General features: G+C 38.7%; 1 protein-coding gene across 1 annotated transcript; it reads right to left on the bottom strand.

The window, feature by feature from the left end:
• Positions 1–30,997: 30,997 nt before the first annotated feature.
• Positions 30,998–67,142, bottom strand: LOC149798633 (uncharacterized). The gene is made up of 4 exons (XM_089957465.1): positions 66,690–67,142; positions 62,859–63,308; positions 39,893–40,906; positions 30,998–37,194 (listed from the first exon to the last, which is right to left on the bottom strand). The coding sequence occupies exons 1-4, from the start codon at positions 67,111–67,113 to the stop codon at positions 36,671–36,673; spliced, it is 2,412 nt and encodes an 803-aa protein (XP_089813591.1). The 5' UTR covers positions 67,114–67,142; the 3' UTR covers positions 30,998–36,670.
• Between the last annotated feature and the right edge of the window lie 77,037 nt (positions 67,143–144,179).

Consider the following 144,179-nt stretch of genomic DNA (forward strand, 5'->3'; position numbering starts at 1 on the left):
TCAAGATATGCAGCTTGCATATGTTCATGACATGGTGGTGCAACGTGAGAGTACTGTCCAGAGTAACAGCTAGGTTTCGTACTGATTGTGTGAATTTAATGTTGGTGTTGCTGATATTTATTGTTTTTAAGTAAAGGATCTGAATGAGAAAGTCTTTGTGTTGTGATCAGAATGGCCTCAGTTTTATCATCATTCATCAACATGTGTCATCCATGATTTCACTTCAGAAATGCACCTCTCTACGCCTTGGATGGTAGCATCAACTTCAGTTGGGTGGCTAGATTTGTACATTTGGGTGTCATCAGCGTACAATTGGTGAGACACTGATTGATGATCTATGACACTTGAGAGCGGCTGAGTGTATAGAATGAAGAGAACAGGTCCAAGAACAGACCCCTGTGGAACACCACAACATAGATCAACTGGGCTGGAGTGTATTCCATTTGCAGACACAATTTGTGTCCTGTTGTAGGACTTGAACCACAGTAAGGCTGTATCATGAATGCCAAATACATGCCGGAGATGGTGAAGTAATATATCATGGTCTATTGTGTCAAATGCTGCAGACAAATCAAGGAGGGTGATGACTGAAATCTTTCTGCTATCCAAAGCAGAGAGAATGTCATTAATTACTTTTAGAAGAGTAGTTTCAGTACTGCGGCAAGGGCGATATGCAGATTGTACATTGCTAAAAAGACTGTTTGAATTCAAATGAGGTACAAGCTGGGATAGAACAACCTTTTCTAAGATTTTTTATATGAATGGGAGATTAGAAACTGGGCGGTAGTTCTTTAAATCGTTATGGTCTCGTGTTGGTTTCTTCAGCAGAGGCTTTACAATGGCAGTTTTTAAAAATGATGGGAATTCCCCGGATGAGAGAGAGGTATTAATAACCTCAGTTAGTGACGGCAATACTGGATCTAAGCACTCAAGCAGCAGTGATGTTGGAATTGCATCAAGTTCACATGACTTTGGTGTACTCTTCATCAGGATTGTACGTACAAAATCCATAAGGACAGGTTCAAATGCTGCTAATGGTTGTCGCTCAAATTCTGTATCCCAACTGTATGGTGACGACGAGTCAATTGAAATTGTGGTGTCAAGTTATCTCTAATGGTTTGTACTTTGTCACGGAAGTAATTTGCAAACATGTCCGGAAGGTCGATTGGAGAGAAGGTAGTTGGAAGTTGTGTAGATTTGTTCTTTGACATTAGCTTGTTAGTAATCTCGAAGAGCTCTTTGCAGCTGAAACTTTCCATGGTCTTAGTAGTGTAGTGGGCTGATTTCGCTGCATGGACTATATATATATATATATATATATATATATATATATATACACACACACAACATTGCAACCGCCTAGTTCCTGCACTATTCGCAGGCACATCATCACATAACAGACATGGATATATACTGCTGGATTGATATTGTATAAATATTAAATACCTACAGCCTTGTCCCTGTATGATCTGCAGGCCCATCATCCCATAACAGACCAGGGTCTATGGTATTTTCAGTTTGCTTAAGGATATACATTATTTTTCTTTTCCATGATCAAAAATGAGTACATCAAACAAGTACAGGAAAAGTGGTTCCTCTTGAGCTTTAAGCGTGAGCTTTCTTTTTGTTTTAATCAAGTACTGTAACTTCATAAACATGGTGTTAAATTATTGTATTTGTTCTTGATAGGCAAGCTAAAGAACTTGTCAAACAAGTCAATATTGCATCCAAAAAGTCTCAGCAGAAGTGTTCCCCGTTTATATATAGCACCTAAGTTCTTCCAAAAGTAACATCCATAACCGATAAAAACCAATCAGGATTTCAGATTCTGACAGGGGATCCATCAATATCACAAGAAGAAACAGTGTCAGAGAAAAGTCTCTGGGAATTCCTAAAGCATAAATGGCAGATTGTAATGATGATAAAGACATATAGAAAAGTAGGTCATTTCCCTATAGCCACTTATACAAAATCTGGCCACTTCATCACCGGACGCCCCTCTTGGAGTAACTGGGTGGGGAATTAGATATGGGGGGAGCATACGGTTTACCGCCCAAGTAGGGGTGTGTACCACTAAGCGCGGGCTGATGCTGCACCTGCACCTATCACCCACTGCAGCATCCTGGGTTGTCTGGATGAATGACCAGCTAAGCAATGATATAGGTGATTGGTAACCAAATAGCCATCAATATGTATACTAACAACATCTATTTATTCTCACCTCCAACTTAAGGCATGATGAATCATTTAAAATATAAAAATTAAAACTGGCCAATAAACTTAGAGATTATAAGGTGGCTTAAACCCCAGCCATCAGGACCCGCTGCACAATGCGGCAACGATTTGTCTAATAAACTTGTTAAAACGTAAAGTAAGAACCTAAAAATTAGACCTATAAGGTGGCTAAAAACCCAAAGCCATCAGGACCAGCTACACAATGTGGCACCTAATTTACATGATTATGAAATATGTCCCCAAAATTTAGAATTATAAGGTGGCTAAAACCCAGCCATCAGGCGGAAAAATTAATGATTAGAGTATGAACCCCATATATCAACAGACTAAATAAATTTCCCTAAAATAGACTAGGAAGATTCGTCATGTCATCTCTATCTTATCCTACATACAGCACAAATAATGATTTTCCAAATTACAAATATGGCAAGACGACGTCATTTACTATTCGGAAACTGGGAAACAAAAGAACGATCCCGGATGTAAGGCGCATCCCTTCCACTCAGTCCGACATACCTTTACCACTGCCAGACATGTACTATATATGTAAGCGCGTGTGGGCCATACTAATAATAATGCTGATAATGATAATAATAATAATAATAATAATAGTAATGAGGACTTTGTATAGCGCCTAATCTATAGAAGCTCTAAGCGCTTTACAACATTAGACAATACCTGTAACATAAAAAACATATATAATGATATGATTACAAACACAAACACCAAGAAATTAGAAAACATTAAAAAACAAAAACATTCTCAGAATATTTAAGGTAATTTAAGGTAGGAAACATTATTAGGTCTTTAAGTTTGTTCTTGCAGTCGGAATAAGTAAGATTTGAGAGCACTCTTGAATGGGATCACTGTGTCTTTGTGTCAAAGTTTAGTGGGCAATTCATTCAACGTTGCTGGGCCCTGGTATGCAAAAGATGAAGTCGCTGATATCATGAACCTTACTGGATTTGACCAAGATGAGGTTGTTGTTTTTCAGGATAAATATGGCGTTTTAAAAACGAGCAACATGAAATGGAATGATATAGTTCGACGAGTACTCGGTGCTGTCACGGATAACATTCATGTATTTACCGACGGTGGTAGAATCAGAAACTCAAATAGATCATTTGCCACTATTAGAAATGAAATTGCAAGAAGCGTTGCTAATCGTTTACGGAATACCGGTGACACAATGACAGGCGAACTCAGCATGAACGGAAATGAAATAGTGGTTTTAAGAGATCCAATTTCTGATGAAGATGCCGCGACCAAACAATATGTGGACGTTAACTAGAATACCGTAGATGGTAAATTATCCACGTTGCGGGCCGAGTACGATGTTCACGTAAGCGCGTTTACAAATCTCCGTAGAAACTTTAGGAAACTTAATGAAATCGCCGATGAATTCTTTGGTGCTCCGTTGACCGTTGACATGAAGCTCTCTGATATCAAGACGAACATTGACACGATTAAAAAAAACAAAGAAGACATCGTAAGTGGGATTCCTGAGATCGTTAACAAAATTAATCTGATTAAAATCCTCCACAAGCAGATTACCAACATAGTAAACAGAGTATCATCTGGATTCTCAACATGGTCACAGCAAAATAAAACCCTCAAACATACCGCAGAAGTCAATGGCGTGTACAGTCTGTCTGTGTTCAATGCTGCAAAATTCAAGATATTTACAACGTATCCTTGGCATCATTCAACCGATAAGTTTTCCGGGGTTGTGTCCATCATATTAAATAAAGGAAACGAAGAAATATTTATTCTGGAAGCAGCTGATAAGAAATTAACCGCAGCATCTTACTGGTGGCGTCTAGAATTTGTAGCTGAAACACCTCAGTCGGTTATTAAGTAAAATATAATGAGTACCTCAATCGACGTTCAACGTGATGTTGCATTGCAACATTATAGGTACAATCAAGCACGTGAATGGCAAACAAAATTAAAAGATGCCGTCGAACAATACACAATAAAAATAAAGAAATATCGCAGACATGTAATTATTGTTGTTGTAATTGTTTATTCAGTGTCTACTGTTGTTGCTGGAACCGGCGTATTATTATCAACGATAACAATGATGGCACCAGTAGCTGTAACAATCTATTTCAGCTACAACAACAATTGCCGGTGTTCTCAATATCATTGCAAAAAAGTATCTACTTGCACGAATGAAAAATTGAATGATTATATGATAAAGTTACACACAGCGACAACAGCATACTCCAAATTATCATCATTATTATCAGAGAGCCTTAATGATGGAATACTTTCTGATTTTGAATTTTCAGAAATGATTAAAATATATCACGCTGGAGCTGATATTAAAGGTACAAATGTGTCCAATTTAAATAATAATGACATCGTCAGACGAACTGCTTCAACAATTTGTAACAAACACAGCTCCGTTGAAAACCACGATGATATCAGCAAGTTCGACTAATCTTGAATTTAACGTCAACTTTCCAGCTGCAATTCCAGTAAAAGAAATCGCACTAGCACAATTACGGGTGTATTACAGCTGGCCAAACATCAGATCAAAATCATTCGGTACATTACAAGCAAATAATTCACTTGTATTTGCAAATAGAAATAAAGGTGATGGAACCCCCGATTGGCAAGTTGTTGGAATACCTACGGGAAACTATCACATTGAACAAATTCATGATGAATTTCAGCGCAGAATAAAATCAGTAATTGGAAGAGAATCGAAAATATCAATTAATGTTCATGAACCAACTTTATCTTCTGTAATTGAACTACATTCGCAAGATTATGTCGTTGATATTTATCAATCATCGATCAGATCTGTTTTAGGACGGCCTGAAGTAGCACCAGAATATCATGGACCACCAGAACCAAAGTTAGATGATTTTACAGTAACTGAGAAAAAGTTTATAACAACTCCTAAATATCGAGAAAAAAGTATTTTCCCATGGACTGGCAGGGATGAATATTATGTTATTGTTGATAATAAAATATTTTTATAACACCCTTTGCAATACTTGATTATGATGATAAAACTTCCGATAAGAGTTCAAACTATTTGCTGATGAAATTAGAACTGAATATACAACTGCATTAACGATATTAGCGCGATTATTTAAAGATTATATTCTTGAGTATCCTAATATCGAGCTAAAGAAGAAAATTATTGAGTCAATAAAACATGTAAATCAAGTTAGGTCAGACCTTGAATTTGTTAATCGAGATACCGTTAAGGTAATAAATGACAGTTGGAAAAAGAACCATCAGGCAAGTATATATTGATCATTATAAAATAACTGAAGCAGATTTATTAAATTTTGTACTTCCAGGATTTGAAACCGACGAACTAAAAGAATCACTCAATGATCTTATCAATAAAAACTTTCCTAAAATTGTTGAGTCATGGAGAAAAATAGCTCCACCTCCAGTTATTCTCAAACATGACAATGATCCATACGGAGGCGGTCGTCATATTTCACCAGGAATTGTTAATATAACTTCCCCGATCACAGTCAATCTTGTTTATGATGTAATTGATGGCAGCTCTCAAATAGATCTTGAAAAATCAAATCAGGCTCAAAAAGGATATATTTTATATACATTCACTCGGCAAGTCCCTCCTGGATATTTGATTGTACAAAAACCAATAAATCCTGTTTATCTTCGGTGTCATAATAATCTATTGTCAAGAATAAATTTCAAACTTACTAACCAATCCGGACACTTAATTGATTTAGGAAATGGTAAAATTCTTAATATAAATCCGTATGTCATTCAACCTCAGCGTGAAATAATTGATTTTTAATATTTTTTATAAATACTCTTTTTTATTCGAAAATCAGCTAAAAAACTGACAAAAACACATGAAAAACATTAATTTTGTAGTGTGTTATACAAAAATGTATCGATTTATCGATAATTCAATTAGAGAATCGATTGGGTTTTCACCCTCACGATTTTAAAAAGCTGATAGATTTTCCTTGACAAAAACGACTAAAATAGGTATAAAAAAAAACGATTTTTGACCAAATTTCATGAAGAAACAACAAAATTTCAAAAATCATTAATAATAAAATATTTCAGAAAAAATCTGAAAGATCAAAGATTACATGTGCTCAGTGACAACCATAACTTTCATTGTCAGTATTTTCACTTTCACCAGTAACATAATTATTTTGTATCGCTTCATCAGTAACAAAGTTACTTGCTGACATAATTTTTCTTAATTGTCTTATACGAGTATTAATTGCTTTTTATTTGTTTTTGCTTCGTATTCATGATATAATTCCGATCTAATTTTTTTCTACTGCGGTAGAGAGAGGGACGAATTCCCTCACCTCGTTTTCTTTTACTGTAGCTAACGATTGAAACATTACCGTCTGAATTCGTTTTAGGAACTTATATTCCGATGGTAGCGTGTATCCACCTTCATATTTACGTTCTTGCAATGTTTAAAGATCAGAAATAATTTTTTCAGGATTTAGTTCATCAGATATATTTATGCCGTCTTTTTCTCATTTTTTAATAGCAGAAATAATATCATTAATATTTTCATAGTTCATTATGTACTAAATATATATTTAAAATAAAAAGTATTTGCTCAACAAAACCCCCATGTGAACTCCTAGCTTGCCACCGCATTCTAGAAAGCTCAGAGGGTACGAAATATTTACCACAGCACAGACAAGAAATATATACACAACACAATCCCTATGTGAACCCTAGTTTGCCACCACATTTTAGAAAGTTCAGAGGGCACGAAATATATACATGTACGAAACAATTTCCTTACGTGAACATCTAGGGTGCCACCGCATTCTAGCAAGTCCAGAAGGATACAAAAAGGACGGCACAATTTTCTTCTGAACTTCTAGGGTGCCCATATGACATCCTATCAAGTCCAGAAGGATAGAATAAGGACGGCACAGTACATATAGTATTTACAATATTTACAGTATGGAAGGCACAGTACATATACGGGAGCCATTCTCTACACTCAACAGATTTTTGCAAACAACCTCTCATATCAAGCCCCGGGGAAAGTGCAGAAACAGCACTTACCACGTTGCCTGACGTGGTGAGGAGGTGTGTTTTTTCTGTTGAGTTTCGAGGCTGGGCTGGTTCCCCAATTATATATATAAATAAATCACAAAATATGCGCAACCACCGACAGTTGTCAGTCATGGGACTCGATCGCCAGACCTCGAGCGTCAGAGTTATACATGCTAGCAATGAGCATCTGACAGATACAGTTTCAGAAATTATTATAAAGTAACGTTGCTACAGTACAGTGCGGATCTATTTATGTTTTGTGTGTATTTCTACCTTGACGATGCTAGATTAATTATTTGCCAGGACAGAATTAATAACGACGCAGAATTATATAATAACAGTCGTTGACATAAGAAAGGGAGACAACCGTTGAATTTCTTTGTCAAGGAGAATGGAATTATCTGTCCTGCAGGAATATGAAAATAATTGACTACATGATACCTACCTTAGATAGTTTAGTTTGTCAGTTATCTCTAACATTCATGGAAAACGATTTTTTGTTTATGTATTTTGTGTTAACGCTGATTTGTATATTTTATCTGCAACACGTCTTACCGAAGTCATGCAAATATCGAAATATTTGGCAGCAGCATTCATTGATTGAAATATTGTTTCTTTTCCAGTCTCTGTATTTGTGGATTTAACCGCCCTCTTTGCAATTGATTTTTCATATTACCAGTATTACCGGACTTACAATTCTTTGTGTGACAGCTCTCATATTGTATAAAGAATTGTTTTTTGGATTTGGGTCAATATGATCGATCACAAGACCCTTCTCAATTAATCCGTTGAAACATTCGAATATAAATCGATGCCAGTGATACTTTTTCTTCCCATCAACAGCAAATTGGAGATAATCGTGATTATTAACATAACCGACTGGTCTTTTCAACCGACAATGTCTGATTGCACCATCACGAGATGCTTCGTGATTCGTTATTATAGGATGCTTCACAAACTCATGGTTTGAGGGGTTGCAATATTTTGTTCCATTTTATATAATAATATCATTTGTTTAAATAATAATTTGTCGATATTATTACTTTGAGAATCTAATTAGATAGTCTTCTACATTCTTTATAGCCTTGTCACTGTTATTTTTTTAAATCATAATATCTTTTGAGCTCTCTATATCTTTTACCACCACTTTGTGCACACAACTTTGTTTTTCCTCTCACTCCAACACCACATCGTAAACACGTTTTTGGTCTTAAACTTCCATTACGAACACTTTGCAAATGATATCCGCAGAATTATTTTACGCAAGATTTGTTGCAATGAGTCAAGGAGCCTATCATCAACCATCGGCATTTATCTCTTGCTTGAGACGTTGTATATATAATATTTCAATTTAATATTTGTCTTGATTATAATATGTACGAATTTGAGAGATTATCCAAGATTAAGCCTTCTAAAGATAAATTCAATCTTGATAGAATATACCCTGACCTACCGACAAAAGCTCTGGTTGATCCGAATAATAAAAGTTTGATTAATAAAATTCACGACGCCAAGAAAAAATTTCGCACAGATGGTGCATCTCACGTATGGTCAACGTTCAAAATCACTGATGGTGTCGATGCTACGATGAACGACAAACGAACAGCAACTATCATTAATTATCTCGACAATCGAAAATATTTTTTCGGAATAAAATTTGTTGTACTAGCAGAAACAGATAATTGGATTATCTGTGACAAATATGATCCTGTCCTTCATAATGAAAAAATTGCCATATTGAGTAAAAAGTCCAAACCAGGAATGTTGACCGGTATTGGCAAACCGTATTATGAGCGAGCGTATCCTGTAACAAAAGTTATTTATGGAATTTATCCGATAAATGAAAAACAAAGTGTTGATAATCTGAAACCGATTAAATTTTCAAAAATAAATTGTGGAAATGGGTTAACGGATCTACGACGTGAAAAAAAATAAACAAATTGGCTGAATTAGTTAAGGATACCGGATCTACAATACACGATGTTGCTAAGTTAGAAAAAACACTAAAATTCCCAATAATAGTAAAAGCAGTACTAGGAGAAGTACGAATCGAAATATAAATCGAAAGGAGCTCCGATAAATATCATTGATCATAATGCGCACGCCTGGACCAGCGCAGACACAATATTTCCACGAGATCGAACTGTAAGATTTTACCAAGGAGGTATGTTTGATTTTATTCATGAAATAAGTGAAAACGATCCTGTGTCAGTATGGCTATTTAAAAGTTCAGATGATGAAAAATATAATCAATTTGTACGACCTAACGGCGAAATATATCGTGAAGAATCTCTTCATGAAGAAATGAAAAATCTCGCGCAGAAATTTTCAACAGAGAATATTGAGCAATTACTGAATAATTGTTTTACAGTTCCGTCAGTTGCAGTTCACTTTGCAAGAGAGAAAAATTCGTGGAAGCCAACACGATTTGAACACGTACAATTAAGTTGCTGTGAATATGGACACGGTAGATTGTGGAATACCAGGTATCACCACAACAATATTATTTCCCTTGATATGGTCGCGTATTATCCGGGAAGTTTTCTTGGCTACGGAGAATGCTCTGGATATTTTAAAAGAGTATCAGTAAATGGACCACTACCTGATTTTGGTCTAACCGGATTCGCTCGTATTATATCATTCGAGTTTGCTGAAGGTCTTCATCCTATTTTTTATGTTTGGTTTGGCAGACACCTTTCAGAAAAACGTTGGGCACGAATAGCTTTATTAAGATAGATGCTTGATTGTAAAATATTAATATCGTTGATTGTGAGTGAGGCAATTATATCATATCGGAAGAAGACCTAAGTTTGGTTACCACCACATATGGGTTCTGATGATGAAAATAAACTGCAAAAGATCTTGGTAGAAGAATAATTGGTAAATTCACTCAAGATGGGGCATATGATTAGAAACGACATTATGCACGATTAATCATAGACGATGTTGAATATGATTTTATAATCGCCGATGCAATATAGAGAGATATATATTTGTAAGTCGAGAAAACGCTTATTTATCTGACGGAATACGGTTAGGTACAACTGTTGGTTATATTGATGGTGAGTCACCTCAGTTTACTCATTTAAGATCTTCAATGCTCGCGTATGTTTAGATAAATTTATTATCGATCATAAATAGATTCCCCTGTGCCCCGGTCAGAGTTTCTACGGATTCATTTTATATCGAAAAAAGTATTCAAAATTACTGACTCGTTTTACAAGTACTGATGCATGATGGGTTAATGGAGAATAAAACAAGAAATGTTATATAATTATTCCGAATCCGCAAATGTTGCGATTAAAGATATTTATTATAAAAATAGTCAGATATCAGAATTATCGTCTGCGGCATCTGTGTATGATCCAGTATCCAGACACAAGACTGTTTATCTATACGGACCGCAATGTTCTGGTAAGACGACTCGAGCGATCGAATTATTTTGACAGAATTCAGATATGGTTGTTTTAACACTTACACACAGACTCGCAAGAGAAATGAAACAACGAGGAGTGCAATCGTGTACTTATCATGGCTTTTTTCGATACAACGGTGACGCGTGGACTCCTGATCGAATGGGAGAGAAATATATTCCGAAGATTATCGTTTGGGATGAAATCTGTACAGTGTCGTTAGAAACATTTAAAATATTTATTGATTGGTTATTAACAAAAAATGCTGCTGCAATAATGTGTGGCGATCATAGTCAACCACAAACTTTTGTTGGGTTATCTCCACATGATTGGCTAAAGAATTTTGTTGATTATTATGAAGAAATAACTGATGATCATAGATCTCTTGATGTAGAATTAAGAGAGTTTAAAAAGTTAATCAGACTACAACCGAATAAAATTCAATATGAAGTAATGCGTGAAGTAATTTCAGAAACTTCCATGAACGACTTTCTGCAAACGTGGAGGCCAAATGATTTGATAGATGCAAGTAGATAGATAGTTCGTGATACACTTCAATAACAATTATTTATGTTACATAAAAAAAAGTTTTCAGAATTACCAATGCCGCTGTGTTTTCGACCAGCAGATACGCGGCCGCAGAATATCGATGTTGATATACCAGGACAGACTGAGAAACAAAATTTTGTATTAAATGATATTATTTTAGTTGATGTCAATATTGTTGAGGATGCGCTAAAAATGAACAAATCTCCGTGGACGCTAGGGTACGCGATGACGATTCATTCATCTCAGGGGTTAACTATTTCTGATACGCGAGTTTGGATCGTCGATGATCGTATCGAATAGTGAAATTTAGTTTATCTCGCAGTGTCTAGAATTAGAAAAATATCTCAATTGCGGAGGGTTATTATAGACGTTACACTAGCGATGTCCTCGATAAATGTCGAGGCCTTGACGAATGTCAAGGTGATATAATAAGTTCACATGGTTCCTATAAATATCTGACAGTAACATTACCTAATACTGGCTGCGCTGAAAAATCACGTTGATGTACGGGTATATGTTTTTTTTTGTAATTGCATTAATAGGTTTCATGTTGGTTGTTCGAGTGATTTCATTATTTAACGCAGCTATCACACTTGGTAATATTGTCACCCATTCGCGAGATCTCGTATTATGGATTATTTCCTTCGCGTATTGATTTCCAAATAACCGCTCAGCAAGTGTTCGATTAAATCGTTCAACAATTGCCTGATTACGATGAATTGCAGTATGCCCTCGTCTGATTTTGACATTATGTCTCTTTATCAACGATGATACTGTACCAAGAAATTCCTTGCCAGGATCAACCTGTAATAGTTGTGGCCATCGTAATGGTCCTCGTTGATAAATTCGTTCAAAAGCAGATACAACTTCAGTCGATGTTTTAGTTGATAATGGTTCTGCCTCTTTATATCTACTTGCAACGTCAATGACAGTTAATGTGTATTTGTACGTTAATCGGCGTCTTCCAATTTTGATAGTATCATGTGGTAAAAATAAAATATCCGCCTGATGAACTTCATTAGTAATGCTGACATCGAAATGTGTGTACTGAATTCATTTAGGCGGTGATAGCTAAATTTTCCATATTGCCTGTCGTTCTAACCACGCTGCGGCGACAGAACGTGTAATATTTGCTGCTTCAGCGAGTTTACTAAGTGCTGCTCTACCTCTCCAGTATCCCCTTGGACTATAATAAATCGATTCCATTATAATAATTGATTAATTAATTACCAGCCCCTAATGATAGTTTACTTTTCATCGCGGATCTTACCAACCAATTAGCTAATGATTCTCTGATACTTTATTTTTATGGAATTTAACGAATGAATCAACTTCACATCTACGATATGCCTATGCTGCAGATCTTTACTTTTATAAGCTACATCATGAACGTGACATGCTTTATCAATATCATTTATAGGATATTTACCGGGTTTTGTTTGATCTTGGTTGTCAAGCCTGATATCAAGTCGAGTACCAGGACCACAATAATTATATCCAGGAAGATGTTTTTCTCCCGGGTATTTAGCCCATGGGGTTCCTGGAAACTTTGACATTAATATAGCAATATCACCACCGTCTTTACGTTGAATTCTAGGTAAAAACCAACTTTTTATCTGCTACATATTGCACATCTTCCACCGTATGCTATTCTTTTTTTTGTTTGTTGTAAAAGTGGATAAATCAGTGGTTGGGGTTTTAACTCTACAACGTAAACAATATAAATCCATAATAGGTCCATCTGGATCGGGTAAGACGCAATTATTTCTTAATTTGATAATGATATGGCTCAAGTGGGATATGTTGTATTTAGTAGCTCCGTCAGTTGATGATCAGAGATGCTACGATGTACTTAAAGATTTTAATGAAAACGCAAGATTGTAGGACAAAGATGGCGATGATATTATTAATTTTATAACCGATATTGATGAAGCGTCGAGTGTTGATGATTTAGACGGATTTATTAATAATTTAGTTGTATACGATGATGTGATGCTGAACAAACAATCGAATCCAGCTAGAATATTTTCTCGAGGCAGACATAAAAACACTAATGTGATTTATGTTACTCAGCGATGCACACAAATACCAAAAGTGATCAGAGATAACTGTAATATATTAGTTGTGTTTAATGGAGTCGATACACATACGTTGCGAAATATTCATCAGACTTGGTGTAGCGGTGACATGGACATAATTAAATTTAAAAACTTCTTTTCGCGAGCACAGTCAACCCCACACGGATTTATAACAATAAATTTACTTGATCCCAGAACAAGATATCGTGTGGGTCTTGATAAAATATTTGGTTAATAGCAGCAGAGGAGGTGCGACCTCAAGTAGGTTCAATTTCATAATAAATTCGCGCTTATCTCGATACGTTTCAGTTCGAGAAAAAAAATGAAGTAAACTAACCCAATTAGAGAAGCCTCAGCGTGGTAAGAATATTTTGATTTTTAAAGTTATTTACGTCATTTTAATCTTTTTTTTTTTTTTACGAAGGCTTATTTCGGCATTTGGACCCTTCTAAAAAGTGGTCTGTTCACCCCCTCTGCTGCTGTATTCCAAGTGCGAGTAGACACACTAAACAAACATATGGGAGAAACCCGGACATCGTAAACCCGACCATGGCAAAAATGTGAATTTCCTAACTTTACCTGTGAAAACTCTATAGTGGTAACATTTCTTGTTATATTTATCAGTGGCCTAGCTAGGGATACATCAAGACGAACGCGCGTAACGTACAAAAAATGAGGTTTCAAATTTCATCAATATTTTCCCACCCTGTCCTTAATGTAACTTACATCACAAGAAATTGCTTATGTACAGTTTACATTCATATAATGTTCCGCACCAAGTGGTAATTTCGATGTTCTTTCTCAATAAATGATATTTCATAAAAGCGTTTCATGTGCTAGTTAATAATTTGTAATACTTTCCCTTTTATTTCCATACTATTTCCAATATCCTCTTTGAAGAAATTAATGAAAGCTGTAATACATATAAAATTTAAAAAGATATTATAAACGTACCCTGTACTATTTATATCGAACATGTAAGATCGTGAACAAGGATACATTATGACCTACATGTCATAATTCTTTCTAATGTTTATTCTACAAGAATAACATGATATCAGATAAAAAAAAGATACACGAGCTATACTACGAAAAGGGTTTTCTGCACTTTTAACCTTAATCTTTGAGAAAAAAAAATTGTTGGTGCGTCTCATGCTTTTTCAACATTTATGATAGACGGCGATGGTATTTCCGTTGACTCCCCATTGAATGACAAATGAGCAGCGACTATTATTAAAAATTTTGTGGTTGACAAAGGGTATGTGTTCAGGATAAAAATTTTGGTCGGACATGTTAGCCAAGATGGTCTAACTTGGATTATTCGTCACCCTGTTAAGGAAAAAACGGCGACATAACAATGTCGTCAGCGTGGACAAAAACTCCAAACCAGGCACGTTTGCCGGAATAGACAAACCATATTACAATAACACGTATCCAGTATTCGCTGTTGTTTATACACTATACCGTTTAAACGATCTTGATATTAATGCTCTTGCGCCGATGAAAACAGGCACGTTAAATTGCGTGGCTCAGCGTGTCAGAGAACATTTGATAAAAGTTTCCACGAGATAGAACACCTAGATTTTATGACGACGATATGTTTTAGGAGATTTATAATATTAATGCTTGTGACCCTGTATCTGTCTGGCTATTTCAAGGTGAAGACACAGATTTATCTGCAGCAGATAAATCTGCTACGGATGGATCAATATTTGCACAATTTGTGTTGCCGTCTTTATCGGAAGGAATCTCTCCAAAGTGCGATGAAACATATTGCGGGAAAATATGATAGTGATGAATTAATCAATTGTTTTACCACGTCTTCTGTTGTGGCTCATATAGCACAACAAAAAATTAAATGGCGTCCAACTCCAAAAGAATTTCTCAACGATATAATCTTGTGTCGAGCTTGAACATAGTAGTCTCTGGAACACAAAATATAATTCCGCCGATATGATCTCAGTTAACAGTGTGGCATTTAATCGGCTGGTTTTCTTGGATACGGCAAATATCAACCGTTTTTTTTTTTTTTTTTGAATAATTCGGACATCCAACACACGAAATGACAAGAGCAATAAATAAACAGCAAACTTCTGGTTGACAACGATTTGACTGGATTTGCCGAGATTGAATCATTCGACTTCGAAGCGAGTATTCGTTCTGTGATACCCATCTGGTTTGGTCGTCATTTTAATAAACCAGATAAAAGTGTTAATCTAAACGATTGTTGCGCAAAAAATCAGCGTGGCTAAGCTCCAATAGTGCTATTACGGTATTTGTTAGATAGTGATATTTTAATGTCGCTGACTGTAACTTCTGCGATAATATCATACACACAAATCTGTCTGGCTTCCTCAAGATGATAAAGATATTCGCAGAAAAGTGAAGATTAACCATGGACACAGCAGAACTTGATTTTGTGACCGCAGATACAACGTCGACAGGAGTATTGACGTCGCACCAAAATGCAATCACGCGAGATGGAATAAATATTGGCACGATAGTCAGCTACTACGATGATGATTCTCCGCAGTTCAATCATTTGAGATCTTCGATGCTCGCATATTCGTAAATAAACCTGTTATCTATAACCAGCCGGCTTCAGCGGATGCTCTAAGAATCGCCTCGGATTAATTTTATATAAGTCGATCGAAAGTGGACCTTGTGAAACCATTTATAGACGACCATGTTGGATCTCAGAGAGACAGACGGCTGTGCATCCAACTGGGGTCATTATAGAATAAAGCGTGGACAAATACGTAATTATTCTGAATCAGCTGATGTTAAAACAGTCGACATTTATTACCGGAACGATAAATTATCAGAACCATCATCGTCACCGTCGGCGAATGATTCAATCACGAGACATATCACGATCTATCTTAATGGTTCTGGTGGTTCTTGTTAAGCAACACCTGCTATAGAAGTATTTAAAAACTCAGACATGATTGTGTTAACGCCAACTCAACGTCTTGCCAAAGAGATGAAACAGCGGGGAGTTAAGTCATGCACGTATCACAGCTTCTATCGATGGCGTGGTGATGCGCGGACCCCACTCGGATGGGTGAAAAATATATTCCTAAAATCATCATCTGGAATGAAATATGCACGGTCTCAAAAGACACGTTATAAATGTTTCTCGACTGGCTGTGGACAAAACACAGGACAATTATCATGATCAGCGATCAAGGAAAGACTCCACCGTTTACAGGAGAATCCGCGTATAAATGGCCAAGCAACTACGTTAGCCACTACAAAGAAATATTGTATGACCATCGATCGTGCGATGAAACATTACGAAAGTAGAAAACGTTAATCAGATTACAGCCGGAAAAGATTCAGCTTGAAATAATGCGTACCGTAATTCCAGAGACACCAATGTCTGATTTCTTGATCTCATGGCAACCTAATGATCTCATAGTTGTATCACGAAAAAACGTCCGTGATTCACCTTCAGCGTAAATTATTTGAGCTTCGCAAAGATAAATTTCCAACGCTGACAGTTCCACTATGTTATCGTCCTGCAGATACCCGTCGACAAAATATACACGTTGAAATTCCTGGAACGGATACACAACAATAATTGGTTCTTAATGATATCGTCTAGGTTCAGCAGGCGCTGTTACTTAACCCATCGTGCTGCACTCTAGGTTATTCGATAACAATTCATTCGTCACATGGGCTAACAATCTCAGATACCAATATCTGGATTATTGACGATCGCTTCGAATGGTCAAATTTGGTTTATCTGGCTGTATCGCGAGTCATAAAAATATATCAGTTGCAAAGAATTGTCTACGATACGGAGGCGGTGGCGAAGAATATAGCGTCTGCGACACCGCCAACAACACCTTTTGTACCAACTACACTAACAGTCAACTCGGTGAAGAACAAATTGCTGGTAATGAGCGAGAAGACAAAAAAAAAACAGCGTCTGTTTGATGTCAATGTTGAATTTATCATGACATTGCAACAACGACAAAATAATCAGCGCGCCTTCTGTAACACAATGATGTTGCAGCAATATTTTCGTAACGACTAAGATAATTTACCGTGGACAGAATCAATAGTAGTCTAGGTCACACACGCTCTGACATGTCTTGAATGTAACAGACGTAGGGGCGTTAGAGTCATTTGTTATTCGCGGAAGTAGAGCCTGCTAGCGTCTGCGACGCCGAATCCAACTTGGTGTTAATTCTGTATTTTCAGGAATTACATCCAATTCTTCACAGACAAATCCGTGCTAAGGAGCTGTTGAATCTAGTCTGTAGACTGCAGACTTGCCAGTAGATCTTATCACGCTGGAAAGTTTATGTGTGGTTACACTCCAGACGGGATCAGTTGCTCTTGCTGTCCCGCCCTCATGTTCTACAAATACCTGTCACATTGCTGCCCAGCACTGGACTTGCTGGTAGGTTGCACCGCTTAGCCGCTATGTGTTTCTTTGCGATTGTATCGACGGGTTTCATAGCAATTCCACTCGTGACTTTGTTGTTTAATGCAATTATTACGCTAGGCAGTCTCCCAACCCATTTACGAGATCTGTCCTTGCTCAGTAATTCCTGCGCGTATTGCTGTCCAAACAATCGCTCAGTGAGAGTTTGATTAAATCGTTTAACGACGCCTGATCACGATTTAGCGCGGTATGTTCACGTCTGATTTCGTTACTGCACCAAGAAATTCTTTGCCAGGATCAACCTGTAGCAACTGTACCCTCGCAGGCCACCACGTTGATAAATTCATTCAAACGTGCCTGCGACTCCGGTTGCTGATTTAGTCGATAGCGGCGCTGCTTCTTTGTATCTACTTGCAACGTGGACGATCGTCAATGCTTATTTATATGTGCGCCATTCACGCGATGTGCCAATGACGTCATGCGGTAAAAACAAGATATCTGCCTGATGAACTTCGTTGGGCGTGCTGACATCAAACCGTGCATGCAGCATTGTTTTGGGGCGTGGTAGATAAAATTTGTCATATTGCCTGTCGCGACAACCAATCTTTCGGCAACGGCAAGCGTGACACCTGGCGAGTTTGCTAATTGCTGCTGTACCTCTCTAATATTCTCTTGGACTATAATAAATCGGCTCTATTATGTAATTATCGGAAAAGTAATTGCCCCGTAACCACGGCTAACTTATCACTTATCGCTGATCTTATCAACCAGTTCTCGGCAATATCACCGCCAGTTAATGTATCGGCTCTCACAAATTTATATTTTTATGCAGCATCTCACACACTTACCTGTGAGCGTCCGCGTTATTTTCCGACGTGGTTGTGCTTAACCCGGATATATTCGTGACCGTCTTGCATCGAACACAATATAAACTCATGATTATAAATAATACCATATTTGTACAATATGAACGTGATTGACTTCTACAGCGACACGCGAGCAAGCACCGATCAAGCATCATGCAGTAGTACCAAATTCTATTCGAGCCATTATAATTGGTCCGTCCGTAAAACTCATTTGTTGCTCAATCTGATAATGAGGTAACTCAAATGGGACAACCTTTATTTACTGCCACCATCCGTGTATGACCAACGATGCTATAATGTTCTTAAGGAATTTAATGAAAACACAAAAGATGAAAATTATGTTATTTAATGTATGACTGACATCGATAATGCGCCGTCCATAGAGGATTTTGACGGGGATATCAACAATCTAGTGGTTTACGATGATGTCAGGCTTGACAAATAAACAAATCCAGCCAGAATATTTTCGCGGGGCAGCCATAAAAACACAGATTTCATTTACGTTACACAGCGGTACACTCAGATTTCCTAAGTGATCAGAGATAACTGTAATTTTTTGGTCATTTTTAAGGGTGTTGACACACATACGTTGCGAAATATTCATCAGACTTGGTGTCCCGGTGACATGGACATAAATAAGTTTAAAAACTTTTTTGCACATGCTAAGAAAACCCCGCATGGATTCATCACAATAAGTTTACACAATGCAGCAACACGTTATCTAATAAATCTTTTATTAAAGAAATGCATCTATTGTATAATGAACCAAGAAAATATTAACAAGATTATCTCTGAGATTAAACAATTACAACAAGATGGTCTTGCGTTTCAGCTTGAAAAAAATCAACGACGATTTTGAGATGATACAGCAGCGACGGGAAGAGGTCAGATATACACTAGCGGCAGAGTATAGATTTATCAAATTACTCCAACGCGAAAACGAAATGTCATTGGCTGATTTACATTAACAACATGGGATAGCTAAATTTGTTCCATTGGCAAGCGCCATTGAGAAATTACGGATCAGAGTTGTCTCGACAATATGAAACTCAAGCGTCTGTAAGTACGCGTGCGAGACAACTGAAAAAATTATGTTGGAATCTATTAGGATTCTCGAATCTGCCAAGGTTGAATCGCAACGTTACCAGTACCACAAAAATATTAACTAAAAAACAATTATATGTTCTTTTTTTTGTTGTTAATTTTTTTTCGGGGTGTGGGCTTTTTCATGGTGGTCCGTCACTGAAGGTCACGCACATAGAAACAAACAGTTAATTCTTCACCGCGTGTGTCCAATACATTACCATATAAGTCGGTTAGACGAAAACGTATTCGTATTGAGCGACGGATTATGCCATCGTAAATAAACAGGATTAACGGGCACTGATAAAATCAAATGACCCGGCAGGACCTCCGGAGAAAAGCTGTAAAGAGCTTATCGTTGCTGGGCCTGCCCGTGTGATGCTTGCACAGAAGCTGTATAGCTACCGTCGACTGAGTCACATATGAAATTTACATAAATCGTCGACGTGATATCGACAATGCCAGGCGATACATGACGACAACCACCTGTTGGATCGCTATGTCGGGTGGGAATTTTATTTTGTCTTATGCCGCATTGATTTTTGACATAAATTCATCAGTTATAACGTCCAGATCCAGCTGCATTTTATCAAAATCGAGCCCGGGTATTTTGAACGTAGGCAAGTGATCTTCAGTGATCTTAAAATAATCAAGAAATATTGTTTTGTAAAATCCTTGTCCTCGTCTAATCATTCTATCCTCAAGTTGAATTACTGTTTCGAACAAAGAATTGTGACAGAATACTGTATCAGATTTCGCAATGTTCTTCCACACAAATGATTTCTTTTTTAAGATCATCATTTGGATATTTTAGTATATACTTTTCAGATATTTTGCTTAGATATGTTTGTGCATGCTCATGTTCTTGCACCATTAAAATAATCAGAGTGCGCCGGTTGTGGTGGTCCAACACAGATCCGATCGACGACTTATATATGTCAACGGCTTTATCAGGCATTGATATTTAAATGGCGACGCTCAGCGTTCGCTCATGTACTTTGATAACGATCTTTGACTCTTTTCCTGTTATTGATTTGATTCTACGCTGAAGTTCATCATTGATTTGTTCCATCTGATATGGTCCTATTGGTATGCTGACGACTTCCCAGAGTGGGACTTGCTGGTTGGTCCCCCTCCTGCTTAGTTTTATGTGAGAATATCAGCTAATTGTTAGCGTTTTATCCACCAAGTGATTTATCTCTGATATTTGGCCAACTATAATGAAATCGTAATTTTGCCATTGCAATCTCAAGTGACCAACCATTGGGGACTTTTATCGGAGCTGGAAAACCTATATTAAATTTGACTGCGCTGACGTTGCTGATATCATTGTGGTCGTCGTGGTATTGTGTTAGCGATAATCTGTTCCAGTCGTGTCGTTATTTCTGTGTTCATTAAATTATCTATACTGAGGATTCTAAATGTGGAGTTGGTACTGGTATGTTTGCGTTCTTGTGATAGTGATAACAAATATCCCTAATTGCAACAAATTCATTTTCTGATATTGCACCGTCGTTTAACCCCGCCGACAGTATCTATGACATATTTCTACATGCCTACGTTGCGGCGTACGTTATTTCTGTGTTTTCATGTAACTTTTTACCGGCACATGTAGATATTTCTTCGCGATAATATTAAGAATACCAGCAACGCCTACAACAACAGTGACACTGATTCCAACCACGGGCAATATCAAGTGCGTCGCTGATAACGTATCGATGAACGTCGTTGTGTCAGCAGCCAGCGAGGAGACCAATTATGCAACATTGTAGATGACAATGATTCATCTGCGATATTTCTTTTTGTCTGTCATGTGCTCCTGGGTGATTTCTGCCAGCGATGCCTTCCGCATACACGCTTGATTATATCAAAAGGACTGTGTGGGATTCATTATGTTATATACTAAGTTAACAACAGACTTGTTTTCGAGACGAAGTCCAGACACCACCAATACGATTAATTCTTTGCCTTCTGGATCCAGTATGATTGTTTCCTAGATATTTCGATTTAACACGACTGACACGGTTCCAGAAAATCTATCGCTGAAATGATGCCATGGATATGTCGTAAATATCCTAAATCGTACAGCGCTAAACACGGAGAGTATGTTTGATTGAGCTGTTTTGTTGTGACCATGTTGCTGATCCAGACGCTACTTTGCATATCGCTTTGATGAGCGAAGTCGTATGAACAACACGATCTGGAATCTTTTTGACTTTTTCGGCGTTGTCATCGTGTCGTATGCGAATTTCTGAGAACCTAATGTTGACTACGTTTGGAACTTAAAAAATTCAATAGCGGCTCTATTTATGTTTTTGGGAAAATTCATAAAGGCGTTTACATGATCATTATATTCAGATTAGAAATTGGTCAATCCATCACTGATTGTTATTAATAAGGTCCTTATAGCGGCGCTGTTGTTGTCCACGTATTTCTTTATTGCAGGGTCATCGTTAGATTTTGGTTCTCTCAAGTTAGCGATTCTATTTCCGCTCATATTGAATTCACCAATCATTGTATCTCCGGCTTTAGCTACACGTTTAAAGACTGAAAGATCTCTCCTATGGTCCCTTTTGAATGATACCCTTGAGTCTTTGATTTTTCCACCATCAGTAAATACCACGATGTTATTGTTGGTCGCACACGAGACTCACAGGATGATATCGACCCACTTGATCTTGCTCGTCTTTAGCCGCCCATATTGATCCTGAAAAACAACAACCGCATCTGGATCAACCCAGGCGATACGCAAAAGATCAGAAAGTTCATCTCATGTCGCATACACCGACAGACCAACGTCACCCGAGGACTTGATTCTAGTAGATTCTCCGTAAATATCTACCATTATGAACTATTACCTTTTTAAAACTACGGGCGGTATATTCGTGCACGCCTTTATGCTGTGGCGTTGATGACCCTGTTGGCGACAATCCATACGAATAGAAATAAACAACACCGTGTGGATCAACCGCGTATGCAACCCAATGAGTACCTGGACCAGAACGGCCATAGAAATTAATGATAACAATTTCAACACGGTTTGGTTTTTCCAGTAACTGATCACGCATGAAAACACCTCTGATGTCTTTTACGTTTAATCGCCAATGAGCATCAAGTAAATCAAAAGTGGACATGGGGAGCTTTAACGAAGCGTCCCCGGCAGTCTTAGACCTTGACCGTACCACGTTCCTGGTAATCTTAGATCCCGTCCCTTTTTTTGAGGTCTTTAGACTGTGTCCTGTTGACTTTTTCAGTTCTATACCGCATGTGTTCCAACGGCACCGAGTGCAGCTGCTTTTGCATCAGCTGAAACTTCAGCGGCAATCAGAGCTGGCATCGCCACTAGAAGCGGAAATATACCCCCGGTCTTTGCTGTATCGCTGATCGTATTCGCAGAAAGATCAAGTCGAACGGTATCTTTTTATTTTTTGGCGTCATTGTAGTGTTTGAGCTGACGTTCATTCAGAGATAAATTTTTTTGGTCTTGCAACACCGCTGATGTCAGAGATAGATTTGCCCCATAATTCTTCTTTGTTGCCGACTGAAACTTTTTAATGGGACCGGCTGTCAAAGTAACACTGAACTGATGATGTGACATTATAACATCATGAATGATCTAATTACATGTTTGGAAAACACATGTTTTAAACGGGTGCATCAATGACTCTCATTCGTTCACCAACGCCTTCAAGCAGCATTGTTTTGTCCGATAATATAACAGCACTTGCTCTGTACCCACCAGCTGACTTTCGTGCTACACGAGCTCAGAAGTGTATGTTGACGACTGATTGCATAAACAAATCTAGGTGTTTCAGCGAGAAATAGTAGATCGGATATAGCGTTGTAAAGTCCCGCTGAGATATCTGCAAACCAGAATTAATATTCTGATCACGCCCCATGAATGTGATCAACCGATGATACGCACGTGCAACATGATTATTATCGAAATTCAGTAACACTTCTTCAGATGGTTCTTGATGTCCATGTGTCCTCATAGAAACTTCACTAACCCCAAGCGTGTTACACAACATTGAATTTTGTGCTTGTGAATCCACTCGGGCCTTTTCCTGAAGCGCTATAAATATATGTCCTGGCGCTAATATTCCCTGCTGCGATGCCATCTGCCATGCGAATAACCAAGCAACTCTACTCTGGACACTGTATGTGGTCCTCGTCAACGACGACATCGTTGATTTGCCGCTTCTATCCATGAAAAAGAGCAGCCATTGTTCTTCAACGAGTGATGGTGTCATTGTTGGAATCCACAACGAAAGCTTTGTCAGTCTCACCTTACCATTATCAACACCATCAAAATGCCAGATTGCGTCGTTGTCGGTGGCTTTTCTGACAAGCTCCACCATGTGTTTAGCACCGAAGATAACTTTTCTGATATTTCTGCAGAATCCAAATATGTGTAGTAGTGGATTTACATACGCAAATTCTTCTTCACCGTTTAATATCGATTAAAGTACTGCGCATCCTTGGTTGAAATTTTCATTCATTGATTCGACTTCAGTTTCAGCGTCGTTCATTCTCATGTTATTTCTCTCAGGTAGATCAGTGATATCGTTCGCCAAAATCATTGACGGACCAGCAGACCGCGAAGAATCATCGGAATATCTTGCCAGACCCAATATCGTCGTACAAACGTCGACGTTTTCGAGACATGATTCAATATTCTTTCCGTCAATGCTGTACGTGGCACAGTTAAACAACGCCATAACACCATTAATAACAAAACCAGCTCGATCTAAAATTCCGTACGATGTATTATCTACTTTTAAAAGTTGACCTTCGATCTCAATAAATGCGTTAGGTACACGCGCATCATAAGAATAACACTGATAATCACGCAATGATTGGCACGCCATGTCAAATGCGGGATTAGATATACGCTTGTACATTTTATAAATAGTCTTTGTTGTTTAAGACAACGTCCGAGCCAGACCACTTCCCGCTATCAGACCTGCGGTTATATTTTTTCTCTCTGAGCGGCTTGGTGTTTTGTCAGAGTTGACCCGCCAGCTAATTCTTTCAACCGCTTATTTGCTGCTTGATTTGTTATTTTACTGCTGACACTCGATGGCATCACTTCGGTGCTGGACAGTTGTATTGGAATGCTTGCATTCTGCTGTAGTTTTTGTCGTACTAATCGTGCGAGTCTGTCTTTGATTACTGAAAATGCTTTACCAGCAACATCACCAGCAGCTCCAATATCCCTATTACGAACAACTTCGATTGCTTTCATGCCTAATTGTTTTCCAGTCGGGATAGCTTTTGGGGCTTCTGAATAAACATTGAATAACTTGGCCGGGTCGTTCTGAGTAGATCGCTTTATAAACCGGTAATCGTAAATTTATCACCCTGACGTTTTCAGGTCCACGCTGGGCATAGTGTATAATCATGTTATTTTATTATCACCTATCTACTTGATCAGTCGCTGTAGTAATCGTCGGTAATTTCATCGATTAGTGGCCCGATAGACGGTGCTGTCCATGACGCCACTGGTGAATAAACGATGACCAACAGCAACTGCTTCATTGATGATTTCTTGTGAATTGTTGCCGGCTTGTCTTCCAACAATTAGAACTTCTAGTCGATCCACATCAGCGAGAATGTTATTTGGAAAAAGTTTGTCTTGGATCACTGAGGAGGTTTGAATTTTACCACGTCAATCGCTAGTGGCAAGACGACTTCCGATTGCTCTTTCTGGTGGTTCGTAGTTCGGATCTGGTTGAAAATCAGGAAAGCGCTGCTGGAGTGCCTCTGACTCAGCTTTTCTCTTTTCGTTTTCTGTTTGAGACCTAGCTTTTACACTTGATTTTCTTCTTTCTTCTCTCGTTTTTTCAAGTTAACGCTTCATTTATTTTTGTATCTCTACCCTTTTTTGTTTTACTTGTTCAGTATTCTCATCTACTATCTGGTTCCTTGATGGCTTACCTTCATCGGTAAATTTATCCATTATGTCTGTAAACATTTGGTGGTGGTGGTGGTAGTTGAACTTCAGTTGGTGGCTGAACTGATGGTGGAGGGGGTTGAAGACGGCCAGCAATATCAGCAGGTAATGTCTCAAGAGTTTTTTGTGTTGCCTCAGTTGCTGTAACAATGTTTTTGATTGGTTCCACATTTGGTTTAAATAACTGCTCTGTACCGTCTGTAAATTCCACATGAACTTCCTGGCGTTGTTTCAGCTGCTGTCTCACATAATCATTGACTGGAAGATATTTCTTAATTGTATTGAGTCTTTCTCTAGCTAATTTAGCTGTATGATAATAATCCATTTTCATACTACTACAACAATTTAGTTACACTTCATAAGTCATTGAGTATATAAATGTAACGTATTTTTTCTTAACCAACACTGTTTATCGGAAAAGGCTCTTCTGGCCGCAACTTAGAATAACCAGTCATGTGATAAGTAACAGCTAAAAATAACGAACGGCTCACATTACAAAACACACACCTGGCCGACTAATACAAATTATGCCTGTACGGCGGAAGAGGTGTGATCAGGTGGATATGACATGTCAGCAACTAACATTGTTTATTTTTTTGTGAATGATACAACATTACATATTAGTAATGAACAAATAAGTGAGATGTATATTTTGATTCAGAAAAACACTTAGTTATAAATTATCTGTAGTCCGCAGCTATGGTTATTGATTTTTCTGTAAATAACATTGCTGGTGAAGCGTAAAAATAACACACGGCTCACATCACCAAAACAGGCACTTAGACGACTGAATACAAATGTACATATCGGAAGTGTGTCTCAGATATGGGTTTAGATGTCGATTGTGAATCTTTGTGGGTTTGAACCCCACGCTAGCATATTGTCGGCGGGTTACAATAAAGTTAATATAAGTGGGGGGCCGCACCCCAGACGCTCGAAAGTCAACAGGAAAATGTCCTAATCACAGATAATTTAAGCACACCTTCCACCGCGTTGAGCTACGTGGTGGTGCGATTTTGCACCCCGCGGGTCGCGCCTGGTGGTGGGTGTGCAAAAAAAGTATCAGTGATCAGTACATATCCTATTGACCGTAGAGCCATGCGCGGAAGAATATTTCGACAACCTTCTGAATTTCTAGCATTTGGTTTCGCCTCTAGAAATTCAGAAATACATCTAGAAATACAAAGACAAGCCTCAATGAACGGTACCCCATGAAGGCTCTCGCATAAATTGGCAAAGTTTGAAGTTTGTCAATAAATTAAACTGGAAAAATTTAAATGGTACCCCAATGAAGGGACACCATAAATTGGCAACAAACCAAACTGGCATAAATTGGCACAACGAAACAGCTCAGCTTTTACTGTCTATTTTTGCAGCACGAAACTCCGAAGGAAGATATTTTATACCAAAAAAATTTCTTTTTTGCCAGGATTAGGCCAAATAAAATAATAACAAAACGTCAGAATTGAGTAACAGAAATAATAACAAGGGCAGATAATAAAATAGGGCCTTGTATCTTTTTTAATGTCGTCGGGTCGTCCCCCTCCCTCAAGGTCTACACCACTTTTTTAGGGTCTGTCCTTCCCCCCTTCCACGTAGTAACCAGGCTTACATACAAGCCTCGGATTGTACTTTGGACAATTAATGAGTCAACATTGCTTGGCTAAAAATAGCATTTTTTGTAGTCTCGGATTCTAAAATGGAGCATTGATTGTGTTCCCCCCCCCCCCAGGGGGCCGGTCGACCCCCTTCTACTACTAATGTTCAATGTTGCGCAGGCGCTCCGAAGTTTAAAGATGTGCATTAATTACTGAAAGAAAATATCACTGAGGAAGACATTTTTACTTTGAAGTTTGCCGCTACGCTTGTTAACAATGGCTAGTCAGGAACGTGTTGATCTTCGATGTTATCAGTTAGCTTCAGTGTTACATTAACTTCTGAATGAAAACGTTTTATGTTGATTGTATAAAAACGAATTTTGAACTAATCGACTGAGAAACGCATTGTGGTTCATTTGTGATATTTTTGCGTATTAGAGTGCATTTCTTGTTTTCGATAATGTCAAATCTGGTGATAATTAACATGTAAGAAATGTAATAGATTGAAAGACGAATGAATGATCATTACTATGTATAATAACCAAAGTGAATACAGTGACAATATTCGCGACGACCTTAGAATACATATGAACGGTTCAAAATAATTAGGAAATTATAGAAATAAACAACCTTTGAAGCCAAAGCTTCTTCCACCTCCAATTCAGAGTACATGTAGTTAACGAAATTCTGCATGGAATATCTATTTACAGCCGTGAAAAATACGAAGCCACATAATAATAGCAACCAGAGATTGATTTTACAGCCTTAGCAAACACATGGCTTTGCCATTTCTGGCGACCAACAGGGCATTATTGATAAATATGATGTGTTGAAGCTTATGATTAATATCATACAAGTTAAACAACGGGATGGAGGGTTGGGGGTGGTAAAAAGTATAAAGAAGAAGAAGAAATTCCACTTAGATAAAGTTCAAAACAAACCGACGTACAAAACTGGAGGTTATTTTTAATTGTACATCAACAGTACCATCTTCTCTACCGCAAGACCCAATCACAACAAACTTTGCATAATAGTAGGCATTTCTACTAAATTGCAAAAGTTGATGGTATGAGGAATATAATGGAGAAATCAACTGCTGCTGTTACATGGGGAAAAATATTTCCTTTTTACATAAGCACATACTAACTGGCTCCACCCTTTCTGCTTTTGTTTATTATTGCTTTTAATTACATTAGTTCAACTATTGTTCATGTGACTCATTAGTTTTGGTTCCCTAAGATTTGGTGCTATTTGTGCGATTTTGGTTGTAATTTCAGTAATTTCACATTGTTTGCATAATTGTTAAACCCTGTACAAACACTCCCTTGGTTCCATGTTCCTTGGCGACAAAATGTTTATTTGTATTCAGGTCAACATTTTAAAGGATAATTGGGTCAAAATGTAAAAAATTTGTCACTAAACGGATAAACAATATTCTTATGACATTCTGGTAAAGTTTGCAGTATTTGTCACGTGGACTGAAAGAATGTATTGTAGCAAATAAATAAAATCTGCATTAAGTGAAATTAATACAAGTCCAATTCCTGCCGAAAATATTTAAGTAATTACACTCTTTTCATCACTTCCCCTCGTCCGTTTGGAAATATTACATGTAAACTCGTCTGATGACCAAACCAGCAATCCTGAATATATTTATGAAGTTGTTGGTGATGGAATCTGGCATCACTTGCTTCGTAGAGAGGGCATACAATTTTTTCCCGATTTGCCTATTAGGGACCACACATTTAAATGTATGTAACAAGATGTAATGTTCGTGATTCAAATATAAGCACGAGAGAGAGAGAGAGAGAGAGAGAGATATTATGCACCATAACTTTGATAACTGTCACCCTTAACTTACGTCACCAACTTGGACACGGGCATTGATAATTAGAGTATGTAATTTTTTAATGTGTTACGTTTATCTTAATTTGGAATTCGTCTACTGACAACATTAAGAAGTAAAATTAATTCCGCTCTTTATTCGAAATAAGTAAATAGGTAATTTTGTGTGCAGTAGTTCATGCATCTTCTCTAGCCTAGGTTCCGATGTGTTAATCCTTGGCGGATCTATCAGATATTTCAATGCTTTGTCCTAGCGGCATCGATAGGATGAGTTGTCTCCATCAGTATGAAATGCTAACTAACCAATAGCGTGTAACAGCGGTGCATTGTACATCGGCCGAAAATGGTGGATGAAATTGATTTCAAAAGAATACTTTGTAAGTTTAACATTGAAAGCATGACTATGTACCAGAGAGAAGCCATTACAGATGTATTTGAGGAAAGTGGTGTACTTATATAATACGGACCAGCAATGGAATATTGCGTATTTATGAGTCCATCCTGTTGTGTCCTCATCTTGTCTCGATCATGTAGGAACAGTGTTTGAACAACTTGATTTTGATTCGATGCGGTGACTTGCCGGAGCATCCAATAAAATTCAATGACCCGAAGCAATGAAATATATGATCGATCTGCCAAGGTGTAGATAGCGTTAACACATCGGAACCTTGACTATTGAAGATCTAGTTGATGTTGTAACAAGGATTTATATAATAAATTTAATTATTAACCCGCTAGTAGTATGCTTTTCTTGTTTTCTTAATATCTATTGTAGAATTTGGTTGTAATGCTCGAGCTTCATGCTTCAGAAATTTAATGGACGTAAAGTTGAGTGAGTGAGCATTGCTACAATAACATTTGAGACGACCTTAGAATCAATAGGAACGGTTCAATATAAACCGGAAATATTAAGGATTTATAACCTTTGGAACCAAAACCGCTTTTAGATCCAGCACGGAGTAAACGAAGTTCTACAAGGGACACCTATTTAAAGCCGTGAAAAGTAAGAAGCCACATTAATAACAGTCAGTGCAATTAGAGATAGATTCAGCGGCATGCTAAGTGTTAATGACGCCCGGGGCGACGACGAAGGCCAAAAACGGTTTTGGTGCCACAAGATGTCTGGCACCCGTTGTTCTGGCGACCCAAGATCTCTGGCGTACGGGGATCTCCCACCCTACCTCCACCCCCACCCCCGTTAGTACTCTGCTGGATAGATTTTATAGTCTTGATAATATGATTATATATATATATATATATATATATATATATATATATATATATATATATATATATATATATATATATATATATATATAAAACTTTACAGTACTTGACCATTGGGTAATAGCATCTGCCGTATATAAAGAGCATTTAACAATTGGGTAGTAGCATGTGTAACATGTAAATTCAAAGTATTTAACAATAGGGTACTAGCATATAAATTGAGATTACTAGACCATAATGTAGTAGCACGTGTAGTATATTAATTGAGAGTACTAGACCATAGTTCCTAGCATAAGTAGTATAATAAATTAAGAGTGTTGGAACAGAAAGTACAGTCTGTCAGAAAATTTGTATAATGCAGGTAACCAGGGTTATGTCATTACTAGATGTCACTTGTTATTCATGGTTTATATGACAGTCGGTTTCCAATTTAGTAAGTACATGTTATCAATATTTACATCAATGTAAAAACACTTCAAAGCATTTTTTAATTATATTGCAAAATGCTTAGTTCTATTGAAATATTAAAAAACTATCTATTAAATCAAAATGTAAACCTATTAGTACTAAATTGTCTTTGTATTATGAATATATTGGGATTTTAATATTTAAGGAAGACAAATAAAAGAAAAAATTTCACATGTACACAAAGTAAATACAAATTATTTATACTAGTATAAAATATATGATAAAATAAATAATACACCAAATATATAATAATTTTATTCAGTTTTACATATACTTGTAAACACAATGACAGACGCTGGACGCTAAAATTTAATACACTCATCAAATCCATCTATAAAATAAAGCCAAAGCCGCTCCAACGCTCACCTTTACATATTGGTTACCTGGTCACAGCAGACATTTTAATACCCACCACCACCCGACAAATTTCGTAGACAAAAGTAATGGTCCCCTGTTTTCTGCAGTTAATGGCCATGTGTTTACTAACCAAATAATGATTTCGTCCTGTTTGAAGCAGTCACTGGAGCATATCAAAAGTTACTGATCTATACATGCCAATTAATCCTTTGCTTGAGGTCGAAGGCACTGTTTTGTCAAAGGAATAATATATGAAATGATGTGTAAACATTTCCTGTCTTGCTTGTATTCAACACACTCTACCAGATCTACTGGAGATCCAACCCCTGACTTCAACACCGGCCCAGATAAAAACGAAAACATGGGACGTCATCTCACAGTTCCTCCCCTGAAGGGGAGTTGAGCTTTGACGACCATGGACAAAATCTAACCTTACAAACCATAATCCCACCGCTTAAGCCAATAATCATGTCAAAAAATAAAATAAAAAAATAAAAAAGACAGATGAGACGACTAAGACACTAAGATGGATATCATAACAGACATGGACACGGAAACGAGTAACGGAAACGACATAACTGAAGACGGAAATGAATAAAAAATAACGGAATCTCTGGATATTACCCAGAGCCCCACATCAACAGATAGTAGTCAGTCAAACGAGGCTCTGGGGTCTACCCGGAGCCCCACACAAATATAAAATATCATATATTGGAATAATACTTTAACCAAAAAGAATATTACAATTAAAAGTGATGCGGCACCTGGAGTAGAGGAGAAAAACAAAACAATGGAAGAACAAACTTCCGAATCGCTACCATTAATAGTAATGGAATAGACAAAGCGAAAGCAGAGAAAATAATCAAAGAAACAAACTTTGATGTTATTTTTTTAAAAAGAAATACATAATTTAAACACGCCGGAACTCAAATACTTAATAAAGGCAAACTCTATGCAATAGTTATATGTAATGATTTTATAACTAATGACACGCGGGGGGGGGGGGGGTTTGCAACAGTTATAAAAAAATAAACAGGGTGGAAGTTGGGAAAGATTTGATGAGGGAGTGTTTTTTAAGGGACGCCTACTACACGTAAAATTACAAAACTGGCACATAATAAACGTATATATGTCAGCAAATAGAAGTAAGAAACTAAATTTTATTGATAATTTATTTAAGTATCTACAAGAATTTTCAATGGAAAACCTCATTTTGGGAGGTGATTTTAACCGGGTAAGCGATGAAATCGACAGAACGACCGATCGAACAACAAGTGACAAGATATATAAGACAGAAATGATAAATCTAATAAACAAACATAAACTACATGACATATATAGAAAACTCAACATTTTAAAAAGGGAATTTACTTTCGACTATAAACAAAAACATTCAAGTAGACTTGATAGGGTTTATGGTAATTATTATGATCCTTAAAATTATATAAATGCAACCATCACAGACATGAAACTATCCGACCACAAAATAGTTACTTTGGACTTAAAAATATAAAAAAAGAGGCAAATGGGGCCTAGGACAATGGAAATTGAAAAACAAAATAATAAATGAACAAGAATATATAGATATAATAAAGCCGAAATTGAAGCTTTCAAAAATGAAGAAACCTTTAACATAATAAATTAGTGGGATGCACTAAAAGATAGAATAAAACGAAAATCAATTGAATATTCGAACAGGAGGAAAAACAAAAAATATAAAAATGAAATTAAATTAATCTTAAGTAAGACAAGAGATGAAAAGAAAAAAGGAACTAATAATAAAATAAATATCATTGAAGAAGACAAAAATCAAGGCAGAATAATTATATCGGGAAAATTTACAGAAATCTATGAAGAGGCGAACAGTTTATATAAACGGGAAGAATTTAGGAAAGGGGGTGAAAAACTACTTAATAAAATAAAAATAAACAATGCAACTCATACAAAAAAGAAGAAATTTTAAATAGTATTTATTTATATTACAAAGAGTTATACACCACACAAAATATAAATCCAAATATAATCGACAATTTTCTATAAAAAAAATGTTGACTGCGAGATGATATCAGCAGAACACAGAGACCTGTCTGACGATGTCATTTCAGATGAAGAGATTAAAGGAAACATTGCTAGACTTACGAAAAGAAAATCGCCAGGGAAAGATGGACTCAACGTGGAATTCTACCAAAAATTCCATGGTGAACTAACGCGATCTTGAATGCTCTATACAAAATTATATTTTTAAGCAAAAAACAAATTCCATGAGAGAAGCAATCGTTATTATTATTTACAAAAGGAAACGCGACAAGGATGACATTAAAAACTGCCGACCAATATCAATTCTGAATACGGATTACAAAATCTTGAGTAGGATTTTAAGAAATGGGTAAAGGGTGGAATAAATAAAATAATTAATGAAAATCAAATTTGAGGGGGAAAAGGGCGGGATATTCAAAGCAACATTTTAAATATTAAAGGGGCCCCGAGTGGCCGAGTGGTCTAAAGCGCTCACCGTTACGGATCACTGCCATCTCACCTCTGTCTGCGTCGGTTCGAGTCTAGGATTCGGCTAATGTGGTTATGTGAGAAAGCTTGCCAGTAGCTTCTCGTGGGTCGGTGGTTCTTTCCGGGGCTTTTCCGGGTTCTTCCTCCACCATTAATACTGGCCGCCATATATAGCCTATCTTGTGCTGAAAAATGGCGTTAAACCCTACAACAACAACAACAACAATAAATATTAAAACAATAATAGTTTACATAAATGAAACAGGCACGAAGGGTGTTATGGTACTCTTCGATCAGGAAAAAGCTTTTGATCGATTAGAACAAAACTATATACAGAATGTAGTAAAAAATATTTGGCTTCGGACCGAACTTCCGAAAATGGACTGAAATCCTATACACAGGATAAACCTCATGTGTTCAGGTAAATGGAAAATGCACGAAGGAGTTCGATATACAAAGATCAGTGAGGCAAGGGTGCCCACTATCAATGCTATTATACGTAATGGCAATTGAAATTCTAAGTCATAAGATAAGAAACATCCCAGGAACACAAGGTATACAAATACCAAATTTAAAAGAAGAATTTAAAATGCTCCAACATGCTAACGATTGTACGAACTTTATAAGAGAGGAGAAATCTTATAAACACCTAGAAGAAGATTTTGAAAATTTTGGTAAAGCGTCGGATTCAAAAATAAACCACGACAAGACTGAAATTCTTAAAATAGGCAACTGGAGAGGCAACCACCCGGGTTCACCTCCTCGCCTACTGAGAGACTCGGTGAAATCTCTAGGGGTGTCTTTTGGAAAAAAGAATCTATAGAAAACTGCAAACGTATAATCAACAAAATAAGAGAAAATGCGAAAATCTGGGCCCTAACGCCATATGCACCATGGAGCGGGTCCCAGTGGCCAAAACATATTTATATTCAAATATCAATTATATAATTAAATCTATCGACATGGATAATAAAATTCTAAACAAACTTGATATTGAAATTATAAACTTTATAGGGAACTATAAAATGCATTATATCAAAAAAGATACTCTATATAGAACAAAAAGTAGAGAGGGATTGGGCCTGTGGGAGGCACTGGTTTGGCTTCACTATGAGAAGCCAACCGGAGATATACAGAAACAATAAAATCACTAAAAAATTTGAAGTGCCACGTAAATTTATATATATATATATATATAAGATATACTTTTAAAATATAGGGATATGACAGAGTTATGGCAAATAGATAAAAAAAAGAGTTATGACTGGATCAGAGAAGATGTAACTAAAACAATAAGATGTAGAGTAGAACAAGACAACTGGGCGGTTAACTGGGCAAGAACTTGGAAAAAATGGGAGAAAATAAGATCTGTAAAAACACAAAGTATTATTTTTAAATATCTACACAACGCCTGGCTTACAGGCGAAGAAGCTGTTAAAAGTCGTATGATTAGGATAATACCGAAATGCCCTTTAAGCAAAACGGCAAAATTTTACCAAACTACATACGATTGCCCAATGCGATAAAACAAAAAATAATAGAATACTACTGATTATGAAAATATGTATAAAAAATACAAATATCAGAGGAACAATATATTATATATAGATGTGGATTATGAAAATAAAGTGGTTTTAAAAATAACTGATTATATAATAACAACAATGCTTTCCTGTGGCCAGGGGAAAAAGAAATATCAAATAATGAATAATATTAAAAACATTTGTTGTCTAAAGGACTTTTTATATAAGGTGAAGCTTCGATACGGAGGGAGAGATGGGGAAGTATTTTCAGTAATACCGCCCGCTAGGGGTTAGTAACGCAAAAGCTAGCTGGATCCCAGCCCCCACCTCTCTCCTCATAGTATCAAAAAATGAAACTCAAACATAGAACTGAATAATACTAGACTTTTTTATATATATTGTTTTTAAATTTTTTTCTCTCTCCACTAAATAACATAGACACATCTGGTTTAAACACAGAAATACGATATCGATAAGGTTTGATATTGAGAAAAGATGGCACTTTGTTGACTGGAAGCAGACAAGTTCCATGCTTAACTACAGCAGATTGAGGCTTGATATTCTAAAACAGAAATTATCGTTTATTTGTTTTGCATTATTAAAGATCTTTCAATGTAAATATCACATTAACACGAATATACCACATCTGTTTACATTAAATACAAAACTAAATACAGATATCATCATTTTTTAATATATTTTGTTACCTCTATTGTTTTGATATAATTTGTTTAAAGGCCAGTTTTGCAGTTTTACAAGAGACCAATTATTTTTTAAAATCTTTTTTAAGAGTACTCCTTCGATGCGTACCTTAAAATACTTTAAAAACTGCAAAAGATTTTGTTCTATTATGACATTTTTAAAATTTGATATTACTGTAGACATATAAACTATGTATTTCAAATGTCAAGGTTGCATCATTATCATCACGAAATTAAAGTAGTTCCTTTAGGTATTCCTAAATAAATTCATATATCACACTCTAAATCTCGGACCTTTTCTCACCTTGGAGAGGGATCATTGAAGGGTTGTCCGCTGAAATGGAATTTATACTAGTTTCTCGTGTCATTTCTTCATTATAAGCGAGAGACGCTTAAAGGGATAATGATGGTGTTGGACAGTGTTATTCAAACTGAAATAAAATTTGAACTAGTTTCTGTCTTCATTTTCTTACTCTGTGAGAAGCTGGTTGAAGGGAAAATGTAAAGTCGGATAATGTAGGCTCTGTCAGAATAGAACTATTATTAGATTCCGTCACCTCATTATTCCACCGCGAGAGGCCAGCTAAAGGTGAAATGGTAGAGGCGGTTCTTGTTTTTTGTTAGAATTAAACTTTGTGCTGGGCTTTGTCATTTCCTTTCATACTCAGTGAGAGGTCAGTTGACGGGGAAATGGTGGGGTTGGCATGTCGTATTTCCAATGAAACATAACCTGTGCTAACGTCTTTTTTAATATCGTTTTTGTCGAATAGCTACTTCAAGGAGAAAAGTAGACTCGAATTATGTTCTTTTCGCTGGAATAGATCCCGTTATGGATTTGTTTTTCTTTTCTTTTTTGGTGGGGGGCCAGGCGTAGGGGATTCGGTCGAACCTGCTGATGTGCTAGCTGTAGGCACGTCTTGAACATCCATGTTTTCTTCAAACACCATGGAGTCTAGTCCTAGTCCCAGTGCTGTCAATACATATTGTATTGGTGTGACAACCGTTTGCCAATCATCTAAACATCCAATGGCTAATCCTATGCAAGTTAGTTGATTGTTTTCGTCAAGCACGAATACTCCTGATCCCGAATCTCCAAGTTGAAAGAACGGGTTTATTCCTTTTCTATCTACAATATACTGTCCATCCATTGTCACAAAGGCCCCATTCTCTGGCAGTTGTAACTGTGCATCCTTTACCTTGATCATGCCGCCATTGAAACTCAATGTACCTATAGTAAGTCCACTTGATCTGCCATATTTAATCACTCTCTTCCCCTGATATGTCTTAAACTCTAATGGGTATTTAGCAATCGACCCAAGTCCATACATAGGTGAATCAGGTGGATCAAACTCTGAAATATTACAGCAATATATTTAACTTCTGAAATTGAAATATCATGTTTATTTATATGAAATTCATGAATAATGCATATGCAATGATTAAATAGCCTCCCTTGGGTGTATATGTTGCCAGTTAAATGTTCTATACCATTTGCTACAGCACTATACTAGTAAGTTGCTACAGCGCTTGTGTCTTTCCCGTAGAAAAGAATAGTTTAAGCAGATTTCCTCATATACAAACTTATTTCTACAGGGTTTGCCAAAATTAATCTTGGCAGCAATTGGCTACCTGGATATTTTAAAAATGTAAAATATAGATTCTGTTTCAAAGGTAAGGGCTTTAGATATAAATTCAACAAATGTTTTTTTTTTTTAATTCCTAATTTCGTAATTGCTACGATTTCAAAAATTAGATTTAGGATTTTGTGAATATCTGTAAACCCAAACCATACCCTATTGGACTGAGTCTTTATGATAAAGATGTAAGTATTGCCTTCGTGGATGCAGTCAAACGACATATTAACCAAAAAGGCTCAGGGTGCGTTCAATTTTATGACTTTTAAATTAGTTTTCTCACCGTTATCAAGTACTGGTAAGTTAATAGTGCATGGAATATGTTAAACTTGAACCCATACATTAGTTTATACTGATAGAACGCGCCATCATTTAAACATGGACTATGCTTACAGCAGGAGTACTATGCTGCTAGTTATGAACTCGATGCTTAAAGTTCAATTGTTTTCCATACTTGGTATGTACTACAAGTGTCTTTTTACGATTTTAGTTCAATTGAAAGAATAAATAAATATGAGTCAACGTTTTCTTGACAAACCGATACCTAAAATATTCGCACAAATTTTTCTAAGGTGTGGTCTATGTGAGTATTTCTATTTTTATCTTACAAATTTAATTATGGATTTAATTAAATTTAATTATGGAGTATTACGCACCCCATTTCAGACCTAGTTATTGTATTTACTCGTGATCATTTATCAATAAATTATTTAAATATTTCATAGAAATATAATCGAGACGTGATTTATATATTTATTCCAAGATGAATTACAGCAATATTAAAATTGTTAAATTATCATATGATAATGACATGATACATGTAGTAGAAGAATTTAAGAAAACTATTTTCCTTTTATCATGAAAAACTGAATAAAAAAGAAGGGTAATAAGTGAGCACAATAATTTCAAATATCTCTGATCATGTTATAGGCACAATGCCAAATAATTGGGCTACTTTTAATTATGAAGCAAATTAAAAATTAAATATGCATGGAAGATGATTTTCTTATATGGCAGACAGTTCATTCTCATTCTCACATATGACACATACAATACCCGACAAACTTACTTGAATGGATTAGGGTCAAAAGTTAAATTTAAAGAGCTACTACAAGGACCAGGCATCAATCGCAAAATTATCTTTTCTAGATGAAACAAACGACAAATATCAGACGTTCTGTGAGATAGCATTTAGATTTATATCAGGCTGAACGCCCCAATGAGATATATAAAAATACATCACAATTATAATAAACAAAACACACACGAACAAACACAAACTATTTATGTATTAGAAACAAGAACACCATGATTGGATCATTATATATTATGCATCCACACACCATTGTAGGCACCGGTAGGGAACAACTGACCAATGGACCGTAATGATCTGGACCATTGCTCAAATTATGTGGTTTGAACTAAATGTACGGTGCAAAAAACCATTATTTTCTTATCAGCCTTACCATGATTGTGACCTATGGCCTTTAGACCCCATAATCTTTAGGTTTCTTTAATTATCACAAGTACCAGCCATCTATAATGTTTGTTCCAAGAACCTACTCAAAATAAAATAGTTATTCAGTTAAAGCCATTTTTCCTTCAGGCAAAATGTCATTGACTTTGACCTTTTGACCTCCAAAAGGGGTCTTATCCATACCATAAATGCAAGACTTCCACAAACATTGGCCAGTATACTTTGTTGATACTTAAAAATATTTTTCTTTTTTTCAGGCGACTGTGACTTTGACGTTCTGACCATATATCAATATGCTTCTTTCTCATACAACGTGTAATACATTCACAAATTGAATACACATAGTGAAAAACTGAAAATTGTATGCAGAAACAATTTTGCTTCCTTGAGTCAGTAACTTTGATCTCTTTATGTTTGACCTAAACATCAAAAGACTTTTATCTTACCTCACGTACAAGCCATCCACGAAGTTTGGTTCAGACCTGTGATTTAATGCTAATGTTATTGTGTGGATATTATTTTTTTTTCTTTCAGTCAGTACCATTTACCTTCAATATCGATAGATTTCTTTCTCATCCTAAGTGCAAAACATCAGTGGATAACATAAGTTCTTATACAGAAACCAAATTAGTAGCATGCAGAAAGACAGACGGACTTGAACCTCGTACTATAACTTACTCCGCCTTATGGAGAACGCATACAAATATGTGGCAGCAAAAAAGACGTTTGCAGTATACTGGATCGGTAAGGATGCATGCAGTTATAAATGTAATTTTACAAATAATGCACTATTTGCTGTTATGTGTCCCACATTTGCAGCAATATGGGGCAGATTTATTTTGTGTCACTGCCTCCATTCGACAATGCGTCAGGTCTATAATGTACAATATCCGTTATGTTTTATGCAGTCTGCACAATGTTAAATTAAAAAGACCTACCTGCATTTTTCAAATCCATATCAGGAATGAAAGGGAAACTTCTGACATCCCCTTTTCTATTATCGCTGACTGTCACCAATGCAGCATCCACACCAACAATGTTTACAAGGCCGTGTCTCGAATCACAGAACTGTGGATTGAAAACTATTTCAGAAACCTTTCCGCAATATCTGTCACTACGTTTTTTCTCCATGCTGGGATGCGATTCACCATCTGCTGGCTGGAAGACGCCGCGTCCTTTGCAATTTCGTCGTTTAGATCGGTTCCTTGGGTCTGGGAGAATTACATGTGCACATGTCAGGAAACCTACATCTTTGCCTTTTATTTTCACGAAGGGCCCAAGTGTTCCTTGCCCACCCTTTTCCACTCCGATACTAATCCCCATGCAAAGTTTATCATGATAATCCGTTTTGCCCAAATTGCTTCTTCTGTACATTCCTTGCCTAAAGTAACCTTCACGGACATCTACACTGACTCTAAATAATTCCTCTGCAATGGTTAACGAGGTTGGAAAAGCAACCTCACCAATGGGTGCAATCCCTTTCAACTGACAATAAAGTACAACCGAAGGACATTTTATGTAACCCTTACTCTTGGATAAAACGAATGCGCTACCCGTGATTGCTTCTAAGTTACTGTGCTGTTTAAACAGAACGGAACCATGCTCTTCGATTACCCGCTGAAGCAGTTCTGCATCTTTATGACAAAGGCTCCAGTTTTGGTCGATAGGCAATTTATGAGGGGATTCAAAAGGTATTGATGGCGTCTCAGAATCTTTGTAATAAATATGCATATCCTTATACCTTTGTAGAGTTTTTTGCATCATACCTTGGTAGAGACAAACAAATACTGTCTTTTGGTTTGCAAGGTCAGTCCCCGGCCAAACAATGAGTTTTGCATCCTTCTCAGATCCCTTCAGCTCTTCTGACAGTTTTCTTGATAGATGGTACAACTCTTTTTTGGTACGAAAAGGTGCAGACAGGATTTTCTCATGAGAAAGACGATCATTATTTTCTGGAAGTAGTTGATCAGAATGGGTAATTAAGATAAAATGTCCTGAGTTATTATTGATAAATTGTCTCCTAAAATGAAATGAATGCCAAAATGTCTTTTCTTGGCAATGTGCCGGTATCTCATTATTTTATAACATCAAATCAGATGCTTGAAAATAAATAATTTAATATAAACATAATTATGCCATGTTATTGAAAATGTAAGAAACCGTTGTGCGCAAGTGAAAAGGTGCATACGGATAAGATAAATGAACACAAATGATGGATTAAACAATTTCAGGAAACACAGTATTTTCTTACAATGTGTGATGACTATCTGGAGTGGAAATGCATGGTATAATGCATGGCACATAACGAGTTCATAGCTATTTATTTTGGTCTTTGTAACCTGTGTTATGTACAGAATATATCATCAAGATTCATGTAAGTTCTTCAAACACATAAATAAAATAAAGTCATCCAGTTTATTCTTTGTAATGTATGTAACGGCTTTGTAATGTGTTTATTATATAAAAACTATATTATCAAGTCTTTCTTATGACATTGTAGCATGTACTCATTATAAAAAAAGAAATATCACGAGGCACAGCTTAAGCAGAGGGGGCGAATCCGACATTTTGTCCAATCGTCATTTGGCTTAATTAATACTTTCTGCACTCAGCGGATCCGGTGTCGTCAGCGCCTGGTAAAAAAAAACGACGTCGTCGTCGGGGGATCGTCCAATCGTCATTTGGTTTAATTAACACCTTCTGCGCGCCGATCCCAGCGTTGTCAGCGTCCGGTAAATATATCGACGACCGCGTCGATGTCATCGCCCCCTCTGCTGCTTACAATTTAACCGAATATTTGGTCGAGTCCGATACGATATCGTGTCCGAGGATCATGTAAATTTATCGTTACAAATCCATGTGGGGTCGACTGAGCATGACTAAAAAAGTTTCGAAAAACATTAAAGTCCATGTCACCGCCGCACCATGTCTGCCAAATATTTCGTAGCGTGTGTGTATCAACGCCGTTGAATACAGCAAGAATATTACAGTTGTCTCTGATTACTTTTGGAATCTGAGTGTATCGTTGAGTGACATATATCACGTCGGTGTTTTTATGCCTGCCTCTGGAAAATATCCTAGCTGGGTTTTTTTGATTGTCTAACATAACATCATCGTACACGACTAGATTGTTAACGTCGCCATCAATATCATCAATACCTGGTGCATCATTGATATCTGTAATAAACTCAATAACATTTTTTTCAGCGATTGCTGATGCATTCTCGTTGAAATCTTTCAACACCTCGTAGCATCGTTGATCATCTACGCTAGGGGCGATTAAATACAACTTATCCCACTTCATCCATCTCATTATTAAATTAAGTAATAATTGCGTCTTGCCGGATCCAGATGGTCCGATGATAATCATCCGGATCGAGTTTGGTAACGCTGCAACATGCTTAACTGGTTCTCTCGTTTTAGTCGCCGAAAAATCAATTATATTCATATCTCTATACATAAATTATGGATCTATATTGTGTGAAGTGTAGAGTGCGTACTGGCACAAATGATATGACAACCGTTACAACAAGAAATAACAGATCGGCCCTTACTGGTAAGTGTGTACAATGCGGTATAAAGAAATTTAGATTTATTTCTATTAGACCCGGGGATGTTTTAAAAAAAAGCGAGGAGGTGATATTGCAGCCAAATTGGCAAAACTCCCCGGAACACCGTGGGCAAAGTATCCAGGAGAAAAGCACCTCCCAGGATATAGCTACTGTGGCCCCGGAACACGATTAGATATCAGACTCGATGATCAAAATCAGCCCAAACCTGGTGGGTATCCAATAAACGCTATCGATAAGGCGTGTCATGCTCATGATGTTGCTTACTACAAAAGTAGCGATCTGCAACAGCGTCATATCGCGGACGTAAAATTAATTCACGCGTTAAATACCATTCCTGATAAAACATTCAAAGAAAAATTGGCTTCATGGTTGGTAAAATCAGCTATGAAAGGTAAATTAATGATGGGCGCTGGTAATTAATAACAACATGGAATCCATCTATTATTCTCCAAGAGGATACTGGAAGGGGAAGGCCGCAATTGGTAAGCTTGCAAGCGCTGCAAAGGTAACAAAGGCCACTGCGGCTAATTGGTTGTCCAAACAGGCTATATGGCAAATCTATCTACCACCGCCTAAACAAATCAACTTCTCGCGCTTTGATGTCAGCGTACCTAATGAAGTTCATCAGGCTGATATACTATTTCTGCCGCATGACAACGGTTACAAATACGCGCTAACCGTAGTTGATGTTGCGAGTCGATACAAACAAGCGGAACCGTTAAAAACAAAGTCAGCAACTGAAGTAGCCGATGCGTTTGGGCGAATTTATCGAAGAGGTCCTCTGCGCTGGCCAAATCTATTACAAGTTGATCCTGGTAGTGAATTTCGCGGCGCTGTTTTATCAACGCTGAAACATCATAGCGTCGCGGTACGACGAGGTCATACTGCGCTACATCGTGATCAGGCAATTGTTGAACGATTCAATCGGACTCTTGCTGAACGGTTATTTGGATATCAATACGCGAAGGAATTCATCCAAGAAAAACGATCTCGTGAATGGGTCAAAAGGTTGCCAGGCGTAATTGCCGCGTTAAATAACGAGATTACCCGAGCAATCAACATGAAGCCCAGCGACGCGATTAAATACGAGTATATACCCGGAAGATCAAAAATAGATAGCGTTTCCAAGCCGATTCTCGGCGATGTCACTGTTAGATATCTATATGAACCAGGAGAGCTTGAAGGCGGTAAAAAAAGAGCTACTGATCCTATTTGGAGTGTTAACACACATAACATATCAACGATAACACGATCAACTGGTAGACCACCGATCTATAGACTGGATTCAACTGCTCCTCAGCGCGGGTTTACACGCGAGCAACTACAAGTGATACCTGACGATACTCAATTACCCCCGCGTGGTCTTAACTAGCGCCGTTGCGTCTATTGCACTCAAGACAGGTCAATCTCACATTGTTTTTGACATGACCGAGACTGTTATCGATCCTGTCCACGGTAAATTGGCGAGTGTCTTTATCCGAATAACGCCAACTCATTATACAATTGCAACTCGCGCAGTGATTATTCTGTTGTTGTCGTAACGCAATTATTAATTCGGCATCAATAGCAAAACGCCGCTGTTTTTTTTTATCCTGTTGGCGGTAACCCGAGAGTTTTCTATCGATGACGCTTGCATCGATGGTGACTTCGTCGGTGACTCCGTCACTGACTCCGTCAACAACAATTCTTCGAAGCTGATTTATCCTCCGTACTCGGGACACTGCAAGATAGACTAGATTTGACCATTCGATGCGATTATCAACTATCCAAACAATTGTGTCCGTGATAGTTAGTCCCTGCGAGGAATGTATTGTCGTTGCGTATCCTAGCGTCCACGGGGATTTATCAGCACGTAGCGCGTCCTCAACGACGCTGATATCAACGAGCACGATATCATTCAGCACGAGAATTTGTTTTTTTGTCCCTGACGCTGTCGGGGCCGGGATTTCAACTTCAATGTTCTGCCGCCGTGTATCCGCGGGTCTATAACATAACGGCACTGGACGCGTTGGAAACTTTTCCTTATGCAACGTAAACAACTTCCGCCGAAGTGTGTCTCTGACTATCTTTCTACTCGCTACAATTAAATCGTTTGGTCTCCATGTTTCCCAGAATTTATTTAACGGCGTTTCCGGAATCACCTCGCGGATTATTTCACATTGAATTCTATCCGGCTGTAATCTGATTAATTTTTTAACCTCACGCAGTTGTTCATCAAGTGCCCGGTAATCAGTATCGGTTTCTTCATAATAGTCCACGAACCCGCTCAACCAATCATGTGGACCCTCGCCGACAAATGGTGGTGGTTGGCCATGATCCCCACACATGATTACCGCTGTATTCGCGAGCAGCAACCAATCAAGAAACATTTGTAAAACATCTAACGAAACAGTACATATCTCATCCCAGATGATAACCTCAGGAATAAATTTTTCACCCATTCGATCAGGAGTCCACTCACCGCCGCTGTATCGAAAAAAGCTGTGATAAGTAACGGCGTCAACATTTCGTTGTTTTATCTCTCGCGCTAGTCTATGGGTCGGTGTAAGCACGATTATACTTGCCCGCGTTCGAAATAGTTCAATTGCCCGAGTCGTCTTTCCTGACCCGCCACAGCCGCTTAAATAAACTGTTTTGTGTCTACAAATTGGATCAGAACACGGTGGTGCATTAGACCATTCTGACAATTTATCACCGCGTAAGTAGTTGTTTTCAACGGTAACATCTGCTGACGGGGAATAATCGCGTCGTATTTCATTTTTAATTCTCCATGTACCCCAACTCTCGTCCGGACTAGTAAACTCGGCTACGTTTTCCTTATACTTTACGTTAATATAAAATGAATCAACGGCTACTCTAACCGCGGTGTCGGGAAATCTATTTATCATCGAGAATAAATTGATAGCGGCGTAACTCAGCATAGATGCCCTCAAATGTGGATATGCTGGGCTGTCTCCATCGCTGTAGGTAACAACTGTACCCAACCTTGTTCCATTGGACAAGAAAGCTGTTTTGCAGTTCACGTATCTATTTTTCGCCACTGCGTCCTTGATTACGAAATCATATTCTGCGTCATCTATAATCAGCCGTGAGCAATATCGTTTGTAGTCGCAGTTTTTTACACCTTGTGTGAACTTACCGATTATTCTTCTACCGAGATCTTTTGCCTCGCGGTTTCGTTGGTTGAATATCCTCCTGGACCATTCGATGATATATTCCTCGTCGGCATCAATGTTTTTTCTGGACTCGTCAATTATGCTATCTAGACGCTCCGGTTCTGGTAACCAGACTTCAGTCTGCGCTCGATATGATACAATCGCGTCACTGACAATCAACGATACAAGCATGCTACAATCAATCATATACCGTAGCAGCGCTATTGGCAGCCACTTTTTTTCAGCCATGTGTCTACCGATCCAAATATAGCAACAGCGATGGAGTCCTGCTGCGAATTCAAATGATACTATGCGAGCGAATCCGGTTAAATCAAAATCAGGCAGTGGTCCATTAATAGCAACACGAGTCATTTCATGTCTGGGGTGTCCAAATCGTTTGAAATACTCAGCGGCGGATCCATACCCGAGAAAACTCGCTGGATAACAGGCAACCATATCAACGGAAATCATAGCGTCGCGGTTGTATTCAGTGTTCCATAGTCCACCGTGATAGTATTCCAAACAACTGGATTGTACATCCGGTAGAAATTCCCTGCGCGTTGGTCTCCACGCATTTTTCTTTGCTGCAACATGAGCCGCAACCGATGGAATCGTAAAACAATTTGTTAGCAGTTGTTCATCATGCTCCTCAAATTCTATGGCGGTTTTTTTCATCTTGTTGTGAAATGCTTCAGTGCGATATAATTCACCGTTTGGTCTTACAAACTGATCAAAGGTATCCGCATCGTTTTCAGCGCTGCGAAGTAACCACATTGATACAGGGTCGTTTTTACACAAGTAGGCAATAGCATCAAATAGTTTCCTCTCCGCTAGAAAACCATCCCGTATAAATTCCCCCGGGATATACTTTACTGTTCTATCCCGTGGAAATATTGTGATCGCGGGCGTCCATGCGTGTTCGTTATGATCAATAATTTTGATTGGGGCCCCATTTGATTTATACTTCGATTCGTATAATACTTCACCGGTTATCGTTGTAACGGTTATTGGAAATCTCAACGACGTTTCTAATCTCGCTATGTCGCTGATGGTTGCTCCACGCTCTTTTACGGTTAGTTCCCACTGGTTGATTTTGCTACGTCGTAAATCAGTCAATTTGTTTCCTCGACATGCATTTGTAAAATGCTCTATTATTCGTTCTGCTACACAATTTATCCCCGTTGACTGTTTCATTGGTTTCAGTTTTCGGATATCAGGTTTCTTATTTAACGGGTATATTCCATAAACAACTGCTGTTTCAGGATACGCTCGTTCATAGTATGGTCTGTCAATTCCGGTTAACAACCCCGGCTTGGAGTCGCGGCTGACAATGACTGTTTTCTTGTCGCTGAGAACTGGTTCAAATTTATCACGTATGATCCAATTACCTGATTTCACCCGGACAATGAATTTTACTCTAAAGAAATACTTGCTGGAGCCAAGTTGTGATATTATCGTTGCTGCGCGGTTGTCGTTCATGGTAGCATCAACAACACCATCAATTCGAAATGTTGACTAACTATGAGATGCACCATCACGCTTGAATTCATCGATACAATAGCGTATTTTATTCAACAGGGTTCTATCGTTCATTAACGCTTTTGGTGTGTCGTTGAGGACTCTATCGAGATTGAATTTAATATTTTTCCAGGGCTTAATTGCTGCTAATCTCTCGAACTCATCCATATAATTAAAACAAGTATTTAAATAAAAGAATATAGTATAATGAATAAATGCAAATGGTTGATGATTGGGTCGACAACCCCGTGCAATAAATCATGCAGAGGTGAATTCTGCGGGTATCATTTACAAAGCGTTCGTAATGGTTCTCTTGGCCCCCTCCCGTGCTTGGTTTGCCACGTTGGTGTAAGAGGAAAATCGCAGTTGTGTATTAATTGTGGCGGAAAGCGATACAGGGAACTAAAACGCTATTATGACAAACGAATTAAAAACGCCGTCATTGACCCCACCGCTGACTCCGTCATCAAAACTCCTCAAAACTACGTTGAAAGTTTTATAATTAAACCAAATAATAAATTAGACAAGTAGTATTATTATATAAATGGACCAAGAATTTCAGCCGCATCCCCTGCTCGTCAATTACGAGGCATCTCGCGACGGCATTGTTAGAAACCGCAGACTGAAGAAGCCGGTTGGTACCGTAAATAATCAGGGGTATTTGATGTTTGGTGCCGGAAAGAAGAAGTATTATGTTCATAGGGCGGTATTTGAGGTATTCAACGGATTAATCGAGAATGGACTTGTGATTGATCATATTAATAATAATAAGACTGATAATTCTCTTATAAACTTGCAAGCTATCTCGCAAAGTCAAAATACCAAAAAAGGCCAAACCGGTAAATACTCAAAGAAAGCAAAACCCGTAAAGTCATTTGATACAACAACTCACGAGGAAAAAATATTTCAGTCGATGAATGAAGCCAGTAAATACTTTGACATTTGTGGAGCCTCGATACGATTTGTTGCAGAAGGAATACAGAATTCAGCGATCTCAAAAAAGACCGGACGCAAAATTCGATTTTCATATGTAAATATCAGCGAGTGACGAAGTCGCCATGACAGTGCGAACGCGTCTGTTCCGGTATCCTACGGTTAACACACCTCGGGATTGATACGCGGGGTTTCATTTTTTTTTATTTAAAAACAAGATGTTCTGTAAGAATAATGAATATCGAAGACATCAATAATATATTAGCCGAGATTTCAAAATTAAAAAATCAAGGAATTGAATTATCTGATGGTCTCAACAGCGAAAAAATATTATCCGATTATGAGATTATTAACGAGCAATCGAAACGGGGGCGTTTTACCCTGGCCCGCGAGTACTTTTTTATAAAACGATTACAACATACGATTAATGAGAACCTGTACCACAATGACGCAAATGCATTCATTGGACTATTTACTGCCGTTGAAATAATACGAAAAAAACTTGGACATGTTTATGAACGACGCCGGGAGATTTCTAGTAAGATCAAAAACATTAGAAGGATTATAGACGGAGCCCCCGATGGCACACTCGGCGGGAAATTAGAAATTGCGGAGCAATTGCAATAATGGTAGGCGAATCACTTACTACTCGGCTAGCCAGAGAGCGGCTAGCGGCGCTTAAAAAGTTCATACCGTTACGAGACAGGGTCCGAGAACAACTTCAAACGCGGCAACAAATGCAAACTGATTTTGCTGTTGGAAGCGAACAACTCTTTGCCCCGGTAACTAAAGCGACCAAAGATGTTACGGCGGCAACTGTGCCCGTCCTCGGTGCGCTTGAAAAGATAGCAACTCAGACCGAACAAACAAAAAGGTCTTTAGAGACACTTCCTGCGAAAATAGCGGCTGCTACAACACGGAGGCCGCCACCACTCGCTATAACCGAACCACAAGAACCTTATATTACAATGGCCGACGAAGAAGAACTAGGTGCTACTGCGAAAGAACCAGAAGAAGAAATACCGGAAGAAATACCGGAAGAAATACCGGAAGAAAAAGAAAAAGGGGAGAATATACCCCGTAATGTACTTAGAAAGGACACAATAGATCAAATTAGAGCCTTCGACAGCGATGAAGAATTAGTTAATTTTGCTGCCACAAATTTTGCTAAGAGCACACGAGATAAAAAGCATATCAATAGCGGTTACGAGAAAAATATAAAGACGTTAAAGGATTGGACAAGAATAGTGTATTTAGCAAGTAAACACAAAGATGCATTACCACATCGTGGTGATCCCGATTACGACGCATTCCACAAGGAAGTTAAGAGTAGAATACCAAAAAAAGGAAAAGGATACTCTGTTGGTAAAGAATCCTACGGCGTTACCTGTCCTGATAGTGTTCTCAGTGATATATCACGGCTGGAAGTACTAATCGGAGGAAAACGAGCCGGAAATAACTCTCCGGAAATAATCAATGAGGCCGCTGATATTTGCAAGCGTTTATTTGCGGGCGGTATTATGGACATTAATGCATATCGAACGCTCATAGACGAGCTCGTGGATGATTAATTGGAAAACTGGTGTTTTTATAATAAAGATGATCATACACTACAACCATGATAAACCAGTACTCGTCTACGTGGTAAACTCGCGATTGCCTGTTTACCGCGCGTACTATGGAGATGGTCTCGGTAGCACCATTGCGGGGTTATTTACAAGAATGGCTCCAAAAGTAGCGCCGTTAGCCAAACAATTAGGAATGAAGGCTATTGATGTTATTCGTGATAGGGGTATTAGTGCTATTGGAGATGTTGCCGGAAAGGCGCTTTCAGCCGCGCGGGACAAACTAATGTCGTTGGTGAAATCCAAGAGATTTTCAAAAAGAAAACAGATGCCATCAACAACAGTGATGCCTGCAAATGTCAGTAAAGTAATAAATAACGCCGTGGAAGAAAAACTAGAGTCGTTGGCGGCTCAGTCATTGACGACGACTCCGCCAATGGCGACTTCGCCATCCGCCGATGCGGCAACCAACGCGCTCATGAACGCGATAGCGGGAAGTGGTCTACGACGAAAACGACGTTGATGGATTTCAATTGAAAACACCGATATGAATAATAATAAAATGTTTGCGCGAACCGCTGATCCCGCGTTTGATATGGATGCCCCAGTGCGCAGGGATGATTCTGTCCGTGATTATCAATTTTATTCTTATTATGCAGCGCAACCTGACCTACGATCGCGAATTGAACTTCAAGTCCAAGATACCAGTAAATATTTTTTGCCGTGTGAAGCGTTTATCGAAATTGAGGGAGAACTCGTGACAAATGCTGCCGATAATGCACCATACGCAGATGACGATCGTGTTCGAGTTGGCTTCGTTAACAACGGTATCATGGCGTTATTTGAGAGCGCCAGATATCTTATTGACGGGCGAGAAATTGAATCAATAGAACGAGAGGTTGATGTTGCAACGACGATAATTGGGTTAGCGAGATACTCGGATGATTATACAAGATCGGCGGGCCCATCTATGATGTTTGCGAAGGAAACCACTAATAACGCTGATCATCTTCAGTACGTTAACGTGCTGGCGGAAAGAGATACCGCAGTTGACCCACAGGCTGAAGCAAATAACCCAGACCGCAGAGCAAGACCAGGCGCTAATTTCAATATTATAAAGAGTATCAACAATGATTACAATCTAGGATTCGCAGCACGAGTAGGGATGTTGCAAAGACCACGCCGACAGTTTTCATGCGCGATTCCACTCCATCACATATTTGGATTCTGCAGAAATGTCAGAAAAGTTATCTATGGGGCTAAGCACACAATCGCGCTGACGCGAAGGGGCGATGATAACAATGCAATATGGCGTGCTGCTGGCGTCGCTGCCGGTAAGGTTGTTTTAACTAAAATGGCATTGTGGATGCCGGTGCTGACTCCATCAGTTACCACGGAAGCACGATTGTTATCACTTATGGAACAGGGAGGAAAATCGTTGTTGAGTTGGCTAGCGGTAACAACTGATGCTAAAGAGGATAACGTCGCCGATACGTTTACATGGCACTTGGCATCAAAACAGGGTGTTTCAGCCCCGCGTCATATATTCATAGCGCTACAGAATAGGGAACGATTGGGTAATCAAGAACGCAGCCATATGATATTTGATCAATTAGGAGTCAGGGATGTTTCGCTGAGAATAAACGGACAACAGGAACCATCCGAGGATATACAGCTTAATTACGGCGACAACCATATCGCACGTGTGTATCATCGATTGCTGTCAAATATGGGTCGTGATCAAAACGTCGACACTGGTTTGCAAATATCACAACTTGATTTTAAAAACCTGTATCCGATTTATTATTTTTCGTTGGAACATCTTGATTTAACGAGACAATCCGTCGTTGATATACACTTCCGAGCTCGTATAACCCCGGGTGGTGCCAATTATAGAGCGGTTGCTGTCATTCTCAGCGATAAATCAATGCTGCTAGAAGGTGTTGGTGGACGAATGAGAATCGTTGATGCGCCAGTGGAAAACATGTAATTGAAAACACAAACGCGTTTACAATAAAATGTCGTATAGTGTTGTCAGTGTAGAGTTGACTGATGGTCAAGTCAAGAAATTACGATCAAAGTCGGCTAAACAATGCGGGACCACAATAACGCTGAAGCCGTCACAGATGGCAGGTGGTAATCATAAGATATCGTTGACGGCGCGTCAAATAAAACATTTCAATGATGCGATGAAGAATAAAAAGGGTGTTCAAATAGATTTCTCGGCCGCAGCGATTAAAAACATGGAAAAGACCGGTGGGATATTTCCGCTGTTAGCTGCGATTCCAGCGTTGATTGCCGCGGCCGCACCAGCAGTGGCTAAGGCGGCGGCGTTAGGAGCCGTTGGTACCGCGGCGGGAATGGCACTGAAAAAGGCAACCGGGAAAGGCTATAAAAAAAAACGACCCGTAGCCGGAAAGGGTCTAAGACTACCGGGAACCCCGTATTCATGGTACTCGGGAAAGGGTCTAAGACTACCGGGAACCGTTTATTAACTCCTATGTCTAATTTTGATTTAATAGACGCCGCAAACGCGTTAGCGATAAAAAACTTCAGAGGTGTTTTTATGAGGGATCAATTACCGGCGGCACCAAGGAATATTGAAACCGGTATAATTAACCTCGATGGGTCCTCCGGAGCGGGAACTCATTGGGTTGCGTACGCGATTGATCCGCGTGCGATCGTCTATTTTGATTCATACGGGTTAGCCCCACCAAACGAATTCATGCGGTATATCCGGGCGTGTTCAGCCCGGGCGTGTTCAGCCCGGGTTTTTTATTCCACTCTGCCAACACAGCAGTTAAGTGACCCACCGATATGTGGCCGTGAGGTATTGAACGTACTCGCGGCGATTTCATCATCGCGGAAACCACCTCATGTGGTTGTAAACGAATACACTAGTGGGGTCGTAGAGGCCCGGCGGGTTAATTAGAAACGCTGTTTTTTTTTACAATAATAATGATTAATATTTGGGGGCAACTGTTTTCGGCGCTGAAAGAATCCACGGAAACGCTCGCCACCGATGACATAAAAAAACTAATTGAGGATGAAATCGCCGATACGTTGAATCTAACCAGTGTTGACCCGGGCGAAATAGTTGTATTTCAAGACCGCCAGGGTAAATTGAAATCCAGTAATGTGTCGCTGGATGACGTTTTAATACGACAGCGTGATGCCGCCGAGGACACTATCGCGCTGTATACCGGCGACGGACGACTCAAACCGGGTGAACATGCATCGGCGATAACATTAGCCCAGAACGGTTTTATAAGGTTGGATAGATTGGTAACCGATATACAACTCACTACCGCTAGTTTTTTTGGGACCCCGACGGTAACCGAACCGAATATTGCAACAATAAAGAATACTATTTCGGAGTTTACGACGCTGTCGGGCCAATTTACCTCGTTACGAAAAAATTTTAACAGGGTTGATAACGCCGTTAATAAATTCTTTGGTGAAAAAAATATCAAACCGGATGAGATTACAATAACTATAAATGATATCACTGCGTATGGACAGGAAATAGAAACAATCAAAACTGATGTTGCAACGAACAAAAGGAGTGTAGACGTGCATGAACGGGAAATAGAAATAATCGGCGCTAATGTTGCAACGATCATAAATAATGTAGACTCGCATGGACGGAAAATAGAAACAATCAAAACTGATGTTACAACGATCATAAATAATGTAAACGCGCATACACAGGACATAGAAATAATCAAAACTGATATTGAAGCGAACAAAAGGGGTGTAGACGCGCATACACAGGAAATAGGAACAATCAAAACTGATATTGAAGCGAACAAAAAAAATGCAGACGCGTATTGGCGGGGGATAGGATTAATCAAAACTGATGTTACAGCGAACAAAAAAGGTATAGACGTGCATACATATGAAATAGGAACAATCAAACTTGATGTTGCAGCGAACAAAAAAAGTATGACCGAGAATACACGGGAAATAGAAACAATCAAAACTAATGTTGCAGCGATTAAAGGGGATATAAACGCGCATACACAGAAAATAGAAACAATCGTTGTTGATGTTGCAAATATCAAAGACAAAATACCGGAAATGACAAAAATAAAAATCCCTCATGAGAACACCATCAACACAGTATACACGATTCGGCATGGATCATTCGATTGGACTCCTACACAGAATACAGTAAATATTACCGCAACTGTCAAGGGCGTTTATCGATTGACGCTGGTTTCAATGATGCAGTTTAATATATTATCGTCGAGTTCATCCGGGTTTGACAATACAATATCAACAATTATAGACAAGGACGCAACTGAACTGTTTACAATTTATGCCGTTGATAGAAATTTAACCAGGGCAAACATTACATGGTATGTGGAATTTGTAGCGAATCTAAGTAATTAAAAACACTAGCTCTTTTAAAATAAAAATGACCACCAGGGTAATTGAATCGGAGGTGTCACCGACGTCACATCAATATCGATTCGATACCGCAAAAGAATTCTCCGCGAACTTGAAAACGCTTTCCGAACAATACCGCGCAAAAATAAAAAAATACCGCCGAAAAATAACCGCCATCGACGCGGTCGTGTACTCAGTGTCGGGTATAGTAGCCGGTACCGGTGTTATTTTATCCACGGTTACCACGATAGCCCCGATCGCTGTTCCAATCGCTATCTCCGCGATGACAACAATTGCTGGAGTTGCCAACGCAATCACTAGGAAGATATCATCGTGTTTTCAGAAAAAACTCAACGAGTATACAGTAAAACATCAAACAGTATCCGACGCGTACTCGAAATTATCCGGGTTGATCTCGTTGTCGATTGATAATTTGTTCATATCCGATGTTGAATTCTCCACGATGGTCCAGTTGTATAGCTCCGCGATGTCAAAAATCGAGGATTTTCAACTGGAAGCCGGAACCACTTCAATGGGCTCTGGTTGTTGAAATTAGACACTAAAGACAACGAATAATAATAATGTCGCTGAACCCCGAAGGGTTTCAATTACTTCAGCGGATCGCGGAGAACACCACTCCGGTACAAACAAGTATGATATCGATAACGTCAACGAAACCCGAATTCAGTGTGAACTTCCCATCGCCGGTTCCAGCGAAGGAAATAGCGCTGGCAAAATTGCGAGTATATCACAGTTGGCCTAATATCCGAGCGGACGCATTTAACGGACAACAACCTAATAACTCGCTGGTTTTTGCATGGACAAATAAACCCGATGGGACCCCAGACTGGAAGGAGGTTACAATACCAACTGGGTCATACCAAATAGAACAAATCAATAAAGAATTTCAAAGCAGGATAAAATCGATCACAGGAAAGGAATCAAAAATCGCTATTACGGTTCATGAACCGACGTTATCGTCGACGATTGAAATAAGCACACCGGGGTATATGGTTGATATTTATAACAGTTCAATAAGAACCATACTAGGATGGCCTAAGAATCCACCTCATGAAACCCACGAGGACTTGCACACGAATGCGCAATCGTATCATGAGATTACCCCCCGGTATCGAATTGATTTGTCTATTATAAAAAGCGCGTTATTACCCAGCGGGTTTATATTTCAAGACAGGAATACCATGCAATGGTATTTTCCGTATAAGGAAACTCCTAAATTGTCCGCCGCGGCCATATTTAATTTAAATGATATCACTGGTGCGTTTGCCGAGATTAATTATATTTGCCAATCACAACTAGAACAGCTACGGAAAACAAAAGCACGAAAACACGTTGAGGTGTTAAATCAACTTATATCAGACATGGAATATATCAATGAACGAATCGTTAAAACAATATCCGCTAACAGCGATGATAATAAACAAAAATTCCTAACCGAGTATAATATCGCAGAAGCCGATTTACCCAATTTCAAGTTTCCAGGATACAACGCGCCAGAACTAAGAAAGTCTCTTAATGAATTTCTCGGTCCATCAACTTATATCCTCAGACACGATAACGGAGATGGTGGTATGCATATTGCTCCATACAACGTAAATATCGCATCGGTGATAGCAATCAATCTAGTGTGTGATGCTATCGAAGGGAGTTACCAGGTGGATACCAAGCAATCAAATCAAGCTCAACAGGGGTATATCCTTTATTCATTTTCACCAACAGCCCCTCCGGGATTTTTAATCGTTGAGAGTCCGATTAATCCGGTCTATATGCGATGCCATAATCGGTTTTTAACGAGAATTAATTTTAGACTTACCGATCAGTCAAATAACCTAATTGATCTACAAGAGGAGGAGTTGGTGATCACTCTGTTTGTTAAGATCATTGTAAGCAGCAGAGGGGGCGATGACATCGACGCGGTCGTCGATGTATTTACCGGACGCTGACGACGCTGGGGATCGGCGCGCAGAAGGTGTTAATTAAACCAAATGACGATTGGACGATCCCCCGACGACGACGTCGTTTTTTTTTACCAGGCGCTGACGACACCGGATCCGCTGAGTGCAGAAAGTATTAATTAAGCCAAATGACGATTGGACAAAATGTCGGATTCGCCCCCTCTGCTGCTGCTTATATTATGTGAGAATTTTTTTTGCATGTTCTTATAATGAATTGCGCGTTTTAAAATAAATTTCCTTTCTGATATGAAATTGAACAGAATGTCAAGTGAGTTTCGATTGGCAATGTTCTTGCCAGAATATGTTCAAAGTCCTAATTGAACCCAGAAATTTTCACAATCTTGCCTTGTTTAGGTCATATCACTGTTAATCTGACATCAGCATTTAGAATGTATTATGTTTCTATTGCACTCATTAAACTGATTGTGTGTTGATTAACAAGGGTTAGAATTTAAATGTTGTATGTTTCAAGAGACAGCGATATTAAAACAGAAAGAGTCACAGTGCCGTACTACAGAAATGGATATACGCATGTAATTTTCTGTGGTATTTTTACTTCTTTTCTGAGCATATCTTCCAAAAGACTTGTTGAAAGATGTTAAGCATTTTACCTTTTAGCTGTCGGGGTAGATAGACATCTTAATTTTCTCTGCATGCACAATTTATCTTAGGAACGGAAATAAATTAGACATGCTTTATGTAATTTTTTATCACCAAAATTCCTAAACTAGTTACCAAAAAACTTTTGATGTAGCTCTCAAGAGCCAAAATAAATAGTTTAGAGCAGACTTGGACAAATTGAAATCGATGTGTTAAAACATTACGAGATAAAATTAGCATTCATGTCTAGAGAGCATGTTCAGTAGGATTAAATTATAAATAATTTTGTTACTTAGAAAAGAGAAAAAAAATATTGATAAATTACTCTTAAACCCCATTTGCGCAGATGGGGAAAAAGAAACAAGCAAGCTAAAACATGATGTTAAGATCATTCATTATGAACAAAAATCTTTCCATAAAAATAATATTCTAGTAATAGCTTCACAATTGGAAAACCTTCAGTACAAACAATATATTCATTGGGAAATTGACCACTGATTAAATAAAAGTCTACAAAGAGAAATAATCTTATATTGAATGTTACAAAGCACTAAAAATGCGAAATAGTAAATCTCCTCCAATTAATGGTATGACGATTTAGTCTTATAAGCTGTTCTGGAACTTTAATTACGCCTTTAACTCTGGTCCGCTGTCAGTTGCACAGAAACAAGGACTTATAAATTGCATTCTTAGAGTTGACAAATCAAGATTATATATTAGAAATTGTCTGTAGTCCTAATGACATATTAGATCAAAACATTTGATTCCGTTTCCACATGAAAAGATATTTCTAAAACTCTAGTCTGAAAGAAATTTATGTCATGAATTATTTAATTAATGTGCACGGAAACTTGTATTATCTTTCAAGTTTAGAGCAAGATACATTATTTATCCTTTTTAGTGTGGCTGAAGCCATTCCAAATGAGTGAAAGAAAATAACTGATACATTTTTTAAGCAAACGGACATATTGAAGTACATTATGCATCATAAGAAACCAAGTAAATAGCAAAGATTTAGTAAATTATGTTTCTTTGAGAATACTTTTCCGATCACATTAACATTAGGAAGCTAAACCTCCACAACCTCCAGACTTCAACGCTCCCTAGTAGACCCAAACAATTTGCCATTTTTGTCGGTATACTATATGAATAAAGGGAAGAAACCTTTACCCATTAGATCCCCATTACCAACGCCAAATGGCCACCAATCACATTAAGGCTGTCTGGTACATAATGCTATCTAGTACGTATTCTCGCGGGAAAAAACACAAACAATTCACACACAAAAAAACGTTTTCTCCTTTGAATACATTTCAAGATGACATTAAAGTTAGGAGAATAGGTAAAAGGAGGAGGAAATGCTTAGCATTCTATTTCTATCACGGACAGGAGTGAGGGAAGAATTTCTAGATTCCATATATGAAGGATAACCAACTTTCATTACATGACTACAGTACAAACTGCGGCTCTATAACCATCACAACCATGCACGGATAAGAAAAAAGTCAAGAATTATCCCAGCTGATACAAATTCTGCGAGAATCTAGCGAAAGAGCTAAACACAGGAAAGTGAGGAGTTTGTACTGACATCAGCTGAGCCTGGTTGTCATCTGAGCAGCCGCCACTGGACACACCAGATTACTTTCTTGTCTCTGAAAAGCTAGATAATTGAGAATGTTGACTATGCAAGCCAGTTAACATCTTCTATTATGTATTAGATCCAAATGTTATTTCGAATGCGAGAATTCCAGAGAACACTCCAACTTCATCAGCTCAAAACTTCATGTGGCGTCTATGATCTTTTAAGGTTTCAGAGTAACCCAAGCGTATTGCCCACTTCAGCAACGATGGTAGGGCTTTAGGGGTTATATAACCTTACCCGGCCTTCAGCAGAAGAAAGAGACGTTGTCATGTACCAAAACCTCTCTCTGTGAGTCTCAGGTAATGCTTGACAGGACAGATAGGGTCTTGCATTGCCCTCTCTCATGACGTACTGAACACAGAGAGAGAGAGAAAGAGAAAAAGAGAGAGAGAGAGAGACAGACAGCGTATGAAGACTCTTTGATTACCTGCAGACGGTAACCTACTCTTAGCTACAAAGTCTGATTGCATCGTTAGGACTAAGAAACCAACCGATCGGAACTGGCGGTTGTTGGGGTCAAATGAAAGTGTTAGTCTAGGGGTTTAAACTTAGGTAACAGGACAAAGCAACCCAACAAGTATTCGAATTTCCAAAATAAATGAAATGTAAAACCAAACAAGTGAAAGAATTAAATAATAACTTACAGTGTATGAATTCCTAGCATGTAATCCTAGAATCCTAATAACCCTGAAATGTTCAATCAATTTCTTACTAATCCAGAAACTGTTCTAAGGTAATCAGAAAGTAGCTTGTATAGTGCTTGTGTGTCACCGTGATAATGCTACTGAATTCAACATAATTATTAATCTAAATGTTTTGTATTTGCTGGTCACATCAAAGACGCTGATAGTTACCTATTTCATATGTTTCTTGAAACAATCGCTTTGCCATTTAAAACGTTTCTTCCAAGTAATTTATTCTTTGATGATGTTGCGTTATCGTTAAATATAGAGAATCTCAGTTTCTTGGAGCAAAACGGTCAATTTTTTCCAATTAAATTACCATATTCTCACCACTAAACACTCAGCTAATAATAGTTACACTAAGAAAAGAATTTATGATATGTAAATACCAACCTTTGTTGTTAAATGATTTTAATTATAGTTTATTTACTTTTATAAAATCCAACTGGTTTGGCGCATTTGTTAAATGATGCATGTCACGCTCCTTGCATTGTTGCAACTGGCCTCGGGTATGGGATCAAAAACATGGTATTACTTACCTGTTATAACGTACTTGTCATATGATTTTCTGATTATTTTATTCATTTATTTCTAAAGGAATGCCTCCGTTTTAAGTCATACGACATACCTCAATTCGGCTATCAGAGTCTACATTAATTTTCGGTACACTGAGATGAGATTTTGCTAATAAGCCTCTCTTATGATTAACGATCTATTGCGATAACCAGTACTACCTATATTTAGTAGCGTTTATGAAACTCGTGTATGACGCAAATGTTTATTTCTCTGCATACAAATACTCCTGATTCCTAAATCAGTTACAAGACATATGATCCTTGTCTTATCTCTCATCAGGTGTCCTTCCATACAGAGTGCACTTGTTCAAAGTTTGACCCACATTTGATTTTCAATAAGGCGCTGTGTTAGCCCATTCATTATACTTACATGACAGAGTGCTTTTTTCTGTGAATTGGAATAAGAAACAGATTCCTGTTTTAGAAACAAAATTGATTTTTTAAAAAAACTTTAATATGAACAGAAACAGATGAAAAATAATCAATAATAACAGGCAATATAAATGTTCAAAATGAAACGGAAATAAACTATCACAGTTAAAAGACCCTGATCTCAATATAGATTTGGGCATGATTTAATTGATTTGTAAGAATATGGTGTATATTTATGCAAATAATGTAACTAGCAAATGAAAAACGTCCATATTTATTTTGTTCCTGACACGAGAGAGAGAGAGATGACTAATGTTTTTAATGTCGAGAGTTAGAACGTACAGTAGGTGTGCAACCATTTGAAACATATATCGTGCTTGAAATGTTATTACTTCAACACAAACAGAAATACTGTAGATTGTTTTACAAATACGAGATTACCCCGAGTTATGTTGGTTGTTCTATTCTAAATTTGTCATGAGTGTACTGTGATATGATTCTCTTCCTATTTGCTTCAAGCAATAGGAACAATATATTGTACAATTGTTAGCATGCAAAAATAAATCAGTTCTCCATTTTGATAATTGGGATTAATTTACTGTAGGATAATCTGAGTAATATTATCCGATATGTTCATATTGATGCCTATGTTTGCAATGGTGTTCTGATAAAGTGTGAAAACTCCATTAAATGATAAACGCAACTGTTAGAAATGATTTGGCTTATCTGGAAGAATGGGCATTACTGAGAGTAACAACACCTGTTGCTTACTATAATGAAGCTGGTGTTCATGCAGACTGTAGTTTACTGTTGGAGTTTTCTCTTCTGTTGCCCTTGAGGCGGAGACCGAAGTGGTGTAAATACCAGGCAAGGTGGTAAGGAAAGCTGTAGAGACATATAGTATGTCTGCTTTCGCATCTCTCGGATATGACCTATTAACAGCTATGGCGTACTAAAGGGCAGCGAGTGCAGGGCCACAGAATTAAGCAGCTTCATTGAAAACGAGTGGCGACTCGTGCCACCAGTTCGAAGTTGGACCATTCTGTCAGGGTGTTGGCCATGGAATGTTGCGCTGCCCTGTTAAATATAGACCTTGGACTATCACGCATGATCACTGCCAGATGTTTCCACCGGTGCTGATACGTTTCCCCTGGGTAGTTTTCATTCAAGCTCGGCAAGTCGGCACGGTACGTGTTATTGTGGGTGCAGTACAAGCGCAACTTTGTAAAGTTTCTCGTTGAAAAGAAAGTCTTTGAATTCCCACGATCCAAGATGTTGTCGCAAAGACAATCGGTGATTTATTTAATTTTTTCTTACTGCGGCAGTTGATGGATCAAAGGTGATGGATCAAAGGTGTTTGTTCTCATTATCCACCTCTACTGCAACCTTATAGGCCTTAGTTCCAAACAGCGGATGTGGTCCCTTAAACGGTGTTAGAGACTGTACATTTATCAACAAACTATCTGAAACTTAACTGCGTACTCCTCATGCAGGTGTCGGAAGAAGCCAGTTGCTAGAGGTTGACCAGTCACTCAGTGCGGGTTTTTTCCTCATTGAGCATCACCTCATTCTTCGCACAGATCAATCCTGGCCGTACTGACGAGGTCGCGTCACCGTTTCCAAAGAAAATTTGAGAAGTACCTATCCACTGGATACGCCCCAAACATTGGACTCGACGGTTGAGCAAGCAGCCTGGCAGGCGACACGATCTGTCTACACCGTACAACCGAACGCAGTACTGGATGGGAAGTTGACTGTTGACTCAGCGGTCGGTTAGACAGTTTGGGTAGAGAAAGGACATATCAATTAAACTTATTCCCAGATGACTGAACGAGTCTCGGACGAGACTGATCTCTGGTCGCAAGACAAAAGGTATTGTCGACCAGACAGCTGAACTAGCTGGTTTGACAACCAGAGCCTAGGGCATTGCTATAGGATTGGAGGACAGCGGGAGTACAATCTCGTCAACTCCAATCCTGTGTTACAGAGACACGAAGTACTAAAGAATATAAATTTCCCCGATTCAAGCAGCTGGGACGAGATGTCCTTTACAAGTGTCCGCATTTACGACCCTATCAGCATATATCATCAGCGAGGTACGAACATCTCCAATGTGCCCCAGTCCTCCACTTTAAATGGTTATCTCCCATCACACTGGCTTATTGATGCGTCGTAGGGTGAAGGCTTAAGATGTCACTTCCAGGCAATCTCATCTTTACATGTATATCTCTACTTGTCAAGCTCCCCCACAGAACTATACACCAAATTTCTTCTGGCCGCGTGGCGCAGACACTACATGGTGTAGTAGATGAACATTTATTGGAAGCGAGGCACGTATCATGCGTGCCCTCGTTGACTTGAAATATCTTGCACATCAAACATTTGACCATCATTGTTTAACTGAAAAGACTAGAAGGACAAAGAAAGGAGAACAAAAACCGCAAGTATTTACCCTATAAAAATAATGCACAAGTGAAAGATACAAGTAGTGTCCCTCATTCGTTTCATTTCAGTCACAGTGACATTGACTCGCAACCATTTCCCGCAAAGTCGATAAGCTTCTTCCTTATCCACGCTGAAGCCATCCACAAGGAATAGCATAAGTCTGTGGTGTAGGACTAAAACTATTAATTGGAAACCAATTTTCTTACTTAATTCACAGTGACCTTTACATCTGACGTTTTCGCTGCAATATCAACATATTTCTTCTCTGACACAAGTGCAAACTATTCACTCCAGCATTTATATCTATGGTAGATGGTAGAAAGCTTGAGATACTGTGCAGAAAATAAATATGAAACAGATGGAAGGACAAGGTCATGGCGGAATATGTGAGGCGTATGAAAATTGAAACTAACAATGAAGATAATGTTAAACAGTAAACAAAGAACTAGTGCTACCGTCCTTTTTCTTTAACTTACTTTGCATAGAGATCACATCTTCAATACACTTATCCTCTTCAAACTGCATTGAGTCCAATGGAAGATCTAGTGCTTTCAATACATGTTCAATTGGTGTAACAACAGTGTGCCTCTCATCCAAACATCCAATGGCTAATCCTATGCAAGTTAATTTGTTTTCCTTGTCAACCAGGAACACGCCTGATCCTGAATCCCCCGAAGAAAAGAAAGGCTTTTTTCCTAATTGTTTTACTATGTATTGTCTTTTCATTGTAACCCTTACCCCATTTGCCAGTTCTAACGGAGTATCGTGTTCCTTGACCATGACACCTTCTGAAATTAATGTTCCAATTGTAAAACCTGTTGTTCTGCCATATTTTATTACTCTTATATCCGTATCGTCCTTAAGTTGCAGTGGGCATTTAGCAATCGACCCAAATGCAAATACGGGTCGATGATCTGAATCAAACCCTGAAATGAAACAGCAATACATTACCTTCATGAAATCAAGTATCATATGTAATCAAGATTATATATTTGGGTGTAACTGTTGCCACTTAATCACCGTTTTCAAAACCATTTGGTACCAATGCTATATTGGTAAGTTGTTGAAGAAGTTGGATTCTTTATCATATAAAAGTTGATGCAAATTTGTTGATATTTTAAATTTTTATGTTTCAAAAAGAGCAATTTCTTGCAGATATAATGAATATTAATATCAAATGGTTTAAATGTATGATGCAACGCTATTACTCTGGAAATTTTACTGTATAAAGTCATACTGCTCGAAGGGTGAGTTTGCGTTATACACGTCCAGTAGATCATGCTAGCCCATTTCAAAAGGGTTTGTGCACGATGATCTTTACATTTGTTTGCTATTTGACAATATTCGTCAGATAAGAAAAAAAAATATGAACTCTGTGCAAATAATTGCTTGGTAAACATAATGAAATCATCCGGTAATTTAAAAAATTAATTGCATCAGTGCACATACATTTTTCTTTACTTGCATGAACCTGGTGATAAAAAAGCGTTCATTTCAAGAACACAATAGTGCAATCTATTCTTTCACCGGAGACAACTATCTAGGTAAAAGCAAGTCACAAAGCATGTTTAATATCAAGCCAAAAGCACGTGAAGAACTTGAGTTCTTTCGCAGAAGCACCATTGCTAATATATAGAAGGACAAACAGACAGATAATATCATGACACAGTATGCTCAGTTTTATGGCTGACATATACACATATATGGCAACCAAAGGTCAATGTAATGCACCCGATCATTAATGCCACAGCCACTTATTAAGGTAGTTTTACAAATAACACTGGTCAACAGTGAAATCATTACTGACTTGAAAAGGCCCTAATCTGTAGTATTTTGGTGTGCCGAACACGAATATAACCGTGAAAAATTTGTATTGGCTCTCGTTTTGAAGATATTCATATACCTCATTTTCTATGTTTCACTGTGTAAATTTCTCCAGTAGGACTGCAGCAACATCCGGAATAATGATGTAACATTGCATAATACCATCATGCTCACATCATCCACAGTTGATTGCATCATTTTCTGATGCAATGCAATACTAATGCCATGCGGCTGCTGAAGTAAGTTGACGTCAGCAGTGTAATATACATGTGTAGGCCTATTATACTAATGCCAGGCGGCTGCTGAAGCTGACGTAAGCAGTGTACTATATAAAGCCCAATCAGATAGGTTCAGCATTTAAAATATTTTAGACGTTGTGCGAGACAGTTCAAGCTACTGTTACATAAAACTTATTATTTTATCCATTTACGTACAATAAAGAACAGTAATGCCTCGAAAGTGTGTTAATACCGCGGACAATTTTTGCTATATTTGTGGGGAAGTGACATTTGCCAACCAGAAGAAAAGTATCAATTCTCAAGTGAAGAAGGCATATCATCTTTACTTCGGATGCAAGGTTGGTGACCAAGACAAGCCTTGGGCTCCGCATATATGCTGTGCTACATGTACAACACAGCTTTCACAGTGGTTGAATTGCAAAAGGTCATCAATGCCGTTTGCAGTCCCAATGGTGTGGAGAGAGCCAAGCAACCACCTAAATGACTGTTACTTCTGCTTGGTTCCTCCTCTTTCCGGCGGAATAACGAAGCGAAAGAAGTCGAGAATAGTCTACCCAAACATTCCGTCTGCATTGAGACCAGTTCCACATGGTGAGGGACTTCCTATTCCAGAACCTCCAGCAGAATATTCTCTTGATTCATCTGACGAAGACAAAGGTGAGTCGACCTGTTCTTCTCCTGGTCCATCAGCATGCAGTGATCCAGATTTTCACTGTGGTGCATCATCAACCCCACACAGAATAACACAGGAAGAACTAAATGACCTGATTCGTGATTTGGACTTATCAAAGAACAAGGCAGAATTGCTAGGATCAAGACTCCAACAATGGAATCTTCTAGAAGAAGATGTCACAATTACTGCATATCGAAAGCGCCACCAGCAATTGGAGCCTTTCTTCAGAAAGGAAAGTAATCTGATATTCTGTTCCGATATTGAGGGCCTCATGAATGCTTTAAAAATCACTCATGACCCACAAGAATGGAGACTATTTGTGGACTCTTCGAAACTGAGTCTCAAGGCTGTGCTTTTGCACAATGGAAACATTCTTCCATCTATTCCAGTAGCGTATGCTGTCCACATGAAAGAGACATACGATAACTTAAGACAGCTACTAAATTCCATTGAGTATAACAAGTACAGCTGGCACCTCTGTGGTGATTTGAAGGTAGTTGCCCTTTTAATGGGACTGCAGCAAGGATATACAAAATACATGTGTTTCTTATGCGAGTGGGATAGCCGAGCAAGGGAAATGCACTACATGAGGAAGGAATGGACTCACAGGCAGAATGTAGCCATTGGAGAGAAGAATATCCAACACCCAGCTCTGTTTGAGGCTCAGAAAATCTTGCTACCACCCCTTCACATCAAACTAGGTTTGATGAAGAACTTCGTGAAAGCCATTGACCGGACTTTGCCAGCATTCCGATACCTGCATGAAAAATTCCCTCGACTCAGCGAAGCAAAGATTAAAGAGGGAGTTTTTGTGGGTCCTCAGATTCGAGAGCTTTTCAAAGATGACCGGTTCAACAACTTGCTGGAAGGTGACGCGAAACAAGCATGGAATGCTTTTCGCCTAGTTTCTACAAACTTCCTCGGAAATGTTAGGGCAGAAAACTATAAGGAACTAGTAGAAGACATGTTGATGAAGTATAAGAAACTTGGCTGCAATATGTCTCTAAAGATTCACTTCCTTCATTCCCATTTGGATTTCTTTCCTAGCAACTGTGGTATTGTTAGTGATGAACACGGCGAACGTTTTCATCAAGATATCGCAACAATGGAACAAAGATACCAGGGAAAATGGTCCACTACAATGCTGGCTGACTACTGCTGGACACTCCTCAGAGATGCTCCCGAACAGCTGTACAAGAGACAGGCGAAGAAATCTAAGATGTAGTCAATGACTTGATTTTTTATAGGTAGGCTATTACAGTTGACCTTTTACTATTGAAATGCATTTCGTTATGTAAACATTAATTTATTGCAGATTACAAAAAAACTAGAGCCAATTTTGTAATTTGACTGTCATATTCGTGTTCAGCACATAAAAATTGATAAGAATTGACTAATTTTATTTCAGTAACATGACTTTTGTAAAAATTTGTTGTCCAGTGTAATGCACCATTTGCTGTGACGTACCATATTTTACGTAAACATGGATTAGACATTGTGTCTGGCCCGAAATTGACCGTATTCTTCATCTTGACATGCAGCCTGTACAATATTAAATTAAAAAGCCCTACCTGTTCTTGTCAAATCCTTACGAGAAATGAACGGAAAATTTCTAACATCCACATCTCTGTCTTTGACTTTTACCAATGCAGCATTAACACCAACAGGTATAGAAATATCTCTTTTGGAATCGCACATTTGTGGATCGAAAACTATTTTATAAACCTCTCCACAGTATCTGCTGTTTTCCTTGCTAGGATGCATATCTCTATCTGCCGGCTGAAACACTTTGATTCCCACAGACCCTTTTATTGCAGACATGTCTCGTGGGTCTGAAATAATTGTATGTGCACATGTCAGAAATCCTATCTCACTGTCACTTATCTTCACGATGGGTCCTAGTGTTTCTGGGAGACCATCTTTCATTCCCACACTAATCCCCATGCACAATTTGTGATGAAAATCTGTTTTCTTCAATAATGTTTTGGAACACATTCTCAATTTTCTGGAAGTAGAGAGTTATGATATGTACATTTCGGCTGTAACCCAAGATCTTTCATGTATAGCTTGTCAACTAAATGGAAACCAAATGAAATGTTTATGAAAAGTTTCAAAAAGAACTTTCTTTCTGATTAATATGTCAATATATTATTGCTGAACGACGCTGAATCAGAATTTAAAAAAATGAAGTATTGTGCCTTGAACATGATGTGTTTATATTCTGTGATATATTAGTGTTTTGTGTTTTAGTGAACTTGTCTAACAGTGCCGGATTACACAATAGGCAGAGTAGGCACCGGCCTATGGGGGCCCGTGCCTTTTAGGGGCCCCGCGACAACGGATCAAAATAATAGTGAATTGATTTGATCTTGAAAGAAAATTATAATCAAGCTTTCTTAAATTGTTTCCAAAAGAGTTCGACTACATAGGGCCCTCAACAGATTTTAATCCGGCACTGTTGTCTAAAATGAAATCTTGTAACATGTGCTTGAAATTAGCATTGAGCAGTATCAGGCGGTTGTGGGTAATTGTGAGTAGTATGCTGGAAATGTAGCAGTAACAGTTACAGATTGGAGGAATGCATGACGACAAGAATTCTGGTAGGAAAAATAAAATGTGGTATAATAGGAGTATCAGGAATAGCATAGTTTGACACTCTGGAGACTTGAGGGATTAACATACGGGCCACTATTTTCTATGGTACTTAAGACACAAACAGGAATCCTACGTTAAAAAAGGGTCTCAAAGCCCTTATCCTTGAATAAGTTTAATGATCTGCGCAGTGAGCTACAGAAATAAAATGCACACCAAGATTCTTGCTGGAAAATAATTTGTAACATATATTTATACTAGTTATATGATTTTCTCCGAACGTTTTTGCATAGCTTTACCTTAGTGATTACGACATGCCCGCAAAGGTAATAAAATATATAATGTTGACTGGAATCGACTATCAAAATTTTCATAGCTAGGTAAAAGCACGGGAAATGTGTATTTTTGTAGTTTTCGTCAAAATTATATTCGTGGAAAGAAAGATGGAAGGATACATTAATGCTTACATACATTCACTCTGTCTTTCTCTCCATTTCTCTCTCTCTCTCTCTCTCTCTCTCTCTCTCTCTCTCTCACACACACACACACACACGCAAACGCACACAGATACCCACCCATGAGACTTCAGACAGACCCAAAAATATAAATCTTTGTCGTAATATTCATTTCAGTTAGACAACAGACAAACTACAATTATTACATTTCCTTCTAAACAAACGCATCATATTACATTTTTACATACTTATCCTGTGAAAAAAGTTATGAACCAATTTGTGAGACAATAATTTTCCCTCTATAGTTCAATATGGCAGCTTAATGTTACATTCCCATTTTATGCCTATAATCAGTATACCCTTTTTAACATAGGATTTAAAATTGGGTTGCAAGCAACATAACTCATTTCTGACTTATGTTAATTTCCCATTAGACCATATAAACATACAAAGATGGCTTGTAATGTTAATGTTCCCTTGTCATCAGAGTGTCACGCTATACTACTGTCATGCATATAAAGTTAGCTGCCAGCTGTGACAAGCAGTATCGAGAAAAACGCCTGAAAGTTTAACAGTAACTATTAAAGGCTGGCAGCGGGTACAGCGGAAAGTTTTGGTGGAATAAATAAAATGAGGAGAACAGGAGTAAATTAAAGGTACATCATGTGGACACCTGATCAGTTGGATGTTTAATTGGTGATCAAAAGTACAAGTCAACATTGTTCATAACAAAGATAATTACTGATAATAACACATAACTATGGAGCTTTAACAGATGAAAACTAATTATAAATTTTCTGAGCATTCGTTGTCCCTGCTGTTATACAATATTTGTGTATGAGTTAACTGTTGGATAGTGATAGATTAGGGGGATGTGATGCGACTATTTCGCAAGCAGGATTACCCACACACCATGTGTGAAATATACAAAACAAAAGGGGTTTCATTTACCTTTGCGAAAATATATTTTCTTTTAATAAGAGTTGAAAGAAAGACACAACAAATTACCATTTTTAAAGCAACAGGAACACATGGTTGCGAGAGCTTATTAAGACCAAGTTCAGGGATGAAGTTAAATGAAAATTGAGCCTGGTCATGTTTATTCATATTTGTATCTTAATTAAAATGCTCTAAACTAATAAACTAAACTTGTCTTATTTATATACTCACTTACGTCTGAGAAATCAATACATGGGAAGAGAAGAGGATTCACAAAATAAGACTACGCTTCCCAGTGTATGTTCCTTTTCTTACATCCAGGAAAGTTATAAAGTAGCCACACACAAAATTCCCTACAGCAAAAATAAATAAAATCAATCAATCACATTGCCGAGAGAGAATTGTTTCTACTGAGTGCGGCCACCGCCATCACCAATTAACATAGAAGAAAGGAACAAAACAGCAAAGAAATAATACTAAGAAGAGGAAACGATTAGCAACCCGACAAGCCGTGAACAAAGGAAGTGCACAGAACAAAGGAACTCTCAAACAAAGGAACGATAGGAACACGTAACAGAAAACAAAGGAACAAAGGAGAGACTTGGAGCGGAGGAGCAGACTGGGCGTTAGGACAAAAACAAAATATGTCATCATTCAATGCTAGACGAAATTTAAGTAGAAGAATGTAAACTAAGTCCAAACAAATGGCTCTATTCAATCCAAACACGCAAACACACAAGCCACCAAACAATCCTATCAACAAATCAGTACAAATAATGGATGTATCACAACTCCAAACAGCACCAATAAAGCATGTAAAACAAGCAAGATTAACGCAAGTCGTACCAACCACAGCAAACTCCAATTCAACCAACATAACACTGGGACCCCAAATTCTGGTCACAAACACAGACCAAACAAACCACAAACCAGAAAACATAACTAACACCCCCACCCCACCAACAGAAACTACTCGAAATTCAAAACTACAATCCAGGGAACAATATAAATACAATGCCAATACTATCGCCAATCCTCTTCAAGGAAGCGGAATAAACACAAACAAATGAAAATATAGACACCACTATTCCAAACCTAACAAATGAATTTGATAGTAACCTACTTACCTTAAATTCCCCACAATTAGACCACATAACCATAACCAGCACCCCAAAATTCACCAAAAATGAAATAACCAATCCTAGAAACATGCAAACAAACCAACAACAGGAAATCAAGCAAAAAACAATAAATCAAAGCATTAGGAAAGAAACTATACACTCAAGCGAAACACCTGGACCATCTGGGACAATAACACCAAGCGAACCACCAACCTATGGGAACAAATCCAATGAATTAGACACTACCAAACTACCCAGCAGCATCACTAATAAGGCATCCCAAAGACCCCAAACAACCCAAAACCTAGTTATACCTAGTTATAGACAAGGGCCCGCTAAAACCCCAAAACAACCAACACACCCCCACAAGTAAGGTTAACTCAAAACAGGAAATAAAACAACAACAGAACCCCCAAAATAAAATTCGCAATTATCATTCCATCGAACACACCATATACATAAGCAGCAGGTGCAACAGAATTACTAGTCTAAGTACCAATAGTATTATGACAGCACTGGCCAAACTTCACACTGGACAATTCAAACTGATATGACCAAGGCGAAACTACCTGATTGTCCAATGCAGCACAATTCAACAGGTGGAAAAATTCATCCAAATTGAAAATATAGGCCCAATAAAGATCAAAGTAGAGAGACACCATATCACTCAAAGGAAACCACGAGTCACTTCGAACTCAAAACACAGAGAAACCACAACTAATCTGGCTGAACCCACTAAAACCACTATCTTTAAAAAAGTAATAGCACTTAAAAAAAACGGATACAACAAGGATATGAGCAATGAACTCCTACTTCATAAACTCACAGCAAATGGAACACAGATCGCCAAAGTCTATCGTCTTAAAAATCACAAAGGACAAGAAACAAACAAAGCAGTTATAGAGGCTACCGAGCCAATACCCTCAATAATAAAACTAGGACAGTCAGGACTGTACCATAAGCTGTAAAACTACATACATAGGCCAAGATTTTGCACCAAATGCCTGCACTGGGGACACTATGCCCTCAGATGTAGATTCAAACCAAGATGTAAGTACTGCGGAAGTCCACACAAAGGAGAATGCCACGCAACTAAACAAAAATGTGCTAACTGTAAAGAAAACCATTATCCTAGATCGGCAGAATGCAGATTTACAATAAAAGAGAAACAAATAGTGGACTTAATGAACGAAAAACACCTCACCTACCATTCTGCCATAAACATTATCTGTAAAAACAACCCCAACACACCAAAATCTACCTCTGAAACAATCAATGAGCACCAAAACTCTTCACACAGAATCAGAAGGGAAAACATTACACCACAAAACACATCCTCGAATCAGGAAACAAAAGAACCAAAAACTACAACCCACATTGTAACAAACCAAGACCACCCTGATAACACTCCAGATACAAACAAAACTGTCACCCCAAACATCCCCAAACCTAACACGCACTCCAACACAGAATTAATACAGGAAGTAATGAACCCAACAACAGGAACCCTAATACAAGATCTCAATAGCATAATGAGAACCCTCAAAACCATTTTCACCATACTAGCTGATTGCTACAAGACTAACAGATAAAGACAACGTCAAAAATGAATAGTACAAAAAATAATAAAATCACCATCTGGCAATGGAAGACTGCAGAGGAATCTTTAAAAACCTATCAGAACTGCAGAACAAACTGAATAATACGGCCGTAAAACCAGACGTAATCTGCCTACAGGAAACCATCATATCACAAGAACACAAACGCCTGCCCAAACTACAAGGCTATACCCAGGGAATCTTTAAAAACAGACCCAAGGGGCAGAAACGGGGTGGACTGCAATTTTTTTGATAGATACACTAATCTACTATGAAATAACAGAAGTACCCTCTAACCTAAACATCAATAATATCATCGAAATAATGTCAGTAATGATAAATATAGGAACCACAAACATTCAAATAATAACTGCATACGACCCAGTTGGTACCTTCTGCCCTACCAACCTAATCTCACTAAGGGCAATCACTAATAACAACAACAACAATCTAATTATCTGTGGCGACTTCAACGCACACAGTGAATTATGGGGAGGTAAAAACAAAAATCAAAGATGGAAAATGGTTGAAAAATGGATAATTGAGAACAATCTGGTCATTTTAAATGACGGGTCGAACACTAGATTAAACCCTGAGGATGGCACTCTCTAAGCCATAGACCTAACCATCACTACCCCAAAATTGGTTCAAATCACAAACTGGTGGGTGGATCAAGAAGATACGTTTGGAAGTGACCATTTCCCCAACACAATCAATTTTCAAACAAAAACTAAACACATTCCAAATGAAACCCCACCTAAATGGAGGTACCAGCAGGCAGACTGGGACCAATTCCAATTATTACTAGCTAGAGTAAATCCAGATAACTTAGAAAGCCCATATATTGACATGTATGATGATAACATAACAGACACAACTATAGAGGCAGCTAACCGATGCATCCCAAAAACAACTAATATCCAAAATAAAAGCCCTGTACCATGATGGAATAAACAGTGCACTATAGCACATAAAGACAAAAAAGGACCTTAAATAAATATAAACGCACCAAAAATTATATCTACTTCTAGAAATATAAAGATAAAGAAAAGGCACTAAAACAAACTATAAAATCTGCTAAAATTAATCTATGGCAAACCTTTTGCTCTAAAATGAGTCTAAAATCAAACTCAAAACAAATATGGGACAAGATAAAACCTATAAAAGGAAAAGGAACTACTTCAGCCCCAAAAATTAAAAATGCCATAACAAATAAAGATAAGGCAGACCTCCTAGCGAAGCATTTCTCGAACATGAGTAGTAACAATAACCACACCAGAAACTTTCAAGAATACAAAAACTTAATGGAGGAAACCCAACCTCAAATGTTTCAAGACCAAGGAACAAAAGAATCTCACATAAATAGCGACATCGCAGTACATGAATGGGAGATATCCCTACGATCCAAAGCGAAACATCCCCTGGTAAGGATCAGTTAGGTTACATTATCTATAAAAAAAACTACCTATCACTATAACAATAGCCATAATCAAACTCTTTAATAGGATATGGGATAAAGGCCAACTACCCACCAAATGGAAACAGGCCATAGTAATACCAATCCCCAAGCTAGGTAAAGATCCCAACAACATAAATTCGTACCGACCCATCTCCCTTACAAACAATATTTGCAAAATAATGGAGACAATAATCGCAAATAGGTTAAAACACCACCTAGAAACCAATAACCTATTCTCCATAAATCAATGTGGCTTTCGGAACAAACGGTCCACCACTGACTAGCTTCTCAGATTGGAAACAGACATCAAACTCGCTTTTAACGCACATAGGAAAACCGATCGCAACCTGATAGCGGTTTTTCAAGACCTAGAAAAAGCGTTCGACCTAGTATGGACCAATGGACTAATGGCCAAATTAAACCGATTTGGAATAACTGGACACTTGTTCAGCTGGATTGGCGATTTCCTCACATGCCGGAAAATTATCACAAGAATAGGCAACACCCATTCGGAAGAATTTTCACTTGAAAATGGAACACCGCAAGGCAGTGTAATAAGTCCCCATCTATTTAACCTAATGGTAAACAACCTTGACCTCAATGCAGCCTCCGCAAAAATAAATTTGTCACAATTTGCAGATGATAGTGGCATGGAGGAATAGAAATCCTGCCAATAAAACAGTAGTTAAAGAAATCCAGCAGAGCCTAGACAACATAGGGAGATGGGCGGAAAAATGGGGTTTCAAAATATCTCATGAAAAAACTGTGGCAATCATATTCACCCACAAACGAAATAACAACCTAGTCTATCCAAACGTCTATATACAAAATCAATTAATCAAATACGTAACAGTAGTAAAATTCCTAGGAATGTTCTTTGACAACCACCTCACATGGAAACAGCACATTGAACAACTCACCCAGAATTATAACAAAGATCTCAATTTACTCAGGAACATCACAGGGACTGACTGGGGATCCAGCCAGGAAACCCTCCTCACGATATATAAAACCCAATTAGATCAAAACTGGATTACGGTTGCCAAGCATATAACTCGGCTAAGCAACCTGTACTACAAAAACTTGACAAAATCCAGAGAAAAGCCTTACTATTATGCACAGGAACACTCCCCTCGACATCATTAGAGGAACTACAAACACTAACAGGAGAACTACCCTTAAAATTACGTAGGCAAGAACTGCTCCTCCGATACTCCATTCGATTAGATACCCACCCAGACAACCATCCCACCAAAATAGCTATAAACAAGTGTAACGTTGTCTTCAAACCCAAAATCATACCCACCACACTAAGTGGCAAAGTAATCCTTGAACTAAGAGAAAAGATACCTATACTGAAAACAGGTAACAAACAATACAGACCAGAACAAATCACCATGGTTACAAAGACCACCAAGGATTAACACTGAAGCTACCAAACTAGTCAATAAAGAAGGACAAGAAAACTTACTAAAACCTGTACTGGTAAACGAAATCAACCAAAGATATCCAGACTATGTTAAGATATATACCGATGGATCAAAAATAAACAACCCACCAAGAACAGCAGCAGCAGTAGTCATCCCTGAATTCAATATACAAACGGGATCCAGATTACCTGACTATTGCTCCATTTACACCACTGAATTCTGGGCTATACTTGAATCACTACAATGGATCAAAGACAACCAAATACCTAAAGCAGTCATTGTAAGCGATTCCTTAAGCGTTATCAAATCGATCCAAAATCGCAATACACACTCTAGGGAACAATTCCTCGACAGAGCATGCCAATTAATCGATGATATCACCACAGCACATCAATTAGTCGAGCTCATGTGGATACCGTCGCACATTGGAATCTCTGGCAACGAAAGAGCAGACAAAGTTGCACAAGCCAAATTAGGAGATCAAAACTCTATCAAGCTTAACTATAGCTCTACAGAAGCACTAAGCTTCGCACAAAGATATATAGACCAAAAATGACAAGATTTTTGGAACTCCTCCACAAAAGGTAAAAAGCACCACGAAACCCCAAAAAACGTAGATAGGAACATACAACTACTTAAGGGTACCTATTTAGAACAGAAAACCATAAACAGGATAATAATTGGAAAAACTAAACTAGCAAGCAGTTTTGGAAGGTTTATAGGACCCAAACCAGCAACTATTAACTGCTTTAATTGCCACACCACTGAAGATCTGCACCACGTATTCAATATATGCCCAAAATATCAACCCGCTAGGAAAATATTTATCAAAAACCAAAAAGAGATTGGATCACCACACACATACCCAGAGTTACTTATGGATTCTAATAACAATAAACAATCAGCATATAAAAATATAAATAAATTCATAGACTCAGCAGGACTTAGGAAAAAAATATAATTACTATCCCCACAAAACCAAAAGACCCAGTAACTAGCTAAACAAATTTTGAAGTTCCCACATAAAAGCCCATAACATATCATTCAATTTTATAAAAATATTAATAAATAATTCACTTACGAAGCACCTATCAAAAGCTAAGGAAACCGCAAAATCGGATGTCCTAGATGTCCTTAACGAACTGAGTAATCAGCTTGGACTCCGGTCCTAGATGTCCTTAACGAACCGTGTAATCGGCTAGGACTCTGGTCTCTTGCTAAATAAAGTATAATAACACTCAATCTCTAAAAAGATTAATAAATAAATAACTTAAAGAGGCAATATCTAAAAACTTATAAATAACATAACGTAGGAAGCACACCCTAAACACCTCGACTAGTAATACCATAATAACCTTGAAAATCTCTGTTCATAATGATTTCTACTAACAACCTCTATAAACAGCATAGAACACCCCCCCCCCCCGATTTTTTGGACATTTTGAGGGAAAAAAACAAACCAAAAAACGCCCTAAGAAACACCAGGCAAATGCAACAAGAAACCAGCGATGTGAAGCAACCAGGACCGTTCCCGAGCTCTCCTTCCCACCACTGAACTGTAAGGGACCTTATGGACCCACAGACTGAGGTCAAACTATCAGGGTTCCTTGAACCCATAAAAGCCTGGGGGAGGTGGCACCATTCCCTTCCCCAGGAACAACTAGCAGGCTGCGGTGCAGTCAGAAAAAAAGTGGCACATGCACAATTGTGCGCACGTCACTATAATTAAACTCAACAACAACAAAATCAATCACATGATAGAATATAAAAGGGATACCAATCGTTTATAAAATTGAAGATAGTTTTCCACAAATAAAAGTTACAACCGGTTGAACAATAACTGGAATTGAAACACGCACTTCTCACCAAGTCCAAGAGGGAACCATATAAACAGAAACAAACTAATTCTGTCTCCCACTTTTTCTCTCTGGTGATAAGACTGCCACAATATATCTTGTTATTTGGAGAAATTGATGAACAGAGAAATATGATATTCAGGTCGAAACCACAGTGTGAAGCTTGGGGTGAAATGTTACAATAGTGCAATAACAATCCAGAAATAGTACCCAGAAACAGGATTCCCAGTGAATCAATTATAAAGCACTAGACGTGAAAGCTTACAGGAATTTAGATATTTCATTAATTTAGCTCTAAATACTGAATGATAATTTAGCACTAAACCTCAATCATGCCTTATATGAAGATAAATGGGAACAGTATTTGAAGCTTCCCATTTCCTTATATGAAGATAAATGGGAACAGTATTTGAAGCTTCACATTTCCTTATATGAAGATAAATGGGAACAGTATTTGAAGCTTCACATTTCCTTATATGAAGATAAATGGGAACAGTATTTGAAACTTCACATTTCCTTATATGAAGATAAATGGGAACAGTATTTGAAACTTCACATTTCCTTATATGAAGATAAATGGGAACAGTATTTGAAACTTCACATTTCCTTATATGTATCTCTTTTCTAAAGATCTGGGTAGACCTGAAAAGGGCTGTTTTGTTTTGGGATTTTGGCATTCTCTTGACGTTCGCGAGGATTGCCACGTCACGCTGCAGGTTTTTCAACGAAATATGCTCTTCATCACCCCATACACACATACACACGCCAAACGCCCTGTATTAGTTTAGAGTCTAAGAGAAGGAGATGAAATCTCTCAAACATAATATACAAAACATCACCTGTACCATTCAGCACCCATTACACTCACTGTCCTAAAACTCCTTGTTTTAGCTTAGAGTTTAAGAGGAGATGTAATCTCACAAACATACAATCTTTCACATAAAAAATATACTATCCTTTACGCCACTATACCATCGAACATATCAATAGCATCCAATACTCCTTACACATACACTATTGAAAAAATGCCCTGTGTTGGCTTAGAGTGTAAGAGGAGCAGATAAAATTGCAATTACCTACTATCCCTCACATCACAAAATATAGAATCTATCACACCATTATACCATCCAACATCCCAATACCATCCATTGCCCATTACACACACACACACACATACACACACACACACACTCACACACACTCCAAAATGCCTGTGCTAGCATAGAATATAAGAGCAGGAAATGAAATCTCACAAACATGCTATCATATACCTTATATACCATCCAACATCCCATTATACACTCTATCCAAAACACCTTGTGTTAGATTCGAATGTGAGGGAAGGAGAAGCAATCTCACAAAATATACTATCTCTTACATCACCAAAATACCATCCAACATCCCAATACCAATCAACGCCCCTTAGCTTAGAGTGTAAGAGAAAGAGATGAAATCTCACAAACATACTATCTCTCACATCAAAAATATACTATCTGTTACACCACAAAAATAGTATCCATCTCATCACTTACCATCCAATATCCCAAAACCATCCAACACCACTTACCCACATACACACATCTATCCAAAACTCCTCTACCCTTCATTCTATGGTGTGAGTGTCAGCGAGTGTGAGAATTGATCTAAAGTTTAAAAAATCAAGGCACAACAATGATGGATGAACAGACTGACACGTATTTTCCCACTTTCATGTCTAAACTGCGAACGTGAAGAAAAAAATCCTTTCTATTTCAATTCTGACTAAAACATAACCCTGAGGGATAGAGACAGGTGAAAGAACGTATATTCATACAGTGTCAATAAAAACAAAATACACCATTCTTATTATAAAAAATCAAGACTAAGAGATACGTTTTCCTTTTGGTATATTCTCCTTTTTTAGAAGTTACAATTAAATTTCACAACACATCAGTAAAAGTCAATTTGCGTCTTCCTTCACTCTCTCTTTTTCCAGTTTTGGACTTATTCACTGCCACAGGTTTTTCCTGTTCTTTACTTTCTTCTTCTCGTCTTCTTTTCGTATCTTTCTGGATCGGTATGGGTTCTTTTTCCTTTACGGACAGTTCTTCTTCATTTTCATATTAAATTTTGGTACAAGCGATATGTGTGTAAGCGAAAGCTAACACACACACACACACACACACACACACACACACACACACACGCACACACACATAAACACATGCACGAACGCACGCACACACAAGTGTTACTGCATTCGGTGACAGTAGATCGGACGGTACTTTCTAGTGTTTTGAGAGATGGGTAGACAGAATTAACGTTACACTGCAGAGAGAAAGAAAGAATGGAAAAAAGGAAACGTAGGACACCATTTTGGGGGGGTTCTGTTATTTTTTGCGGTATTATAGAAAAAGGATAATTAAGACAACAATATATTCCATGTGAGAAATGTTCAAAGACATTTGTTTTCATTCTATCATAATATTTATTGCATATCCCAAATTTTAGAGATCTCATGTTTGGCAGCACACTCTACAAACAATGAAGCAAATTGTCCATAAACCAAGGACGGGAGAAAACATCACCAAAACAAAGTCTACTGCACTTTTAAAGCAATGGAGAGATAAATAGGACAAACAGTGTTACGTTTTTCTGAACTCAGGTATTGGCTTTAGGTGAAAGTTTACCACAGGGCGGGTCATACAGTGCAGTGATACTCGCATAATTGTTGAAAAAGCCATGCGTTTGTATCCTTTCTGAAAAAACGGAAGATCTAATATTAGAAAGATTTTTCCGTGACACTTGTCAGTGCAAATAGGATACCGGAAGTGTACAAACTCAAGTCAACTCAAGATTTTTTATCATTCAACGGATTACTTATGGAAGAAAAAAATAGTTCTACAATTTTTAGGGGTGTAAGGTTTTGAAAACATTACATGACAAACGTAGCAATTCACGTAATTATTGTGTCTACTGATCACATGTTGGGAGATGCATCTTAGTACTTCAACCAAAATTATTACAAGAGAGAGAGAGAGAGAGAGAGAGAAAATGTACCTACGTTTAACAATATCACGACACTTACGTTTGTATTTTTATGGCATATTCTCCTTAAGAAATTTCAAAACCACACATTTCACTTAGAAAATCACATCCCAAAAACATCCAACATTATAAAATATCACAAGAGTGAACTCAAGATATCGGCGACTTAAAGTCCTTTTTCTCAAAACGTGGATGTAAAGTTCTCACAGAATAGTTCATCCAAACATGCTGTGACGTATTTTGCAATAAGCAGCAGAGAGACTGGGCCCACCAACTATTTCGTCCAACAGGACCATCTATCGAAAACTTTTCTGATAGAAGTTCTTATTTCACAAAAATAACCCTTCTATTCAGAAACTATGATGACTAAATCCTCTTTTCTGGCTAGAAGGGTTATTTCGACAAAGATAACTCACTACGAAAAATATTTCTTCACGTGGTGACGTCGACGAAAACGTTGTGGGCCCAGTCTCTCTGCTGCTAGCTATGTAAATATTTTAGGATTTCTGTTGTGAATTAAAAATTTAAGTTAACAATAATGGCCAACATCGGAGAAGCACATTCTGCTAGACTAGCTCGAGAGCGACTAGAAGCAACAAAAAATTTCTTCCTGTTCGTGATAGTGTCAGAGAAAAATTACAAGCACGGCAGCAAGCACAAGTTGAATTTGCAACAGGTGCAGAAGAATTATTTAAACCTGTTACAACAGCTACTGAGAAGGCTGCGGCGGTCACCAAAGAAGCTTTATTGGGAGATGAAAAGGGTATTCTTCCAACGCTAAAACAAACCGCTGAGCAAACTGAAAAGATTGCTAGAAGAACCAAACAAACAAAAAAGATTTTACGAGATCTTCCAACTGATATAGCTGCAGCTCAACCTCCACCCGTCGGCGAAGAAATACTTGAAGGTATTGGGCAAATTCGTACTGAACTCGCGTCCAAACCAATAAAGGAAAATATTGGACTGATTGCAAAATTTAGGGAGGGTTTTGCTGAAGATATTAAAAATACTCCAAGAGAAGAATTGCCCAGAAAAATATTAATTGGTATGTTTAATAAATCTAGAATCTTAAAACCCGGTTTTGAAAACGTGAATGATGATAATTTTATTAAATGGTTATATCGTATATATAAAAACAAAAAACAAGCCAGAGATGATGATTTAGAATACAGAGGTCTCCTTGAAGAAGTAAAAAGAGTTTATAACGAACAGGTAAAACAACTAGAATCCTCCCAGCAGAAACCTTCTACACCTTTGCAACAGCCACGGCGGAGGATAATAGATACTGACCTAGTCCCGTTAGGTGAATATGAGGTTGCATCTGAACAAAGTCCACGTCGTCAAAAATCCGAGCCAACTAGGTCGCCGATAATTGGTTTAACAACATCTCCTGAAAGTTTACCGCAAGATGTTTTAGCCCCAAGAATTGTAAGACAACAACCAAAAACCGGATCTGGTCTAGCTGTTTGCCCTGATAATATCATCAATGATGTATCACGGCTAGAAGTTCTCATCGGAGGAAAACGAGCTGGAAATAACTCACCGGAAATAATTAATGAAGCGGCTGATATCTGTCAGCGATTATTTCGGGGCGGCATCATGGATACTCACATCTATCGAGAACTTATTGATGAGCTCATCGACGATTAGAGAAATAACAATTGAATAAAATGATGGTACACAATTCTCAACGTAGACCAGTCATGGTCAGAGTGGTAAATTCACGACTACCAGTATACAGGATGACTTATGGAAACGGATTCGGCGATGTTGTTACGGGTTTATTTGCGGGAATGGCACCTAAAGCAATACCGATCGCAAAACAATTAGGCATGAAAGCCATTGATGTTATTAAAGATAAAGCTATTGGCGCTGCTGGTAGCGCTGCCGGTAAAGCATTCACGGCGATCAAGGACAGACTAGTACGACTGATACGCAGAAAACCTCCACCGGTAAAATTACCAGCCACCGCAGACATGTCAGCGGATGTCAGTAAAGTAATAAACGAAGCCGCAAATCAAAGGCTAGCTGCGCTAGTCAACGAAATTCCTGAACAAATAAACACGAGTTTGGTCGCGGGAAGTGGTCTTCGTTTTAGACGATAACTTTTACAATAAAATGTTCAAATGGGAATCCGATACAGCATTCGACATAGACGAGCCAGTCTCTAAAAATAAATCAGTGCGTGATTATCAGTATTATTCGTATGACGCACGAGAACCAAACGGACGAAGACGAATTGAACTTCAGGTTCAGGATACAAGTAGATATTTCCTGCCTTCTGAAGCATTTATTGAGGTAGAAGGGAAAATTATAAAAACCGATAACACAGAATACGGACCCAACGTTAAAGTCGGTTTTGTCAATAACGGAATTATGGCCTTGTTTAGTAGCGCTATTTATATGATTGATGGAAAAAATATCGAATCGATTCAGAATGATGTCGATGTTACTACAACAATAATTGGTTTAGCGAGATATTCTGATGATTATACAAGATCAGCTGGTCCATCAATGAAGTTTGCAAAGGATAATACTGATCGTCCTGACAGTGATCAGTACAATATTAGACGACCAAGAAACTTTGCCGATAACGCTGACGCTGATGTGAATCCGGTGGTTCATGGTGCTAATGCAGAATTTAATTTAGGTTTCGCTACACGCAGACAAATGCTAAAAGGTAATAGCAGAAATTTTTCATGTGCGATTCCGCTGTCTCATATCTTTGGATTTTGCCGAGATGTTAGAAAGGTAATTTTCGGAGCAAAACATACAGTCGTGCTTGTTAGAAAAGGCGACGACAATGATGCGCTATGGCGACCTATGAGTGATGCTGGTAAAGTAGAAATAACAAAACTCTCACTGTGGATGCCGGTATTGTCCCCTGCACTTGCCCAAGAACAGCGACTGCTTTCTTTTATGGATCAAGGTGGCAAAACGCTGCTATCGTGGCTTACAACAACCACAGATAGTTATCAAAGTGCCGTCAATGGTACATTCACATGGAATATAGCATCACAGCAGGGGGTTTCAGCGCCGCGACATATTTTCATTGCTTTTCAGGATGTTAGACGAATAGGTGATCAAACACGTTCGCATATGATATTTGATCAACTTGGTATCACTGACGTTTCTCTGAAAAAAAACGGGCATCAAGAACCAGCTGAAAATATACAATTAAATTTTGGTAACAACCATGTTGCACGTGCATATCAACGATTGACAAAGTATCTAGCGCGTGATCTAAATATCGATACTGGTTTGCAAATATCACAGTTGGATTTTATATCTCATTATCCAATCTATTACTTCTCGCTGGAGCATCTTGATCTAACCAGACAGTCTGTCGTTGATATTCACTTCAGGGCTACTGTAGATAGAAACGTAGCAGCTATAGCTAATTACAGAGCCGTCGCGGTCATACTTTCCGATAAAGCAATGTTGCTTGAAGGTGCTGGCGGCCGAATGAGAGTCATCGATGCTCCCGTGGAAAACTTGTAAACAATTAGATCAATATCGTATTAAATAAAATGTCATACAGTCATGTTAATGTCACACTGACTCCTGGTCAGGTGAAGAAATTACAATCGAAGAACGCGAGCACATGTGGGACATCAATAACACTAAAACACGATCAGCTAGCGGGCGGTCCAAACAAACTGTCATTGACTAAAACCCAACAAAAACATTTCAATAAAGCGAAACAAGCAACGACTGGAGTTCGACTTGATCTCTCTCCAGCCGCGGTCAAAGATATGGTCAAAAAAACCGGCGGAATACTTCCATTTCTTCCAATAATTGCCGCAGCACTAGCACCAGCAGCAGCCGCAGCAGCAAAGGCAGCCGCGTTAGGAGCTGTTGGAACCGCAGCTGGAATGGCACTAAAGAAAGCCACCGGGAAAGGACACAAAAAAAGGGATCCGGTCTCAGACTTCCAGGAACTCCGGCGTCATGGTACCCAAAAAAGTTCTAAGTGTTTTTACACCGATGTCCAATTTTGATTTGCTTGATGCTGTTAAACAATTACGTATAAAGAATTTCAGAGGTGTATTTATGCGAGATGAATTACCAGCACGACCGAATAGCACAGAAACCGGTATTATTAACCTCGACAACAAGGAAGGTCCTGGAACTCACTGGGTTGCTTACGCGATCGATCCACGTGGAATTATCTATTTTGACTCGTACGGGCTAGCACCGCCAGTTGAATTTTTCAGGTACGTCCAAAGATTTTCCAACATTCCAGTTTGGCAGTCAACGTTACCAACACAAACACTGATTGATCCTCCGATATGCGGTCGTGAAGTATTAAATGTTCTTGATGCAATCTCAAAATCATTGAGTTCTCCTCACAAAGTCGTGCATGAATACACCACAGATGTGATTTCCAAATTTAAACAACCCCCATAACTAATAATGGTTGATATTTACGGAAGGTCAAGCAGAGCAAGGGAGGAAAAAAAAGATATCGATTTATCAGCGTATGTGACCAAAGATGAAATTGATGATCTTTAAAATCTGACCGGGATAGACCCAGATGAGGTTGTTATTTTTCAGGACAGGCACGGCAAACTAAAAACCAGTAACATTAAGTGGAATGACATAATTCTCAGAGTTATTGGAGCTACCACGGACAACATCGTTGTATTCACTGACAGCGGCAGAATCAGAGATTCGTTGATATCAATCGCGGCGCTTCGAGATGATGCACAGAAAGCCGCCCGGTTACGTGTAGCAAAGACCGGTGATACAATGACGGGTGAACTCAGTATGAACGGTAACAAAATAACTGTGTTAGCGAATCTGGAAGGTCCCGAAGATGCCGCAAATAAACAATACGTAGACACCATTGACGGTAAACTAGACACGTTGCGGGAAGAGTATGATGATCACATAAAAGCGTTTACAAATCTCCGTAGAAATTTTAGAAAAACTGATGAGGCCGTGGATAAGTTCTTTGGGGTTCCTCCGGTCATCGACATGAAACTTTCTGAAATCAAGACCGACATTGACACGATCAAACAAACACAGCAAGATATCGCATCGGGGATTCCTGAGATCGTTAACAAAACCAGTCTGATTAAAGTCCCCACTGGAGTTACTCCCGGGCATATCACCAACATAGTCTACAATGTATCATCGGGATTCGCAACATGGTCCCGACAAAATAATACTATCAAATATATAGCAACAGCCACTGGCGTGTATAGACTGTCTGTGTTTTCCGCCGCTAAATTTGAAATCTTCACAACATATCCCTGGAGACATTCCACCGATAAGTATTCCGGGGTTGTAACTATAATACTAAACAGCGGAACCGAAGAAATATTTATACTTGAAGCCGCAGACAAGAAATTAACCGCAACATCTTACTGGTGGTGTTTGGAATTCGTCGCAGAAACACCTCAATTGGTTACGTTGTGATTTAGTCACAACGTAAATTAATAAAATGAAATCAGCATCAACGACAACATTAGATGCTCAGCAATATAGATACGATCAGGTACGCGAATGGCAGTCAACGTTGAAAAACACTATTGACAAATGCGTAACAAAGATAAAAAAATACAAACGGCGTGTAACTGTGCTAGACACAATAGTGTATTCGGTATCCGCGGTAGTTGCATCCACGGGTGTGCTATTGTCTGCGTTAACTCCGGTAACGACCGCAATCGCGATCACAATCACAATTTCAGCATCAACGACGATTGCAGGAGTTGCTAATATAATTGCAAAAAAAAATATCCTCGTGCGCGATAACAAAATTACACGAGTATGAGCGGCTAAACAACGCGGCCAACAACGCCTACTCGAAATTGTCCTCGTTGATATCATCCAGCCTTGACGATACAACAATATCAGATTCTGAATTCACGTTGATCGCAGCAGCATACAGCGATTACGAGCGCACAAGTAATTTTAATTTGAAAACGATGAAGATAAATAATGACGGAGATACTTCAAGAGATAGCCGCGAATACAGCTCCGGTAAAAACATCAATGATAACAATATCTTCGACGCAGCCAGAGTTTAATATTAATTTTCCAACTGCAATTCCAGTAAGCGAAATCGCGTTGGCACAGTTACGAGTATATCACAGTTGGCCCAATATCAGGTCGACATCATTTCACGGACAATCGCCGAATAATTCATTTGTATTTTCATATCACAATGAACCTGACGGCACACCAGATTGGAACGTCATTGCGTTACCCACTGGGAGTTATCAGATCGAAGAAATCAACAAAGAAATACAGCGTCAAATGAAGCGTGTCACCGGAAAAGAATCAAAGATCAATATATCAGCACACGAGCCAACGTTGTCCACGATCATCGAAATCTCAACACCGGGTTACCACGTAGACATTTATAACAGTTCAATCAGAACAGTATTAGGATGGCCAGAAAATCCACCGCAGACAGCACCGATACTACCAGCACCCGAAAAGTCTGATTACGTAACTGACGCGCAGTCATATCACACAATTACACCGTCATACAAAACACAACTGGATGTTCTAAAAAGTGTAGGGGCGGTTGGTATCTGGATTTCCTCCTCTAAAGATGGCAGCGATATTGAGTGGAATATTTTAAACCCAAGACGGGGGGCGGGTGAAGGTTTGACAATTATTGTTCGTCCAAGCGAAATTAATGAATTTTTTAAAATTATTAATGTGTCGCACCGAGCACAACTGGCGCATCTACGGCAACGCTTCCAAGAACATGTATCCTCGGTGACAGGTTCACGTGAAGAAATTATTAAACGAATTGAGACATTAAATCATATTGCCGCAGATATGGAATATTATAACCAGCGAATGATTCGGGTAGTAATTGACAGTAAACCCAGCGATAAACGAATATTTCTAAATAAGTACTCGCTGACCGAAGCTGAACTTGCGAATTTTAAATTACCAGGATACGTTTCCCCGGTCATCTTACGAAAACACGTCACTGATATCATCGATGAATACTTCCCGGATATCCTTGACCAGTACAAGCGAACACTACCAGAACCTGTTATCCTCAGACATGACAATTCCACAGCGAGCGATGGCAGACATATTTCTCCGGGCATCGTAAATATCACTGATGTCGTCGCGGTCAATCTTGTGTGTGACGTAATCGACGGTAGTTACAACATAGACACGACAACATCGAATCAAGCCCAGCAAGGGTTTATACTGTATTCATTTACTCCTAAAGAACCACCTGGATTTTTGATTGTGCAAGAGCCAATCAATCCAGTATTTCTGTGGTGTTTGAGTCCAACGCTGACAAGGATGAATTTTAAAGTCACTGACCAACAGGGTAGACTTTTGGACCTACGTGGCGAGACGGTTAGTATTAATTTGCTGGTAAAATCTTAAGACTTTCAATTAGCGATATCATTATCATATGATGTCCAAAAAATCTTCGAATTACCAGAAGTATGATGATGATGATGATGAAACACAAAGTGTTTGTGAATCACAAAGTGATTCTGACAGTTCTGACGCTAGCGTAGAAACACAATATGTTTGTGAATCACAAAGTGATTCTGACAGTGATTTTGTTGTCAGTGATGACGAAGATGAAAATGTCTCCGACATTTCCACTGACAGTGATTTCGCTGACAACGACGACGACGACGATGATAGCACCGTCAGCGACATCACCATCAGCGACAGCACTGTCGTAATAAATTATATTAAATGAACGCGAAAATAATAGTATGTATCAGCACGTGAAATGTTTAATACACAACAAAAGCGCGCTTGAAGAATTCATCCAAAAAATATTTACCGGAAATCATTTCCCGGGCGTTGTTAAAATAATCATCGATAAGTACGGCAATGATGATTTTTTACTGACAGATTTTCAGCTGAAGCAACTCCGCGAAAACAATATCACGATGATTACTTGTGACACAGACCAAATCCTCAATGTTGTTCACTCGTGCATTTCACGGGATCATCTCGATAAGATACTTCAGTAGAAATGTTTTTGACATTTCCATCCTTTAGGATTTTTAAAAATGTCTTTAAAAATATTTTACTTTGTATATATTTTTTTTACCACTGACAATTTCGCTGATTTTCATAGGGTATTTGCTAGTAAAAACCAGAGAAACATTCCAAAGTCACAGATTCATAGGGGTATTTTGCTATGAAAATCAGAGAAATCGTCCATTTTCCTTGATTTGATAGGGTATTTTGCTATGAAAACAAACGAAATCGGACAGTTGCATAATTTACACAGTAAAAAAAAATATTACTTTTTTTTTACTTTCGATTTCACTTCCAAGTAATACAATCAAGGTGAGGTATTTACTTCCTCGTGAATGACTTCGTCATCCGTGACGAAGCTATCATTGCTTTCTAAATTCTCTGGATTTTCATCCTTGACGCTTTCAAGGGACATACAATGCTTTAATTTTCTGACCCGATTATTAATTATCTTCTTTGTTTCATACTCGGCTGCCAGTGCCAGCCTGATCTTTTCGATTGCACGAGACAGTGGAACAAATTCATTTATTTGTGCCTCCGCTACGCTGGCTAGCGATTTATACAAATTATTTTGGATCATCTTTATGAATCGATATTGAGCAGGAAGAATATAACGCCCTGCGCATTTAGCTTCGTATAATGATTCAAAATCTGACAGAATAGTTTCAACATTTAGTAATATTTTAAATCCTTGTTTTTCTAATTTTTTAATAGCATCAATCACATTATTGATATTTTCTCGATTCATATTTATGTATATTTTTATATCTTTAAAATAAAAAAACATCACATCTCCTTTGAGTCTCTAGGGTGTCTTATGACATCCTACCAAACTCAGGAGGGAGCGGAAACACTACCCCCATATGAGCTCCTAAACTGCCAAATAACAGTCTAGAAAGCCCAGAGGGTGTGTTTGCGAACGACGAGACATTCCCCATTTGTGAACCTCCTAGCTTACCATTTGATATGCTAGCAAGGCTCATATAGGGACAACACATAACATGTAGTATTTACATCTGTAAAGCTTCTAAATTGCCACCGCATTTTAACAAGCTTACACAGTATTAGAACTTATCTTAAGACGGCACAAACATGTAGTATTTACAATATTTACAGCAGTTGTGTTTTACAATTGTATATATAACTTATCCTAGGACGGTACAAACATATAACTTAATTCTAGCTTATCTTAAGACGGCACAAACATATAACTTATCCTAGGACGGTACAAACATAATGCGGGGTTATAATTCTACATCCAACAAGTTGCACACCCACCCCGGAAATCAACCCTGTTTTGGGGTAAAAGGTTACCCCGGAACGGGGGCGATAACGGAGAAAAGTTGTGCAACTTCGTTGGGTTTCGAAACCCCAATATGATATCAGGACGATATTGTATATAAACTGACTGATACCCGAAAGTTCAGAAATAGCTCAGCGTGATTTGTTTAAAACGTATTTTCTTAAATATTATCGTGTGGAAACCACAGATGAGCCATAAACCCGAACAAGTGTAATAAAATAGTGATATTGTCTGTGAAAAAAAAAGATAAATACACGTTTGCCTGATAAAATCCAGAAGATAAAATCATTCTTGCGCTGTCACCTTGATAGCGTCAAGGGAAGTTATTTACTTCCTTGTGCAGAAAATCGTCTGCTCGTACCTGTCACCTTGACTTGTCAAGGGGAAAATAATTGTATCATTGATTTTCACAGAGTCGCTGCAGAGTTATCTCCGTTGGAAAATTCTCTCGATTACAGTAAATTACCTAACAATAATGAAATATAATTTTCTGATTATTATATGTTTTTGACAACGCGGATTTGTTTATTTTTTCTGCGACTCTTCGTACGGAAGCCCTACAAATACCAAAATGCTTGCCAGCTGCATATGTCGATTGAAATTCTCTCTCTTCATTCGTATTTAAATTTATAGATACAACCTTCTTGGCTCTTTTATTGTTATAGCCAGCATTCCCAGCCCTACAATTTTCACTCTGCGTCACTGCTCTCAGATTGGATAAATTATTATTAAGTTTATTATTATCCTTGTGATCAATTACAAGACCGTCTTTGATTTTTCCAAAGAAACATTCGAACACGAACTTGTGGTTATAATAGTTTTTACCTCCAGCATTAAATCGGAGATAACCAGCATTATTAACAACACCAACTGGTTTTTTCAATCTGCTATTTCTAACTATTCCCTCGCGAGATGCTTCATAATTCTTGATTGTGGGATGTGAGACAAATTCTTGATTCATTTATATAATAATATATTTGTCTAATTTATAATTTGTCTGAAAACCTAGTTATATAATCACTTTCGGATTTTAGCGCGTCTCCGTTATTTTTTTTTTATTTTAATATCGCTTGAGTTCACGGTATCGTTTCCCCCCACACCCCGCACATAATTGTATTTTACCCCTGACACCAATGCCACATCGCAGGCAGCGAATAGGTCCTGTGCTTCCTCGTTTGATGCTCTGTATATGTTCACCGCAGAATTCTTTCCTGCAGGGCTTACCACAGACTGTTACGGATCCAACTTTTAACCATTTGCAGTTGTTCATTGTATATATAATATTTTCTTATTTAAATATTTGTCTTAAATATAATAATGGAGGAGTTTTCGAAATTATTCGCAGTTGGCGCTGGGAGATTCGATCTTGACAGGCTAAACCCGGATCCACGACGACGGCATCTAACTGATCTGCTTAATATTATCAACGAGGGTAAAAAAGAATTTCGCGACGACGGAGCTTCTCATGCATGGTCGACATTTAAAATTATCCGTGAGAGTTCCGGAGATATCTTTGAGGATCTTTTCGGGGAAAATGTCATCGACGGCACAATGACCGATGCGCGCGCGGGCAACATTGTTAAATATCTTGATGATAAAAAATATTATATTCTGATAAAATTTATCGTCGGTGTCGTCGATGAAACCGGCGAAGATATGTGGATTATCCGTGATAAACTTGACCCTGTTCTTGCTAACGGAAAGACCGCTCTGCTAAGTAGCAATTCCAAACCAGGAATGCTGACCGGGATTGATAAACCATATTACGCTCGAGCATATCCTGTAACCGCAGTCATTTATGGAATATATCCGGTAAAAAAACCAAAAATTGATAAACTCACCCCGATGCGAATGACTGCGTCATTTACTTCGACGGTGTTAAATTGTGTAGCCGAGCGAGTAATGGAACATTTTAAAAACGCAAAACGAGGGAATGGTTTAACCGACCTGCGACGTGAAAAAATAACATCATGGGGTGAATCGGTTAAGAATACCGGGGCAACAATAAATGATGTTGCTGCGCTATCAAGTAAATTAAAATGCTCAATAATAGTAAAAACACTAACCGGGGAAATATTATACAGTTCGAAGCATTATAAAAAGTCAGGAACACCGATTGAAATTATTGATTCGCACGCGTGGACTGATGCGGTTACAATATTTCCACGAGACCGTGTTGTCAAGTTTTATTCTGGAAACATATACGAGGTTATTTACGCGCTGAGTAAAACCGACCCTGTGTCAGTGTGGTTATTTAGGAGCTCTGAAGATTCAGAGTATGATCAATTTGTGAGACCCAACGGAGAATTATACAGAACAGAATCGTTGCAACAACAAATGAAAAAACTCGCAAAAACGTATATGAGAAATGCTAGCGATGAGCAGTTATTGGTTAATTGTTTTACAGTTCCAAGTGTTGCCGCTCACGCCGCCAGAGAAAGAAATTCGTGGAGACCAACCCGAAGTCAGTTTCTCTCGGATATACAGTTAAGTTGTGTCGAGTATGGTCATGGCGGGTTATGGAATACCCGATATGACTACCGGGATATGATTTCCGTGGATATGATTGCCTGCTACCCAGGAAGCTTTCTCGGGAACGGCGAGTGTCGCGAATACTTTGCGCGGTTTGGACACCCCACGAACTCGATGACACGAGTCGCCGTAAACGGCGTTTTACCCGACGCTGATTTGACAGGATTTTCTCGTGTGACTTCGTTTGTATTCGCCACGGGACTTCATCCGATTTGTTATGTTTGGTTTGGCAGACACTTCGTCGAAAAGCGCTGGGTACCAATAGTGTTATTGCGATACATGCTTGACAGCGGCATACTGGTATCGTTGACTGTCAGCGAAGCAATCATATGTTATCGACCGCAGACCTCAGTTTGGTTGCCAACACCGGAGCGTGTAACTCTCGAAGAAGTTATCGGCGAGTATGCACGAGAGTATCCAAATACCCCGATGGATGTCATCGTCAGTGAGGCTCCTAAAATTCTCAAGATTAAACTCAAAAACAGTGAAAGCACAGCGAAAGATCTTGGACGAAGAATAATCGGTAAATTTGCTCAGGGTGCAGCATTTGATCATAAAATGCATCACTCGCGGTTGATTATCGATGAAGCTGAATTGGATTTTATAATCGCCGACGCGGTTGCCAGAGACATATTTTGTAACAGGGAGGATGTGTTCTTGTCCGACGGGAAAAAATTGGGCACAATTGTAAGTTATATCGACGGAGAATCGCCTCAATACACACATTTGAGATCTTCAATGCTGGCTTATGTTTCTATAAATTTGTTATCGATGGTAAATCGATTTCCTGACCCATACCATACTGGTATGGCAGTAAGAGTTGCCACGGATTCATTTTATATCGACAAGAAATATTCAGAATCACTGACCGATATAATGAAATTCTGCGGCGGAGATGAATGGGGTTCGTGGAGAATAAAAGTGGAGATGTTACACGAGTATTGTGAATCCGCTGATGTTGCAATCGAGGATGATTATTATAAATCCGAGATGCCAGAAATATCTTCCGCACCGTCTGTGGATGATCCAATCACCAGACATAAAACTGTTTATTTAAACGGGCCGGGATGGTCTGGTAAAACAACTCGAGCGATTGAATTATTTCGAAAATCAGATATGATTGTGCTAACACCCACACACAGACTTGCCAGAGAGATGAAACAGCGAGGAGTCAATTCTTGTACTTATCACAGCTTTTTCAAATATAGCGGCGGTGTATGGACGTCAGATCGAATGGGCACAAAATATATCAATGATATAATAATTTGGGATGAGATATGTACGTTAAAAACATTTCTTGATTGGCTGTTAACGAAAAATGCTGCAGTGATTATGTGCGGCGATCACGGTCAACCACCTCCGTTTGTCGGCGCATCTTCGCATAATTGGCTGAGGAATTTTGTTGATTATCACGAAGAAGTGTCTGATGATTACCGAGCACTTGATGAAACATTGAAAGAATTTAAAACACTAATCAGGCTACAACCGAATAAAATTCAATGTGAAATTATGCGCGAGATGATTCCTGAAACTTCGATGAGCGACTTTTTACGCGTGTGGAAACCAGACGATTTGATAGTGGCAAGTAGAAAGATAGTCAGAGACACACTTCAACAACAGCTATTTCAGTTACAACAAGAAAAGTTTCCAATGCTGCCAACGCCGTTATGTTATAGACCAACTGATACACGGTTACAAAATATAGATGTTGATATTCCAGGAAAGACAGAGAAACAGAATTTAGTATTGAATGATATTGTGTTAGTTGACATCGATGCTGTCGAGGATGCACTAGCGATGAATAAATCTCCGTGGACGCTAGGATACGCAATGACCATTCATTGTTCTCAAGGACTGACTATTTCAGATACAACTGTCTGGATCATTGATGATCGAATCGAATGGTCAAACTTAGTCTACTTAGCTGTGTCCAGAGTCAGAAAAATATCTCAACTGCGAAGAATTGTCTTGAATGAATCAAACGCTGATAAAATTAATAATGAAAACAACAGCAACATAATAAGAAAAAAACTCGCCGGTTACAAACAGAGTGACAAAAAAAAATAATCGCGATTTTGATCTTGATGTTGACTTCGTTGTTGCGCTGAAACAACAACAGAATAATCACTGCGCGAGCTGTAATTGTATAATGCTATGGCAGTATTCGAATAAAAATTCAAGACAATTTACCGTAGATAGAAAAGATAACAGTCGCGGTCATACACGTGATAATGTCATGTTGACCTGTCTTGAGTGTAATCGACGTCGGGGTACCAGCGCTAGTTAAGTGATCGAAATCACTTCAGTGATTTTGGCGGCAATTGTGTGTCCTCGGGAATTACCTGAAGTTGCTCACGGGTGAATCCACGTTGAGGAGCAGTTGAATCTAATCTATAGATTGCTGGTCTGCCAGTGGATCTTGTCACGGTGGATATCTTGTGTGTGGTACCACTCCAAATGGGATCAGTCGCTCTTCGTTTACCACCTTCAAGTTCACCTGGTTCATATAAATATCTTACAGTAACATTACCCAGTATTTGCTGTTTTTCTTTCGTTGTAGTGGTATATTTTTTTTCGTGATCGCGATGGAAGGTTTCATGTTGGTTGTTCGAGTTATTTCATTATTTAGCGCAGTTATCACGCTTGGTAATCTTGCAACCCATTCGCGCGATCTCGTATCCTGAATAAATTCCTTCGCGTATTGATATCCAAATAACCGCTCAGCAAGTGTTCGATTGAATCGCTCAACAATTGCCTGATCACGGTGAATTTCAGTGTGTCCTCGTCGTATGGTGACGTTATGTTGTTTCATCAACGATGATACCGCACCTTGAAATTCTTTGCCAGGATCAACTTGTAATAAATTTGGCCAACGTAGACCACCTCGCCGATAAATTCTTTCAAACGCAGAAGCAACCTCAGATGCTGTTTTAGCCGTTAACGGTTCCGCATCTTTGTATCTACTGGCAACATCAACTATGGTTAACGCGTACTTGTATGTACGTCTTCGGATAGTATCATGTGGCAGAAATAATATATCAGCTTGATGAACCTCATTTGGTACACTAACATCAAAATGCGCGAAGTGAATTTGTTTAGGGTGTGGTAGATAAATTTGCCATATTGCCTGTCGGGATAACCAATTTTTGGCAGTAACCGCCGTAACTTTTGCTGCACTGGCAAGTTTACTGATTGCCGCGTTACCTCTCCAATATCCGCTTGGGGAATAATAAATCGACTCCATTATATATCAGCACCTAGTGCTAATTTACCTTTCATTGCGGATTTTATCAACCAGGATGCTAACTTTTTTTTGAAAGATTTATCAGGGATGGCATTTAACGCATGAATTAATTTCACATCCGCGAGATGGCGCTGTTGTAAATCCTTGCTTCGGTAAGCTACATCATGAGCATGGCACGCGCTATCAATAGCGTTTATCGGATACTCACCGGGTTTTGGTTGATCTTGGTCATCAAGTCTGATATCAAGTCGGGTTCCAGGACCACAGTAATTATATCCTGGAAGATGTTTTTCTCCTGGGTATTTAGCCCACGGTGTTCCTGGCAGCGCTGTTAACTTGGCTGCGATATCACCTCCTTTTTTTTTATTAATAAATCTAAATTTTTTGTGCCACATCGTTCACACTTACCTGTAAGCGCTTGTCGATTATTTTTTGTTGTAATTGTTGTTGTATCCGTAGTTGGGGTATGTGCTCGGCATTTCACACAATATAAATCCATATTTATTTTATGATATATTAAATGGAAATCACTGATTTTTCTGCGACAAAGCGACGAGAGCCAATCAAACATAACTCAGCGCTACCAAATTCTATTCGAATGATTATCATAGGTCCATCTGGGTCGGGTAAGACACAGTTGTTACTTAATTTAATAATGAAGTGGATGAAGTGGGATAAATTATATTTGATAGCCCCGTCTGTGGACGATCAGCGATGTTATCAAGTGCTAAAAGATTTTAACGAAAGTGCAAAATCGATAATGGAAAATCAAAGTGATTTTCACGAAGATGTTATTGATTTTATAACCGATATCAATGAAGCACCGAGTATCGATGATATTGATGGGAGTATTAATAATTTAGTCGTGTACGATGATATCATGCTGGACAAACAACACTGGACAACAAATTTTTACAAAAGTCATGTTACTGAAATAAAATTAGTCAATTCTTATCAATTTTTATGTGCTGAACACGAATATGACAGTCAAATTGCAAAATTGGCTCTAGTTTTTTTGTAATCTGCAAGAAATTAATGTTTACATAACGAAATGCATTCCAATAGTAAAAGGTCAACTGTAATAGCCTACCTATAAAAAATCAAGTCATTGACTACATCTTAGATTTCTTCGCCTGTCTCTTGTACAGCTGTTCGGGAGCATCTCTGAGGAGTGTCCAGCAGTAGTCAGCCAGCATTGTAGTGGACCATTTTCCCTGGTATCTTTGTTCCATTGTTGTGATATCTTGATGAAAACGTTCGCCGTGTTCATCACTAACAATACCACAGTTGCTAGGAAAGAAATCCAAATGGGAATGAAGGAAGTGAATCTTTAGAGACATATTGCAGCCAAGTTTCTTATACTTCATCAACATGTCTTCTACTAGTTCCTTATAGTTTTCTGCCCTAACATTTCCGAGGAAGTTTGTAGAAACTAGGCGAAAAGCATTCCATGCTTGTTTCGCGTCACCTTCCAGCAAGTTGTTGAACCGGTCATCTTTGAAAAGCTCTCGAATCTGAGGACCCACAAAAACTCCCTCTTTAATCTTTGCTTCGCTGAGTCGAGGGAATTTTTCATGCAGGTATCGGAATGCTGGCAAAGTCCGGTCAATGGCTTTCACGAAGTTCTTCATCAAACCTAGTTTGATGTGAAGGGGTGGTAGCAAGATTTTCTGAGCCTCAACCAGAGCTGGGTGTTGGATATTCTTCTCTCCAATGGCTACATTCTGCCTGTGAGTCCATTCCTTCCTCATGTAGTGCATTTCCCTTGCTCGGCTATCCCACTCGCATAAGAAACACATGTATTTTGTATATCCTTGCTGCAGTCCCATTAAAAGGGCAACTACCTTCAAATCACCACAGAGGTGCCAGCTGTACTTGTTATACTCAATGGAATTCAGTAGCTGCCTTAAGTTATCGTATGTCTCTTTCATGTGGACAGCATACGCTACTGGAATAGATGGAAGAATGTTTCCATTGTGCAAAAGCACAGCCTTGAGACTCAGTTTCGAAGAGTCCACAAACAGTCTCCATTCTTGTGGGTCATGAGTGATTTTTAAAGCATTCATGAGGCCCTCAATATCGGAACAGAATATCAGATTACTTTCCTTTCTGAAGAAAGGCTCCAATTGCTGGTGGCGCTTTCGATATGCAGTAATTGTGACATCTTCTTCTAGAAGATTCCATTGTTGGAGTCTTGATCCTAGCAATTCTGCCTTGTTCTTTGATAAGTCCAAATCACGAATCAGGTCATTTAGTTCTTCCTGTGTTATTCTGTGTGGGGTTGATGATGCACCACAGTGAAAATCTGGATCACTGCATGCTGATGGACCAGGAGAAGAACAGGTCGACTCACCTTTGTCTTCGTCAGATGAATCAAGAGAATATTCTGCTGGAGGTTCTGGAATAGGAAGTCCCTCACCATGTGGAACTGGTCTCAATGCAGACGGAATGTTTGGGTAGACTATTCTCGACTTCTTTCGCTTCGTTATTCCGCCGGAAAGAGGAGGAACCAAGCAGAAGTAACAGTCATTTAGGTGGTTGCTTGGCTCTCTCCACACCATTGGGACTGCAAACGGCATTGATGACCTTTTGCAATTCAACCACTGTGAAAGCTGTGTTGTACATGTAGCACAGCATATATGCGGAGCCCAAGGCTTGTCTTGGTCACCAACCTTGCATCCGAAGTAAAGATGATATGCCTTCTTCACTTGAGAATTGATACTTTTCTTCTGGTTGGCAAATGCCACTTCCCCACAAATATAGCAAAAATTGTCCGCGGTATTAACACACTTTCGAGGCATTACTGTTCTTTATTGTACGTAAATGGATAAAATAATAAGTTTTATGTAACAGTAGCTTGAACTGTCTCGCACAACGTCTAAAATATTTTAAATGCTGAACCTATCTGATTGGGCTTTATATAGTACACTGCTTACGTCAGCTTCAGCAGCCGCCTGGCATTAGTATAATAGGCCTACACATGTATAGTACACTGCTGACGTCAACTTACTTCAGCAGCCGCATGGCATTAGTATTGCATTGCATCAGAAAATGATGCAATCAACTGTGGATGATGTGAGCATGATGGTATTATGCAATGTTACATCATTATTCCGGATGTTGCTGCAGTCCTACTGGAGAAATTTACACAGTGAAACATAGAAAATGAGGTATATGAATATCTTCAAAACGAGAGCCAATACAAATTTTTCACGGTTATATTCGTGTTCGGCACACCAAAATACTACAGATTAGGGCCTTTTCAAGTCAGTAATGATTTCACTGTTGACCAGTGCAATCAAACCCTGCCAGGATATTTTCCCGCGGCAGGCATAAAAACACCGATGTGATTTATGTAACTCAACGGTATACACAAATTCCGAAAGTGATCAGAGATAACTGTAACGTTCTTGCGGTATTTAACGGCGTTGACGCACACACGCTACAAAATATTCATAGGACTTGGTGCAGCGGAGACATGGATATGAATAAATTCAAAAATTTCTTCAGTCATGCTCAGGCAAACCCACACGGGTTTGTGACGATAAATTTACATGATCCTCGGACACGATACCGAGTTGGGTTAGACACATTTTTTAACTAAAAATCCTAAAATATTTTACATCGCTAGCAGCAGAGAGACTGGGCCCACAACGTTTTCGTCGACGTCACCACGTGAAGAAATATTTTTCATAGTGAGTTATCTTTGTCGAAATAACCCTTCTAGCCAGAAAAGAGGACTTAGTCATCATAGTTTCTGAATAGAAGGGTTATTTTTGTGAAATAAGAACTTCTATCAGAAAAGTTTTCGATAGATGGTCCTGTTGGACGAAATAGTTGGTGGGCCCAGTCTCTCTGCTGCTCAGTAAGATTGGTACAATTTCCATGGGATCGCCTATGGTACTATTGTTAGTTGTATTTTTATATTTGTTTTTGTAAATCGCCTAGCGGCGAGACACAGAAAAACACATCCAACCTCATCACTGTGTGAAAAGCTGTTCAAGTCAATTCGAAGCGAACGCGGTAAGAAAATAGGTCTAGCCAATGAAATCGCTTATGATGAGTGACACACGGGCGTTTTGGGATAATGCGGGGGTGGTGGTGGTGGTGGATGGTATTGTAATGATGAATGGTATAGTGGTGTAATGGGTAGTATTTGTATGGCGTAAGGGAAAGTAGGTTTTGTTTGCTTTCATCTCCTTCTCTTGCTCTCTAAGCTAACATGGGGAATTTTTCGGATAGTGTGTGTATACGAGGTGTTGAATGGTATTAGGATGTTGGATGGTATAGTGGTGTGATGCACATTATTTTTTTAGTGTAAGTATAGTATAGTTTGTGAGTTTTCTTCTCCTTCTCTTATATTTTAAGCTAACATAAGGCGTTTAGAGACAGAGACAGAGAGAGAGAGTGTGCGTGCGTGTGTGTGTGTGTCTAAGGTTTGTGAAAGTATGTTTGTGGGATTTCATCTCCTGCTCTTAGACTCTAAACTAACACAGGGCATTTAGATTTGTGTTTGTGTGTTTGAGAGTGTTTTGTGTATGTCTTTGTTTTGTTTATCCTTATAAAAAAAAACATTTCTCATACCTACCTACCTACAGTAGTGCATATTGATGTCAGCTCAAATACTGTTACTATGTTCCCGCCCGATTGAGGTCAGTCACTTGCAACGCTGTTGCCATTTTTCCTCTAGTGTCCAGTTCAGTGTTGTCATTAAAGCTGGATATTGTCAAGCTATAAATATCTACCTTGGTTTTTCCATGGGATGAGCCACAAGTTATAGCTATAACTAGATATTTGGTTTTTAAATAGGATTTTCACACAAGTTGTGGCTATAAGTAGATACAAGGTTTTTCCATAGGATTTTCCCAGAAGTTGCAGCTATAAATAAATCCTATGTTTTTCCATTTCTCACTTGCCTAGAAAATATATACTCTTTCACTATTACCCCCCCAACATTTTTTTCTTTGTGTTGTATAAATATTTGTTTGTTTGGTTGGTTGTTTATTTGTGTATGTTTATGTTTTGTTTGTCCCTATAAAAACATTTTACATACCTACCTACAATAATGCGAATTGAGGTCAACTCGGTTATTAAGTGTCCGTCCGATTGAGGTCAGCCACTTGCAACACTGTTGCCATTTTTCCCCAAGTATCCAGCGCCTCATTAACCCTATATTCCATATTCACTTTTTTTTAGGTCAGCCACTTGCAGCACAGTTACCATTTTTCCTAGTATCAAGTACCGTGATGTCACCCATGTTAAATTCCCATTGTCCCCCAAGTGTCATTCCCATGTTAAATTCCCATTGTTCTTCAAGTGCATTTCGACTTTTTATTGTGGAAGTCTCATTGTCTGTTATTAGCTTGTCATATTTGTAGAAAGCTTCTTTTCCCTCAATCTATGGCGTTTTTCAATGTCGGGTAGAGGTTGTCACGGGCTTGTTTTGCTGTGAACGGAAAATCTTCAGCTATACGTACTTTAACTGGTCTGCTAGCGCCGTTATATCTTTATTCTCAGACGTGGGTCTCGTGGCTACTTCAAGTGCTTCTTTGTTTCTCTGTAGAGTTTCTTGCCAACCAAAGGTAACACAGGAAGATATAACAGTATTTACTATGAGAAAAGATTGTATCAGATTTGTAACGTTAACATCGAAAATGAATTCCATTTTATTGCTGCTTGTCCGCTATAAGGAAAAATACGAAGAAACTATTTATCCATCTTTGCATATAAAAATCAAAGTTTAGAACAATTTAATTCTTTTATACAAATTATACTTGTAAAATTCTGATGACTAATTAAGCAACGTTTGCTAAAAAAAGCCTTAAAGATTAGATAAACCATTTTATCAACGACTCCTACATAAGACTTTTGATCAATATCACAAAACTTGCTCTATGCAGGTTTTATGTGTGGGATTTGGATTTTTAACGTAGCTTTAACAGTGTTTCAGTCATATCTTTACGATTTCTGCAGTGTGACAGTTTATATCACAGGGGCATCGTGCCGCAGACATGTAGTATCATGTCCCATCCAGTCACATTATCATGACACAAGGCCGACCAGTCCTAACTCTAACCTCTTAATGCTGAGCGCAAAGCAAGGCAGCTGTTTGTACCATTTTTATAAGTTGTTGATATGACTCGGCCAGGTTTCGAACCCGCGACCACCTGCGTACTCTCTAACCACTAGGCCACCGAATCGGTCGCCATGCAGATTTTAAGGTTTCTTTTAAATCCGTTTCTTTGATTACTGTATAGTACGTACTTGTATCTTACCCAGTTCAAAAAATGCAATGCTGATTTTTTTTCATGTATATCACTACAATATCTGTGATATTCTTTTGTTACGCTCTATAACATCTTTTTGTACCGCATGATGAATGGACATGTATCATGGGCCAGTAGCAAGTATTACAAATAAAGACTATTATTATTATTATTATTATTATTATTATTATTATTATTATTATTATTATTATTATTATTGAGGTTTCATTAAAGTATCGTGCTTAAATATTCCATTCGGATTAAAGCTTTCTTTATTGGAGCTCTTATGAATTGTTACTGGCGCAACCCTTTGCTTTGTCAGTGGTTAACGTGGCAGACCCGCGAACAGAAAGGAGAATGTTCGAATCTCCCATCAATCTGCGTGGGACAGCTACCGTGGCGTGTCCCTGGGCAAAGCACTTTACTGTAATTACTTCAAGACTAAATAAATTTTATGTATTGCAGCGCCTACAAAACACAAAATAAACCACGTTTGTTCTCTCTTCGGGTGACTTCTTCCAGCTTTCACTGCATTTTCGGTGCTTCTTTCTCAGAGTGATTACTGCATGTATACTTCTTTGAAGAATGATGCTATAATAATGAAGACTAAAATTTGCATCTAAGAAATCACAAATAATCATTCATCTTGTAATCCCAGGCATTACTGTACAGAAAAAACACCACACGTTACAATTCCAAGATATATGTCTTCAGGTATTTTACTCTCGTAATGCTGCCGAATGCTTGTATGTAGGCAATGCTTGGCTAGATTATTGCCCCAATGCCGCCGTTACGTGCAAAAGTCGTTTATGCAAAATTGTGTGAATATTACTGAATTTTGAAAGTTATTGGTCCTAAACATCGTTGTGTTCCATTAAAACAAGACAATATGGACGTTTCATCATATTATGAGCGACATCCATGGGTCAACTAATTTCGGTCGAAATCTAAAACAAAAGATTAGATGACATCACCATTGTAAACATAAGAAGCCAAGACCACGCAATGTCAGGTACGGAAGGTGATCCTTATGCGATACGCTTTTCTCATTTTACTTTTTGATATAAAGCAGTGCTCGGAATAGCATAAATGACATATATTATTTTTTACACGTCCGTGTCGAATGTTTACCAATTTATATCGAAATCCCCAGCAGCTGGGTTCGTCTTCATCCCAAGTTCCCACTTCAATTTATTTCAGCGGCCCAGCTGATCGCCATTATTCACTCGAGTCTTATATTTAACTAATGCAGACCCTTTTCTTCTCAGATCAGATTAAAACAAACGAGTCTGCCTCTTTACATTCCTTCTCGAATACATTTTTGCGCCACGTGCGAAAGCTGTTGTTATTAGATTAATCACTAAAGGAATTTGTCGAATATATCACATCACTATTTTTGGAGCACTCCTGAAAAAGAACGGAATTACGAGCGATTTTGGCGATCGAATTATGGGGTGGCACCTATTAATTCTTAACTGAACATTTGAAAGTCGTTTATTTCAAGGAAAAGTTTATGTCAGATAGCTTTTTTAACAAATCATTTTCTTCCTTCCTTCCAAACTTTAGATATATTGGAAAGATGGAAAATATCTGAACAACGACGGCACTGGGGCTTTAACAAGTTAAATACTACTGTCATGAGAGATTTAAGATCTGTTTCTAAAGTACAAGACTGTTTCTCCTAGAACAGTTAGTGCTAAAACAAACCAGCTAATACTTGCATGATTCGCCAAGGCAAACTCCCGGGTTTTTGTTTAAGCGTATTTTGTTATTGTATGCTCGATCTCGTCCACCCATCTCGCAACCATGACCAAGGATCTCAAGCAAATATCAGTACCTCCTCCTAGAAAAGTTTTATGTTTGTGTTTGGAACAAAAATGCTCAGATATCATGATATTTAATTTTTTATTTATACCAGACCCTTTAACAGATGGTCATAATAGGAAGCTACTGTTATAACTCTGATGCATTTCCAGACAATAACGGAAAGAGTGACAAACATATGATGGGATCGACACTGAAACAGACGGTTTGCAGTTTTTGCTAGCTCACGGGATCCTTCTTTCGAATAAACCAGTATATTAAACGCCACGCATTCCTGTAATCTGTGATGATATACGGTATACAACTCACCATTCATAGTTACTACTCATTGCTATTATTACATTGATACTATGCTGTTTAATTTTATTTGAAATGTTCATATCATTGCACGATGGATAAATCTTGCTGTTTTTATGTTATATTAATGTATCTAAGCTATATTGACTTGATTAACTTACTGTTTACATCCGCTAGTGATACTTACACTTTAACGATATACAACTATTGCTATGCTCCTATCGGTTTTGGTCTTCCAATACTCCAGACATGACTGCTATTTCTTCTCACAGTTGTTTAAAGCCTACGAATCTCCAATCAAACCTCCGTCATGCTCACTGAGAAATCAGTAATAATAATAATAATAATAATAATAATAATAATAAAAATAATAATAATAATAATAATAATAATAATAGTAATTGTTATGTATATTTGATTTAATTATATCTGATTTAATATATATTTATTTCAATTTAATTGTTTGTCAGATTTAATTTTTTTATTTTTCATTACATGATATTGTAATGTACATTTATTTACTAGAGATGATACTTTTTTCAGAAAATAGTTTGACCTTGACTGTTAGTTTATAAACACCAGGTGTCGATCTAGATCCTGACCTTGATTCAAAATTTTAGCAACCACGTAAACAAGTGCTATTTTTATTATAAAATGGTTGGTTGTTGTCGAGGTCATAATGGGACTATGTGTTTAAGATGTAAACAACTTTTTAAAATTTTTTTTCATAGAGTAAAATGATTGGTTTTAGGCAGGTTCACACTGAGTGTGCGTGACCTTTAACAAGTACATAATTTCTATAAGGTTATAGAACATGATCACGTGACCCCTTGTTTACGTTTTAGGAGATGATATAACCTCTGTTTTGGAGAGTTATTCTCAGTAGAAGCTGGGCTGTTACACTGGAAGTTGTATGTTGTGCTGTTTGGAGTTATTTCAAATTACTTGGATTGGAGCTTTTTCAAAATATTTGGATTCAAAAGGATTAATTCTTGTTTCCTTTAAAATATATGTGGTCATGTGAGATTCTTAATCAAAGACAGTTCTAATAAGAAATTTATTTTGATTTCCAAAACCGGAGTGATTATTCTTGTTTCTACAAGGAACTGTAGACTTCAAAACTACAGTCTACAGCATACGTCATCGTCTTCCATCTTGGATTCTTCGTCGGGATTCTAACTTGAAATCAGTAGAACATTTTGTTATTAGGACTACTAAAATTTTATTCTTGGATTATTCTTGGATTATTTTTGGATTTGATTTTATAAAACCGTAAATTCATTATTTTTTCTTTCATTTTTACAGAATTTTTTCAGGGAAATAAATTATTGTATTTGTTCAAAGCTTGTTGTTTTCACTCTTTCTTGTGTTACTATTTATTCGAGACTAAACACGTGACATATGATAATAATAATAATAATAATAATAATAATGCAAATACTCTTTTAGTCGTAGTAGTTCTTACCAAGAAAAGCAGGCGTAATATAGCTGGTTTCTACTTTGTTGGAGGCATCATTCCAAAATTTAATGCAACTATCTATTTGCTTTTCTTGACAACTTTTTCCAAAACATTATAAAAAGGGTGATATGTTATTACTTTTAATGTCTATAATATTTCCTGGCTTAGAACGTCATCAATTCGTAATGAATGTTCCAATGCTGCATGAGGAAGTGAACGTAATACTAGCACAAAGTTGGAAGAGAGGAGAAGGTATTGACATCTCCGTTGTTTTCCTTACCATCTTCGTCATTCTGTTTCTTGGAAAATGGACCGAAGAAAGATGTCACGCATTATTGATTTTGTACATGTTTTCAACTCTAAGGTGAGATTTTCTTGCACTTTCCCCGACGTTTGAGAAATCAATAATTATCTCACACACTGTACACACCGATTTTCTATTCTCTCCCTGAAAATTCTCCACCCTGTCTCTATAAAGTGGGTCATAATCCCACTTCATATCGTAAACAAATTGCTCCTTGCTAATGTTTACTTAGTCGCTAGGAACCGTTCTCTCCTCGTTGGCTATCTGTGTTTCTAGAAGGTTTAACAAGGGGGAAAAATCGGAAGATTCCATATGACAAAATCACCGACTGGTTCCAGGTTGTCTTGTTTTAACTGGTGTTGGCACAAAAACCAAGCCAGGACAAATATCTCTGGTCAGCGTTAATACACTTACAATACGATCAATCGTTTCCTTTTTAAACGCGTAAAATATCTTTCTTTCGTATAACCCCCGAAAACCAATTTATTTTATTCGAGATATAACAGCTGGAGGACGTTTTGGCAGAATAAAGAATTTTGTTTCAAACTTTAGGGACAAAATCTTTATGACCAAATTCCTGTGTGTGCCCAGCTGGGGAAAATGACTTTCTCTTCTTTCATAACTTGAAAACTGTTGAAATCCACAAACTTTAACTACATATACGATTGAAGGTTATGAAACAGAATTAGACATCGTAAGAACATACAATGGGCCTGTGAGCTTGAACTAGTTGTATACACTCACAACTGGATATCGAGAAAGAAATATACATTTTACTGCACTGAAACAATTGCTCCTTGATCAGGTCATCCATCTAATATCATAGTTTGGCATGTGAAATTAAATGTTTGCCTCAGCCTAAAAACGGTTTTTTGACGAGCGTTGCTATGAGGGTGATCATTTAAAGGTTCTTAGGTCCTGCGACGCATATTGTTGCTTGCTGCTGAGATCTCTTCGAGACTAATATTCATCGCTGGGTTCTCGAGTAGGCGAGGATGTAATAACTAGTATTAATGTTTGTCTCTGGAAGCTTGCTCGGTTAGTAGTGTCCTTCTACTCCTTCCCCGCACCCAACACACACATTAAGACTCAGCTCCGCTGATACTCCCGCCCTTGACCGGGCCCAGCAGAAACACGCCCATCTTTAAGGGCCTCGCGGAAACAGTACCTTCGCTTGAATTATCATGGGTATATAATACATGTATAAAAATAAGCATAAGCAAAACAACAAGGGATTTTTTTTTATAGAATAAAATATTTGAAAAATTATGTCTGCTAGCACCTCTCTGTCGGTCACATGAAAATCCTACCCTGGTAAATAAACTTCGAATATCCAGGCAAAATTAGTTCACTTTTTTAGTTAACTGCGCACCGTGTTCCTTTCCTGATCACAAAGAAGTTGAGATTAAACCCTCACTGTATGCCAGCATTCCGTCATCTCTATACATATAATGTTACTTTCCTTGCGCGTAAGCCTTGAACATAAGGTTAGCCGGATCCGTAAGACGAGTTTATTGTAGCGATTCAGGCGGCTGGTTCGACAACAGAATGATCGGTACGGCTGCCGACTGCGCTGACTGTGATATGGACATCTTCCGTACCAGTGGTGCAGTGGGCATGGCAGGGCACACCATGTGTCAGTAAGATCCCCGTAATTGTAGACATGTGTTGCCGTAGCCCTGGCGTTGCACGTCCCATTGGATTAGCCCCTGCCATAATAATGTATCCCTCCACCTCGCAATTAATCTTCATGGTGCTTAGCTGATGTTCTTCTCTTTTTATGAACGAATAATGGATATGTTTAATTTAGCTGGTAAAGAAATTGTAGAAAACATGTTATATTCTGACTCTGCAACTACTGATTCAAAGTATATAATGCCTAAAGTGTGAATAGCTATGGCAAAATATTAATAAATTTGCGACCCGAACTACTGTCGTTTCCATCTCAAGAAACACAACAAGGCATTAGTCGACCATTACCTCATTAGTAGTGAAGTGGGATACCATGGCGACAATGGAAATTAACATTACACACACACACACACACACACACACACACACACACCGGGACGATATGGCGACAAGATTTATAGCGACAATGGGAATTAGCATTTCAAGACCACCTTGGGACGATATAGCGACAAGACTTTGAAGTACACCTTGAGACTGTATAGCGACAAGGGAAAGAGAGCGTCATACGTCACGGTAGGGAAGATTGGTAACACTGTAGCAACTAGGGGAAGGTGACGCCACAGGACTGAGCAAAGGGCGGGGTGTACAGAGATAACACAGACAAGAGACAAACACTGATACAACATTAAAAAAAAAAATTAGGGGGTTAGGCAAGAAAGTCATTTCTTTTCGAAGCAAGTGAGTGGCCCTGAAAAGGGCCTTTGGGTTTATATTAACATCATGCTGGTAACATAGAGGGCATCGTATAGGTCTTCTTCTTTTCCTCAAAGTTTGTCTGACTTCTGGTCCGTGAATCAGAACCCTCTTTAAACAGCCTTTGCAGCAGAGAGTGCGAATCCCACAAACTATTTCGCTTAACAGAGCCTTCTATCGAGAACATTTTAGAAGAGTGATTCTCTTCACAAAATAAACCCTCCAGTCAGTAAACATGATAAAATAGGCTTTCTCTGCTGACTTGAAGGGTTATCTCATGAAAATATCTACCTATACAACTATTTCTGCTAATACAAGGGTCTATCTTGCGAAAACACTCGGTGGTGTTCAGCCCTCTCTGCTGCTCTCTAGTTCTAGAGGTCGCCGCCTACAGCTGCCAGACGTTGAAATAGTCCTTTATAAAACGTATTGATGCTGTAAGCGCGATGACGAAGTCATCATTGTCGCCGTTGTCGTCGCTCTCTCTGCTGCTGTAAATTAAAAATTTTCAGTTAACAATAATGGCCAACATTGGAGAAGCACATTACGCTAGATTAGCTCGAGAGCGACTAGAAGCAATAAAAAAATTTCTTCCTGTGAGAGATTCTGTAAGTCAAAAACTTCAAGAACGTCAGCAAGCACAAGTTGAATTTGCAACAGGTGCAGAAGAATTATTTAAACCCGTTACAACAGCTACTGAGAAAACTGCGGAGATCACAGAAAGAGTTTTATTGGGAGATGAAAAGGGTATTCTTCCAGTGCTAAAACAAACCGCTGAGCAGACTGAAAAAAATTGCTAGAAGAACCAAACAAACAAAAAAACTTTTACAAGATCTTCCAACTGATATAGCTGCAACTCAACCTCCACCCACCGCTGAAGAAAGCACTGAAGTCGCCGAAGCTGCTGCACCCAAAGCAGCAAAAGAAAGTGTTGAACTGACTGCAAAATTTGAGCCGGTTTTTATTAAACTCCTTAAAAACACATCAGAAGAAAAATTGCCTGAATTGATATTAGAAGGTTTATATAACAAAAATAAAGTTTTAAACCCGAAATATGTTTCCGTAAATGATAACAATTTTGTTAAATGGGCGTATCGTGTATACCACAATAAAAAAGCGGTCAAATCTAACGATCTAAAATTTGCAAAACTTATAAAGGCAATGCAGGAAATTGACAAAGGTAAACAACCACAAGGACCTCCACCTCCCTATTCACCGCCTGAGCAAACTTCACAGCGATTAGTTAGATAAATAACTAATTAAATAAAATGATCGTACACAATTCTCATCGTAGACCAGTTATGGTCAGGGTTGTAAATTCACGAGTACCCGTATACAGGATGACTTATGGAAATGGACTTGGTGATGTTGTTCGGGGTTTATTCGCGAGGATGGCTCCTAAAGCAATACCGATCGCAAAACAATTATCAATGAAAGCTATTGATGTTATCAAAGATAAAGCTACCGGCGCTGTTGGTAGCGCTGCCAGTAAAGCATTCTTGGCAATCAAGGATAGACTAGCGCGACTGATACGCAGAAAACCACCACCAGTAAAATTACCAGCCACCGCAGACATGCCCGCAAATGTTAGTAAAGTAATAAATGAAGCCGCAAATCAAAAATTAGCAGCGCTGATAAATCCTGAACAAATAAACACAAGTTTGGTGGCGGGAAGTGGTCTTCGTTTTAGACGATAACTTCTATAATAAAATGTTTAAACGGGAATCTGACCCAGCATTCGACATGGACGAACCGGTCCTTAAAAATGAATCAGTGCGTGATTATCAGTATTATTCTTATGACGCACGAGAGCCAAATAAACGAGGACGAATTGAATTGCAAGTTCAAGATACAAGTAGATATTTCCTGCCCGCTGAAGCATTTATTGAAGTAGAAGGTGAAATTATAAAAACCGATGATACAGACCGGACCCGATGTTAAAATCGGTTTTGTCAATAACGGAATTATGGCCTTGTTTGATAGTGCTATCTACATGATTGATGGAAAAAATATTGAATCGATTCAGAAGGATGTCGATGTTGCTACAACAATAATTGGTCTAGCAAGATATTCTGATGATTATACAAGATCAGCTGGTCCATCAGTGATGTTTGCCAAGGACACTTCTAATTTTCCTAACAGTGATCAGTACAATATTAGACGACCAAGAAACTTTGCCGACGACACTGACGTGATATGTGGCCGGTGGTTCATAGTGCTAATACAGAATTTAATTTAGGTTTCGCTGCACGTAGACAAATGTTGAAAGGTAATCGTAGAAATTTTTCATGTGCCATTCCACTGTCGCACATCTTTGGATTTTGCAGAGATGTCAGAAAGGTAATTTTTGGAGCAAAACATACGGTAGTGCTTGTTAGAAAAGCCAACGACAATGATGTTATATGGCGACCTCTAGGCGACGAGGGTAAGGTAAACATAACAAAACTATCACTGTGGATGCCGATAATGACTCCTGCAATTACTGAAGAACAGCGACTGCTTTCTTTTATGGATCAAGGCGGTAAATTGTTGTTATCGTGGCTTACAACAAACGCAGATAGTATTCAAAATGCCAATAACGGTTTATTCACATGGCATATAGCATCATAGCAGGAAGTTTCCGCGCCGCGACATATTTTTATTACTCTTCAGGATGTTGCACGGGTGGGTAATGAAACACGTTCGCATATGATATTTGATCAACTTGGTGTCACTGACGTTTCTCTGAGAATAAACGGACATCAAGAACCGTCTGAGAACATACTGTTAAATTTTGGTAATAATCATGTTGCACGTGCATATCAACGATTGACGAAATATCTAGCGCGTGATCTAAATATCGATACTGGTTTGCAAATATCACAATTGGATTTTATATCTCATTATCCAATCTATTACTTCTCGTTAGAGCATCTTGATTTAACTAGACAGTCTGTCGTTGATATACACTTTCGGGCTACCGTAAATAGACCCCTAGTAGGAGCAGGTGTTATAGATAATTACAGAGCCGTCGCGGTCATACTTTCCGATAAAGCAATGTTACTTGAAGGTGCTGGCGGCCGAATGAGATTCGTTGATGCACCAGTAGAAAACTTGTAATGTTTTCAAAAACATGTAGACAATTAGATCAATCGCAAAGTTATAAGAAATGTCATACAGTCACTTTAATGTCACTCTGACTCCTGAAAAAATTACAATCGAAAAACGCGAGCACATGTGGGACAACGATAACGCTAAAAAATGATCAGCTAATGGGCGCTCCAAACAAACTGTCATTAACTAAAACCCAACTAAAACATTTCAATAAAGCAAAGCAGGCGAAAACTGGAACTCAACTTGATTTCTCTCCAGCCGCGGTCAAAGATATGGTAAAACCGGTGGTATATTTCCTCTTCTCGCGGCAATACCAGCGTTGATAGCTGCTGATGTCCCAGCTGTTGCCAAAGCCGCCGCGTTAGGAGCTGTTGGAACCACTGCTAGAATGGCATTAAAGAAAGCCACAGGGAAAGGATACAAAAAAGGGGAGATCCGCTCGCGGATCAGGGCTAAGAGTTCCAGGAACTCCGGCGTCATGGTGCCCAAAACGGTTTTAAAAACACAAAGTGTTTTCAAAGCTAGCATTTTCACACCGATGTCAAATTTTGATTTGCTCGATGTTGTTAAACAATTAAATATAAAAAATTTCAGAGGCGTCTTTATGCGAGATCAATTACCACGACAACCGAATAATCCAGAAACGGGAATTATTAATCTTGATAACAGTGATGGTCCAGGAACTCACTGGGTTGCTTACACAATCGATTCACGTGGAAGTATCTATCTTGATTCGTATGGGTTAGCACCGCCAGTTGAATTTCTCCGATATACAAAAGACGCCCCCGCGAAAGTTTGGTACTCATCGCTGCCAACACAAACTCTGACCGATCCTCCGATATGTGGTCGTCAAGTATTAAATGTTCTTGATGCGATATCAGCGTCAACCAAACCACCTCACAAAGTCGTGCACGAGTATACCACGGGTCGATTTAAACAGTTTCCTATCAAATAATGGTTGATATTTAAGGAAGATCTCTTTCGACAGAAAAGTGAAGCGCACCAACGTGGATTTATCAAAATATGCGACCAAAGATGAAATCGATAATATTTTAAGTCTGACCGGGATAGACCCAGATGAGGTTGTTATTTTTCAGGACCGGCACGGAAAACTAAAAACCAGCGATATCAAATGGCATGAAATAATTCGTAGGGTTCTTGGAGCTACTCCGGGTAACATCCCTGTGTTCACTGATAGCGGAAAAATCAGAGATTCGCTGATATCAATCACGGCGTTGCGAGATGATACGCAAAAAGCTGCATTGGAACGTGTAAAAAAGAAAAAAGACCGGTGATACAATGGCAGGTGAACTCAATCTCAGCGGTAACAAAATAACTAACGGTAAACTAACAACGTTACGAGCTGAGTATGATGTTCACGTGGGCGCGTTTACAAGATTTCGCAGAAATTATCAAAAAACTGATGAGGTCATAGATAAATTCTTCTCCACTCCGCTCATCGTTGACATAAAACATTCTGATATCAAGACCAACATTGACACGATCAAACAAACACAGCAGGATATCGTAACGGGGATTCCTGAGATCGTTAACAAAACCAGTTTGATTAAAGTCCTCACTGGAGTTACTCCCGGGCATATCACCAACATAGTATACACAGTATCATCTGGATTTGCAACATGGTGTCTCGACAAAATAATACTATCAAATATACAGCAACAGCCACTGGAGTGTATAGACTGTTTGTGTTCAGTGCCGCTAAATTTGAAATCTTCACAACATATCCCTGGAGACATTCCACCGACAAGTATTCCGGGGTTGTGACTATCATATTAAATAGCGGAACCGAAGAAACATTTATACTGGAATCCGCCGACAAGAAATTAACCGCAACATCTTACTGGTGGTGTTTGGAATTCGTAGCTAAACTCCTCAATTGGTGACTGAGTAAAATAATAAAATGGCCTCAACGACGAAGTCAACAGCGCAACAATACAGATATGATCAAGTACGCGAATGGCAGTCAGAGTTAAAAAATACTATTAACAAATACACAGCAAAGGTAAAAAAAAAATACAAACGGCGTGTAACCATGTTAGATACAATAGTATATTCGGTATCCGCGATAGTTGCATCTACGGGAGTATTATTATCAGCTCTGAAACCAGTGACAACTGCAATCGCGGTCACAATTACAGTTTCAACATCAACGACAATTGCAGGAGTTGCTAATATTATCGCGAAAAAATATCCTCGTGTGCGCTAACAAAATTGCACGAATATGAAAAGTTAAACAGCGCGGCCACGAGCACCTACTCGAAATTGTCGGCGCTGATATCATCCAGTCTTGACAATACAACAATATCAGATTCCGAATTCGCGCAAATGGCAAAGATATACAACGATTATACTCAGAGTATAAAGTACTTCGATTTGAAACGACAGCAGATAAATAACAACAATGTCAACGGAACTACTTCAGCAGATAGTCGCAAATACAAGCCCGGCGAGAACATCTTTGTTAACAGTAACCTCAACTAAACCAAAATTTAGTATTAATTTTCCAACTGCGATTCCAGTAAGCGAAATCGCGTTAGCACAATTACGAGTATATCACAGTTGGCCCAATATCAGATCAAAATCGTTTGGTGTTTGCATACAAAAATAAACCGATGGTACACCAGACTGGAACGTCATTGGGTTACCAACCAGGTCTTATCAAATTGAAGAAATCAATGAGGAATTACAACGTCGAATAAAAAATATCACAACAAAGGAATCTAAGATAACAATAACTGTTCATGAACCAACGCTGTCTTCCCACGATCGAAATAAACACTCCAGACTACGCCGTGGATATATATCAGAGTTCGATCAGAACAGTGTTAGGATGGCCTGAAGTCGCTCCACCGGCACAACCAATAACACCAACGCCTAAAAGGTCTGACTATGTCACTGACAAACAATCATATCATGAAATTACCCCGTCATATAAATAGCGTCTGGATAATATGAAAAGTGCAACGTTGGGTAGTAGGTTTAGCTACTACGGTGCGTACAATATTCGTTGGAGTTTTATTTATGAACGAAATCCCCAAGGAGCTAACATTTTACTATTGACCTAAGCCATATTACTGAATGTTTTAGAGAAATTAAGGAGTTACATAAAACACAACTAACGCAGCTACGGCTGCTCTTCCAAGAACATCATTTTTATGTAACAAGTTCACGCAGCGAAATTATTACGCGGATTGAAATATTAAATCAGCTTGCCGCCGACATGTAATATATTAACCAGCGAGTAATTCAGGCAACAATTGATTACACTGATGACATAGATCTTTATAAACTACAATTTCTAAACCATTATTCACTGACGGAAGCCACGTTGCCGAATTTTAAATTTCCTGGGTATAATGTTCCCGAGTTAAAAAAATCCGTCACCGACCTCATCAATGACTCCTTCGACGACATACTTGCACAACACAGGCAATCACTACCGGAGCCAATTATCCTCAGACACAATAATAATCCCGAAGGGCAAGGCCGGCATGTATCCCCGGGGATCGTAAACATAACTGAAGTGGTCGCGGTCAATCTTGTGTGTGATGTCATTGATGGCAGTTACAGCACGGACACGACAGTATCAAATCAAGCCCATCAAGGATTTATTCTTTATTCATTTACTCAGGAAGAACCACCTGGATTTCTGATTGTGCAAGAGCCGATCAATCCGGTCTATCTACGATGTCATAATCCGTGGCTGACCAGAATAAATTTCGCGCTGACAGACCAGCGTGGGAATCCTATTGATTTACGGAATGAAACACTACATATTAGTCTCCTGGTAAAATCTTAAGACTTCCAATCGTAAAAATCTTCGATTTTCTGGATTTAGAAGTCATAGACTTTCCAGTAAAAATATTTTATTTTGTATATATTTTGTGAACACTGACAAATTCACTGAAATTTATAGGGTGTTTATTAGTAAAAATCATAGAAATCGTCCAATTTGCTAATTTTGATAGCATTTACTAGTAAAAATCACAGAAATCGACCAATTTCTCAATTTTGATAGGGTGTTTACTAGTAAAAATCAGAAATCGTCTGAAATTCACAAGCAAGTATTTTTTGTGCAACCAACAGTAAAAATATTTTATTTTATATATATTTTGTGAACACTGACAACTTCACTCAAATTTATAGGGTGTTTACTAGTAAAAATCACAGAAATTGTCCAATTTCTCAATTTGGAAAGGTAATTTACTAGTAAAAATCATAGAAATCGTCCAATTTTTTAATTTTGATAGGGTATTTACTAGTAAAAATCACAGAAAACGTCCGATTTGTTAATTTTGATAGGGTATTTACTAGTAAATTCAACGTTTTTCAGTAAAAAAAATATTGAAATCTGCAAAAAAAATATATTTCACAATTAATCAAGCAAGTATTATATAATGTATCACCACGTGAAATGTTTTATACATAATAAAGAACTTCTTGATGAAGCTGTCAAAACCGGAAAAGTTACCCCGGAAAAAATAATTGTTGATATATATGGGAATGACGATTTTATACTGACTGATGTGCAACTACAGCGACTAACAAAAGATCATGTTGTGATCGCGCATTGCGGTATACATCAAATCCTCGAATATATACGCGTATTTAGATCTTAGATTAGATCTCAAATGTGTACCACCACACCGATGTTTTCGTGTATGACAAACAAGCGCTCGAGCAAGCAGTTAGGACTGCATTTGCACAAGAAGAAATTAACGTTAAATTCGTTATTGATGAATACGGAGACGAAGATTTCTTACTAACACAGTAACAGATAGTCTTAGACGAGAGCATATTATTTCAATTGCATGTGACAGAGATCAAATTCTCAATTATGCACATTCCTGCATTAAACCCCACCAACTAAGGAAACTACTATTGCGCTGATTTCATCAGGGTGGTTTCATCAAGGAAGTAAAAAAAAAGTGATATATTTTTTTTACTTTCGATTTCATTTCCAAGTACTTGATTTCATCAAGGTGACTTTGTCAAGGTGAGATATTTACTTCCTCGTCATCGTTGACTTTGTCATCCTTGATTTCGTCAGCGGACATACAATTTTTCATCTTTCTCACACGAGTATTTATTATCTTTTTCATTTCATACTCTTGAGCCAATGCCAACCTAATCTTTTCAATTGCACGAGACAATGAAACAAATTCATTTATTTGTGCTTCTTCCACTGTAGCCAGCGATTTATACAAATTATTTTGAATTTTTGTTATGAATCGATATTGAGCAGGAAGAATATAATGCCCTGCGCATTTAGCTTCATGTAGTGATTCAAAATCAGACATAATTGTTTCAGAATTTAGTGATATATTAAATGCGCACTATTCTAATTTTTTAATAGCAACAATCACATTATTGATATTTTTGTAATTCATATTTATACATATATAAATATTATATATTTAAAAGAAAAAATAGATACCACATCTCCTTTGAGTCTCTAGCTTATTAAATGATAGGCTACCAAACTCAGGAGCGGAAACACAACCCCCATGTGAGCCCCTAACCTGTCAAATAACAGTCTAGAGAGCCCAGAGGGTATGTTTGCGAGTGACGAGACATTCCCCATGTGAACCCTTAGCTTACCAAATGATATGCTAGCGGGTTTATACAGGGACAACACAACATATAGTATGTACATTTGTAAAGCTCCTAAATTGCCACCGCATTTTAGCAAGCTTACAGTAGGATCTAGTAGTAACTATGGACAGCACAATATATAGTATTTACACTATTTACAGTAGTAACTAAGGACGGCACAGTACATATAGAAGCATATTTACAGCATTGTATTTAAACTATTTACAATCCCATGTGAGCAGAAGGTTCAACGAGTATATATAACTTAATTCTAACTTATCCTAGGACGGCACAACATATAGTATTTACAGTAAGACGACTTATCCTAACGGAGTCATTTTCTACATTCAACAGCGGGTATACCATCCCCCCAAAATTAGCATCTGGATGACGCAAAAGCATCCGCCATGAGCGGATATGACGAGATGGTATTGATTACTGTTGAATTTCGAAGACTCCGTCTTCTAATAAGATCGTATCGTATTTAAGTTGACTGATACTTGGAAATTCAAAAATAGCTTACGCGATGGGCGTGACTTGTTTAAAATGTTTTATTTGTTTTTTTCTTAAATATAATCGCAGAAAAAATACAGATGAACCATAAAACCGAACAAGTGTAATAAAATAAAGATTTGATCCACGAAAAAAATATTATACATCCGCCCGTGTTTGACAAAGTCGCCTTGACGAAGTCACTTTGACAAAAGTCAGCGGGGAAGTAATTGGAGATCGTGTTACCTGTACACGGAGAACCATTTATCCATCTGTAGTGTATATCGTTAATTTAAATTCTAAGCTGAATTTAAATTCTGATTTGAAAAATACCTGTATTTGTGAACACGGAAGTGTTATAGACCAGCTGTAAATAATAATTGTATACCGCTAAGTCGCGCTGGATAAATTTACCCACAATGACAAAGGGAGGGAACTAATTGCATGAGATATACTTAACGGAGTTATCTCCCATTGGAAATTCTCGGATTTTAGTGATAATGAAAAACAATTTTCTGCTTATTATATTTTTTTGACAGAGCGGATTTGGTTATATTTTCTGCGACTTTTCGTACCGAGGGTACGCAAATATCAAAATACTTGCCAGCTGAGTTCATCGATTGAAATATTATTTCTTCATTTGTATCTAAATTTATGGATACAACTGCCCTAGACTCTCTCTTCCCCCCAGCATTCCCACGTGCAACATTTTGGCGTTGTGTGATGGCCTGTAGATTTTGAAGGGAATTATTAAATCTTTGTCCATCAATGTGATCGATCACAAGACCGTCTTTGATCTTTCCAAAGAAACACTCGTGCACAAAACGATGACAAAGATAATTTTTCTTTCCAACAGTAAACATCAGATAACCAGAATTATTAACAAAACCAACTGGTTTTTTCAACCTGCTATTTCTGACTATTCCATCACGATTCGCTTCGTAATTTTTAATGGTTGGATGTGGGACAAATTCTTGGCTCATTTATATAATAATATATTTGTCTAATTTATAATTTGTCTGAAAACTTAGTTAAATAATCACGCTTGCATTTCAACGCAACATCGTTACTTTTTTAATTGTAATATCGCTTGAGTTCACGGTATCGTTTTCCTCCGTCATTTGCACATACCTGTGTTTTATCCCTGACCCCAACACACATCGCAGACACAGTATTGGTCCTAAACTCAGCGTTCGGACGCTTTGGGAATGTCCCCCGCAGAATTCACCTCTGCAAGATTTATTACAAGGAATTACGGACCCAACTTGAAGCCACTTGCATTTATTCATTCTATATATAATATTTTCTTATTTAAATATTTGTCTTATATATACTATGGAGGAATTTGAAAGATTATCTACCATTGGCACCGGGAGATTCGATCTTGACAGATTAACCCCTGACTCGCGACGACGAGACCTGACTGATCTGTTTGATATTATCAGGAATGCCAAAAAAGAATTCCGCGACGATGGCGCATCTCACGTGTGGTCGTCATTTAAAATTATGCGCGACACCGAAGGTGTTATCGCTGCTACAATGAATGATGCACCAGCGAAAACAATTATCATTTACCTCCCCCTTGATGAACATCAAGGCAGTCGGAAATATTTTTTCAGAATAAAATTTATTGTGCAAGCAGATTCCGATACGTGGATTATCCGTGACAAACTCGACCCTGTCCTTGCTAGCGAAAAGACCATTCTGCTAAGTAAGGATTCCAAACCAGGAATGCTGACCGGGATTGATAAACCATATTACGCTCGAGCATATCCTGTGACCGCGGTCATTTGTGGAATCTATCCGATAAAAAAACCAAAAGTTGATAAACTCACCCCGATGAGGACGACTTCGTCATTGACGACTTCGTCGTTGGGGCTGAATTGTGTAGCCGAGCGAGTAATGGAACATTTTAAAAATGCGATGCGGGGAAACTGCTTGACTGCGTTAAGACAGTCCAAAATAACAGCGTGGGCTGAGCGAGTCAAACACACAGGAGCGTCAATAAACGATGTCGCCGAGCTAGGAAAAGCATTAAGATTTCCCATAACCGTAACAACGATAACAGAGGAAGTGTTATACAAATCGAAATATAATCGATACGGAGCTCCAATAAATATCATTGATCATAACGCTCACGCTTGGGCTAACGCAGTTACAATATTTCCGCGGGATCGTCTTGTGAAATATTATCGCGGGAATATATTTGATTTTATTAAACAGGTAAGTAATACCGACCCTGTATTGATGTGGTTATTTAAAAGTTCCGAAGATGGCGAGTATGATCAATTTGTAAAACCTAACGGCGACTTATACCGGACGGAATCTCTGCAACAACAAATGAAAAAACTCGCAGAGAAATATGCGAAAATCGAAGAAAACACCGAGCAGTTATTAACTAATTGTTTTACAATTCCGAGTGTTGTCGCCCACGCTGCAAGAGAAAGAAATTCATGGAGACCAACCCGAAGTGAGTTTCTCTCGCATATACAATTGAGTTGTGTCGAGTATGGACATGGCGGGCTGTGGAATACCTGGTATGACTACCGGGATATGATTTCTGTAGATATGACTGCGTGTTATCCAGGAAGCTTTCTCGGGATGGGCTAGTGTATCAAATATTTTAAGCGATTTGGACATCCCACGAACTCGATGACACGAGTTGCTATAAACGGTCCTTTACCTGATTTTCCCTGACAGGATTTGCTCGTGTGACTTCGTTTGAATTTGCCGAAAAACTTCATCCGTGCTGTTTTGTTTGGTTTGGCAGACACTTTAGTGAAAAGCGTTGGGCGCCAATAGTGTTATTGCGATATATGCTTGACAGCCGAATACTGGTATCGTTGACGGTCAGTGAAGCAATCCTATCATATCGACCGCAGACTTTAGTTTGGTTGCCAACACCGGAGCGTATCAGTGTAGACGAAGTCATTGAAGAGTATGCACGAGAGAGTCCAAATACTCCCATGGATGTCATTGTCGGTGAAGCTCCTAAAGTTCTTAAGGTTAAACTCAGCAATAGTGAAAAAACAGCAAAAGATCTCGGACGAAGAATAATCGGTAAATTTACTCAAGGTGGTGCATATGATCATAAACTACATCACTCACGATTGATTATCGATGATGCTGAATTGGATTTTATAATTGCTTATGCCACTGCGAGAAATATATTTTGTAATCGAGAGGACGCGCGCTTGTCCGACGGGGAAAAGTTGGGCACAATTGTAAGTTATATTAGCGGAGAATCGCCTCAATACACACATTTAAGATCTTCGATGCTGGCTTATGTTTCTATAAATTTGCTATCAATGACAAATCGATTTCCTGACACTGCAGTTAGAGTTGCAACGGATTCATTTTATATCAATAAATGATACTCAGAATCACTGGTTCGTTTTACAGGCAGCGATGAATCATGGAGTTCGTGGAGAATAGAAAAGGAAATGTTACATGAATATTGTGAATCCGCTGATGTTACGATTAAGGATGATTATTGTAAATCAGAATTATCAGAAATGTCAAACGCACGATCTGTGTATGATCCAATCACTAGACAACAAAACTGTTTATTTGAACGGACCAGGCGAGTCCGGTAAGACAACTCGAGCAATTGAATTATTTCGAAATTCAGATATGATTGTGCTAACACCTACACACAGGCTCGCCAGGGAGATGAAACAACGAGGAGTTAATTCTTGTACTTGGCACAGCTTTTTCAAATACAGTGTGGTGTATGGACTCCAGATCGAATGGGAACAAAATATATTCCCGGGAAAATAATTTGGGATGAGATATGCACAGTGTCGTTAGATATATTAAGATTGTTCCTGGACTGGCTGCTAACAGCGAATACTGCAGTAATAATGTGCGGCGATCATGGTCAGCCACCTCCGCTTGTTGGTCCATCCACATGATTGGTTAAAAGATTTTGTTGATTATTATGAAGAAGTGTCTGATGATCATAGAGCACTTGATGCAACGTTGAAGGAATTTAAAACATTAATTAGATTACAACCGAATAAAATTCAATGTGAAATCATGCGCGAGATGATTACTGAAACTTCAATGAGCGACTTTTGGAAAACATGGAAATCAGACGATTTGATAGTGGCAAGTAGAAAGATAGTTAGAGACACACTTCAACAACAGCTATTTCAATTACAACAAGAAAAGTTTCCAATGTTGATAACGCCGTTATATTATAGACCAGCTGATACGAGGTTACAGAATATAGATGTTGATATTCCTGGGAACTTGACAGAGTCAAGGAAACAGAATTTAGTATTGAATGATATTGTGCTAGTTGACATTAATGCTGTCAAAGACGCACTAAAAATGAATAAATCCCCGTGGACGCTAGGATACGCAATGACAATTCATTCATCTCAGGGACTAACTATCAGTGATACAACTGTCTGGATCGTTGATGATCGAATCGAATGGTCAAACTTAGTCTACTTAGCTGTGTCCAGAGTCAGAAGAATATCTCAACTGCGAAGAATTGTCTTGGAAGAGTCAAACACTGATAGCGATGAAAACAACAGCGACATAATAAAAAGAAAACTAGCCGGTTACGAACAGAGTGACAAAAAAAAAATAATCGGGATTTTGATCTCGACACTGATTTTATCAGCGCACTAAAACAACAACAGAATAATCACTGTGCGAGCTGTAATTGTATAATGCTATGACAGTATTCGAGTAATAATCCAAGACAATTCACCGTAGATAGAAAAGATAACAGTCGCGGTCATACACGCGATAATGTGATGCTGACCTGTCTTGAGTGTAATCGACGTCGGGGTGCAGGCACCCTTTGCGCCAGCGCTAGTTAAGTGATCGGGGTGGTAATTGTGTGTCCTCGGGAATTACTTGTAATTGCTCACGTGTAAACCCACGTTGAGGAGCAGTCGAATCCAAACCGTAGATTGCTGGTCTACTAGTGGATCTTGTTATGTTAGATATCTTATGTGTAGTAACACTCCAGATAGGATCAGTCGCTCTCGCTTTACCTTTTTCAAGTTCACCTGGTTCATATAAATATCTCACAGTGACATCACCCAGTATCGGCTGTGTTGAAATACCACGTCGTTGCACAGGTATATATTTTTTTTGTGATCGCGATGGCAGGTTTCATGTTGGTTGTTCGAGTAATTTCATTATTTAGCGCAGTTATCACACTTGGTAATCTTGCAACCCATTCACGAGATCTTGTACCCTGAATGAATTCTTTCGCGTACTGATATCCAAATAACCGCTCAGCAAGTGTTCGATTAAATCGCTCAACAATTGCCTGATCACGATGAATTTCAGTATGCCCTCGTCTGATGGTAACGTTATATTGCTTCATCAGCGATGATACTGCACCCTGAAATTCTTTGCCAGGATCAACTTGTAATAAATTTGGCCATCGCAGACCACTTTGTGGTCCACCACCGCGTTGATAAATTCGTTCAAACGCAGAAGCAACCTCAGATGCTGTTTTCGTTGATAGTGGCTCTGCATCTTTATATCTACTTGCAACATCAACTACAGTTAATGCGTACTTGTATGTGTTTTGACGTCTTCGGATTTTAATAGTATCGTGTGGCAGAAATAATATATCGGCTTGGTGAACTTCATTTGGAACACTAACATTAAAATGCGCAAAGTGAATTTGTTTAGGACGCGGTAGATAAATTTGCCATATTGCCTGTCGGGATAACCAATTTTTAGCAGTAACTCGCGTAACTTTTGCTGCTTCAGCAAGTTGACTAATTGCTGCGCTACCTCTCCAATATCCTCTTGGGGAATAATAAATTGACTCCATTATATACCAGCACCTAGCGCTAATTTACCTTTCATTGCAGATTTTATTAACCAGCTAGCTAACTTTTCTTTGAAAAATTTATCAGTGATGGCATTTAACGCGTGAATTAATTTCACATGCGCGAGATGGCGCTGTTGCAAATCCTTACTTCGGTAAGCTACATCATGCGCATGACACGCCTTATCGATAGCGTTTATCGGATACTCACCTGGATTGGGCTGATCTAAGGCATCAAGTCTGATATCAAGTCCGGTTCCAGGACCACAGTAATTATATCGTGGAAGATGTTTTTCTCCTGGGTATTTAGCCCACGGAGTTCCTGGTAATTTTCCTAACTTGGCTGCAATATCACCTCCTTATTTTTTTACTCGACGAAATAAATTTGAACTTTTTTGTACCGCAACGTTCACACTTGCCTGTAAGCGTTTGTCGATTATTTTTTGTTGTGGTGGTTGTTATGTCCGCAGTTGGGGTACGTGCTCTACATTTCACACAATATAAATCCATATTATTTTATAATATATCTAATGGAGATCACTGACTTTTCTGTTACACAAAGACGAGAGCCAATCAAACATAACTCGGTGCCACCAAATTCAATTCGAATGATAATTATAGGTCCATCTGGGAGTGGTAAGACGCAGTTGTTACTTAATTTAATGATGAATTGGATGAAGTGGGATAAGTTGTATTTGGTAGCTCCATCTGTGGACGATCAGCGATGCTACAGTGTGCTAAAAGATTTTAATGAAAGTGTAAGATCGCTAAACGACGGTGATGATGTTGTTGAATTTATTACTAGCATTGATGAATCGCCAAGTATCGATGATATTGATGGGAGAATTAACAATTTAGTCGTGTACGACGATGTGATGTTGGACAAACAATCAAATCCTGCCAGGATATTTTCACGCGGCAGACATAAAAACGTGGATGTGATTTATGTAACTCAACGATATACACAAATCCCGAAAGTGATCAGGGACAACTGTAACATTCTTGCGCTGTTTAACGGCGTTGACACACACACGTTACGAAATATACATCAGACTTGGTGCAGCGGCTATATGGATTATAAACTTTTTAAACATTTCTTTAGTCGTGTTCAGGCAAAACCACATGGATTTGTAACGATAAATTTACATGATCCTCGAACACGATATCGAGTTGGGTTAGATACAATTTTTAACTAGAGAGCAGCAGAGAGAGCGACAACAACGGCGACAATGATGACTTCGTCATCGCGTTTACAGCATCAATACGTTTCATAAAAGACTATTTCAACGTCTGGCAGCTGTAGGCGGCGACCTCTCGAACTAGAGAGCAGCAGAGAGGGCTGAACACCACCGAGTGTTTTCGCAAGATAGACCCTTGCATTAGCAGAAATAGTTGTATAGGTAGATATTTTCATGAGATAACCCTTCAAGTCAGCAGAGAAAGCCTACTTTATCATGTTTACTGACTGGAGGGTTTATTTTGTGAAAAGAACCGCTCTATCTAAAATGTTCTCGATAGAAGGCTCTGTTAAGCGAAATAGTTTGTGGGATTCGCCCTCTCTGCTGCTGCCTTGTCTCTCCACATAAATTCTTCTTTTCCAAACGCTTGTATCCGTCATTCTGACAATGGTCCACGATGATCTGACATACATGGGTAAGTCCGTACGGAACAGCATTGAAGATACAAGAGTAGAGGATTCTACGTTGGTCCACATCTTTGTGACGAGAACAGGTGAAGGAATGCAGCGAACTGCGGTTATTTATAGGGGAAGGGAGGATCGAAACGGATTGAGTTCATTCACCAATCCAAACACGCGTTACAAAATTCAGTCACCACACGGAGTCATTCGTCCAATCCGAAGAGAGCAGTCTGTGACGTCACATTCCCTATATAGAGGCGCTAGAGTCTGTGCACAGTCAATCCATGCGACACAGTTTTCAAACATGACGGAAACCAAGAAGACGATGAATTGGCCGTGGAGACGAAAAGCGATGGAATAGCATCGACTACCCAAATCAACACGGACCTACTTAAAGAAGAGGTTAATTTTAATTGGGATTTTGTCCATTTTCTTTCGCAAGAACCAGTATCTTTGCCACCTTCTCCTTCTTTACCACACGTGGAGAATTTTAAACAGAAACAGAAAGAAGAATTGGAGAAATTTAAACTCAGCAAAAGGAAGCAGAACAAGCTTTTCTTCTTCAACAACAGCAAGAAGAAGAAATAAGAAGAAAACGACAGGAAGAAGAAGCAGCTAAGAGAAAAGGGTGTGAAAGTCAAACGGTCACGATACGTTTTGACATTTTAGCAGAGTTAAGAAGTCTGAAACAAATGTATCAGACTTCTTTATTACGACCGAAGAGAAAAAGACCTTCCCGAGCTAAACAACCCAACCCTGTGACTACGCCTGCCGTACCACCCTTAGTGATTTCTACCAAATCATCATCGACAGGAGGCAGTTCAGAAGTAGGCCTTGGCCTGGCAAAGGCTTAAGGCAGTTAAAGTTAATCGGTTCCTATTCCTAAATTTGTTGTTTAAACCAACAAATACCCAAAGGCCCTTTTCAGGTCCACCAATTTTTCTCGAAAAGAGATAGTATTTCAATTGCCAAGATCAATTAAAACTATAAAAAAAACAACTTTTTACCCTTATTGTATGTGTGTGTATGTGTGTGTGTGTGTGTATGTGTGAGTGCGTGAGTGTAGGTTCTTATTCTAAAAATCATAACCAAGAGACACACGTTTTATACCTGGTCTATTCTGGTACAAATTTTACAATCCATTTCACAACACAGCACTTTAAAAATTTCATAAGCTTCTTCTTTGTCTGTCTTCACTCTCTCTGTTTTTTAAATTTCTTCACTTTCACAGTTTTTTCCTCTACTTCTTCCTCACTTTCTCCTCTTCTTCTTTTCATCTTATGTTTCGCTTTCTGCACGTGTCTGTGTTCTTCCTTAGGGAAGGCTACCTCTTCTTCATCTCCATAATCCCTCTCTTCTTTTTCTTGCTCCTTTTGTTTCTTAGGGCATTCTGAAGACCAATGTCCTTTTTCTTGACAATGATAACAGGTATCTTGACTTATGTCTCTTATAGCACCTGTGCTGCTTTTTTCACTTTCTGGACACTTTGAAGACCAATGGCCTCTCTTCTTACAGATATAGCAAGTATCTTGACTTTTATTTCGAAAGGAGGGAGAGTAGTCCGTCGGCTTGTCTGAAGAAAATTTTCTGATGACACCTCGCAAAGCTCTGATGAAAAGTTCGATCTGCGTAGGCTCTTCCATCGTTCTGCTCAGTTTGAGAGTGAAATGAATATGCGAAGGCAAGACACACACCCTTTATATATACGCTGGTCTGCCATGGATATAAAGTGACCTATGGTGTTTAAAATGTAGTCATCTGACTTTTCGGAGTCAAGATGAAACGATCGCATCAATTCGAGAAGAAAGAAGAAGAAAGTAAGAGGCAGAAACGTGATTTATCGCCTCGTACAATAGCTGAAGTCTTGGCACAAATTCATGCCAGTGATTTTCAAGATGACATGAGTGAACCAGAATCCAGACCTAGAAAGTCTTCACCTAACCAAGGTTCACCAGTAAGCCCTGAAAAGTACTATCACATTCAAGAGATGGAAAAGCGCTCCTCTAGAAAATTTAGAACGACGGCGTACACCTACTCTGTGAGGTTTACAGATTTCAAGTCCGACGTACCACTGGAGAAAGTAGAGGGCTTCATCATCGAAGTGTGGGAGTCTTTGTTAACCACACTGAAACACTAATGTCAAGCCAAAGAAGACAATCGCTTGAGACGTTCCACTCATCACGACGGTTTGAAATCCCCTGTTTGGTAGCCCAGCAGAATTGACCCCTACGTGTGGACAAGGCATACTTACCAATACTGCCAAGGCACACGTATGTTCAGGAAAGAAACGATGTCACATTTGTCACCAAATCATGGACTTGGAACACCAATGCTACATTCAAAAATACCAACCCCAATAGGAAGATGATGACCACAAGAAAAAAGGGAATTTCATCTTTTTCGATTTCGAATGCATGCAAGAGACTGGCATTCACATTCCTAATTTCTGCTTGGCTCACCAAGCGTGCGAGAAGTGCATCCACGAGCCTATCTTTAGTCATTGTCCTCACTGCAGCAAGATTCCTGGAGGACGTGAAAAATATTTCGGGGACCAAACACGCTAGCCGATTTCGCTCAATGGATCTTAGACCCCATCGACGAGACGTGGAGCCAAGAGGACATCGAACGTTACGGAGATTGTCATCGCCATGCCACAGTCATGGCTCACAATTTCTCGGGATACGATGGACAGTTTCTTTTGAGATACTATACTGAACAAGGCACCGCAGGTCCTAAAGTCACTTTAAACGGAGCCAAAATCATTTCCATGCAAGTGGGACAAGTACAGTTTAAAGATTCGATGAGATACATGGCCATGCCTTTGAGTCGAATGCCTAAAACGTTTGGAATGACAGAAATGGCCAAAGGTTACTTTCCATACTTTTTCAATACCGAAGCCAATCAACACGCCGCTCAACCCCATTTCCCTGAGGCTGACGATTACGACCCCGACAACATGCTTACCGAACAACGAGAAACTTTCTACGCTTGGTACCAGGCTCACGCTTCGGACCCTTTCGACTTTCAGGAAGAAATGTTAAAGTATTGTAGTCCGACGTGGACATTTTACGGCGTTGCTGTGGAAAATTTCGAGAACTGTTCATGGAACACGGAGGGGTCGATCCTTTGAGAGAAGCCTGCACCATTGCCAAAGCGTGTTCCTTAGTGTACAGCCAACGATTCGTGCCTGAAAACACCGTGGCTGTCATCAGTCCTCAAACGGCCACCTTTGTCAAACGTCAATACTCGGTCAAAGCCCTACGCTGGTTACATTACTTGTGCGACAAGGAAGACAAATGGGTTCAGCACGCCCGCAACGGAGAAAGCGAAACGACAGTCGGAACATATTCGGTAGACGGCTGGGACTTAGAAAACCCCAAAATCGTGTACGAGTTGAACGGTTGCTTATTTCATGGATGTCCCGTCTGTTACCATGAACGTAGCACTAAAAATCAGTTTTTACAACGAACCATGGAAGACTTGTACCAGGACACTTGTCAGCGACGTTTGAAGTTAGAACAGCAAGGATACCAAGTGGTGGAAATGTGGGAACACGAGTACGATCACCGTTTGAAAACCGATCCCGAGTTTAAACGCATCGTAGAAAGTTACAAGTTGATGGACCCCCTGAAACCGAGGGACAGTTTGTACGGAGGACGAACGAATGCCACCTGTTTGCTGTACCAAGCTGACGAAGAGAAAGGAGAAGAAATCAAATACTTGGACGTGTGCTCACTGTATCCTTACGTGTGCAAATACTGTCACTTTCCTGCAGGGCACCCGCAATTGTTGTCGGAACACATCGACCTGGACCACATTCGACAATACGAAGGTTTGATCAAGTGCAAAGTTTTGCCCCCCACCGACTTGTACCATCCCGTGTTACCTCACCATTGCTAAGGCAAAATGATATTTCCCTTGTGCCGTACTTGTGCCGAAACGTGCAACCAAGACGAGTCTTGTCAGCACACCCAGGAAGAACGCACCTTGACGGGGACGTGGGTTAGCGTGGAATTGCTTAAAGCTCTGGACATGGGATACCAACTGTTAGAAGTGTACGAAATTTACAACTTTCCCAAGACACAACAATACCACAAGGCTGACCCAACTCAGAAAGGCATTTTCGCAGACTACGTGGATGCCTTTTTGAAACTGAAACAAGAAGCCAGCGTCTATTCTTCCTGGTGTCACACTCCCGAAGATGAAAAGACATTCAAAGAGAAATACTGGGAACAAGCAGGCATCACTTTAGACCACATCGAGAAAAACGAAGGCAGGCGATCGTTTGCTAAAGTGATGTTAAATTGCTTGTGGGGCAAAACGGCACAACGACCGTGTTTACCCAAGACGGCATATTTGACATAACCTTCCCGCTACCTCCAGATAATTCACGACAAAACCAAATACACGAAACACGTGGACGTCGTTCGTGAGGATTTGATCTTAGTCAATTACGAAGAAGATCTGGACTTTGTACAAGCCGACGAATTTGGAAATATCATCATTGCGGCTTACGTAACAGCCCATGCTCGCTTAAAATTGTACAAAGCTTTAGAATGTTAGAGGATCGTGTGTTGTACTTTGACACAGACAGTTGCATCTACATCGATCGCCCGAGTCAACGTCACCCGAATATCGAAAGAGACCGTTTAGGAGCCTGGACAGACGAACACCCCGACGAGAAGATTTTAAGTTTCGCTAGTGTCGGTCCTAAAAATTACGGCTACGAATACCGAGACAAACAAGGAGAAGTGAACACCGAGTGTAAAGTGAAAGGATTGACTCTCAATTATCGCACCAGTCGAGTGGTAAACTTTGGGGTATTGAAAGAAGCCTTGCAGTCTGGAGAGGATGGAAACTTTAAAGTGACCACCTTCCAACCGCACAAGATTGTACGTTTACCCACTCACCAAATCGTCAGTCGACCCTTGGAAAAAGTATATCAAATTGTGTACCAGAAGCGAGTGCGGCTTCCCAACCACTTCACTTCGCCGTACGGTCATGTTGATATTGGTCAGCATATAAAAAGGGACAACATGCAAGATCGATAGTTCATTGTGACTACCAAGACCAAGCGAACAAGATGAATACTTTCAGAGAAACACAAAACTAGTTCAGACAGGCACAATTCAAGTTCGGCGATTCTCAAGTGGAGTGCGATGCTGTGCCTTGCATTGAGAGCGATGCAGTAAAGCATCATGGGAACTTTGTTCTCACTACTACCACAACCACTACTCCTATCATGGAAAGTGATGCTGTGCGTGTCAAACCTGACGGATGCGAAAGCGATGCAACTCGTCATCGTGGACTCTTTACTGGGTTTCATTGTGAATGTGGATGTCAACCTTCACGGCTACCACCCTACGGATGTCATCTAGCCCTGAGCAAACTGCTGTCGATGTCACCCTACCCTCATCGAAACGAACCTGTGAAAGATGAATATTCGTTTCCTGTGCGTTTGCCTGAATACTGCAACTTTGAAAATCGTTTTCAATCGTTCAAAGGAAAATGGCCTAAATATCTAGGAGGACCGACCCCCGAAGAATTAGCCAGAACCGGATTTTTCTACTTGGGCGAAGGGGATGAAGTCAAGTGCTTCAGTTGCGGTGTGTCACTTCACCACTGGGAACAACAAGATTCAGCCTACCTGGAACATGCTCGATGGTCTCCGAATTGTCACTACGTACCTTTAGTGGGGTCGAATCATTGAAGTAACTTACCATGTCGTTTAAGAAACCAGATTGGCTAGGAGTCAAACGTTGGACACCACTGAAACCAGTATTTAAATCCCATTTAAAAAATGATATTCAATCATTACCAAACGAACTGAAAGAGAAGATCTAATAAGGAAGTTTGGCAGGGACTAACCAGAGCAAAATCTCAATGCTAACTCTTCCTCCACTTTCAAAGTCATCGACGAACACTTAGATCGTGCCAGTTGGGAGGCTTTGTATCTTCGCTATCCCTTTAACATGCTCATTGCTGGACCTAGCGGTTCAGGCAAAACCGAATTTGTCAAACGTTTGATCAAACATAAACATCATTTGATCGATCTTCCACCTCAACGAATCGTGTGGTGTTACAAAGAGTGGCAATCGGCGTACAGCCTCTTGCGAAAAAGTCAAGGCGATTCCATTGTGTTTGTGGAAGGCATTCCTAACGAAGACGACGGAATCGTGTCTGACCCCCGTCAAACCCATTTGGTTAATTTCGACATGTTAGGAGAAGACGAAGAAGAAATTAAACTGTGGTTCACTGTAAAAAATTTAAAGAAGAAATCGAGAAAAATGTGAAAATCTGGGCTCTAACGCCACTATGCCTCATGGAACGAGCCCAAGTGGCCAAAAACTGTATGTACACCCATATAAATTACTTTCTCAAATCTATAGAGATTAGTAACAACACGTTAAATAAAATTGATAATAGGATAATAGATTATATCTGGGATTTTAAGACACACTATGTCAATAATGAAACTCTATATAGGGCCAGATAAAGGGGGTGGGGTGGGTTTAGCCATAACTAGTCCGATACTTTTAAAATGTTCGAATATTCTAAATAGGTTCAAAAAAATAGATGCAGAGCCAAAGGTACAGTGGGAAGGGATTTACATCTACTGGTTTGGGTTTAGTTTAAGAAACAGACAAGATATATACAAAAACAACAGATTAATTAAAAAATTTGAAGTACCACGGAAATTTAAAAGCATAAAAGATTTGTTAAATAAATATAGAGATAAAAAAGAATTGTGGGACCTAGATGTCAAATTATCATATAAATGGATAAGAGAAGAGATCAGAATGAAGATTAAAAGCAAAATTGAAGAAGAAAATATACACATTAATTGGAAAAGAGCATGGGGGCGCTGGGTGAAACAAAGGTCCCTAAAAATTCAAAGCCTCTGCTTCAAATACATGCACAATGCATGGTTGACAGGAGAGGTAGCAGTGACACGGCACATGGTCAGAGTACCGCCAAAATGTCCACTGTGTAAAATAGGTCCTTTTAGCAAACCACACACGATGACGCAATGCGAAAAATCGAAAGGAAATAGGTTGGAAATCGTACACGAAATGTGCAAAAACGATAGATATAAGAAAGAAAACATTTTGTTTCTTGATGGAAACTTTACCAAAAATACCCTTTATATGATAACAAGCTACATCGTAGCAACAATGAGGGCATGTGGACAAATTATAACAATAGGGAGATAGTAAAAGAAGTAAATGGAGGTGAAGCTATGATTATATCCCGTCGGGATAATACCTTAAAAATACAGAGCCAAGCCTCCTAAAGGTTTCTTCCCCCTTTGAGAGTCCTTTTTTTTCCTAATTAACATCTCTTTCTCTCTCTGCACCACTTAGTAGCACAACAATAGAACGTCACTATACATATTAACTACATGGGAAAGTACAAGACGAGGAACTCCTGGGGCTATACCACATGGCGCTACGCGAAGTGGAAAGGCTCAGGAAAGAGTCTTGGAAATACCCCATGCAGTACATAAGCCGACCAAACACATATACAAAAAAGCAAACACTATTATCTAAATCTCTAACTATGTCTCTCTATCTAAAAATCCATACAGCTCCAACTGTATGGGGAACTAGGCCACGCTATAAGTGGCAAGTAACAAAAATCTTTAGACTTTCTGGACAATATTAAATAAATAAAGGAAGGTCTAGCTCGATCCAGGTAAAACACAGCTAAATAAAAAGAGTGTGGATCCTGACTCGAATACAACCTACCAAACTGCTTGCAATACGTTATAACGATGAAACGACACACATGAACACGCATTTAAAACAATAGGATGTGTTTTTCTTTAAAAATAGTGCACCGTTTCATCGGCAAAATTAAAAAAACAGAAGCAAAATAACTAATTCAAAACAAAAAAAATGAGAAAGAAAAAGGAAAAAAAAAAACTGGGCAAAATTTGGAATAGAAGGCTATCCCAACAAATATACCATATAGCATACAAACAATATAGCATCATACACAATAGCATACACGGGATGTAGGAGACCTCCAGCCAAGGTCAACTAGAAAATCAGGGATAAAATTTCGAAGACGGTGAATGAAACCGATTCGGAAAATCTAACCTGTAGAAAACACTAGGGCTAAAGAACAAATACCCCGACAAAATTACTCCAAATAAATTTTGTTCGGAATCCTTTTCTAAAGAATACAAACAACATATCAGGGGGTTAACACACAGTGGCGTCGCTAGGGGGTGCGGGGGGTGCGGACCGCACCGGGTGACACCATCTCAGAGGGGTAACACCAAAATGAAAAATTGCAAATTTTACAGAGCACACACTGCTCAGTCTAGTCGGATTTCATAAGCGGATAACCGATCATAGTTAAATACATGACTAGCAGGCACAGCAGTGGCGTCGCTAGGGGGATACAGGGGTTGCGGACTGCACCGGGTGACACCATCAGAGGGGGTGACACCAAAATGACATTACTAAGGATTCTGTATGGTCTGTTACTGAAGGAGGACCATGGGGGTGACACCATGAGCTACCGCACTGGATGACACCAACCCGAGTGACGCCACTGTTAACACACATACATAAAACAACTTTATTATTTTGGTTAAGTGGGGGGGGGGGGCATCTGTCTGGTGCCCCCCCCCCCCAAAAAAAAGTAATTTGGCGGTAAAACTTAAAAACAAATTTTATGGAAAGACAAAGTTTCGAAAAGGAAGCATTTTAGGGGACAGAACTTCTGGTTAAGTTGAGTTCCGAGTCTCCAAGAGGTGCAGATGGAAGAGAGACTAGCTGAGCAGTGGGAGTCGACCAAGGTCTAGTCGGTAGAGAGAAGGTGTATAGAAGGTGGAAGAGGAGGAAAAGGAGTCGAAGAGGAGAAAGTGGAAAAGAATGAGAAGGCGTATAGAGCAGTCGAGGAGGAGAAGGAATTTGGAGACCGTCGGGAGGAAGATGAGAAGGAATTGGGAGGAATAAGAGAGAAGAATACACAGATGATTAGAATACCAGGACAGGTGGAAATCTATCTCACACTACTAATCAAGTGATGCAATGGACTATTACACGGTTGAGAGGAAGGAGAGAACTTGGGAAATTTGAATCATTTGACTATTGAATTGTTATTAAATTGTTATTCGTTGAATCTCACCTTTTTGTATATTCAATCATTTAACCGTCGGCATTACTAACTGGGGCCTCTGAGCTTTATATCTATCTTTCACTAACTTAACTTCCAACCAAAATCGAGCCTGGGTGGGACGTCTATAATAATATAAATACAATATTGGGAGTACTCCACCCCAACCATAACAGCCTTCACAGTGGCCGCATCGTCCAGGATCTGAATAAGACATTAAATATTATCTTTATGACATGAAGTATTATTTGTTAGGAAGTATCAGTGAACAGTTGTGAGATATTTTCCATCCTGTGTAATTTGAATTTTTATGATTTCAACTTGTGCATGTTATATTTTGATATTTGCATGCTTCGTAGGTTTCACTCACTTGCAGTAATTGTGAAGCAAATATCGGGCAAAATATCTTACCTGAGCGAAGTTAGTTATTGTCAACAGGTAAGTATTGGGTAAGGAACGTGTAACATCTGTCATTCGTTTAGTAAGTCGAGACAGGGTATCACTTACTGGTAGTATCATCAGAAAATGGCTACAGAAAGACAGATGATTAAAAAGTATCGCGCCATGGGTTTGGAGGATATAGGGTACGAGGGAGATCGCCTAGCAGGGTTCATTGAGGAGAGAATTAAAGAATGGAAGGTCAGAAAAGCATCAGACAGACAGACACAGAAAGAGCTGGAGCTGGCCAAGATATCAGCGGATAGAGAGACACAGAAAGAGTTGGAGCTGGCAGGATATCAGCGACCGTGAAAGAAAGAGAGCTCGCTCACGCTCTCGAAATGGAAAAATTAAGGGTTGAAGCTAGGACCACCGATACGGACGACTCCAGTACGAGTTCTGGAGGAAGGGTACGACCGATTATCGACCACCGAATGGTACAGATAAGTATGCCGCGATTCAATGACAAAGAAGAGTCCATTGACGATTTTTTAATGCGATTTGAGAAACTCGCGTGCGTTCATAAAATTCCCGAGCAACATTGGGCGACTAACTTCTCGGCCTTTTTGCAAGGTGCATCTCGCGAAGTTTACCATAACTTGGCTGCAGAAGAAGCTGACGAATACAACGCACTTAAGAAGGCCCATCTTTGCAATTATCGGCTGACCGCCGAAACGTACCGTAAACTTTTTCGGGACTCGAGCGTTATTTGAGAAGTGGATAAAGATGGCAGAAGTCGAACGATCGTACGTCGGGTTACGCGAGGTTATACTAAAGGAGCATGTCGTGAGTACTTACCGTCGCTAGCTGGCAGTATTCCTAGCGGAGAGAGAGAACAGGACTCTCGAAGAGATCGCCAGCATGACAGAGAGATACGACCAGACACACTCGAAGAGTGGCGGTTCCGGGGGTACGGACCGACCCCGACCCACTGAGTCGCGCCGTGTGGTTGAGGGAGAACCGGCTGTCCGTAACCGTCAGGCGTCAGGGCGATGGGAAAGTCGGAGGGGGATCTACAGGTAAGGATGCCACCCATAGACCCGAACAGGCCTCACCCACGAAAACGGGCCTTGCATGCACCCGGGGTATTTTGCAAGGGACTGTCCCGAGGGCAGGCAAAGCCAGGTGAATACCGTCGCTAGGAAGAAGTGCGAGACTGAGGCAAGCTGTAAGCCAGCAAACTTCGCGTCCGCAACTGTCAACGGAGAAGGTGCCACCCTCTTGTACGACACTGGGTATAGCGTTCGCGGCCTTGTCGACAAGAAATATGTGATTTCTGAGGACTACACAGGGGTAGTAATTGAAGTCCAGTACGCAAACAGAGTGTGTGACTCGTTGCCAGTCGCTGTCATTGACTTCGATTCGCCGTACGTGAAGGGGAAAATTGAAGCTGCGTGCTTGGATGGACTGTCTCATGACGTCATACTGGGATGTCGTTATATGTTTCCACAACCGATCCCCGAAACCTGCACAACGACACCGGTAAGTGCTGTGGCAACCAGGTCCAAGAGTCGACAGGCGAAACCGACACCTATGGAAGTTACGTCAACACCGGTCAGTAACGTACTTGAAGAAGCTTCAGCAGGAAGACACAACTCTGACACAGTTGCATAAACACACTGCAGAAGGAACGGAGAAAGAAACTCGGAATGGCGCAGTGAGGTTCGTGTACAAGAAGTGAATATTTTATCGCCACGCCAGGAAAGGACACGAACACTTTAAGCAAGTCGTTGTGCCAAAGGAGAGGCGAGGTGAAGTGTTGAAACTCACGCATGAAAGTCTCATGGGACGACACATGGGAATTGCCGAGATGTTAAGCGGTTCTTTCTCTCCTATGACAAGTGTCAGAGAATGGCACCGAAAACGGATCATCGACCCCGTCGCTTTGAGGAGCACACCCCTTATCGATGAACCATTTCGACGCGTCGCGATGGATTTGATCTGACCGATAAAACCCTAGTCGTCGCAAGGAAATCGGTATATTTTAACGGTCGTAGATTATGATACACACTATCCAGATGCTGTAGCGTTGCGTAATATTGACTCGAAAACCGTCGCTGAAGCGCTGTTTGGGATTTGGTCAAGAGTCGGAGTACCCGCCGATATCCTGACCGATCAAGGGACACAATTCATGAGTCGTGAACCGACTAATGTCGAATAAGTATCTCACGACTACACCGTATCACCCCCAATGTAACGGACTGGTCGAGCGGTTTAACGGGACTCTGATAAACACGCTTAAGAAGCTATGTGAAGGCCGTCCCAAAAGATTGAGATCGGTACATTCCTGTCATGCTTTTCGCATATCGTGAAGTACCACAAGCGAGTTTAGGGTTTTCTCCCTTTGAATTCTTGTATGGGAGGACCGTACGTGGTCCCATCGCCGTACAGAGACAGCTGTGGACGGACGATCACGCTGTCGAAGAGGTGCGAACTACCTATCAGTACGTCGTGGATTTGCGAAACAAACAGGAAGAAGTTTGTTCCCTCGCGCAGGAGAACCTCAAGCGAGCGAAGTCGTGGCAGGCGAAAGATTATTACAAGCGCGCGAAACCACGCCTGTATGAAATAGGGGACAAGGACACAACAAGCTGAAAGTTTCTTGGAGGGGGCCTTACGTCGTAACCAGGAAGGTCGGTGGTCAAACCTATCAGATACGGCTACCGACTTAGGAGAAGCTGTGCCATGCTAATCTCCTTAACAGATATCGAGAAGGAGAGACCGTCAGCGATTTTGTCGTCGCCACGATCGTCAAGGAGGACGCCAAAGGCGATATGGAAGGTGCGAACACTGTTCTTTGCTGTCCATTAACGAGGGCTGAGACACCCTCGGACCCCATGTTGACTGCGTAGCAGCGGGAAGGGATAGAGACTTTGCTGGCAAGGTATTCCGATTTGCTTACGGAAATACCCGGGAGAACGTCACTTGTCGAGTTCGGGTTAAAGCTGGTGGACGACCTGCCAGTACAGCGGAAACCCTACTTTTTTCCCCAGGCGAAACGACAAGTTGTAAAAGAAGAGATCGAGCAGATGATTATTCTGGGAGTAATCGAGCCCGCCGATTCTCCGTACAGCTCTCCTGTAGTCTTAGTGCAGAAGAAGGATGGCACACATCGGCACACATCGGTTTTGTGTAGACTGCCGGAAGCTGAATCAGGTGGTGAAATTTCAAGTCGAAATGCTACCTGACCCAGAACATATTTTCGCTACTGTCTCGAAAGCGAAATATTTTTTGAAGTTGGATTTGTCCAAGGACTATTGGCAAAGTCCTGTAAGGGAGGAGGATAGGGCAAAGCTCGCTTTTGCTACTTCCGATGGGACCTACCAATATTCTTTGTGAGTAAGCACGTCGTCGTTGTGCATATTCTCTAATTGGTCAACAGTTTCGTGCATCCTTTGTCTGTGTTAATCTATTAGAATAAAGATTTTCTCTCCCTCTCTCTTTATATATATATATATATATATATATATATATATATATATATATATATATATATATATATATATATATATATATATATATACGGACACTTACTACAGCACAGTACATCTTTTATACATGAGCTTATTTACAAATTCCGTCCTGTGCTTCGTTGTAATGATATTTATGGACTGTTAGGAATCACAAGGCTACCACATTGCTGTTTGAAGTAGCAATTAATGACTGATGTATTGCTAGACAAGCTCTAATCATAATGTGATCGTCCTTTGGTTCTTGAAACGTGTAAAGACATAAATAGGTTGAATAAAAATAAACCACAATTACGTCTGCATGCACAAGCCCTTCAAGTCGGAACAGTTCATGTATGGTTTAATAATGTTTCTGTTCATTTTAATTCGCATGCAATCAATTCTACCAATGAACTAATAACTGTATGATTAAAAGATAAATTGCATAACAATTCTATCATCAATACTTTCAATGAAATTGAATAAAATAAATTGCATAATAACTCTAGCATCAACATATTTCCATGAATTGAATAAACGATACATAATATAGAAACCTAGTCATAGCAAACACATTTGCATAAAACAAGCAGTCAGATAATATAATATTACGTGAAACTAAAATTGCGTACCTCGTCGCTGTTTTTTCTTTCTTTTCTTTCTTTCCTTCAGGAATTGTGCGTCCTAGCACTAAACATGCCTTTCCTTATACACGACCAACTGGTTCCTTTCTTGTTTCACGAGGAGAGCACTAATTTTTAGGCTTCCACGGAGTCGAGACAACGTTTCCCCTACTAGGAAATTTCCAGACTAAAGGATTTACACTAGGGTCGTCACTTTAAAGTCAGATTGCTCTAAAGTGTACGCCCTAATTTATTCTACCCAGTCGTAGGCAAGGGTCCCTAATCATTCCCTAAGAAATAATTTCTTTCATCAGATTTCGACAGCTCAGAATCTGTGTACGACAGTGCGTGACAATTTTCCCTATGAAAATATGATAAGTGGACATAGGTTCCTACCAAGCGGTTAGGGTTGGTAGCTCAATGTTTACTTCTAAAGACCGTTTTAATATACCCCGGTCAATTTCACTGGGTTGGAAATATTGTTCCTTTGAAGTTTACACTGACGTGGGGGGGATGAACGACGAAAGTTCAGAGTGACCCTTCACAAAGACTTTCCTTGCTTAACTGTGATAATTTTAATTGCTAATTACATTTAACTTTAAATTTTCTGTACTTCAAAATTCGACACTTCACAAATTCTAAAGAATCCAATATTGCACCTTGAAAATTCGTTTTTAAAAATACTTTGCACATCTTTTTTTTTTTTACTTTTAGCGACGCTTTCGTTTTTGAGTTGCTCCACACCTGGATCATGAAGCACTTAAAGATGAGTTTGAGGATTACTGCATGCTGCCTGATGAGTGTGTGCATGTATTCACAGACGATCGCCAGAAAAGGAGGTTTTGTAGCAGACAATTAGTACTGGCGGCATCCGCTTCCAAAATCTGAAATTAGTTATTCAGCGACTACTTGCCTTGGCATATAACAATGCAGACAGTGAAAGATCTTTTTCAATAACGAAAAACCGCTCTGGTGGCCTAGTGGTTAGAGCGTCCGCCTCGGATGCGGGAGGTCGTGGGTTCGATCCCCGGCCGAGTCATACCAAAGACTTACAAAAATGGTACTAACAGCTGCCTCGCTTGGCGCTCAGCATTAAGAGGTTAGTGTTAGGACTGGTCGGCCTGGTGTCAGGATAATGTGACTGTGTCTGCGGCATGATACCCCAGTGCTTGACATCACTATAAACTGCCACACTGCAGACATCGTAGCGATATGACTGAAACACTGTTTAAACTACGTTAAAAATCCAAATGACATCACATCAATAACGAAAAAAATACATACATATTGTAGGAAGTCCCTGAATGCAGACACACTAACATCATTTTTACAGTGTAAAATAAACACTGACACCTGCTGCATAGACTTTAAAACCCCTGATTACATTTTGAAAAGTGCAATGGGTGTATGCGTTGCATATTCTAATGTGTGTGTGTGTGTGTGTTACAGCACACTGAAAATCAAAAGAAAAAATTAAATAAATTTTCAGAGATGTAAATAATTATGTAAATGTGTGTAAAATTAGTTCGTGTATGGCATTTGTTGTTTTAAAACTGTTGATCTTATATAATGTATGAATACATTTTTTTCGTGTAAGGTTTGTGGGGTCTTTGTTAGCTTTTTGTTGGTCTGGCGTACAGATTTTTATCTCAACTGGTTGACACCTATGATATACCATGTTTTGTGCTCTAATCATCACAAGCAATTTAATTCAGAGCATAGGATAATGCACTGATGTAACATACAAATTATAGTGAATACTTTCGATGGAAGTTATTTGAAGGCATATAGCTGCCACCAACACTCAAAAACAAAAATCTCATAATATGAGTATAGATTGGAGCTATATTGTCTATATTAGGTTTTGACATTTTCTTGACCTCACTGGGCGTTAACGATCAAAATCTTCACGTGGCTCTTGAGAGGTGCTCGCTGGCACCCATATGGTTTTATACCTTATGTATCCAGGTATAACTTTATCACTAATTCGGACAACCGGTTGACCAAAAACTCATCGCTATGTTATTACGTTTTAAGCCGATTCATTATAAACTTGAAATTCTGTAGAAATTGAAGACAAAACTAAATATTCAGGCGACGACCTTTGATTGTTGTGCTGAATAGCCAAGCATTAAAAGTATGTACGGTAGTATCATACAAAGCCTTGTGTAATTAGGAAAATTACTATCAAACTTGTTTGGGTGTCATAAATCAACATATATTTTACTGAACAAGTTTATATCACTCAAATATACAATATCCCTAATAACAGTAACATGTATTTTGTCCATTCATTGCTAATACAAGACTAAGTGTATATATGATACACAATCATTTCATTTTAGTAAGATATTCAAACTGATCTTAATCTATTATTTTATTACTTACTTTTACAAACGATAAGCTTCTTAATGTTATTACACGGCATAAACAATAAATGCATACACTATTTATGTAAATCCATAAGATTTGTTCTGATAAACACTTACGTGAATAGTAAAATGAACACAATGTAGATCACAGTAGTATCTTTCTGAAGAACTGAAACCCACTTAATATATAGAAATCAGGGGTGGATTCAGGCAGGGGCAGAGCCGGTTTCCCCACCCCCACAAATGAGCTCGAAACAATCGGAACTTTTCCTAGAGTAAGTTTTCTTAACATTTATGTTGGGAAAAGTACGACCTGGAAACACTAAAAAATACAGGAGCTTCAGGGTGCTTTGCGCCCCTCCACCCTTCCCAGATGTGTCATCCTCTTTGTTTAGGCAGATATATGTGCTATTAAACATAAAGATATGTTTTGGGCTTGTTTTGTTGGGGGAGGGGGGTAGTCTTGAATTTGCCTGAACTAAAAGCTTCAACATTTCATTGCCCACTTAAATGAATCTGTTTTTAATTTTTATGGCGACCACTTTATTAGAGCTTGGCGACCTAAAATATTTGATATCGGGCGCTAAAGTTTTCAAGTAGGTCGCCATATGGCTACTAAAGTTAGAAGGTACTTGAGTTGCTGCTTCACTTTGCGCTTATAAGAGCACAATCACAATGTAGAACATCTTGAAGGTCTGTTCAGATATATGCATGTAGCTGTGTTTGTTTGTTTTGTTTCCTTTAACATTATTTTATTTTCCAGACCTCAAAGACAAATGGAGTCGGGATATAATTCCTAATAATTTCGATTAAACCCTTCCCCTAAAATGATAAAGATATACCAGAATTGCGGAATAGCTACAGTACGATTTTGTACAATTCATGAGTCGTAATATAGACGATGTAGAGAATAATAAAATTAAGACGAGAGCGGAATTAACCAGGCAGAGGCCATACATGAAACGTTGAACATTTCAAATGAGTACGAACTGCCTTAATCAATTAAAAAGAAATATGATAGCAGCAGAGAGGGTGAGCCCACCTCGAGGAGGGAGGTCCCACTTTGAAAAATAAAGCTTTCAAGGAGGAAGGCTCCATTTTGGAAAGTAAAAGCTTTCTGCTAGGGCAAACCCACCTCCAGGAGGAGAGTTCGCACCCCTCTGCTGCTATAATTAGTCTCATCCAAAAATTTTATCAAGGCCTATACGATTCGTACAGAGCCCGTAAAGGGACACACTTCACATTTTTTGTAATCCGAGATCTCGGTTTACTAATCCGAGATCTCGGTTTACTGATCTGAGGTCCCGATTTAGTAATCCGAGATCTCGAGTTACTAATCCGACATCTCGGTTCGCTAATCCGAGATCTCGATTTAGTAATCCGAGATCTCGATTTTGCAATCCGATATCTCGATTTACTAATCCGAGATTTCGATTTTGTAATCCGAGATCTCGGTTTACTAATCCGAGATCTCGATTTACTAATCCGAAATCTCGGTTTACTAATCCGAGATCTCGGTTTACTAATCTGAGATCTCGATTTAGTAATCCAAGATCTCGATTTAGTAATCCAAGATCTCGATTTAGTAATCCGAGATCTCGGTTTACTAAATGGAAATTTAAATTGATGAATTGGTCATCTGGGTGCCTCATTTTGACTGGATGTGTTTATTGTGGATAGACTGCTGTAGGTTGGAGGTGAAATATTCAAGCATCTGAGGTAAGTTGTAACTGTAGAGTTTTGTTATAAGGACGTTTATTACAATTAAAATAAAATACTACTCGTGAAGTGACGACGATATATAAGAAAGTATCCTTTGCTGTATCAAGTAAGCCAAGCCTTCCCACTATCGGTGGTCACTGATAAAATAATGGCACCAGCATTGGAGTCTTGTACAGCTAGACTAGCTCGAGAACGACTAGAAGCAATTAAAAAAATATCTTCCCGTGAGAGATTCTGTTAAACAAAAATTACAGGATCGTCAAGAATCACAAGCTGAATTTGCAGAAAGTGCAGAACAATTGTTTAAACCTGTTACAGCGGTTACTGAAAGACTTGCAGAGGCTACTGAAGGTCTTCTTGAACCAATAAAACAAACTGCTGAACAAACTGAAAAAGTAGCAAGAAGAACTAAACAAACAAAAAAGATTTTACGAGATCTCCCAACCGCACAACCACAACCGCAAGTGGTCGCCGTTGACCCTGAGGAAATACACCCCCCCCAAAGGAGTTAGTTTTATGGAAAAATTTACTGAAAACGGTATACAAATAATAATATATTTTTTAAACAAAAAGCGCTAAGGATATAACCGAGTTTTTTGGTGGGTGGGGTTGCTGCTGCAAGTTATCCTTCAAGAAATAATTTTTTAAAACCTGAACATGTCAAAGGTGTAAGTCGTGAAATGTGGTTTGATTGGGTGTATAAAATAAACCAGGGTACTAATCAAATAAACAGAGGAGATGATGTTTATAACCTATATTTAGACGGAGTAGGACTTTATGATGAAATACAAGAACGGCACCGAAAAGAATTAGAACTAGCAAAAGAACAGCGACAAGAAAAACTGCAACGACGAGAACAACGAGAACAAGAAAAACAACAACGACAACAACAAAAAAACACTGCAACGACCCTTCATTTTTACAGTCGCGGCCACCAACAATGAAACAGCGACAAGAACAACCAAAACAACAACAATAACAAACGGAAGATGAGGATTTTTTCTGAACTATTACCCCATCCAAAAACCGGAAGTGGTTTTATTGCGTGTCCTGACAATGTTCTGAAGGACGTATCACGACTAGAAGTTCTCATAGGAGGGAAACGTGCTGGAAATAATTCTCCAGAAAGTATTAATGAAGGGGAATTAATGTAGAGTATAATCAGTATATGTTTTTTGACGTTATGAAAAATACCTTGGATGATGACAATCCGTATGCTAATATTAGAAAAACAGATTTGAAGTTGGAATTTTATTTCCGGATAGTATCGACGGTCGAAAGAGTACACAAACAATTTTATTATTTCATTGCTCAAGAACACGAACATCAACAAAAAAATAATTTGATGTGACATCTACAAATAGTGAAATCATCAAGCAGATAGAAATATTAAATCAAATTGTTTCTGAAGCCGAAATCTTTAATCCGGGTGTTATACAAACGTTAAACATATTAAAGAAAAATATGCTTAACAACATCCGATAGCAGAAGCAGACATACGAACACCTAAATTTCCTGAATATAACCCAGAAAAACTAAAGAAATCAGTCAATGATATCACTGATGAGTTTCCTCCTAAAATACTTGAACAGTGGGGAAAAAAATCCACCAACGGATATTCTCCGATATAACAATAGTCAACTCGGTGCTGGTCGTCATATTTCTCCGGGAATTGTAAACATAACCTCAACAATCGCAGTCAATCTTGTATGTAATGCAATCGATGGCAGTTATCAGATAGAACTTGAAAAATCCAATCAAGCTCAGCAAGGATATATTCTTTATACTATTACACCGCAAGTTCCTCCCGGGTATTTGATTGTGCATGAACCGATCAATCTGGTCTATCTACGATGTCATAATCCGCTATTATCAAGGATACACTTCAAACTAACTGACGAAAACGGCAACTTGCTTGATTTAAGGATTTAAATTCTGAGTATAAATTTAAAAGTGAAATCTTAGTGATTTTAAGATCAGTATGATCGTGATGATAACGATTTTTAATCGTGTAGTGTTTTACAAATTACCAACATGTGACACGTCGAACACGTACTTTGACACCGTCCTTTTAATATAAATACGGCAATGACGAATGAACAATTAAATGAACTTCAGCGAGATGATTACGTGTAATAGAGATCAGTTTCCATGTTTGCAATGAATTTGACCGGCTTAAAAATATCACCTCATCAAAAAAAGAAGAAAAAAGTTACAGACAAGGTCGAATCAAGTAAGTATATTACTCTTTTATACTGATGTTTATGGCCCAAGATAGAGGCCACAGAATGACATTTCCCTCGACAAATGTCGAGGAGACTACACGTGCGCCACGACTAGGTCCTAACTTTCATTTTCATTACTATAGTCACTGACAGCACTTTCGCTTTCGTTTTCTCACATAAACCATTTTAATTGTCAAACACGTATGTTCTTAATTTTCTTTGTTTCGTATTCGTGAGACAAATCCGATCTAATTTTTTCGACCGCGCACGAAAGTGATACGAATTTATTCACTTCTGTTTCCTCGACCATAGTCAAGGATTTGAACATAGTCTGTTGAATTTGCTTAATGAATTTGTACTCAGATGGTAGTGTATAT

This window comes from Sinohyriopsis cumingii, chromosome 5, assembly GCF_028554795.1.
Source record: "Sinohyriopsis cumingii isolate HCF-2022 chromosome 5, ASM2855479v2, whole genome shotgun sequence".
In the NCBI taxonomy this organism is placed as follows: domain Eukaryota; kingdom Metazoa; phylum Mollusca; class Bivalvia; order Unionida; family Unionidae; genus Sinohyriopsis; species Sinohyriopsis cumingii.

Bases quoted from the DNA above. Each gene is read 5' to 3' on its own strand.
- LOC149798633 (XM_089957465.1), bottom strand. From the start codon at position 67,113: ATGTGTTCCAAAACATTATTGAAGAAAACAGATTTTCATCACAAATTG. The intron at 63,309-66,689 runs GTAGGGCTTTTT...GTTTCATTTCAG, and splicing joins TAAGGATTTGACAAGAACAG to GGTTTGATTCAGATCATCGA. The intron at 37,195-39,892 runs GTAGGTCTTTTT...GTAATATTTCAG, and splicing joins TATGGATTTGAAAAATGCAG to AGTTTGATCCACCTGATTCA.